This window comes from Psittacula echo (genome assembly GCF_963264785.1).
Source record: "Psittacula echo genome assembly, chromosome: Z".
NCBI lineage: Eukaryota > Metazoa > Chordata > Aves > Psittaciformes > Psittacidae > Psittacula > Psittacula echo.
The window spans coordinates 29,060,868-29,205,046 of record NC_137742.1 but is presented as its reverse complement, the minus strand read 5'-3'; the positions used below and the strand labels follow the sequence as shown (position 1 = coordinate 29,205,046).

Sequence of the window (144,179 nt, the reverse complement as noted above, 5' to 3'; positions counted from 1 at the left end):
CAATCTTTTCACCCAATCTTTTTCCTTATCTTTTATTTCACCTGGAAAAAGAAATAACTCCCAGCTGTCAGGCCTGCGCTTTTTTGGGTGCTCCAGATGACTTCGGATTGCAGCAGCAAGAGTCAGGGCAGTGTACTTTCCCACAGCCAGGGTTCAGTGGCTGAAAACCATGGGGAATGATTCTGCAATCAGCATAAAAGCAGAACTGATCTGTATCATAATATTGCCATTTAGATTTTCTGCATATTTTATTAACCATTTTCATGCCAATTACTAATTCTTAAGCTTCATCTTCTCTGCACTTCTGTTCCCCTCTCTGCCCCTGGAAACAGTCAGCCACCTAAATGGCTGGTACTGCAGGGGCTGGGCAGCTGATTTTATTCTGCCTCTTGACACTCCTTAGATGCCAAAGTAAAAATAGGTTTAAAAATATGTATTATTTTCTCCCTTTCAATATCAGCAAGAACTGTAATGTAAGGCAATTTTGAAATACTGGAGGAAGAAGGAATGCTTTTAGTGAAGCCCCAGCAATCCCAGTGCAGAGGTGGGTTTTGACAGATCTTTATGATGTGTCTGCCACCTGCTATGATAATCTACTGCTGTGCATTATTTATTTATTTAATTTCTGGAAATTCTTCAAAAGACTTTCTTATAACCAGAGCCGAGTGCTTATTGCCCATAAGGGCAAATCTTGAACCTGCTCCTCAGCCAAGCTCTATCTCTGCTTCTGCAACATGCTCCATGCCAGCTGCTGTGAGACAAGCCCAAGGCTGCACCAGTGTCCTCTGGTACCTGATTTCACCTGGAACAGAGCACTGCCATTGTCCTCCTCCCCTCAAAGCACAGGCATGTGGGGGCTTCATGGCCAGGTAGGGAGCCTTTGCCCCATTTTGGCTCTTGCATTGTAAATGATTAACTGTAAATGAGCTACTAGGGAGGAAAGAGAATAACTGACTTGCTGACCCTCTCATAAGGTGCTAGCAAACACTTGCCATACAATGATGCATGGAGTAGTGTTTTGTCCTGAGAAAATGGGCCAGTTCTGCTTGTCTGAAAAGTAGAAAATACATCTGATGAGACGATTCTCTATCTAAACTGTGCCATTAGCACTCAGGAAGCTGTTGCAGCCTGAAGAGGCTGTGTTTCCCTTGCCCTAGTGGGCTGGAGAGGGCGCAGGAAGTACTCACAATGTAAGGAGCTGGTTCTGCAGCCTTGGCCACGGGTTCTGGGTGAACGAAGAGCAACTGAAGCAGAAACAAAATTCTTCTGATGGCTTCTAATGTGACTTGAAAGGTGTTATTTCTCAGAAGGAGATGATTCCCAATACTCCCTGAAAGACGGGTAACACCCTTGTGCTGAAAGAGGGTGAGGATGGTGGCACTGGTAGCCTCAGGAGAAGTCAAGAGGCCGAAGAGTGTACCTAGGGCTTGTAGCATCACTGTCTGCCCCAAACAGGGAGCAGAAGCCATGTCGTCCCCATGTGCCCTCACAGCTATTTAAGAAAGCCTTGCCTGGTATGAAAGTGTGTGCACTGCATCAGCAGCAGCAGCTGCAGGGCTAATGTAGTTATTGTACCAGAAGATGTTGCTCAATAATACACAGCATTGTTTACAGGGTTTTTGTAAAGCCTGATACCACTCTGATCAATGGGTATCAAGCTGAATTGCAGAAATTCCTTAAGGGAAAAGAGAGAAGGATCTGTATAGAAGCGTATAAGTGAGAATGATTGACCTGGCAGTAATTTCAGTGGAATTTCTGAGAAACTAAATATTATTGGATAAAAGTCTTATGTCTGGTAGGAACTGCCAGAGCCAAAGCTGATTTCAGAAGAAACTCGTAATGGTAAATTAATGTAAGGTTTAATAGTAAAGAAGGAGTAGAGAGACAGGTTTTTTTTATTGTGCCTTTTGTTTCTAGTTAGAAAGGTACCAGATCTCTAAGAGCTACAGTCTGTGTAAAATCAGTTGCATTTCTGTATCTGTATGATACATAATTGGCCATCTGGAAGAAAAATTGCCTGCTATATAAATGCTGTCAAGGTAACTGAACAGAAATTGGCCACGTAGTTTTTCTGTATTTTTTTGCAAATGACCTTTTGATTTCATTTGAAAATTTGGCTCATTATGTTTAAAATGGAAAATATGGAATGATATTAGATTTGTATTTTTGGTTTAATAGAACAAAATAATAGGTACAAGGCAATATCTTTAATGGGCTCTCACTGGGAAAGTTTTCCCCAGTGTTTCAGAAATGTATCAGAAAATTTGCTCAAAACCCTGAATTTGACATATTGTTACCTTCTTTTATTCAGGGCATAATAATCTTTCATTTGCAAAGATGTGTTAGATCAAAGCAGCATTTAGACCACGTTCCAATTTTTTGAGGTTTGGGAGGCCAAATAGATTTTGTGATATGGCATTTGCTTCTAAAATTATTTGCTCTAATATGCTTTTACCTCATCCCCTACCTGTTAGTTTTTTCATAAACTAGCAAATGATCTGCAATCTCTAGGCATTATGCATCCATTACACATCACCAAGCCTTTTCCACTTTTTGTATGAGCTTTTGCTAACAAATACTGGTTGTAGGCTAAAGGAAGGGTGCTTCACAGTGACTGCAGTAATGAACAAGTCGGCACCAAAAAAAGCACTGGCATATTCTTCAGTGCTGTACACTGTCTCACACTTGCACAGGTAGAGGAAAAGCCCTGGAGACCACACTGCCACCTCATGAGTGGGCTTAGTGCTGGGCAGTTAACTACGTAGTGCTTGATCTTTACTAAAGCCTGAGCTTTTTAGATTCCCACTTGTCCCAAAGGCTGAAAACACAAAAATCAGGGAAATTTTTGCTGAAATTTGTTCATTAATTCTAACCTAATTCTGTGTGTTAGGTTCATTGGCAAGAGCAGCAACAATAATAAACATCGACCTTCAAGCTAACCTTTTTCTCCCAGCTTTTCACAGGCTTCTGCCTGATACCTTGCTTTGTTGCTCTCCGTTTCAATAACTGATGCCTGTCTGCTCTGCAACCCAATGTAGAAAATAAGTTACAGATTATCAACCAGAATGGGGCATATTCATGGTCAACACCTACCATCAGCAACATGGGCTAGGGACAAGATCTGCCTCCATTTGCAGGTCATAGGATCATTGCACAAGAATCATCCTGTCGGAGTTCTGGCTTCCAAAGAGTGATGATGGCAAGGCAGAGCATTATGGGTTTCATAAAATCAGGTAGCCAGTTTAGCAGCCAAACATAAAACACTCACCTACAATCAGTTAAAAACCTTGAGAGACCTGTGATGATGAAGAAGGTTATAAATAAAAGTCAGAAAACATTCCCCCTTCCAATTTATGGTGAGGTATAAGACAGAAAATCTACAAGCAAATGCATGGAGATCAAAAATATTTCAACTAGAGATACTCTAAAATTAGCCTTAGAACTGAAAATTCTTTAGCTTTTTTCTGTATATTGACATATTGCCTCCAGTTCTGGGGCTTGCTCCAAGAGCTAATGCTTTATCAACATTAGGCAACAACAGAAAAACTCTAGAAGGAAGACTCTGCATTGCTTACTGGGACACAAATATCCTTCAATGGTAAGCATTTGACAGATGATGATCGTTTATCACTTTCTTGATACGCTAATAGTAGAAACATCAAACTTCCATTATTTTTTCCAGCCAGTGTCACTGTTTCGAATCCATTACAGTATGGATTGTAGCTGGCTGACCTTTGAGTACTTTTTCTTTCAGTTAAATGCAGAACACAGTTTTTCCATGTGGCTATGTTGCTTAGCATAGCATAAACATTGACAAATAAAAGAAAAACATGTCTCTCTGCCTGAAGTATTTTTGAAATGCATGGAATAAATGTTCTGTAAAGTGAGATTTCTGTGCATTTCCTCCTATAACTAATCCTCTTTAAGGAACAGAAGAGTTTGGAAGGGCTGTGATAGATAGGTTAATGACAACCTAAAGGAAGCTTGTGTTCATGAAGAGCACCCTCCATGGAGTACAAAACATCTGTCATGACAAAGCATGACCAGTGATAGTCTGAAATCTGCACCCTAGGATTTTCATTTCTGCTTAGTAGAGCTGTGGTAAAGTGGTTTTGTTTTGAATGGTTTTTTTAAGGGAAGATATTATTTTCAGGAAATAATGGAAATGGACAGCAGCTGATGATGTCTTTCATTACCGTTTTTGCACCTGTGTGATGATATTAAGTTTTATAATTGCAAGAAATGTGTAAAAAAGACCCAAACTGCATCTAACTCGTATGGGGACTGGATTGATCGCTAGTAATTGATTAAATTTCTTTGGTAATCTTAAAGTGGACACAGTATCTATGTGTATATCAAATTTAGAAATGTGAATAATTCTATTTAGAGGACTACTCACACGTGTAAATTTAGTCTTGTGCCAAGGCATCGTATTAAACTGAGGCCATAAATCTAAAACTGTGACTTAGCATTTTTCTCATAAAAACCAAGTATTTTCAAGGGATGTCACTGAATGTCAAAAAGCACTTCTTTATTTCCACCATTTGAACTACATATAAAAGTTTGAAACAGTATTGTTGCTTTTATTTACAAAGCCTTCCTCCAAGGATTTGTGCTCATCTCATCTTGTTAATACGTAAAGATGCTAGAATGTACCGAGGAAATAAAGCTCCAGTATTTCTGTATTGCCAGTAATTAAGAAAATGAGATACTCAATGAAAAGTCATCTTTTTGACCACTGGCAGAAAGAAGAAGGTTTAGATAAGCATCCAAACTGACCATCCAGAGTTCCTGAGACATGCCTTTACGAAAACATATCAAACTGCCATTTTATTAACGCAAATTCATTATTTCCCTTTGGTTAGTTTCTAAGGGGATTGTAATGAGGGAGCCCATGCCTGGATCCATAGCATGCTGTTCTATTCATTCCCTGGACTAGATCCATAATCAATCAAATAATGTTGATGTCAAGTTTTGTCAGATGGGTTATTTTAAATCACAAGTGTCAAATAACAAAACCTAGCATTTTAATAATATATTTCAGTAGCTCATTCTGAAAATTGACATGTATGCTTGCACCCATGAGACTTAAAAATTCATGTTATTCTGCTCATTTTGCACAGAAGTATTGTCTGCACTTGTAACAGACATATTTATATTTACACATAGGCACAAGGTAAAGAATATTTTGATAATTCATTACTTTGATAATTTGATAAGCCTGTATTGACAAATTATTCTGAAATAGTGACCACGTGACTATGATCTTTCTCATTAAAAAACCTGCTAACAAAATCTCTGTATTTGAAATATTTCTCCATTATTTGTGGTTCCTGACACCTGTCTTGAGCCTGATCTTGAAGCACTCTTTAGAGCTTTTAGTAGTTGAGGAATTGTATGGGACTTGATATAACCAGATGTATCAAGGACCTGAAATTTCAAGGCTAATGGAGTGAATACCTTTTTAATATCACTAGAAGAGCTGCAGAAGTACATGTAACAGCTGTGTGACTATAGTTAATACAAAATCTCTGTTCAGCAAGAGCTTACTGTTTTCTTTGACATTTTATTCCCAAGATACTGTAACTTGTATTAGTAGCCTGGCCATTTTAAATGCTGCCTGCGATTTTTCCTTGCTCAGTTGGTTTTGCTTTGTCTCCTTTCACAAATCCGAACAGTTGTTATTTTACTTTATCCCTTTCAGCTTGTGTTTGCACAAAATTATATGGTACATTGACTTATTTTCCCTCCCTGACATTAACAAGTGAACTCTCAAACACCACCCCTTTACTTTCTTGAATAAAATGCTAGTAGCTCCAGTCACAAGAAGAAAGAGAAATCATGTTGCAGTCCTGCCTCTGTTACCTCCTAGAGAGTGTTTCAGCCACCTGCATGATGCCCCTGGATGCATCTTTGAGAAATTAATGCTCTTTGTGTGCATTGCATTTGCATGGCAAGGTTTTGGTAGCAGGGCGGGCTACAAGCGTGATTTCTGTGAGAAGCTGCTAGAAGCTTCCCCCATGTCTGACAGAGCCAGTGCCAGCTGGCTTGAAGACGGATCCACCATGACTGGCCAAGACTGAGCCCATCAGCAACCGTGGTAGTTCCTCTGGGATGATGCATTTAAGATGGGGACAAAAAACAAAACCAGAGCAACTGCAGCCAAAGAGAGGAGTGTGAATACGTGAGAACAGCAGCTCCTTGGACACCAAGGTCAGTGAAGAAGGAGGAGAGGAGATGCGCCATGTTCCAGAGCAGAGATCCTCCTGCAGACCATGGTAAGGTAGGCTATGACCCTGCAGCCCACGGAGGTCCACATCCTCCACGGATATCCACCTGCAGCTTGTAGAGGACCCCACACCAGAGTGAGTGAATGCCTGAATAAGGCCATGACCCTGTGGGCAGCCACACTGGAGTAGTCTGCTCCTGAAGGACTTCATTCATGGGAAGCAAATGTGGAAAAGATCCACACTGGAGCAATTTACGAAAAATTGAAGCCCATGAAAAGGACCCACGTTGGAGAAGTTTGTGGAGAAGTCTCATGTGTCAAGGATCCCACACTGGAGCAGCGGAAGAATGTGAGGAGGAAGGAGCAGCAGAGACAATGTGTGATGAACTGACCGCAACCGCTATTCTCCACACTCCTGTGCCACTCAGTGGCGAGGAGGTAGAGAAATCAAAAGTGAAGTTGGGCCCATGAAGAAGGGAGGGGTTGGGAGAAGGTGTTTTAAGATTTGGTTTTATTTCTCATTACCCTACTCTTCCTTTTGATTTTCAATAAATTAATTTCCACAAGTCAAATCTGGTTTGCCCATGATGGTAATTGGTGAGTGATCTCTCCTTGTCCTTATCTCAACCCATGAGCCATTTTGTTATATTTTCTCTTGCTTATGCTGCTGATGAGGGGAATGATAGAGCAGCTTTGGTGGGAACCTGGCATTCAGCCAGGGTCAACTCATCACCTTACGTTAAGCATCACCTCCACTGTGCAGCAGAGGCTGTGGAGACGTCTTGATTTTTGGGCAGGGGGTGTGCTCTAAAGGGCTATCAGTCAGCCTTTGGGGAGTGTCTCAAGGCACAGGTTTTTCTGGCCTTTCTGCACAGAAGGCACCTACCACCAGTGTTTTTGCAGCCATAGTCCCAAGCACCATCAGGGGGTTAGCACTCCTTGACGAGATTTTACTTGCTAATACTTTCACAATTTTGGGTCAAGTCTGGGATATCCTGTGCACTGACATTTATTGGCTGAGTAACTAAGTTTAAAAACAGGACTTGCTGATTACATTTACTACTGCAACAGCAGGAGACTGCAAATTAAACAATTTTGAGTATGTAAAATGTTGTGTTTCTGCTGAAATCCTGATGAAATATAAGATGTTTCACCCATATCTAGTTGGAGGTGAACTGGAAGGTAGAGTCTAGATCCAAGCACATCCAAGAAGTTATTCAAAGTCCAGAGACAGAGATCTGCAACTGCAAAACTCATTGTTTCAGAGAGTGATGAAAAGAAGCCAGAAGGCAGAGTGTGGATCCAAGCGTGTCCATGAAGTTATATAAAGTACAGAGACGGAGATCTGCAACTGCCAAACTCATTGTTTCAGAGTGGTGAAGAGGAACCATGTTCAAAATGCTCCATTACAACAATAATTGGGAAGTATTGAGATTTGAAAGACAGCTATATAACTGAATTTTTTTTTCTGTTACTGATAATGCTGCTTTATTTCATGGCAGTATTTACAATACGTATCCACTGTATTCTGATGTCAGTGGTGAGCTTTCCTGCCATTACATATGTCAGTGTTTGGTCTCAGATGTTAAACAAAAGCCACAGACAGTCCAGTGTGGGGCTACTATCTTTCTTGGTGTGAATCCTGACTTCATGTAGTCCCTTTCAGTTGGCAGTCATTAAAAAGAGAACAATGTGATGAATGGCTGGTGAATAAAAGACTGTATTCTTTCATTTAAAGCAGAAAAATGCACTGCCTGCTTTTCCTTGTAAATTAACAAGATAATCACACAGAGGTAGATAATAACTGTCTTATTACTAGGATCTCACATTGTGCCCTAGATGTTTTGATGGCAGGAGCCTCTTGTCAGGATCAGCTGCTGCTCTTTTGTCTTCACCACCACCCGTCACCCCCACCCTGCAGTCGCAGCTCCTGCCAAGCAGCCGTTAACGCAGTGCACAACAGGGCTGAGGCTGCTCCCCACCTGACATCCCTGGAGAGCATCTGGGAACCTTTGTCCATTGCACTAGGGGGAACTGGCAGAGGAAAGTTTCCTGATCTCCAAGAAGCAGATGAGAATTGATGCCATTGCTCAGTCCTCAGCTGCCCCTTCCAGGCTGGGTTGTGCCAGTGAACCAGAAGCACAATGAGTGATGGGAGCATGTTGCAAGTGCCCACATCCTAGCCCTGGTGTCCATTGCACTATGAGATACCGTTGCCTTTGGTAGCAGTAGTAAATCTCAGCAGAGCTTTGGGGCTTTGGGGTGTTCTCTTTTGTTATTTGTTCTAATATATTTGATAACCAAGCCAACCACCAGCCATTTATTTTGCAAGGTTTGTAATGATTAAATAACATTAGATCTTCAAAAAATTCCTGGAAAGATATTGTCATTATTGTAACAACTAATATTTATGCCTCAGTGGATAATAATTCTACATTTGCCAACTTATCAATCAGACGGATTTTAATCTGGTTATTACAGATAACCAGAAGCAATATTAATATTTGACACTACAACATCCTTGCTATTTGGTATTATCAGCACGTAGTTTACTTTGTCTACAACATCACTGTGATGTTTTGTCTCTGAGTTACTAATACATACGTAAAGCCTACATGTAAGCAAAGATAAGTTTATCTGTAGAAATAATTGCAAAGTAAGGAAAAGAAAGAAGGACATAGTACTTGCAGAAGGAATTGAGCTGAAGGTGGTCAAATATTCCAGTCATCTCTTAGTTCCACAGAAGCTCAGTAGTTGTTTCACTGCTGGTAGAATAGCCAGCCCTGCCAAGAATATTGTAATTGAAGCCCCACTGTTACAGAAAATAGATTCAGTTTGCATTTATTACAGTTTTGCATTCATGTGATGGTCTATTTCTCTCCTACTAAATATCCAGACTCAAGCACTTACTGTAAAGAGTCCCATCTAATGTCATCCACATGCCAGGCTTTCTTGCTTTGTCACTTAAATGAACTTCTGTTGCCACAGTGGAAATCAGTCCTTCATTATTTTTGTATTTTTTAGCAGTAGTGCCAATCTTCTGCATGAAAGAAATCCACACAGGATAAACAAAAGACTACAGAGATTCAGCAATGCAATTGTTACACTGATTAATATTTGAACACGTTAATGATTAATATTTGAATAAATAAACGAAGAAATAGCCAGGGAAGTTGTTAGAATGTGAAGGCATTAAGGAGCCAGTGACACCCATGAGTAAAATCCAGCTTGCTGGAACTGTAAAAGCTTCTGAAAGCTGCCTTCTGCAGAGGTTACCATAGGAAACATCATCTGGGAGTGGCTGAGCTTCTGCCCACATCTCTTATTTCTATCTGATGCAGATAATCTGAGAGCAAATGAGTCAGCACTAGTGCAAATTATAACAAATGGCTCTTCAGTTTAGGTGCCTCAAGTTGTCCAACCCCGAGTATTGCAGAGGTCTGATTTTGCATAGAACAGGTATGTGATGAGTCCAAAAGACAGATCCTTACGAGTAAGACACCCAAACCAATGCCACCTCTTCCGGAGACTAAGGTGAGCAATCTTCATTTGCTCAGAGAGGTCAGATATAGATTTGACCATCCCCAAGAGACAAGATCCACTCAATATCAGTACCACAGAGGTTCACATAGCTGGGGAAGTGAGGCTCTGCCACCCTGCCTGACAGCATCATTCTCGTGCAGCACAAGGTGTTACAGCTATTGCAGCATAAGCTGAGTGATGGAAGGCAGATTTCAAAAGACCACAAATGGTGTGACAGCCAAAAAAAGAAAAACAAAAGGCACAGCCATTTTCATGCTGAGCCAGTGTGTGTATTCGCACTCTTATCATGGGAGCTCTACACACCCATGTGATGAATAGCTAGGTGTTACAGCTGTCATGTAGATCACATACATTCCTTCTGTATTGCCATGTAAAGATACAGAGTGACAGGCCTTTGGCACTGGCATATGACCTGCTGCCTTGACAGCTGCTGAGTCTGACAGACCTGAGTCATGTCTGGTTGTGACCAGCCAGTGATGTGGTGTGCACAGCAGAGTTGCTACATCTGTGGAGGAGGCCAGTGGTGCGCCATTGCCATGTCACAGCACCAGCACTGCATTTTCTTGCCCCAGGCTGTGCACATATATGTAAACATCTCGAAAGCACCATTTTGAAGATTACTACCTACAGCAGCTCTTGCTCTGTGTGTTCAGGCAGTGAGATGGAAAACTTCTCCATTAAAGAAAATGTGCTGTGAACTAACACCTCCAGTTGGTGGGGATTCCCTTTAGCACAGCATGCTGTTGGCTGGGGGTATGTGTGACTGATCAGCCCGTGTGTCAGCGTATATAGCTTTCAGTGCATGTAATTCAACTGTGTGATGTTGGTGCTTCTATATCACCCATTCTTCCTCATGCACCTTACAATCTGTACTGGAGATTTTTGTATTTAACTGCATCCAGCATTGCCAGAGACTAGCCTTCTAGTTTTAATGGTCTGACAAATGAGGCACTTAAAATACAGGAGCTCAACTCCAAGCGAGACTGCAAAGAGCTTGCATGTCCTTGGGTGAGAGACTCACTCTCCTTTGCCTCAATGCTCTGTTTGCAAAGTGATGGCCAATATGTTTCTATGCCCCAAGAGGATTATGAGGATGCATGTGAGGCACTTGGAAGCTATTTCCTTGGGAACCAGATAATGAAATCTTCCAGCAGTTCACATGAGACAAAGATGCGATCTGTTGCACAGACACATGGGAATGTGTTAGAGGTGCAAGGAGTTCCTGGTGGGAACAGTGCCCTGAAGTCTGTCTTCTGCCACAGCACTGGGAGAGGTTTTTTGGGGCACAAATGTAAACTCCAGGCCTTCCTAGGACCCTTTTTATTCCTATGGCTCTGCAGCCATACCTCTTACATTAGATATGTTGGTGAATATATCTGTGAGCAGTCCTGTCCAGATCCATTTGTAGAACTGCTATCTATGTGTTCATCTAAACTATTTCTGACCATGCTTATGCCATTTTACCCAGATCCCTGTAGCAGCAAATTACAGAAGTCACTACTTGCTTGGTAGAGAAGGACTACTTTATATGATTTAGGCTTACCTCCTACTGATTTAATTGCATGCCCCTTAACTGTCTGACTGCAGAATTCAGTGAACAGCAGTTCCCCATTCAGCTTACAGCTTTACTGTTTTGGAATCATAAATCATAAGCCACTCAGTCTTCTCCCTGAAGGGTTGCAGCCTCCCTGGTCTCCCCTCAAAGACAACTGCACATTCTCTTACTTTCTGTATTCATCATTCTCCATACTCTGCTGAAAGCAGAGGTGTGCAGAGCTATTGAGAAGTGGGTGCACAGCATTTCACATAGCAGCAAAATTTCACCTTCTCTCTTGGTCTCAGCACACTTCCCTACAATATCCAGTGTTTTTGTTGACTATTTTAGCCCCTGCCCCAAACATTGAGCCAAAGATTTTCAGATGGCTGTCCATGCAGACTCCAAGAGCTCTTGCCTAAATTGTAACTGTCAGTCTCAGATTTAGTGTCATGTAGACATGGTTCAGACCTACTACCACGCATTAATTTGTTTAAAGTCATTCCGGAGCATCTCACCATCAACATAGCCAGTGACTAACTGAAGGAGTCCAGCTGCCACATGCAAACCTACGTATATCATCATTTAACTCACTCTGTAGATCACCAACGAAAGTGCTGAATAAAAATTATTCCAGCATCTTCCTCCATGGGTTACCACCACTGGCTGTTCTCTATCCCAAGGTGTGACATCTGGCCCTGCTCTTTGTTTCTTATCCTTTAACTGACTTTTAATCCTTAGAAGGGCATTTTTTCCCATCCCTGGCAACACAGCTTCTTTGATACCTTTTGCTGTGAAATCCTGTCAAAGGCTTTATGAAAACCCAGATACAAGGCATCTGCTGGATTCCCTTTATCCGTAAGCTTACAGCTCCCCTGGGAAGCTGCCTGAGCATGGCAGGGCTGCCAGAGCCCCTCTTCAGTGAGGGTCCATGCAGACAGCCTGCCTGGTGCCCTGGCTGTTCATAAGGAAAGGTCATGCTGTGGTGGAGCCTGGACGCCACAAAACCAGACAGCAACAACCTCCCTGCCAAAACAACCTCTGGCAACATAGCTAGGCTTGAGGTCAAGCTGCCAATAGATCCTTTCTGTCCCTCTTGTGAGCGGCCCCGGGCACCCTCCAGGAGGCACTGCAGCTACCTGGTCTTCTTAAAGCTGCCTTAAGGTGTTTCTGCAAAGACACATGGGCATCTCCTGAAGATGCCTGGGAAAACAGAAAGCACAGGGTAGGGTTTCCCATGGGCATACCAGCCAAGTTGTCCCATATCCCATGTGGAGGAACTGCGATGGTTGGTGAGTGCTCCGTGATCAAGACATAGCTATGAAATAAAAGGTGGAAACAAGGACAGTCGTCCTGGGAAAAATACAGGGATGTTGTCCAGGAAGCTAGGGACCAGGTTAGCAAAGCTAAGGCCCAGTTAGAATTAAACTTGGCTAGGGATGTGAAAGATAACAGGAAGGGATTCTATAGGTATGTAGCGAATAAAAGAGAGTAGGGACAATGTGGGCACTCTCTGGAAGCTATCAGGAGAACAGGTTGCCCTGGATTTGGAGAAGGCTGAGGTTCTTAATGACTTCTTTGCCTTGGTCTTCACTGGTAAATGCTCTGACCACACCACCCAAGTCTTGAAAGGCAGACGCAGGGTCTGTGAGAATGAAGACCTTGGGCCCACTGTAGGAGGGGACCTGGTTCGAGACCATCTTAAGAATCTCAACATGCACAAGTCCATGGGACCTGAAGAAATCCATCCACGGGTCCTGAAGGAGCTGGCGAATGAAGTTGCTAAGCCACTGGCCATCATATTTGGAAACACCATGGCAGTCAGGTGAAGTTCCCGATGACTGGAAAAAGGGAAATATAACCCCCATTTTCAAGAAGGGGAAAATGGAAGACTCAGGGAATTACAGACCAGTCAGTCTCACCTCTGTGCCTGGCAAACTCTTGGAGCAGATTCTCCTGGAAGGCATGCTAAGGCATATGAATAACAACAAGATGCTTGGTGACAGCCAGCATGGCTTCACTAAGGGGAAATCCTGCCTGACCAATTTGGTGGCCTCCTATGGTGGAGCTACAGAACTGATGGACAAGGGTAGAGCAGTTGACGTCATCTACCTGGACTTGTGCAAACCGCTCAACACTGTCCCACACGACATCCTTGTCTCTAAATTAGAGAAACATCAATTCGATAAGTGGATCACTTGGTGGATAAAGAACTGGCTGGATGGCCACATGCTAAGAGTTGTGGTCAGTGGCTCGATGTCCGGCTGGAGACTGGTAATGAGTGGTGTCCCTCAGGGATCAGTGTTGGGACCGGTCTCATTCAACATCTTTGTCGGTGACATGGACAGTGGGATTGAGTGCGCCCTCAGCAAGTTTGATGATGACACCAAGCTGTGTGGTTCAGTTGATAAGCTGGAGAGAAGGGATGCCATCCAGAGGGACCTCGACACGCTTGTGAGGTGGGCTGATGCCAACCTGATGAAGTTTAACCATGCCAAGTGCAAGGTCCTACACCGGGGTCGGAGCAATCCCAGGCACAGCTACAGCTTGGGCAAAGAAGAGATTCAGAGCAGCCCTGCGGAGAAGGACTTTGGGGTGTTGGCTGTTGAGAAAATGAACATGAGCCGGCTGCAGTGTGTGCTCACAGCCCAGAAAGCCAACCGTATCCTGGGCTGCAGCAAAAAGAGCGTGACCAGCAGGTCCAAGGAGGTGATCCTGCCCCTCTACTCTGCTCTCGTGTGCCCTCACTTGGAGTATTGTGTGCAGTTCTGGTGTCCTCAACATAAAAAGGACATGGAACTGTTGGAACAAGTCCAGAGGAGGGCCACGAGGATGATCAGGGGGCTGGAGCACCTCCCGTATGAAGATAGGCTGAGCAAGTTGGGGCTGTTCAGCCTGGAGAAGAGAAGGCTGCGTGGAGACCTCATAGCAGCCTTCCAGTATCTGAAGGGGACCTACAAGGATGCTGGGGAGGGACTATTCATCAGGGACTGTAGTGACAGGACGAGGGGTTAATGAGTTAAAACTTACACAGGGGAAGTTTAGATTGGATATAAGGAAGAAATTCTTTACTGAGCGGGTGGTGAGGCACTGGAATGGGTTGCCCAAGGGAGTTGTGGATGCTCCATCTCTGGCGGTGTTCAAGACCAGATTGGACAGAGCTATGGGTGGCATGGTTTAGTGTGAGGTGTCCCTGCCTGTGGCAGGGTGGTTGGAACTAGGTGATCTTAAGGTCCTTTCCAACCCTAGCTATTCTATGATTCTGTTATTCTATGATTCTAAATCCTAGTCAATGTTTTTATTTTCAGGCTTCCATTTTGTCTCCTTCTGCTTCATCCAGAAGTGTGGGCACCCCAGTTTAATTTTTCATTTCTTAGTTGTTTCTTTTTTCAGAAGCTCATGCTAACTGAAGCATAAAATGGAAGGGCTTTTGCAAGACTTTTTTATTTGCTCAGTGTTTTGGCCAGCACAAGAAACACAGTTTCCTGAAAGCTCCAGAACATCCATTGGGCATAAATCACAGACGTCCAAGGTGTCTGGGATGCTTTTCCTAGATTTTTTTCTCTCTGCTCATGATATTTTGTTTGTTCCTGAAAACATATCCTCTCTCCCAGTCAAACCCATTTTCTTACGGTCACTGGTCTCCCCAGTTAGGTAATTCTGTTTATCAGGTGATCTGATCTGTCTTGGGAATTCAGAGTAGGAAAACTGCTTTGCACATCACTACAACAACCTGGAGGTCTACCGAACTCAGCATGCTGTAGGTGGAGCAGGTCTGAAACCTGAAAAAGACAGCATCTGTGCTCCTAGAGCTCAGCTATGAGGTAGGCCAAGAATCACCAGGTCACCTCTCTTCTTCCCTCTTTAATCTGAGCAAGTGAAAGAAAACATGAAAATAAATTTGTCAAGGATTGGTGTGCGAGTTCTACCAACTTTGCAGATACTTGCTCTTCTCACCTTGGTTAATTCAGCTAAGGAAAAGCACCTGAACTCAAAAGTGAGGCTTGCCCAATGTGTTGGTGTTAGTCCAACTGCTGTGTGGTTTTGCTGACTCCACACTCCTGGTGACACCAGGGGTTTATCCCTGCAGTCCAAGAGGGATTTCCTTGTGTTACCCCATTGTTTTGTGTTTGGCAAGGTTTAAACATGAACTTATTTGCAACAGATGCTTTTATTCTGCTTTTCCAAAGAAGTCATAGCTGTGGCTGTGGCTTTTTGACTCCTCTTTGCTGCTACAAGGGTTTGCTGTTGCTTGACATCACCAAATGAGATAAACACATCCTTAATTTGGAACCTGTAATTACAGTGTTGCTTCAGATTGCCCACAGAGCAGTACTGACCTTGTCATGCTTATTTACAATGACCTTGTTATTGGCAACGGAAAGCTGCATTTAAAGTACAATAAATGAATGTTTATTTCTGCAGTATCAAACTCATTAGAAGTCTGGAGGGAACGCCTTGCTATCCTTGTTCGAAAATTCTCATTTGCAAAGGTTGTATTTTCTGTTAGGGCAAGAAGTTAAATGCTATCTAGTGTTTCATAGAAAAGGTATTCTGGCAATGTATAAAGACATTTGCAAGAGGTTAGGCTTTTACTAATGGGCAGGTGACTTGGAGGAACCATAGGGCTAGTCTCAGCTGGACCCACACTTGAGCACAAGGTTCTTCTGGAAATGGAGGGTAGAATTGTGCTTCTGAGAGTTGTTTTCCTCATGGACATCAATTCTGTGATGTGCCGCATTTTGTAGTAAGAGAGATAGCATGTTGGGCAGAAGCAGTAATAGCTTCAGCAGAAGGGAATGTCTAAACTGCAGGAGAGGTGGTGATAGATTAAAACCTCTCTGAAATATAGTGTCACAACGAGCTCCGCTTCCTTCAGGGGGAATTGAATAGGGAAGAAGGAAAAAGAGTTTGCTGTGCATCCCCGAAGTGTCCCTGAAAACTTTTATTTTCCTGTTTTTCAGGTCTGGCCAGATCTTAAGGGTTTGGTTTGGTTTGGTTTGGTTTTTTAATTTTGATCTATATAGAAACAGTTTATAGGTATTTAGCAGATAGTTTTGTTAGCTGTGTATAGTCTCTGACTGTTCTTAGGGCTGAGGCTGCTTGTATACCCCAAAACTTACGAGTTTAAAGGAAATCTCCGTCTGCTAGCTGGTGTTTCAAACTGGTTTCCTTTGTTGTGGATTGAATTCTGCATGTGCAAATTCCTTAGTCATGAAAGATTTGCTCATGATCCCTTGCATACAAGAGTGCAGCAGACCAATGTTTATTAATCAGGCCGATACTTGACTCACGCACAGATGGTCAGTGGACTCTGCAAACTCTGCTTGCTTCTTGTAGAAGTGTGACTGCACCAGCAGCGCACAGATCACATATTAATAGAAAGCAGCATGCAGAAATCTGATCCCATGGAGGCTACAGTTATTTTGGTTGGATTAAGAAGTGCATGTCTGCATAATTGCAGAGCAAACTCAGTGTTTTAAAAGATACTGAAATGCAGTGGTTTTGTGAAAGGCCTGATACAAAACAGATGACTGAGGCAGTCATAGCAGATGAAGAATGAATGAAACCAGCAGCAGGGCTTTTGTGAAGAGCTACAGCAAGATGTTTTAAACTGCTGTAGCCTGTCTTGTTAAACAAGCAATGGCCCTAAAAGCGTACAAATTTAAAATTTTCATGGAAGTGTTCAGCAAGCTGTTCAATAACCATACCATGCTGCAAATAGGCTGTTCATTTATGTTCAGACTGGTAGCTCTCTCACACTACCCTGAAGGTTACTGAGTGGCCCACACAAGATGTCCCTGCACCCCAGTGTCTCACGGCAGACCAATGGCAAAGGCCTGGGAAGAGTGTTGGCTGTCAGAGTTACTTTTAGGGGCAGCCAACGTCTGATGACGTTTGGATAAAGTATATAGGAGCTCTTAGTTGTGGCCATATCTGCATTGACACATGATGGTGCCAGAGCTGGGCAGCATGTGGAGAGGGCAGATGTGCTTTTGTCTCTGTCACCTCTAAACTTCAGCAAGTTTTAACCTTTCCACTCCAGCTCAGAAGCAAGTAACACCTTCATCTAGGCTGATGTGGGAATGAATCAGATCGGGATATCTGATTTCTGTCTATGTATGTGGAGGGCACTGTTCTGTGCCTGGGCTATAGACACACATCTCTCAGCTTTAAATGCTATTGGATGTCCATTCTTTCCCTTCAATCCCTTATTTAAGCAATAAAATTAATTCAAGCTTGAATCCATCAAAGACAGTGAAATAAGGAAGATGACAGCTGTCCTTCATCAGCCTAAAAAGTCATATCTGAACCAGGACTACAAACATTGAAATAATGGAGAAAAGATGAGCCCAATGTTTGGTAGAGAAGGATGACAATTTGGCCTCATGTATGTTTATGATAAGGGCAGTATGTTGTAATGCTGTATTCATGAGCATGTCTGCAGAACTGAGAAGTTTTACAAGGCCAAGCACAAGTGACATCCATTTGAAAATTCGTAGCCAAATGTTCTCTACTTCCAGTTCCGGACTCATGATTAGTTAATAATCTGTTCTAAAGTTTGCTGTTCAGGCAGGGAAAGAAAGCCATGCTCTGTGACTACCATGATCAATCATAAACTGGGAAAGTAATGGCTTGACATAGACTGATCTTGCACCCCTGAAGTGAAACTGAATTTGCCCAGAGCCCTGATGCCCTGAGTCAGAGATACAGAGTGTGACAGTCTTCCTCTCTTCGCCCCAAATACTTACATGATGCTGGCTGCAGGAAGTGGAAATGCCTCCTGAAATCAAATGGAAAGGAAGCTAGGGCAACAGATGATGGAGATTTGCTGTTAAACAGGAGGTAGGCACCTGCTATGCTCTTCAACTAGTGATTGTGATGAAGGAAAATGCATCCTTGAGTTGCTGGAGGCTGAACTTACAACTCCCCAGGAAAGTCTCAGATAGCAAGGTTTGTGATATGGTTTACAGTACAGAGGCAGCTCTTGAAAGCAAAACACTCCCTTACCTTTAATGATGGGATTTGCAGCTGCAGGTTTGGCAGTACTATAATAGCATACAGCTACTTTAACCTAATTTTATATCTACGTTTTAATATATTTAAAATCTGTAATACATAATTTCCTGTAGATTTGGCCCAGCCTTTAAACAGGGAGAAGAAGTATTTTATTTTATTCTGTCTCATGTAAGAGCTGCCTCAGGGCTGTGAACTGCACTCATCTATGGTGCTGGGAGCATGCTTGAAAACGATCAAGCAGCATGAACATTGGTGTGGGTATGGACCCAATGTGTTCACTAGTGTACAGAGTTAACTCACCTTCAGCATTGCTGCTGCAGGGATAGTTTGTACTGTGAGCAGCAGGTAACTGAAGGACCCCAGATTTTACTTCCTGAGACAGGTGCAAAAATTGTGTGACAGACAGAACTCTTTCACTCTACTGACAGTTTTGTGTCATCTATAAAGATACTGAAGATAATTTCTTCTACACTAAGTCCGGTGAATTTACACTCACAACAATTATAGTGCCCAGCTGGGATGTTCCCAGATGTATGCCCATCTACACCTACTGAGGGTTGCATTCTTTTCACTTTGTTTTCTCTTTTTATCTTTCCTCTTCCTTGTTGCAGCCCAGGCATCTCAGGGGAGTCAGGCTGCTTTACGACAGAGGTCCCTCAGATGCCCCCATTGCTTGAAACTGCATTGTAGGATTGTAACTCTTTTCCCTTGTTTGGGGTTTTTTTTTGTTTGGTGGGGTTTTTTGGGGTTCTTTTTTGTTTGGTTTTTTTTTTTTTTTTTGGTCTTGTTTTGTTTTGTCTTGTTTTGTGGGTTTTTTGTGTTTGTGTGTTTGTTGTTTAGGGTTTTTGGGGGGGTTTTTTTGTTATTGTGTTGTTGGGGTTAGTTGTGTTTGAGTTTTTTGCCAAAGAAACAAACAAAAGCAAGCAAGCAAGCAACCAAAACCACTGGTGCTTGTAACAGTGAAGCCAAGTTACAGCCACTCCTTCAGTCCCGTGTTCTGTCCACATCCCAGGCTCAGCCAGGCATTGAGGCAATACTAATACAGGAAGTGCACCTCTGGCCCTCAGAGAAGCAGAATTTGGTGGGGGTCAGAAGCCAGATGTTCCTGCAGGACTGCAGAGCATTAGTGACCTTCACTGAAGCATTCAGGATAGAGCAAGTGAGAGAGACCTTTAGGCTGCTGTCTCCTTTAGAAATGGTGTTTACCATCTCTTAAACCTTCAAGTGAAAAAGAATATATGTGCTTTTTCGTTTTGAAATATATTGTCTTTGTACAGCAGTATGAATTGAAATAAAAAGGATAATACATACAAAATGTCTGAAATACAAATGAAAAAGCTATGCAGTGGTGGGAATGAAACATATTTCAGTTGACCTAGATCAAAATTATTTCTGGAGTTCCAATTTCTGGAAACTTGTGATGTTTTTATTTTTGTTCAAATGTAACAATACCAGTGTGCAGCCAGAAAGCACGTGTTGCCCTTGTCTGTTTCCACAGCACCTCAGAGCAGAATCTAAGTAATATGAAGCCTCCTTGCATTTTGATGCAAATAAAGGTACATTTAACGGAAAGGAGGCCCATATCTACTTTTCACAAGACGAGAAAATGATTGCAATTCAGCTTTTTTCTTTCTGGTTTACCACAGGTGGAAGATTTGGGCTGCGTGGGAACAATGCAAACTGGAGCTGCTCCTTTGTTTGGTAGAGCAGCTTCATGTGGGAAGTGGATTTTGACTGCACTCAGGTTTGATAAGGGCAGAACAACAGGCTGTTTGTTTAATAAGACTAAAGCCATGTTGGTCTTCCTGCCCAAAAATATCTCTCACAACTTGTCTTGTGACTGAGGTCAGCCTCAGATAACTGAATCCTTGTCTGTTCCCTGGTGTGAGTGAGAAGGCTGGGAGGAAGGTTTCCATTTATTCCAGAGGTTCACACTAAGCTCCCTGTGGCCTGTGCTAAGCAAGTGTGTTATGTGTCCCCAAACCCCACAGTGAAATTCTGCACTACACTTATTTACCTAAGGCCTCATTTAATTTCAAACAGCACTCACACTGACTTGAACAAAGAACAAACACGGGAAACCTCTTGCTTTTTAACAGTGCTGCAGTACCACAGGAGTATTATAAGCTCAGTAGCTAACAGGGCATCAGCAAAATACATAGGCTGCCTTAGCTGATCATTTTCAATGATCATTTCACCTTTGAAATTTTACACAGGCTTTTTTACAGTTATATTGAATAGCAAATAACTTCTGAGTACTTACTGCAGAGAAACATGATTACCTTTGCAATCACATACATCTAAGCAGAGCACATATGCGAATACAGCTCCCTTAATAAAATTCCTCCACTGAGCTATGGAAGCCACGGCAATTGTTCAGACACTATAACCTGGATAGAGATTATCTTTTTCATGATGCAATAGCAATAACCGTATAAATAAGTTGATGTATGGAACTTGGTTCCTGTTTAAAGAAATCACATTGTAGGTCACCATGGCATACTTCATCTAACTGCATAAAGTTTGCAAACTCAGAGCACGATTGTAAATAATTTAGAACAGTACTGTAAGTCTTTGGAAGCTTGGAAATAGCTTGAAAGACTACCAAAGTTTTGGATTTCCATGCATTTCTTACCCTTAGTGTCATATCAAGTCATCTAGTTTAATAGCAGTCATATGTTTCTTATGCCTTTGAGATAGTCACCAAAGACATTGTCTGGTCTGTTTTAGTTGACCATGCATTTTTATTGGAATCTGGAGGTAACTGCTGAGAAAAGACATCTTGAAGCTGGATCAATGAACAGGAGGAGTCTCTTCCCATAGTAGGAACTGAAACTTCTCCTAGCAGGTCTTATCTTGGCTTATAGCATAAAGGTTGGTGAGTGAAGGGGTCTTAGCCTCAATTATTAGCCCTTTCTAGTAGCAGCTGGATATAAAATGGTTGCAAGGTGGCTGGAGGGGTCTTAGCCTCAATTATTAGCCCTTTCTAGTAGTAGCTGGATATAAAACGGTTGCAGCAGAGATGGTCTGACATACCTTAAACTCTTTTCCTTCACTTCTGCATGTAGGCAAATGCCATCTGCATTTTTTGCTCACTACGAACAAAATACAATTGCAATCTACTACTGATGTAAAGTGGCATGGCTTCTTTGGCTCTTGTGGCGGTTGTGGGAGAATGCAGTCCTCAGGGCCTAGACAGGGTGAATTTTCAGTTGAATGTGATCAAACTGCAACCTGAATTAGTGATTTCAGGTTGTCTGAATCACAAGTACAGTGCTGTGCTCTGTTCAGTGCTTGATATCAAAATATACCAAAAAAAGTATAAATGTTAACCTGCTAGCTAGCTCAATATGTTCATGCAATATGTTTGACGTATTGTATGAATTAGTTTGGTCCAGCTGCTGATGTCCTAATTTCTTTTATGATGTAATGTTCAGCTCACCTGGCCAAGGCTGGCAATGTTTCTGAAGGGATGGGGTTTTTCAAAAAGGGCAAGACTATTGCTGGAATTTAAAGGGAGATCTAGAGCTCAGGTCACTCCCTTTTATTTCAGAAAAAAAGCAGATGTTGAATTTCATGAAGCTATTTCAAGCTGCTTTTTCAACCAATGTTTCTTTTACCCAGCAGATACTGAACAACATACTTTTGATTCTGCACAAGACAAAAATTGCTCTGACATTTTTTTGAGACGTCTGTTCCAGAATTTTCTCTGAAAAAAAAACCAAACCCAAAAAACCAAAGGCCTCAGGGTTTGGCTCCTGATTTCTTAATGTGCTGGAAATGATCAGCAGTGAATCTTTCAGTGAAAGAAAGGGAATGTTTCAAGCCCTCCTCATTACTATTCACAGATACTTTGGAAAGAAAAGTTCAGAGTGGCCCGCTGTCCAGAAGGTCACATTCCCTTATTTCTCTTGTAAATTTGCCCAGGGAGCATTTCACACTACACCAGCCTGAATTATATTGCTCCTGACAGTGATGTCAGAATGAGCAAATGCTGAGGTCGTCTACAAGAAATGCTGCCAGCATGGCACAGCAGTCTTCAGTTTGTAGGCCTATGCTTTTCCTGTCTTAAGAAACACTAAGGACAGCAGAATAACTGCCTTTCAGCTGCAGTTTGATTTCACAAGCCTCTGTCTCTGGCTGCAAACAGGCAGGGCTTCCTGGACACCTTACTGGATCTGGGACTGCCTTCTCCAGGCACTGCTGAAGGAGCCAGCTAGCCATGGGGACAAGTGACAGGGATGAGTACAGTCCACAGCTCCCAGCAAGGCTGTCTGCAGCACAGCTGCCTCTGCTGCCGCTCCCAGGCTTTCCTCCTGATTGATGTCTTATGTCTGCAGGAATAAGACCCCCTGTGACCCTCTTTGTTATGTTCTGTATTTCCCACATATTCCATGTGAGAAATGGTCTCGAGATGAAAATTTTTCTTGTAAAAGCTCAGGGTAGACACAGCAATGAAGCAGCTATTTATTAACATTTTTGCAAAAATGGGTGTCCTAGCAAGTAGGCACACACAGCAAAGGCAGAACTATGATTTATATTTCATATCCCATCCACAAGTTACCTCCCTTGTTTCCCCATTGGTTGGGCACTCCAAGGCTTACAACCTATCCAACACATATAATCTACATGCTAACTGTCCCGCCTCTGTTTACATCTCGCCTTACTCAATTTCATACACCATTTCCTCTCATTTATTTATCTCCTTTTATGGTTCGATTTCATAACTCTCTGGCATACATGTAGTACCCCAACTTACTGTTTAACTACAGAACCAGTTTGCACCGGCTTAGTTTCATAGGTCTTACAAAGATACCATTCTTTTTAACCACAGAGTGTGTCTGTTGCCCAAAGATGACATTTTTTTTAACCACAGATGTGTCTGTTTAACTCATGGTATTTTAAACCCTTTGTTCCATTCACTTAGTAACTTAGCCCCCGTCCCAATATTGCAAAGTCTTGATATTGCAAAGCATTGATATTACAAAACCTTAATATTGCAAAGACCCATCTCAAATATGTGAAAACAACACTGCTTCTGTCACATTCCAGTTCTCCTGAATTTCAGTGAAATACCTGCTTTGATCCTTCTATGACATGGGGTCCCACTCTGTGAGCAGCCACTGATAAATGCGAAGTTTCCCATCCAGGCCAGACTATGGTAACTTTTAAATCTTCTCTCCACATCACCATATCCCATAAGATATAGCAGGTTGCAAACAGCTTACAAGTGCTGTGCATCCGTACATAGCTAGGAAGCCTGTTAACTGCATTATTCAAAGCTCAGTAAAGCAAAAGCTAGGTGAGGCTGGGCATCTGGGTGGATATATACAGCCACAGGGACAGAGCTGGATGCAAACTAACTGGCTCTCATTGAGTGATGACTGTGTTAAAGAGCAGAGTGCCTTGGCAGAGAGGTGCTTGCTTTCTCTGAAGCAAGACTAGAGAACCATGGTGGAGCAGGAGCTCCAGTAGCGCCCTCTTGTAAGCTTCAGTGACAGCAGTGTAATGGAGGAGAGCTGTCGTGCGAGAAGAGAGGAAGGGGTTTAATTCTGTCCTCCCCCCATCCACCTGGTTTCATTCACCACCAGTGTCACTTCTGACTCAAGCAGCACTGTGCAGTACTCAGTATCGGCACAGAGCCACTGACATGAGGATGAAATATCAAATCGTTGCCCTGCTGCTGCCTGCTGCCTGGCTGCTCTTCACTGTTCCTTCCCCCTGTGGCCAGGGTGAGGATTGGTGAAAAGTGCACCTTCCCTTGCTGGGCAGGACACTGTGAAGGACAGCCATACTGCAAGCGTATCTTTCTTGCACAGTTGGTCTGCTTGGGAAGGGGGGTGAGTTTGGATGGGGTTTTTTCATTATTCCAGAATGGAGAGGAACTCTCATCGTAACTGCAAAGCTCAACATTCTACTGATGAAGTGACAGAGAAGGATTGGTCTTCCTTGTGGAAAGTGGGTGGTAAACGCTGCTGGCAGCTTCTAACTGCAGTAAAAACACTCAACATCTCTGACCTGCTTTGCGTATCTCAGATTGTATGCCCCAAAACCTGCAGCGTTGAAGTTTCAATTGCTGATTGCAGTGAACCCCATTATGCTGCTTCTAATATTTTTTTCGGTTACTTTTTACACTGGAGAGATCTTGCCCACCTCCTATAGTTTACTTTCCAGCCTCTCCAGCATTTCTTTGCGGCTTCCATAGTACCAGGCTAAATTAATCCTTTTTTCATCTTATGCAAACCAGGTCCCTGACACCCCTGTGTTCCTCCCTGTTTCTGCTGTGCAGCCCTGGGTCATGGCAGGGTGCTGATATTTTATTGTAGAGGAAATTTAAAGGCTTTGCCCTCCCTGCTGAGTCTTGCACTGCCTGTTGTGACTTGGATATCTACCTAGGGTGCTCTGAAGGCAGAACTCTTCATGTATGCATTTAAAGGTAAAAAAAAATGTGTTTAGGGAAAATAATTACTAAAATTTATAGAAGAAACAAGAGTGGATGCATTTCTAGGTTTGTGTGTGGTGCTGTCAGGGATGTGAGAGCAGCATAGGTTTAGGGATCAAAACCTGCTCTGGCCTGGTGAGGTTAGGCATCTATAGCAACAAAGAAGGAGCAGCACTTAGCTCAGGACTTGCTGTTTGCAGGGCTCTGCAGGCTCTCCAGTTAAGTAAGAGTTTTTCTACCTGTCCTAAGCAACACAGTGCTGTGACCACTCTGGTAAAAAGATACAAGCTAATCCCTTTGTGTATGTCTACATAGGAGCACTCACTATGCAGTGCTGGGGCTTGCTTTTCTGGAGCTGGAAGCTGCTCTGCCACTGGTTATGCTACCGGTGTCCTCTGCCAGAAGCCATTCACTGCCTCCATCCTCAGTTGAACTAACAGGCACAGAATAATCTGCTTTATGTAGGGATTTTTTTTCCTGCCTTTGACAAGACAACAGCATTACAGTATTGAATATCCTCTCTAAATTTAGTACAGGGGCCTAGAGTACTAGTGCATTACAGCTCTTTGAACTGAGACAAGTAATGTAATAGAGGATTCATGCCAAACTGAAGCTGCTGTTGAAATAGAAAAAATGAGTGCAATAAATATCTTCGTATTTTGGAGAAGTCAAAGTCCCTATGTTAGGCATAAATACAGACATTCAAAGAAAAGTATGCTGTCCACACATATCTAAAGTGCCGTTGAACAGTTTTGGATACTGTTTGAATTCATGACTGTAGAAACCTGAGACTGGAGAGAGACAAACACTACTATTTTTTCCTATTGATAAGATACACCCTGCAACTCCTTTTTTCTCAGAGCACGGTGGGTCACCTGTGACCTCCAGCCAAGGCCAGGCTTTCTGATTGCTACCTGCTGGACAAACACATAGTAAGTAACAACATCTGTTCTGGTAAATTTACAACGTAAATAGACAAGTTCAGTAAAGATTTAGAGCCTAATGTTATGGTTGTCTTTCTGAGGCTCAGAAGGAACAAGTTACTTGCCCAAGGTCACATCAGAAGTCTTCTGGAAGGCGAGGACTTGCTGCAGCTCTCATTATTACACATCCAGATCATCCTGGGGGCACTCAAAGACGCAAACTGGCCTGCTTGGTTACATCTGCAGCCCCTTCTGTATTTTGTGATTGCATGCATGGAAACTGTTTATCAAATGTCATTTTATAAGTACTATGAACAGTATAGGGTTGGTTGGTTATAGGCTGGTTTGCTTTTCTTTTTTGCATTTGCTTTTTAAACTGTAGTGTTTGCAAACAGAACTCTTGGTTTGCCTTTTAAAGCCCAAGCACCATTAGCAGTGTCAGGTCAAATTTTATTCCTTCAGGTAACTGCAGTTATTGCAGTTATTGGAGTTATGGAAGTTATTGCTGAATCTCAAGGCCTCCTTACAGTCTTGGTGTTCACTGTTACTAGCCCACAACCAGGGCCTTACAGGTTAGTAGAGGACTGCCCTATTGAGATGCTGGGTCTCCTAAACCTGCAAAGTGTGCATGGCACTTCACAAGCTGTCCACCCCCTGCTGACACATTTCATAGAACCATAGAATCATAGAATAGTTAGGGTTGGAAAGGACCAGTTGGAAAGGATCATGAAGTTCCAACCCCCCTGCCATGGGCAGGGACACCTCACACTAAACCATGTCACCCAAGGCTCTGTCCAGCCTGGCCTTGAACACCACCAGGGATGGAGCATTCACAACTTCCCTGGGCAGCCCATTCCAGTGCCTCACCACTCTTACAGTAATTGTTCTTTAATTGTTCTTTATACTTGTTTCCCTGACCATTTTGTGCTCTACAGCCAGCACAGGTTCTTGACCTCCTTGCCACTTACTGAGTGTGGGGCAGTCTGTGTTCAGTTTCCTGGGGACAAATGAAAGAGTGAAAAGTCTAAGTGTACTTCTGTCTATCAAAACCGGTCAGAACTTATGCTGGCAATCACAGAAACAGATATGAAAACAGAGAGTTTCATCAGGATTGTACTTACGGAGAATGATATTCCCCCACAGCCAACCCATCACATGCTATGGTGCTTAGAAACCAGCTCCCTTCACAATGGCATTTCTCATTCCTATTTTCCTTCTTACTTGTTGAGCTGTCTGAATGCTAGAACAGGCATTTCTGTTTTGTGTCTTCATTCTGCTCAGTGAACAGACTTCTGCTAATTTGTTTATGCCTCTTATTTCTCCCTGGCCTTTCCTAGCAATATTACCCGATGATAGAGATATGAATTGCACATTTAATAATTACCTTTATAATCTCTGCAGGTTTCATTCTTTGTACACAAACTTCATATGAAGACATAAAGTGAAATAACTGATGGTGAGTTAGTGTAGCTGCTGCATACATCTTACAGGGAAGCTTTCTCTGGTCACACATAGTTACAAACTTTTTGTGGAAACATTTCTGTTCATTGTTTAATACTATTTCTGAAGCATCTCTAAAGCATCCTGACTGCAAACTTTACCTGTGTGGTCAATATCCATCTCCTTCCTCACCAAGCCTGCAGACGTGCTGCCACAAATGAGTCTTTGTAGCAATAGTGCAGCAAAGCTTGGACCCATGATGGCACAGCTTGGTAATCCTTTCCAAAATGGCATAAACTCAAAGCCAGCATTACCACATAGCCCCTAAGTTGCTTGGTCTTCTTTGGAATGGAGCTAGCACAATTGCTTTTCCTCCCTCTCTTCTGGTTGACTTCTCTTCAAGAGTAACTGCTTTATTCTAGGTGTTCAGTAGGTGAGGCTGATGATACCAATCTCTCTTGCTCATGCTTCTGGTTTTGATTCAGAATCACCATGTCTGTAAGATCAATGCAAATCTTTTAGGTGGTAAAAAAGTGACCACTTCAAAGCCCTTGTTGCAGTTCATCTTGGCTCTGTAGAGGATTATATGACACCTGAGCAAGTTCCTTTGTGTCCAAGATGAAGCTGTCTTTTACAAAAATGTCTATGTTTCAGGTCCTATTCAATGCTGACATGCACTGATTTTATTCACCCTCAATGCCTCACTCTTGCTGCTTTGGCATACCTGATTTCTTGCGCTGGTGTATATCATGAAGTATTTTACTTAGTGGCATTAGTAATATTCATTTATAATTTTAATCTAGAAACAGTAGGCATTTCCAGACTTCTAGCAGAGACCACCTCTGATCTAGAAAAGTTACCAAGTCAAGGCAAGAAAGTCAAGTCTATGACAGCAGGCAAATTATGCCCTCATTGAGAAGGTCATATATCTAGTGTTTAAGCCGGCACATTTCATGAATGTGTTCAGCTATATAGAAATACCTGTGTGTGCTGAACAACCTATACTCATTGGCATAGGCATAGCAGATAACACTAGAAAAGTATGCATTTTTCAGTTTTAAAATTCACAATCAGGGAGATCTTTCTAAAAACTTATCTTGCATTTCAGTCTTAGTAAATAAAGCACCAGTCTGGGAGAAATTTAACAATGGTGAGTAGACTTCATGCTCTACTTAAAAAAATGGGTGTATTCAGTGAATTATATAGTAATCATTCCAGTTTATGAGATAAATATTAAAATTATAGATCCTTTTGGCCCCACAATTATCATGAAACAAAGATATTGATGTCTGCTCCTGTAGATTGGCTGGAGAAAGGTGCAAAATCAGAGAAAATGCATGCATCAGAAAAATACGTATTACAAATATTCATAAGAATTGATAGAGTTTTTAGATTCTGTCTTGTGATACGTATGTAGTTAATAAACCATATACTTTGTATCTGAAATGGCACATTCGAGAAAAGTGTTTAGACATGTAAAAGTACCTCTGGATCACACTCATGCACATCTGTATAAACACACACATACAACTAGGTAGATAGGTATAATATGGTGGAATGACCACAATGGCAACTATAGTCATACTATTACAGAAATATCCAATGCACAATATGAAATGTAAGTGAGACATTTTAGGAAAATCATTAATGCCTTTTATTCATGCCTCTGGAAGCTGAATGTTGCCTTGTTCTGGGTTTGTTTTCCCAAAGGTTAGCAAAGTCCTAATTAAAAAGTGTGAGGAGCAAACAGTTTCCTGACAGAATTTATTTTAAAACCATTTCTAGTTTGAACCTCTTATCCACTGTCTCCACAATTTTCTTCAGTATTGGTAAAATAGCCTAAAAATACAAAACAAACAAACAAACAAAAAAAAAAAAAAAAGAAGAAGAAAAAGAAAAAGAGTAAAGGAAGTTTTAAAAGATTCTTTAAGGGATTAAGCCCATCCTTATTCAGTTAGGCAGTGGATTTTTGTGATTGAAATAAAGGCCCAGTAAATCGAATCACAATGGTGAATGAATTAAATATCTACATCTACAGGTTATAGGTGACATGTTTTTAGCTTGAAGTGAATTTTATAACCTAAAAAAGAGCTCTCTCGCAAAATCTATAAGCTTAAAAAATGATAACATCGTGCAAGCAGACTAATGAACCTTTCAATTATTTTTTTTTTTCCAGTAGGCCGTATGAAGTGAGGTTATTGAATTAGGGCCCAGTCTGGTCTCATGAAGGATGTTACCTATGTCAAATGTCACCTGGTCATCAGGGCTGTGATACTCTGTGGCACTCAAAGGGTCAGCTGAATTCTCCAGGGGTAGCAAGTGCACACTCAATAAGAGGAAAGAAGAAACTGCAGGTCTTGAATCCTAATCCTAATTAGAATACTAAACACTATAATCATGTTACTTATTATTCCTAACCATGGTTACCGGAGGCAATAGACATGGTGATTCACATGTGATGTGTAAAATGATGAGTACAAGAGAGGAAAACTCCCAGAGCACACATACAGTACACAACAGTTAAAAGGCATGCAGAAAGCAGATTATACTATCCCAAGGTTAATAAGCAAAACTGCAGAAATGACTGAAGATACAGAGTGAGACACACTTAAGATACAAATGAATTAATTATTGAAAACACATGCTAAAAGAAGGCAGGAATAATATCAAAAAGCTTTCAATTATTTACACTTCATTGCACGAATCTGTAAGTGATGTGTCATGCTTTGCCTCTTACCAGGGCTGCATAGAGAGAGCAACCACCTGAACAACACTACCAGCAATTTGTCTCCCATCAAATTTATGGTCGTATAGATCCACTTTCGCATTTACAAGTGAGATTTCACACAGGAATGACTTATTGAAAAGTCACCTGCTGGGAAAATAGCTTCATGATCACTGGCCTGAGTATGCATAGGCATAGCAGGCAGCTAAAAGGTGTTATTCAGAAATACCCTTTATTATTAAAAGAAAACAAGGTTTATGCAGTCTTTCTCGTTGTGAAACATGGTACTATTTATCTGGCTTTTTATTTTTAAGTAGTATACTGATAGCTTGTTATGCATACTTCATTCTATTAAATTGGGCTATGATTTCTTGGAGCCTGACAAAATGTCTGGCTTTTTTCAAATAGCTGTGCCAACTCATGCATGAGATAGCCTAGCTCTGCCTTTGAGAACAGCAGCCTGCTACACCTTTAAGAACCCAGGGACTAAACATTTCAAACAGTGATTTCCAAGCTTCCCTTATGCTCCTCCAAAGCTCCGAGACTCTGTGATTGAAGTAATTCACCAGTTCACTAGAACAATGTATAAATAACTTTATCATGCTAGATCTATCTATATATATATAAAAAAATTGTAATTAGAATTTTTGCTTTAGCTGTGGATCATAATTCCCATGTCCTTATATCTTGGACTCCCCTGAGCCTGGCTGAAGAATTTTGTTTTCTGAAGTAATATCAATGCCTGCTCCATGATAATTTATAAATACCAAAAATAGCACTGGATGGTTTTATCTGTGATTCTTACATGTCTTAGAGGACTGCGTACATTCCTACACTCCTCTTCACTCCTAACCACACTCCAAACACCCAAAGTTTGTTGGTTTTGTCCCATGTCTGGTGAACTTTGGGAAGAAAGTAGGTAAAAGCAGTGGAAAATAAGTTCATCAGCAAATACGGCTTTCATGAAAATAACTCTTAATACTGTTAAATATTTTCCTTTCTCTCAGATTTTTTCCTACTGTCTTTTCCAGTGGCACTAAATGATGAAGGCACACCATATACTGGGTAGCGTGGTCACTGCACCCTGGGGAGTTATGACCTCCCTCTCCATGGCCTCGAGTGAGACTGCACCTGGGGTGCTATGCTGGGGGTTTAGCCCCCTGTTCAAAAGGGATGTGAGGAATCTGATGAGTATTCAGCAGAGACCCTTTGAGATGTCACGTCCTGAGTCACACTGTGGGGCTGAGGAAGCTGGACTGATCTGCAGGGAATAGACTAAAGTACAGTCTGAGTTGCCAGCAGTTGTGTAAGGGGTGACTGCCAAGGTGATGGGCTGACAGCATCCACTAGCAGCAGCCACAGAGATGATGCCGCAGTGTGTAGCTTGCGAGCTCAGGGTTGGTTCTCTACTCACTAGGAGGTTGTGCATCACTGGTACAGGTGGCCCACAGGCCGTTGTCCATACTTAGGTGCTTTAAAGGCTTGGCTAACAAAGCCGCAGCAACCTGTCAGGCAGCTGGAGAGGTCAGAGCAAAGATCTCGAGGGTGTCACTCCAGCCAAAGCTTCCGTGATGCTCTGATGTTTGAACCTATAAGCCACGCCACTTACTCAAAAGTTAAATTCAGACAAGTTTTCTGCTCATTGCTCTACAGTTCTCAGTGCAGGAGTTGTACAGCAAATGGATCCTCTGATCCCTTCTCCCCGCCTCCCCCCTGGACTGTGTATGTTCAAATACATGGCCCTGACAGAGGTTTCCCGGGAGTGAGGTTTGCTGTTCATGCAAGGCTCACCCTCTCTCTGATCTGCCAGCTTGTACAGAGCTGGATTTTAACACTTCGAATGCAGCTGAAGACAAATCACAGATCATGTGTAGGTGCAATTTTTGCTTCAGAGCAATAACATATTTGTAGCAGCTAGATGTCTCAGCAGCAGATGTCAAGGTTTTACTTTTGCTTTTTCAATCTGAGAGTTCATGTGGCTGTGAGTAAGGGCAAGAGGCCTGAGTTTCTCAAGCAGGATTGAATCTCCTGTGTATCAAGGAAGAAGATTTCCCCAAGACAGCATGAAAAGAGGGTATCGTGAAACACTGGAGAAGGATGCAGAAGGCTTTCTGACTTTGTTTGATTTCACAAAACCAAGTTTGCTCAAGCTTTCTGAGACACAAAACTTAATCTACAGGGAAAGTGATGAACCAAGTGATCACACTGAACTACAGATGGAAAAACCTCAAACACAGGCGCAGAAAGAGTACCTATATGTCTATTTGTATCTATTTATCTACCGGTCATCTAACAATGGTACTTTCATTGCAACACCAGGGTTGCATCTGAAATCAGTCCAGCTAATACCTGCACCTAGACTGCTAAAAATAATTCTCAATCAGTCAATTTTTGCAACTGCCACTGGCATGGAACACTTAATGAAGACAAGCCATGGTGGTTGTCTGCATCTGAATCTCGCCATCTGGGCATTTTTTCATTTCCTTTCATAATCTTTTTTTTTTTTTTTTTTTTTTTTTTGACATGGGGAATTCCTGTGTGAAGACACATTAACTAAACTTACAACAAGAGAGGAAAATGAAAGTAATCCCCAATGGGCAATATTTCAGCTTCCGCTGTAAAAAGGGATTAATTCAATTATGTTAAATATATGGCATACAAGAATAGGGGTCAGTGTCAGTGGCAGGAACAAAGTGACAAAAGCTAGTCTCAGTATAGCAGTGGTGAAAGAAAGGAGAAAAACCCATGGCAAAGACATAGGAAGTAAAAAACATCCCTTCAGACTTATTTGGAACTGACCTACCTCTAAGATTGTCACTGTGTAACATTCTAAAGTCATTTACGAACACTTGAGAGTCTCCCGTGTACCTTAGTTTTATTTTTGATGCTGCTTTTCAGTTACTTCCTAAACCAACGGGATGTTTGCTACCCTTCTTGTTTGCAAGTGTTTCAAGCCTATCTCCTCTTTATAATATTTTTTTCTTTATAATTTTTAATAAACGTAAAAGTTTCAAATTAGGTCAAGTAACCTATTGACTTCCAACTTTTCCAGTAAGAGTAAATTCATACTCAATGCTTTTTCTCCAGGACTTAACCTTAAAACCTGCAAGTACCTCACAAAAGAAGGCAATAATAAGCCATTGCAATTCATGCATTGCAAAAGAACTGGCTGGATGGCCACATGCTAAGAGTTGTGGTCAGTGGCTCGATGTCCGGCTGGAGATCGGTAATGAGTGGTGTCCCTCAGGGATCAGTGTTGGGACCGGTCTTGTTCAACATCTTTGTCGGTGACATGGACAGTGGGATTGAGTGCGCCCTCAGCAAGTTTGATGGTGACACCAAGCTGTGTGGTTCGGTTGATACGCCGGAGGGAAGGGATGCCATCCAGAGGGACCTTGACACGCTTGTGAGGTGGGCTGATGCCAACCTGATGAAGTTTAACCATGCCAAGTGCAAGGTCCTACACCTGGGTCGGAGCAATCCCAGGCACAGCTACAGGTTGGGCAGAGAAGAGATTCAGAGCAGCCCTGCAGAGAAGGACTTTGGGGTGTTGGTCGATGAGAAAATGAACATGAGCCGGCTTCAGTGTGTGCTCACAGCCCAGAAAGCCAACCGTATCCTGGGCTGCATCAAAAAGAGCATGACCAGCAGGTCAAAGGAGGTGATCCTGCCCCTCTACTCTGCTCTCGTGAGACCTCACTTGGAGTATTGTGTTCAGTTCTGGTGTCCTCAACATGAAAAGGACATGGAACTGTTGGAACAAGTCCAGAGGAGGGCCACGAGGATGATCAGGGGACTGGAGCACCTCCCGTATGGAGACAGGCTGAGAAAGTTGGGGCTGTTCAGCCTGGAGAAGAGAAGGCTGCGTGGAGACCTCATAGCAGCCTTCCAGTATCTGAAGGGAGCCTACAAGGATGCTGAGGAGGGACTATTCAACAGGGACTGTAGTGACAGGACAAGGGGTAACGGGTTCAAACTTAAACAGGGGAAGTTTAGATTGGCTATAAGGAAGAAATTCTTTAATGTTAGGGTGGTGAGGCACTGGAATGGGTTGCCCAGGGAGGTTGTGAATGCTCCATCCTTGGCGGTGTTTAAGTCCAGGTTGGATGAGGCCTTGGGTGACATGGTTTAGTGTGAGGTGTCCCTGCCCATGGCAGGGTGGTTGGAACTTGATGATCTTAAGGTCCTTTCCAACCCTAAGTATTCTATGATTCTATGAATTAAAATTATGCATTTTTTTCATGTAGAATTTTGCAACTCCACCTGCACTTAAGCACCAAACTGTCACCAAGCACCAAACTATCATCACAGTTCTTAGCCAATTCTGCAGAAAACTCCAGAAGAAAGGGGAAAAATAATCCTTTTCCAGTGCTTTATCTCTGCTAATATAATCAACTATTTCTCTTGCCTTTTTCATCCTTGTTATTAGGTCTGACACTAAGTGTTAGAAAATTCCAGACTGCTGCTCAGAACTCACACCTTTGTCAGTAAAGATGTTTCATCACCTTTTGCAAGCTGACACATGTGGATTCATATTATCCAGGTTTGGCTACAAAATTTACTGTAATATCCCATTGCAAAGTAAGAAGTATCCCAGATATAACCATAAGGACAACTCAGCTTTAACCTTGTTTTTACCATGAGTTATTTCTTACCCATCAGGCACTTTTGTTTCCAGTTTTTGGTTACATTTCTTGTCCACAGCTACCTTCAGAGCAGGATTTGGCACGCTCTTTTTGCAGGGAAGTGATTGAAATGGGACACCTGCAGCTTTTGCATAGTGTGTACCCTTGAGATGGGATTTTGATATGTGCAAAAAATACTGTCTTGGTTGAAGGGTATGGAAAAAACTCCCTGTCTTTTTGAGGGTATGGCTATTTTGGCTCTGACTGCTGTCACTAAAAAGGTCCAGCAAATGTGCCTCTAAAAATACAGAGATTATTTTCCGGCTATAAATAGACACTTTGAGAAATTAATACAAACCTCAGAGAGATTTAGTGGTTACAGACACATGTAATGGCTTGCCCTGTGGAAGATGTAAGCCACCTTGCACTTACAGCAAGGGGTAAGAACGTGCAGCTGGGTGATGAGCTGCATGTTGAACCCTTCTCTCTGTATTGTTTGCCTGGGTATCTGGAGTGAGCCTTTTGAATAAAATATAGCTACAAGCCTCCAGTCAAAGATGGTATGAGGGTGGGGTCAAGCCGAGATCCGTCATGTCAATCCAGCTGGTGAGCTAGTGAGGGTTAACTCCACCAGACCCATGGGTTCAGGCCTGCGGTCCACCCAGCCTTGCAAAAACTACAGGGAAGTCTGGGAGATGCACAAGAGCTGTTGCTTGTCCCTTCCCCTGTGACATCTCCTTTACAGCAGATGTGAAATAAACCAGCCAGTCACAACCTGAACTGTATTTGTCATCTCTGCTGTGGTTTAGAAACATGGATACGTTTTCATGAGCAGGTATCTGGGAAGGTAATGAGTAATGTTATCTCTTGAGCATGACACAGTCTCCAAATAATGACAGCTTCATATTTGTTAATTTTCTTTTTATTTCTCTTAGCAGCAGAACTGCCAAGCAACTAATAATGTTCCTCATTACCAAAATTGAAATAGCCAATATTCCAAAAATGCCAGTCGAAGTGGTCTGATGTTCTTATGCAAAATGAAGATGTGCCAGAAACTCCTGAAAGTGCATGAGGGACATTGTTAAAACTTGTTGATTTACGTAGAAAGCACTGAAATGGCAGAGTCTTCTAAATGCCTCTGATCAATACCTAGTTTGGCTTGCCAAAGCCCACAAAGGATGCTGGGGCTGGAAATCAGGAGCCGCTGACTCCCCTGTCTGTTGCTAAACTGCTAGCTCACGTCTTTCTATTAACATCGGTAGTATTTTTAGAATGCTCCATGTTACTCTTTTCACTTACTCGTTGAAATGTATTTGTTTCCTCTTGACCTATTGGTTGAACTGTAGTTACGGTTTTCACCTTTTGCAGCAAAAGTGACAGACTTAAGGAGATACCGCCGTATTCCTTTTGGTGTCCTCTGACTGTAAACTAAGAACTGGTGGCCATAAAACCAGCATCTGCTCTCCTTGCTTCTGTTTATCACTGTTTCTTAATCCTTAATTTTTACTAGGCCAATCAGATTTCTGTGTTTTGTCTGTTGCAATTTGTTGAGAGATGTTGTTTTCTGCTTATTTTTAATTAAAGGTTAACTCAAGTGTCAGGGTTTAACTGCCTCTAGAACTCAATTTACAGTATGCTGATCTGACTGACCTGACTAATACTGCTGTGGGCTAATTAGCACCATGATGGGCACTGTGCTAGAGGGGGTGTGATGCGAGAGATGAGAGCTGTGCCGCTGCATAGGGAACCTCTTTTGTTCTGCGATGCTGGGAGGAGCATTCAGAGTCTCTGTCCGAGGAATGTGAGGGGTTTGCCTTGGAAACGAGCCGAGAGGGTGGAGGTGAGAAGGCCCTGTAGACAGCCAACCGCTGTGGACATGTAGGGAGAGGAGCAACAGCTCAATGCCTTTTCCATCTTGTGCTGTGCCACAGGGACATAGATTTTCACGTGCCCTGCAGCTGAGCTAGAGAACTCCTGGGCACAGGATATAGTAGGTGCTAAAATCCCACAGTGGTTTAAGAGGCACTGAGCTTCCCAAAGCAAAAGCCATTAGGAGCTGCTAATTACAAGCCCAGCTGCCCTGCCCGTCCTGGGCTGCAAGCTGCTGCTGGGGCAGCTTCACAACACACTTGCTCTGTCCTACCCCGAGTACTGGCTTTTGACAGCTGCCAGTGATGGGACACAAGAAGAGATGAAGACCGGTTAACCTGGTACAGCACTTCCTATGCAATAATTTTTTTTTTATTCTTTACCTGCTTTGTTTCGAAGTTTCCTCAGCCTGAAGTGTAAGTTTCCAGAGAGAAAGTTTTTGTTTCAAGGCTGTTTCAAAGGGCAAAAATAAATAATAGCTGATACTGAATGAAATGTTCAGAAATTATTCTTTGTACGTTTTTCTTCAGTGTCAGTGAAATGCTTTGTAACCCAGCTGAGCAGGGCTATGTGGGACACCCTATCAAGCATGTTGGAGTTTTCTCTATTTCCAAACACTTATGTTTTGAAAGTCTATTAAAAACTGTTTGAAGATTTCTTAGTAAGAAAGCTTTCTGCAAAAAAGTTTGCTTCAGTATGAAATGGAAATAATTCTCCCTTAAAGAGCTCTGCTTTTTGGATACATGTAAATTTTGCTACATGCACAGCACCAGGAGCTGCTATTAGCTGAACTGCCCCTCAGACGTACAAATATTAAACATACCAAGCATTAAACCAACAGTTGTGTAAACTGGAGGGAGGATATAAGGTTTATATTCTTCTCAAGAGGCTGAATTTACAGGATACCCAATCAGGAATTTTTTCACTGATTGATTGTAAAAGGGAAAATATACAAATTACCAAAAGGAAAATCTTGTGTTCCCCATAGAATCAAAACTTTTTTCTCAAACCCAGCATGCACAGAGGAGGTAAGGCTCTAACTGCTGTTACACAGGGATGAAGAGAGTTTACTATTAAAAAAAGAAACATTCATGAAGCTATCAAGGGTGCAGCCTCATAAACCCACAGAAGCTACTTTTGTGGCAATGGTCACAACTCAGGATCTGACATGAAGTGCCATTAGGGAAACCTGTTGGAAGCAGCTGTGGCTATCTATAAACTGCAACTTGCTAGATTCAGCCAAAGCATCTCTCAAAATGATAAGAGAGGAGACAGAAACAGGATCACGTGCTCATATCCTCATCAACATGTCTGTTGCCTGCTGTCTTTGTTCAAGGAGATGCTGCAGAGTTATTTTCCTTCAGAAAAAACCCCAAGGGAGGGTGAGCATGGTAAACAGCACCTGCCTCACCAAGGAGACAGGCAAGGCAATCCCTGTGGAGTACTGCCTGCATTAAAAGCCTCCATGCCTAAGTGAAGGGAAACAGAAATTGCACTATAAACTGCCTCCTGTCGTCTGTCTATAGAAAGCATCCTGCTTTACCAGAAGAGTCCTGATTACAAGAAGCAGGGCCACCCATCTTTTAATTACTGAAGGACACTGCATGGTTTAAAAAAACCTGCAGGGATGCAAATAGTTGAGGTTGCTGTTTCTCAGCTGCTGACCGCAGCATGGGCCACTTGAGCAGGCATGGAGATGACCCAAAGAGCTGAACTAACAAATCCCCTGGGATTTACCACAGTGAGGTTGTAAGTGAAAGAGTCTTCTGCAAATGCCATCCAGCTTTGAATGTGCAGATCAGTAGACCCCGCTACTGCAGGGACTCGTGGTCAGCTGTTCAGAAAAGCACAAGTCTATGGTCTGGTCACTGAGATTTATAGTCTTACATGATGCATTTCTGAACTAAAGACAAATTGCCGCCAATTGCAAAAGGAAGGTAAAATGCCCTCCTTCCTAACAGAGGGGCAATTTTCTTCTGACAACATTTTGCAAGAAATAATGATGAATGAGCAGAGGTTTTCTAGACAGCTCTCTGGTGGTTACCTGTTCTTTTGGGAGCTGAGCAGAACATTTTGTTACTCTAGTTAATTACAGAGTCCCAGCAGTGTTTCCTACTTACATGCAGGCAGTCTTTGCTCTGAAGAGCTGATGCGTTTATATATGGGCAGTGCAAACATTCAGCTTCCTTAGTGGAGTAAGACACTCAGCTGTAATGTCTCCCAGGTATGTTGGTGTGACCATGTCAGTAGTTCTGGCAACTGCTGCAGTCTTCCGGCTATCTATAGCACCCAATTTCTTTTTATTGGAAGCCCATTTCCCCCTTTGTTTTCTTGTTAAGCCTAATCTTTCTTTTCTCACATAGCTCTTACTTTGAAACCCCTTTTCTTTTATGTGGATTTTGGTGGGATTTTTTGGTTTTGTAAGTTGGGGGTTTTTTGCTTGTTTTTGTGGTGTTTTTTTTTTTTTTTTTTTTTTTTTGGGGGGGGGGGAGATTGGGGCTTTCTTTTCCTTTTCTTTTCTTTTCCTTTTCTTTTCTTTTCCTTTTCTTTTCTTTTCTTTTCTTTTCTTTTCTTTTCTTTTTTATGGGAATGGATAATTTCCAGTGTTTCTTCCTTTTTATGTATTTTCATGGCATTTGTTAAGTTAGGCATTCCAGACACCCGGTGCTAAGCTCTTACCTTGCCAGAAGTCTCTGCTGGGAAGACTCCCATTGGAAACACTCCAGCTTCTTGATGGAATGCAGCTTTATCTAACAGGCATTCACCCAGTCCTGGTGGCCACATAACAGGAACAAGTTGTGCTTAAGCATTTGCATACTGGAGCCTTCATCACACTGCACATCACTGCAAGACATGGACAAAAGGAAGAAAACTGGGAAGAAGAAGGACACTGATAAGGGCCCAGGGACCACAGCAGCAGCTGCTGATCATAGGGGCAGGTGGCCTCAGTGGAGGAGGGAAGTGGCAGAGCTGTGCGATGTCCTTGGCCCAAGGCAACAGCAGGGAGAGTTCTCTTTGCCAAACCTCTCACTGCCTTTGGATGCTTTTCCTAGGCTTGCTGGTTTGGTGTTTCTCCTGGTGGCATATGTGTTAACTGTCTGTCCTGGTTTCTAGCAGGAAGGTCACCACGCCAATTCTTGTGGTGCAACAGAGGCTAACAGCTGGCCCCAAGGATGTGCAGCTCTCCTCAGGCTGTTTCCTGGCTCTGCCAGACACAGCGATTGAGGCGCCTGCCCTGTGGAAGCACTGTGCTGTGCCTGTCCCCTCTCACAGCCCTCCCTGGCTGTCTGCACTGACCTCTCTTGGAGACAGAGGTGTTACCTGGACCTTTAAGTCAGACTTGCAGCTACTGCTGTCACGGTTTTGTAACTAGGCCATAGCAGTTAACTGAGCTATTCCTACTTCTAGAGCTTAAATCCTGGCACACCTTTAGAGAAAAACAGGGAGTTTTGATTTAAAACACTGAGGTGAGAGCACTGGCCTAGAAAATTGCTCTGTTGATTAATTACATTTACTGATTTCTAAACAGGAGCCTTTTTTCTTTTTTTTTTTCACTATGAATTCAGCTGGCTTCTGCTTCTAGCCATTAGATCTTGTTAAATCTCTGCCTGCTGAAAAGCTTTCTGCCTGTAGTAATCACCTCTACATGCAGCTACTCCCAGACAGGGAGCAAGTCACATCATAACCTTCCCTCGGCTAAATTGACCAGACTTTGCTTGCTTGCCTGCCAAAGTTTTTCCTGACCTCTCATTGTTTTCCTTGTTCTCCTCCAAGCTCTTTGCAGTGCTGCAATGTGTTCACCATGGAGGCTCCCAGCAGAGGTGTGGGATTCCATAGTGGCTGTACAAATGCCATGTACAGGTAACCCCTCCTTGTTTCTTCTGGTGATTGTGGTCACTGTGTTTTTACCTACTTTGCTAGGCAGGCTGGCAGGGCAGGGTTAGTGTATTAACCTGTTTGACTCTCAATCTTTTTGAATTCTGGCTTTCTAAACTATGACTGTATTTGTGTGTCTTATAGCCATCACTCCTACGTGTGTATCTATCAACATAATGTGATATATTGATATGAAGTTGCTTTACCATTGGGACACAGATCTGACAGTAGTCATGACCTGATTTACTCACTATTCTACAATTCAGTCTCATCTTCCAACTTTTTCAGCTGTATCTTTGCCATCATCTAGAAGAAAATACGTCAAATAGCACTGGACTGTGAACAGACTCCTTTGGCTCACTAGAAATACCTCTATTTATCTTTTGCCTTTGTAACTTGGAGATCTAGCGGGAGGCAGAATTCTGAATATGGGTTTGCCAAGTTGATACACAAAGGTATCTTCTGGCCAAGTTTATACTGATGGGTAGGGTTTATCCAGTGTCTGACTCAAAACTGGACTGAAAACTCTGCTGAAGTAATGCTTGGTAGAGATCCAGAACTTCATAGTTCATACCAGTCTTCAGACCACAGCCAGTCCCGTGTGGCTGATTAACAGTAATTTTCCAGGAGTTAAACTACAAAGTATGTTGGGAAGGCACGCTTAAGGAAAAAAAAAAAAAAAAAAAAAAAAAAAAAAAAAAAAAAAAAATTAAACCCAAATCAAAAACAGAGAAACAAAAACCCCAAAAGCCCTTTTTGGGTTTGATAGCAGCAGAGTGAGAGCTGCAGTGGCTCTAAGAAAAAGAACAACATAGAAATGCAAGCCTGCCAGGCTTGTGTCTCTGCAGGACAGAAATACAAATCAGGCCAGCTGTTGATAGCTGTGTGGGGTGGGTTGATGGATTTGTTTGGTTTTATACCTACTGACCTGAGGTGCTTGCCCCTCTCCTAGAACTGCTGCCACCCAGGTAGCTGGAGCCAGGAGAGGTGGTTATTTTTGTCCCCTCTGCGCTCCAGCCCCATGATGCGGGTAATCAAATGCCTGGCCGAACCCCAGGCATGCCTTCTCCAGGCAGGTGCAGAGGGCAGCCTAAAACTTTTGCTAGAAATAAAGGCTTGGTACATCTAGCAGAGCTAGAAGGCTAAAGCCTGCTTTAAGGCAAGAAGGGCAGCTGGCATACTGAGATTTTCAAGGTGGAGAGCAACTGGGAAAGATAACCAGGGGACAGTATTGTCTGAGGATGAGAAGGTATGCTTGGCTTTGTGTGATGGAGCAGGAGGAAATGGAGCTGAGGGAGAAGGCTAAGGTTGGTGGAAGAGGTTGTTTTGAGCTGGGGGCTGTGCTGAAGGAGTGGAAAACATTCAGAGTGTTTCATGAAATAATGCTGCACCTCTAAATACATTATGCTTTTATTCATGCAAATGTCCCAAGAAACACCTGACAGAAAAGAAGGTCTTCACTGGGGGAGAAAAGGGAGTCCAAGCAGCACATACTTCAGCCAAAAGTCCTCCATCCTTTCAGTGGCAAGAAATAAAAGAAAAACTAGACCTGAATACTGAGAGGTGAACATTTGAACAAAGGGAAAGTTCAATGGGTTTGTGTCATTGAATGATTTATATCTTCTCAGCTTTATTGTGGTGATGATAATAAAATAGAAATAGGTCATCATGGTTTAAAGGTGAATGATGTGTGGGAAGTTTCATGTACCGTGTTTTTCTTAATGTATTTACTGAGAACTTCACTGACTCTAGGCATTTTGCATGTATCAATGCTTTTTGTAAGGTCTCATTTTATGCAATAGCTCTATTACTGATAAAGACAATGCAAACAGCTAGGGCTTTTTTTTCTCTAGATATTTAGTATTGAATTACTTGTCGTCAAACTGGGACCTGCTGGACTTTCGTACATGCGCTCTCTTCGCCTCTCCTTCTCAATAAGCTGTGGATTGCTTACTTAAATACAGCTATTCTCTTTTGTTTATAGCTATTCTGCAATGTGTGTTCTTTCACAGTCTTAAGAACTCATGTTGCTGCTACAGTGAAGCTCAAGCAGTTTGATGTGATTGTTCATTTATCATTTGTGAAAATGAATTTCCAAATAAAGCTTTGTATATTGTCCTCCATTCAGTGGTTAAAAAGAAAGCCTGAAGAAATAATGATTAAAACAAAGTAAAAAAAATCCCAACAGCAAAAAAAACAGCAAAAAACCTCAAAACCCAAACCAACACACAAACCCGCACAACAGAGCTGTTTCCTAAATCCAGGAAAAAAAAAAAAAAAAAAAAAAAAGAAATACAAATGTCTCATTAAAAAGGTATTCCATTTCTCAGAGGCAGCATAAGCAACCAAATGATATGGCAGTTTCTATAGTGACTAGTTGTTTTCCTTTGAAAGCTTGCTAAGCAGTCAGACAAAACCAGAGTGACTGTCTGAGGTGTTGTAATTATTTCCCTCCTCCCCATCCCCCCAAAATACTGAATACACAGATTTTCTGCCCTTGAATTGGAAATGCCCCTCCCCATGAAAGAGCCTTTGTTGCAAGATGGAAAAGAGGGGAAGGCTTCAGAAACAGCTTAGCAGTGGTGTGGAGAACAGAAAATCAGTCAGCTAGCTGAACCAGCTTCTGGCTTGTGGTCTGGCATTTGATTGGATCCAGCAGGACCATCGGTGGGAGAGCTGCCTGCCAGGCATGCCACTCCTACCTCTGGGGCACTGCAGCCTCTGTTCTTGAAGGCAAATCGCCATGAAGAGTAGTGTAAAGAGCATTAACAGAAGGCATAGCGTTGCAATTGGGCTTCCTGAAAACCTCTGTGCTGTGCAGTGGTGGGGCACAGAGCACAGTTAGAGACCTTGGGAGAGAGACACAAGCTGGTAGTTTCAAGGAAAAAAGAAAAGCTGCTTTTTTTTTTTTTTTTTTTTTCCCCCCTCGAAGGCCTTTGTTCTCTTCCAACATCTTTGCCCTACTTTTAGTTGATAGAGGTTTAACAGCAACACTTCGGCTGTGTGATATGAGCCTTTACGGTAGAACACTGAGTGAAATCACATGCTTGATTCCTGCTGTAAGTTTTCAGCTGATTTTTGTAAATGCCTTGTTGAGCACTAATTCCTAGAGAACCACGAACCAGAGATGGGCTCAGCAGAAGTTTAGTTATTTCCCCTTGTGGCTGCTCCTACTATATTAGCAGTGTTCCCCTTGACATTGTCACTCAGTGCTTCAAGAGCTGCCAGACAATGCCCTGTGGCTGACTGACAAGAAGTGAATATAAGCACTTCAGTCATGGGGAAAAAAGCCCGAATCACTTGGTGTCTAAAGAAATATGACTTACCTGACAGCAGAGGCTGCAGTAACATTGAGCTTAACTTCACCTCTAAAGCAATATTTCTCCAAATATGTCCTGGCTAGTTCTTAGTAAATAATTCAGCAGTGCATGACTTACTTGATTTGTTTCAGCTCTCCTTCTTACAGAATGGTGGTGAGACAATCCTGATTTCTTATCCTTGAGTTTCTCAGTGCAATTTCCCCCTTCTTCCTGAACTCTGGATGTATGGCAAACATTTTGCTGTGAGAATTCAGTGCTTAAGACTGGAGGCACATTGACTAGATTATCAATCACAGTGTTGCTCTGTTGCTTTGGGTTTCATGCTGTTTCTGAATGGATATATCTTGTGATCAAAAGCTTGGAAATAATTCTGTTTGGAAAGGGGGTTTTGGGTATCAAAACCTATGAATTCAAAATTTGCTCTTTCTGTAGGTAGCATAGGAAAAAGGGAAATTGTACCAATAATTATTGGATATAAGCACAAAAGGAGAGAGTCTATTTCAAGGAATAGCCAAATACATGCATACCTTTTCTAGTGGTACTTTAAAAGAGAAGTTAGCACAATGACTGTGAAATGTTCTTGTGGTAATTAGTTTTATTGCTGCTGGATGATGTTCTGGTGCTAAAATTGAGTACAATTATGCTGTGCCTTTGGAAGGACAGTTCTGTTTTTGATATATTAATATTCTAATATAGAGTAACATAAAAGCTTTGAAAAGGAAAAAGGGATGCTGAAGGGTGAATTTTTGGCAACAGAAGCATTATCAAAATTGTTGGTGCCTTTAATATACAATGCACTTAGATAGTGCTTTAATTATAAAAAATAAAGTGCTATCAAAGTATATCTTAACTGCCCTTAAAGTGAGGAGATTGAATTGTGGATGAGATTATGATCGCAGCAATTTTTCAGCCTGATGCGGTATCTTGCTTCTGCACCTATGACAAATCCAGCTAGACAATTCTAGACCCACTTGCAAAGAAGCACCATAAATGAACAGAGTGTCCACACATAAATACTAAAGGAAAGGTAACAAGCTGGTAAAAATTGCAGCACTGCTTCAGAAATTCAAAAAGATGATTTTAATACCGACTCTGCCACAGACATTCTCTGAGACCTTGAACAGGTCCTTGAAGCTTGGTCAACCCGAAGCACTCTGTGCTGCCTGGTCTGAGCTGCAGTATTCTCAATGATGTAGCAAACCATAGGGCAGGGTTCAAAGTTAGGATGACGTAAGAAGCTTTACACAGGAACGGCTTTGGCTTATTGCTTTCTTAGAAGGGAATACACTTTATGGATACAAAAAATAGTGTTCATGGGTGGGATTCTCAGTATTTGTCAGAGCTGGCCCCATTTTCTTTAGTGGGATCAGAATCAAGTTAATTCAAATTGGCTTTGAAAATCTAGCCCTACAATAATTTCAACATTACTGCCAGCGTTAACTTGTTTGTTTGCAACAGCAACTGAAATGCCATCCACATCACCTTTGTGACTTATATATTGTCATTGTAAAGGTGTTAAAACAATATAAATAATTTCATACCAAAGTCTGTTAGTTTACTGCCTGCCATGGTTTGTTTACAGATTGCAAATGGATACTCTAAAGAAGAAACCTGTGATTTATGGAAGCATTTGTCACTTCAGCTGATTTTGCTTGAGCACAGATGCGTTTGTGAGATTTACATGCATGCTGGAAAGGAGCCTGGAGAGACCTTGCATTTTTTCCAAGATGCGCAGTCAGGCTTTTGTGTGAAGCAGCAATGCTTGCTTCAAAAATCACCTTCCTGTATGCATCCAGTCTTCTCAGGAGACAAGCAATGACAGACCTTGCTGCTGTCACTCATCTGACAGCTCTGCAACCCCATGTTGTCCGCTACATGGGAGTAAGCTGCCGCTTCAGCAGTTTCTGCACCTGTAAAGAGTTGGGTTTCCCAGCTTGTTTCCTCCCCTAGTCTCAGCCCAAGTCCCTCTAGCACAGAGTAGTGCTCTGTCATCCACTAGTGCCCAGGAAAGTAGTGGACTGTGCTAGTTTTTATCTTCCTATTTGAGCCTTGCTGGGCTGATTACAAAATGCATCTGCAGATTTCTAACACATAGAGGAGGAGTACTGGCAAATTTAAACCCTTGCATCTCTCCAGGTCTAAGGTCTGCTTCATTCTACCCCAGGTAATGCCTCTCTCACTGCGTTTTCACCTTTTTCATGCTTCATTTTGCAAGTACAAGTGCTCGCTTTGAATGAAAACTCTCTTGTGTTCATGCTGCAGAACTGAGTTTTGAATTGATAGCAAGGTTTTGTCACCAGCTGAAATCAGAAAAAAAAAAAGATAACAGGATTTTTCAACTTACTGAATGCACTTTTGTGGGTTCCCTGAGCAAATACGTCTCTTCACAGGGGAGTAATAACATTGCAATGACCTTACAAGCTGGTCAGATGGATGTGAAACACGCAGTGCTGGCTTCAGGCAAGGGCAGGAGAAGGTTGTATACACGGTCTTGACTGATGTATATCTGGTGGGGAGAGAAGCGTTCATTAAAACAGCACTTCCCTGAGTTGCAGGTGAGCACTGAGGCCCCTCTGAGATAATTGCTGTGCCAAGTTGTATGTCACAAGGAGGAGCCTGGAGCCTGAGGGTTGTCAAATAATAAACTGATAAGAGGCAGGAGGTACTCACTGCTCTAAAAATTCCCACTTCAGCAAAATCTTACTTGTTGCAAAGAGTAGCCTGAACCAAAATCTGAGATGCAAGTGGTTGTGAGTGGAAAGGAAATACGGAACCAAAAGTTGTGGCTAGCCCATCAATGGGAGTGTAGGAAGTAGCATACAGGACCAACCTACAGGTACCCAAAGTTATCCCAGAGTTATCTTTCCTAAAGTATTATGAGAAAATCTGATACATCTGGTATTAAAAAAATGCCCAGTATTATAAAAAACTCTCCTTGCAGTGACATTTGCATCATGCAAGTGACTAAAATGCTCTGTCCACAAAACCAGTTAATTTTTAGCACTAGAAAACTGTTGTGTTCCAAACAAGAAAGGGTATTTGTTTTAGACTAGATGGAAACAGGCAGTAGCTGGAAATATCCTGGTATCAAAGGAGGGAATTTCCACACTGTTAATGAGACATCATTTGTCTCAGCCAATATTGCTTCCAAAAATTGTTTATACACTCAATTAACAAGAAAGTTAGAAAGTATCTACAGAGAGCCAGAGTTAGATGGCTTTCTTAACAGTGAATCAATATTGTTAATACCTTCTGTATTGTTGGAGATCTGAAGGACCTAACTGGACATGCTCCAAGTCAGCTTGCTGGCCCTGACCCTGGGGCAACCGGTGGGACTAGAGAATGTCCAGAGGTGCCAGCCTGTCCCCACAGTTTTGTGATTCTTTCTCAACTAATGCAAAAGCTGGTATTGATTTTTTTTCCCCACAGAAATAAACAGATTTGATAGGTGCATCTGTTACCTGGTTTTAGTGAACAGCTGTCAATTAAACAGAAAATTTAAAGAGGGATGAATTTGATTTGAAAAATAACACAGGTACTAGAAATAAAACCAAGGCTGAAAATAGTGGCTTAAAGCAAACAGACCTGAAATGAGATTATTCTTTCATTGAAAAACACATGAGGATATTATAACAGTAAATCAAAGGAAACTGAGGCAGCCCAAGATGTGCTTAGTGTGGTAAAGCTGAGGCCAGAACTTTTTTTAAAAAAGACAATGCTCCCATGTAGACAGAGGGCATCCCACTGACCCTACTGGGGTGCTGCGAGCCAGCTGCTTTGTTTCCATTCCAAGCTTTGCGATACTATTCCAACAGTCCATTCTTTTTCATTGCCTTGTCAGACTGGCCACTTCCACGTATGGGAGAAAATGATGGTGGCAGGTCATGGCTGGAGATACAGGGCAGTGTGACCTACTGGTCATTAAAATGTCAAAGCCGTTGGATGCAGGGGTCCTTCCTCCTGTACAGGCATCACTGGGGTGCCTGAGGGAAGGGTAAGCAAGTCAACACCAGACTACCAGTTAGCATGAGTTAATTGTGTCACTGCTCAGCTGCTGTTAATGCTCAATTAGCACTTGCTGGGACTGTACTATGCCCAGCTGATAAAGGCAACCAAGAGTAAAATCAGACATTGCTTTTCAATTGTCAAAAGAAAAGTATTATTCTTCACAGGTAGGTGCCTATTATAGGGTTTGCAAAGGAATACATGGAGTAAGATTTCTAAGCAATTACCCTGATTATTAGAGAGGCCAATGCTCATGAAGCCACTTCTAAAGTCACTGAGACTAGGTTTCAAAGTATCAGGAATTAAATAGGTAACACTTCTTGCCTATAGCACCAGTAGAGATCTATCATTTTCCTTGTGTTAAGAATAAAAGACAAGTGGCTTTAGCAATCATGATTAAAATCCTACTCTGTAGCAAAAAGTAGGGTTCAGGCACCTGAACTGGTGATTTCATCCTGAGCATCTCTCTGGAAGGCCACTATTCTTTTTAACATTTCTCATTTATTCAGGATACTTTGGCTGCAGTGGTCACAGGAAGAATGTCTTTGCCTGAATCCTCTGTAGTGTGTAAAGCTGCAGAATTCTAGTAGCTGTTGTGACTGTAGTGAAACTTCATCTCCATGTGCTGGAAATAGATCCATGCCCAGGAATAAATGCTGCATGGGATGAAATTTCTGTGACCAGCTGTCCATGACAAAACAGCCAGCAACAAGACTAATGCAGCAACATGTCTTGCAATGAGTTTGGTTGTAACCAGATGTCCACAGTAGTGATTTTATGACAAAAAAATATGCAGGAAGAAGACAAAATTCAAAATGGCACTCTGCTGTTCTTCATATCTGAAGTACGTTTTCAAGAAAAAAAAAAAATCCTTTGTGGGAATTAAATTAAAAAACACTGACATGCATCATTAAAATTTAACACTCAACCCTAGTAAGAAGGGGAATGCAAAAGGAGATTGGGCAAGTGATTGATGCAGGCCTAGCACACTTCAATTCTATTAAGGCAGCAAGATGACTGGTAAGGCTGAAATGCAATGTCAACACTACCTGAATTAATTTGCCAACTCCAGCCCTTCTCTTGCTCCTGCAGCTGTGCTGAATTCAGTAACCAGAATGTGGATGCTGCTACCACTGGAAAAAACAACACTGGCAGGTGCTAGGAGGACTCAGTTTGAGACCATTCCTTCTGCACGGCATGATGTTCTGTTTCCCTCTTAAGAGGGTGGTAGGAGATGGGGGGAGGTGCTGAAAACCCTCTTCCGTTCCAACTGCAAGATTTATTGATTCTTGAGACTACTGCATTTTACAGTGATCTGCCTTTTCCAGTTAATGCAACTTAAATCTGAACCTGGAAAATTTATGATGGCTTTTTAGATCAATAAAAGCATGCCCAGAGGCAGATTGTTTATGCACTGACCAAAAAAGGGAGAGAAGACAAGGTTAGATATTTCAGTAGTGGAGCAAGGAACAATAAATATGCTTTGGTAGATGAAACCTAATTTTGCTATGAGGTGATACAGCTATTTGAGACTTCAAGAAGATCACACATGCCACAGCCTACAAGTAATCTTATTTAACTGCAAATAAAATTTTTAGAGAGAACGGCAATAAAATTTAAAACAAACCTTTAAAAGAAACCAAAAATCCCGAAGCATCCAAGCATCTCATCTCTTTCATGCAGTGCCAGAAAAAGCCTGCACAGTTTTCTAATGAAAGACAGCCACTGGCCCTAATGACACAGCTGAGTTCTGAGGATGAATTTTCCATGCAGGTGAATACACAGGTTTGTTTTTGGGTTTGCGGGGTTTTTTTTATTTATTATTTTATTTTAAAAAAAGAAATGATGTCTGCTACTCTGCTACTGAGATCTCAATCTTTCTTTGCCAATTGGCCAGCCTAGGTGACTTGTCTAGGTCACTACTAGATTCCCCTTAGTCCTCAAGGCTGTATCTCAGGCTCTGAGAGGCAAGAATACATGTCTCTTTAAAGCAAGTTATATCATGATTGTGTAGTATGGTTTGGGGTGGTTTTGTTTTGGTTTGGTTTTCTGTTTTGTTTTGTTTTGTTTTGGGGAGGGAGTGATATTTAGATCAGACCATTGCCTAAGGTAGCCTGCTGAGGCAAATAAGAACTCATATGAACAGCCAGAAGAGTCCTGAGGGCTCCATACAGTTTTTAGTTCAATTTTTTTTATTTCAACAGGTTGCCCTATTACAGCCATAAAAATAAATGCACTGCAATAGGAAATACTGCAATATAGGAATAAGGTAACCCTCCATGGCATCTCATACCAGATGGATTTGCCTGAACAATCATGTGTGATCAATAAATGGTTGAGCAGTGTTCTCTCAGTTTCATTTTGGGTTTTTTAACCTCTTCCTTTCCATAATAATGGGCATCCACATTTCGAATATCTCTTCAAGTTGTGGCATCAAGTGACTCCTCCCGCTCTCACCCTTCTCCCCACTACTGCTCCCTCTCCCACCCCAGCTTAAACTTTAAGAACTGGTATTGCTCTAGGTCTCACATAAACTCCGGTAGGCATGACTTGCATGTTTTACTAGGACGCAGATTTAACTCTCAGTTGCATGGACCACACATAAATGCCACCATCAACTTTTTCATTGTGGTTCTTGATTTCTTCTTTTTTATTTTATTTTTTTCTTTTTCAGAAGCATGTTCAAACATACCTATCACGAAATCTCAAAACCCTCTAACTCCAAAGCTTCAGGTTCAGTAAAGATGCTATTGTTCTGATCAGTGCCAAGGTCATTTCTGTAGGAGTTGTCAATACTTGGCACACAGCTAGCAAGGGAGCCTAAGCACCGGCTCAGTAGCCAAGTAAATAAGTGAAGACGTGTGGCACTGATGTCATTGCCTATTTTTCATGTTCCAGCCCTTTTGCCACTCCAAAGGCTGTGCTGAGTCAGCAGAATCTGCCACAAGATTTCCGTTCAGCAGAGGAACAAAGATATCTATCCATGGCCTGTGATAAGGGCAACTGCATGTGGCCTTGCCACTACACGCTTCCAGAGTATTACCAGTGGTGCAGAGAGGCAGCAGGCAGGAGATTGGCTTGACCTGTGGTTGCCCTACACAGATTACTTTATCCACTGTTGATTTTCATCTAAAACCCTGGAAAACCGCGCAGTCTCCTAAATGGTGCTCTCAGGTAGAACTTCTTTAGCTTCAAGTCTGGTTGTGAAGAGGCTTGTGCTAGGGGAATATCTGCAGCAACAGGCTACATACACAAGCAGTCTTATACCCACCTCATCCTCCTCCTGGTAAGAGTGTTAAACCCTTTCCCTTGGCAGGACCACTGTTGCTGAGCTCACCCTGCTCTGCTCTGAACACAAAACACATATATTTCTTAAACTGAAAACATCCTCTAGGTTGCTGGGAAATAATACAGATGTAAGATCCTGAGTGTCTGGTGTTTAATGAATTGTTGAAACAAAAGCAAAATGCCCTTTTGTCTCTGTTTTGTAACATGTGATACCCTGGTACTGCAGTCCTGTCCTTGTTGCCAAACACTGCTGAGTCCCCATTCAGCTTCTGAAATTCTTTGTGCAAATACCTGCAGTCTCTGAGGAGGACTATGAGTTGCGTGAGCATTAAAGATATGAAGAAAAGAACATTAATGCTTTTAAAATACTGAAAAGTTCAACAAAGAAATGTGTTAGGGAAGCATCAAGATGTCCATTCCCAACAAGCGTTTGTTTTCATTTCAGTGAGTGAAATGTGCCTGGCTTTCCAATGGAAAGTTAGGGTCCTCCAGAATAAACTGCTAATCTCAGGACAGTTTATGATCTTCCATCACTGCTTTCCTGATACAGCTGTTGTGGATTGCAAAGCATTTTGCAGATCCCAAGCCTGCGAATCAACCCTTTCGCCTGACAGTCTGCAGAAAAATGTGCTCATTTTCAGTAAAGGTCGTAAGTCAAAGAGGAGCAGGAGAGCTATAAAATGAAAACGTATGCTATCTGAAACACTGTGACAGAAACAATATACAGCAGATATTGGTAATGCAATGTAAATATTGGAGTCAAGCCCAGTAACAAAGCTAGAAAAGCAGCATTTCAGCTAACAAAACCCTGAAAAAACTGGAACTAAGACAAAGAGTCATAAGCTTGTCACCCTCTGTTTTACCCTGATGGTTTGGAATTGCAGCAAGCAGGGGTTCTTGTCTACAAAGGGCATCTTTCATCTCCATGCTGCCAATGACAGAGAAAGGCATTGGACACCTATTTTTTTCTGGTCACTTTCAACAGTGAGGCAAATCAGGCGGGAAGATGTAGCAAAGACTTTTGCAAAAGTAAGGTTGAAATGATGTAGGATAATAGGTACTGAGCTAGAAATGGGCTTAAGGGCTTGCAGGCCACTCTCTGCAGAGCCTCATTTGTTGCTGCTTTGTGCTGGAGGGGCATTTCCCCCGGGAAAATTCACATATATGTGTGCTACTGTGTGTGTTTATCTATTTCCTTGCTTTTCTTATTCAGCATTCCCAGGAGTAGCCCACAGATGACAGCTGAAATGTTCTGATGGAGATCCTGGTTAGTGGCTCCAATTTTGATAAGGGACACTCACTTGCCAAGTTTAGAGTTTATTTAGTGTTTGATCTAGAGGTTATTTGCTGCTTATTAAAGGTTATACACTATGATGTATTTGGACTCAGTTGCAAAAGTTTAGTGTAAAATTATTAATTGTCCTGGGTTCGTAAAATATTGCTTGCAAATTTTCAGTTTTATCTCTCCAAATAAATGGTGATTGTGTCTGCTGTGTTTCAGTTGGGATTAGTAACACTTTGTGCTTTCATCCAAAATAAATCTGAAATAGCTTCACTCTCTTGGTTCTTAAATGATTGCCCAATTTCAGTAGTGTCATTTGTTGCTCATATTTTGGATTAAAACAGAACCTCCTCCTCTTCTTATTTTTGCACGTTCCTGCCTCTGAATTTGAGTTGATGAGTGGTAAAAGTCAAAATGCCAGTGAGATTTAAACTAACATTTGAGTTCACATGTACATATGCTGAACCTTCTTTTATTTCTGCTTTCAAAAGTATCATTTCTGTATGTGTGCAAAGGCTAACTAGAAAGTATCTAACAATGAATGTATGAATTTGAATGAATGAATATCCACTTGCGTGCAAAAATAAATCCTGTATGTTTCATATTTGGTTTTAGAGGCAGGAGTTCAAAAACTAATGATCTAAATAGAACCCTAAAGTAGGCAGAAGTGGCAAAAGTCTGGAGATAACTGATGTGATGGCTCTAAAGAACTGCAGAGGTTGATATGAACAGTGATTAAATCTTATGAACCTTCAAGCAAATTCAGTATTAGAGATGCAACATGCCAAAACTGTCACTGAATGTTATGCTAATCTCCCATTGACTTTTGTGGCAGTTCCCTTTTCGGGATGATGGCAAGTAGCCAAGGGCTTTGAGGCAGGTGGCAGCATCCCAAAATATATCAGAAACAGAAAAACCAGAAAATTTTGTTATCAAGCAACTTTAAGCATGTTGGGATTCAAATCCTGCTGTTGTCTTTTAATAGGTCTTTGCGATGGATACTCTGTGAAGTACTTAATCTTGTTTTAAGACTTCCCGACAATGGAAAGCAAGCAAACCCAAGAGTCTCCAAAGATTCAGGGAGGCGACAGTAAATACATTGATGAGAAAAAAGCCCAGAAAATTGAATGTTCAAGTACAGTGCTTTTGAAATTAGAGGGGGAGAGTACCTGAGAAAACTTTAGAGGTCAGGGAAGGCAATTGGACTCCTTATCTTGTCACTGCATCCAGGCAATGTGCTTACAGCTGCCTGGGCAGTGTCTTCTCTGAAGCCCTACAGTACAATGCCCTTACCTTAGAAAAGGCTGCAGCAGCAGGCTAACATATTCGCTTTTCATTAATTTGTTTTTGAAGCTTGTTCTGAGATGCTATTTATCTGTTGATAGTTTTTTTTTCATGCAAGTAGGACCTCCATTGCCCAGATTACCTGATTTTGTAGAGCTCAGGTGTTCCTCTCATGCAGTGCACTAGAATTGTGAGTATGATACCATTACAGATCCACCATGACCTGAAGCTTCCTGTTTTCAGCAACATGGCTCTGTTGCTGATTATTTAAATGTCCTCTTATTAGTAAGTGTCCTCCTGTGCTGAGCAAGCAGACCTCAGCTTTATTAAACTAGACATCAGTTATTAAAGCATTATTAAACTAGACATCAGTTAAACTAATGTCAAATTAATCATTAAAAAAGAAAAAGAGAAGTTTGATCAATTTTTGAAGTCCCTGATTCATTACAAATGTTTTTTGTGCTCACCTTCTCCCTACAGCAAACACGTAAAGAAATATAGTGATTGGAAATGGCACTGTAGACAGTGTCTAAGGCTGTTAAAAAAAGAAAAAACAACAAACACAAACAACAAAAATAAAGAAAAACAACAAAGCCAAAGCATCTTGGAAATGTCTAGTTAGGAAAGAGAAAAGCTGGAAGAGAGGAAAGCAGCATTGATGGATATGAAGGATGGATTGAACGAAGTGAGATTCAAACACATTAAACCAGAAAAAACCAGCAGAGATGGGAAAGGCGGCATTTACAAAACCCAAACCTGAGGCTTTTCTGCAGTCAGAGGCCTTATAAGAGACTGCTGGACTAGATGAGGTGTCCTGTTTTCGCCCCTGCATTTTATCGTCTATGTATTTATGCGCACTCGATGGACTCTGCTTTTCTCCTCTTGTTAAGCAATGAGCAAAGGGATCAGCTCCCAGTGCTTGCCCAAAATCCACGTGAGCCTGTACAGGAGTTGTGTCTCCTGCAGTGTTTCAGATCTTCATATTTTTTCCCACCCTGGCTTTTAAACGAGACTTTTGGAGCCATGGAGGAATACCTTGGAGAAATAATAACATTAGCACCAAGATAGTCTTGATCGTTTACAGCTGAGAAAAACTGGAAGCAGTATGTTTGTGTCATTATATTTTGTGGAACACTTGTGAAGCCACAAGGGTTCTGAGGAGTGTAAATTAGCAGTCAAAAATATAAATAGGGCCATTTCTGAAATGTAGTAATAAATGTAAGGGGCCTGATTTAGCCAGTTCTATGTTTTGCCCTCAAAGCTCATAGTAAAGCATCATGTTTGCTTACAAAAGCCCTAAAGCTGCTAGAATGCTAATGGAGAGCTGGGTTATCATGTGCATTTGGAGTTAATCCACTTTCACTGCTGATCAGTCCATTCAATTTGAAGCAAACATGGGCTACCAAGTTTGCTATTCCAAGGGCTAGGAGACCCTATTATGGCCTCTGACCCTTCCTGCTCATTCGTATTTCAGACCTTAGAGGTTGCTTCTCTGTGCCTGGAAGAGAATAGCCTTTATAAAGGTAGGCAGGAACAATTGAGACGTGGGTGGGAGAGGGGGAGCTGGCTCTTCAGAGTAGGAAAAACCCTTTCTTCTAGAAGCCAACAGCCCAAGAAACCATGGATTCAGCTCCTTCAAGAATAGCACTTTTAGTCCAGGTCCAAAGGTTGTAAAGAGGAACTGTAGCCATAAGAATGAAAATTACGTCATCCCTGACATTTTTAACTGCTGGTTTATTTTAAGCAGTATCTTTCAAACGTTAAGAGCAGTTAGTCAATATGTTTGTTTCCTTCTGATACAAAGCTGAATAAGCAAGTCATGCATGAAATACATCAAGACTTGTAATTTTCCATTGATTATATAAAAAGGGAATTTTCCCTTCAAATAAGATATTTATTATGATAATTAAAATTAATGTGCTCCGTTTGGATTTCTATTGCTTCCTTTCTTCCATGAATATCCAGGTATATAGTTCTAACGTACCTTTGAAAGACTGTTCATCATACAGAACTCTAATGTGTAAATGCATATATAAAGAGAAATACGTTTGTGTGTGTCTATATTCATGCATGTGTACAGAGATAGAATATGTATAAATATATTAGTCTTGCTACATAGCATATACGTATTATATACAAAGAACCACCAGCGCATATTTTCAGCGTGGCTGAAAGGCAGCCATCGTGATGGGGTGGGTGTACCATTAGCAAACTATTGTACAGGAAACAGCCATTTCAGCCAAATGCATCAAGAAAATTCACATCCCTTTGTGAAACCGAGTGCTATATTGAACATGCAGTTTAGGAAGAGGCAGATGGTGAGCACAGCTAATCTACATGAACACATGCTCAGGTTATCCCTGCTTTGTCCTCCTCCTCATGCATCTATTTGTTTGGGGCAATTGTTTAATTCCATTATTGGTAGGAAAACATTGGCCTTAAACATTGCATAGTTCATGCTTTTATAGAAAGAGCCAGGAGTGAGCCAAAAAAAAAGTACACTTTCATCTGTCTGAAGTAGCCACTGTTGTTTTCTTTCATATTTCTGCTGCACTCAAGACCAAATTGTTCACCCTGGATTTCGGCTAGAGGATAATGATGTAACACAAGTGAATAATGATAATAACAATAAAGTATCCCTGAATGTAGATGAAGCAGAGCTGAATAATTAAATATATATTTTTATTTTTATTTTTCCTCAAAGAAAGCATATACTTCTAGCCAGGTGGAGAGTAAGCAAAGGCTCGTGACATCGGTGTGTCTTTGCTTTGAGTATCACAACGTGCTTGTTTCTTGTATACAGAAACTGTACCTTCCTTTATCCTGTCAGACTTTGTTGAAGACTGGGAAATTAAGAAGTTTATTACTTCAGTATGGCTATGCAAGTAGGGTGAACTTCACTGTGAACGTTTATTCCCAGCCCCTTTGCAGTGTTCTGGGGGATGGATTCTCTGCTGCATCTGAGCTTTCCCTGGACACTAGGTAGGCAGCATCCTCACACACATATACGCTATGCTGGGAGCCAGGCAGGATCCAATCACGTGTCTCAAAAAACCCAGAAAAGCACTGCTTGGAGGTGTTAGACTTCCAAACTCTTGTTGGCCCCTCAGGGGTGCATCCACGCAGCCCACAATATACCATGCATCAGGCATCGCCTGAAACACATGCCCACTGATCTGCTGTTGCCACTGGTGCAGCTTCAGAAGGGATCATGTTGGGGAAGAAAGACTGTTGGCTGCAGCTCTGGGATGAATGCAGGGGGGTGCCCGCAGGTGTGGGGGGGGGCTAGTGTGCATGACTGTGGGGTAACACAGAGCACATTTCCATACCTCTCCCTCCTCATCATGTAGAACAAACGACATGCCTGACATCAGTCACACAGCTACTCAGAGGGCAGGGAAGGAGAAAGGGTATCTGTGGAAGGCTACAGGATAAAATGTGTCTAATATAGAAGATCAATGAGCAATGGGAAAAAAGCACACATAGGACTGCTATTTTTCGTATCTTTAAAACTGCACTGAAACTATTTGAGTTAGTATACTACATACAAGATACAAACAAATGAGCTTGCTTCTGACTTTTTTTCCTTTTTTTTAAATGGGATGGTTTCTGTGCTATGAAGAAGCCACTTTGAAGTCAATCAAACTCTGTATAAAAGGATGGAACACATTTCATTTTAATATGTTATTCTTTTCTATATTTACAGTAGCTTCACATCAGCAGGCAGGATGCTGATCTCATTTCTACCAGAACAAATCCAGAACACCTCCACTGGCTTTGATGTTAACACATGGCAATGAGAATCTGACAGCACAGTGTACTCATTTATTTACCAGTTATCGCCTAGTGATTGTTGGTTGCATGCTTCTAAACTATTGCTTAACTTTAAAAGCAGCAGTCCCATTCTCATTGATCCTATGGCCTTGCACCCAAGTTTTGCACATACGTGATGTCGTGTACATGCAGCAGTACCTCTGACAGGACCTCTGTACCTACACAGAGCCGCCCTGTGAGATTCTCAGCAAGAGCACTGATTCTGGGTAGAATGTCAGGCTAAGCTGATTTACCCATTCCAGGCTCATTGGCCCTGGCTGCTGCAGGTGACACAATTAGAGTCAGAGCAAAAGCCAGGCACTTGCTGTGGGGCAACCTTCAAACTGTTGGGGTTTTTTTGGAGGGGGGTATGAATGGAGATGAAATGGCAGTGAGTTGAAAAGACTCCTTACCAAAGAAGAGATTTTAACACAGCAGACAGCTAAATGCGTGTTATTTTGCATGATGGTTCAAAAAGTCATTCTTGTCTGAAGAGCAGTGAATGAGTCAGCCCTTCAGAAATTTCTAAGTCACTTTACAGCCTTCGAGACCCCCTTTTTAGGAGTCCTGGCAGATGGTTTTTCTCTTTCCTATATCCTAAACTTTGCTGAACAGCTTCTGGCAGCAAAATGTAGTCTTGGAATATCATCATAAAGTGAATGCTGTTCTGCACTGTTTCTTATTTCATGAATAAGAATCTGGTAAGTGGTGTAAATATTAGCATCAAACCCAGCAGCATAATGATACCTCCATGAATTTTCTGATCTGACTGCTAATAAATTTTGTCTGTGTATGAAATTAAATAATGACTGCTCAAGGGATGGGATTAATAAATTAGTATAGATCAGTTCAATGTCTTTTGAAAGCAGTGCCCAGTCTCATGCTGATGTGATTGGCCCTGGACAATAAGACAGTGGCAATGTTTTTTCTGACAGAAGAAAGACTGCTCTGTAATTCTGCTCCTGGTGTTTCGTTCTGGTTTAGAAAAAATGCCCTCCACCCTCCTCCTGCATTTGCTGAAAAGCAAGTTTTTTGTACATAAATGAATAAATAAAAGATCTGGCCAATATTATGGAACCCAAACATTTAATTTAATTTCTATTACTTTAATCCAGAAGCATGGTACACAGGCTGTAGCTGCTGTGAATCAGCATGTCACTACTGTGATATGAAGCATATGTCTGTGCTTCGACAGAAAGTACCACTCCTTTGTAGTTTTTCTTTTTCCTTTTGCCAGTTGTAGCATCAAAACCCCCTTAATTTTCTATCCCCTATGCATTAAATATGAAAGGTAAACATCATTTATCAGTAAGACAGCATGAATTTCCATTCTGGCTGTCAAACGATATCTCTTATTTATATAGGAATACCTCTGTATGCATCTAAATTTTTATTATTACTGCATTCTCAGCATTGCCATTTGAGGCAGGAGTGTGCCCCAGTGAAAAGAGGATGGCTAGGTTTTGGCAAATCAAGTGAAAGTCTTTGCTACATTGGTACTGAATAGGGAATCATACCATTGAAGAGTCTGTGTTAATGGGCTACTTCTGAGTAAAGGAAAGCGGAGTCCAAAAGGTAATGGTTAAAGAAATAAGGAAAAAGAACAAATAACAAGGCCCCATCAAGAGATGTTCAAAGTTATCATCAAAATGAGCAGTGAGTCTTCACCACATCTGTATGATATTTGTTGTGAATTAACAAGCACAACAAACATTGGTTCCTGTGAATGTATGTAAGAAAGTGCTAAATAACATGCAAAAATGCAAGTAAAATTACAAAGCAAAGGACATTATTCTACCTCTCTTAAAATAAAAGAAAAAAAAAGGGCTTATAAAGGCAAGAGCATGGAAGTGTTCCTTTCCAGGACTTTAGATCATAAGCTTATGACTGCAGGGTATAAAACTCAAAATTGCAAGGTGCGACATGCCACAACCATAAGAAAGCCCATCATCAGCCTCCTGGGATATCATTAAACTGATAGAGAACAAGATCAAAATGGTCTGAAGAGTCATTTTCAGAGTTATATTGGTGACATCCGTCCAATAGCTCCAACATCACCCAGACTGCAAATTGAAGAGGAGTTGGCAAAATACATATTATGGAATCATTGACCATTGTTTTGTGTTACAAGCCTATACTTATACAAAGTAAACTTTATGCCACTTATTTTAATTTTATTTATGTTAAATGGTGTTGTACAAGTGTAGAAAGCATGCAGACAGCCATAACCTACATTTTAACTCAACCATCACCAGCATATCCTATTATTTTTTTTTTCTGTGGAAGTGAGGGAATAATGAATATGATGGATTTAAGTGAAGGCAAATGATACTTAAAGCATATCGCTCATTTGGTAAATTCAGTCTTGGCAAAAGAAGAAATAGAATATTTCTACTATATTTATATTACTGCTGTAATATAAATTCTATGTTCTATTCTATAAATATCTTAGCAACAAAATGAAAGCTAAGGAGACTTTCTATCCTTTATTGGATGCAGGGTAAAGGATGAGAAAGAGAGTGAGGTACTTAATGCCTTCTTTGCCTCTGGCTTTAATAGTAAGACCAGTTGTTGTCTGAGTTTCTAGCCCCCTGAGATGGAAGACAGGGACAGGGAGCAGAATGAAGCCCCCATAATCCAAGGGGAAATGGTTATTGACCTGTTACACCACTTAAACACATACAAGTCTATGCAACCACGTGGAATCCACCCAAGGGTACTGAGGGAGCTGTCAGAAATGCTCACCAAGCCACTTTCCAACATTTATCAGCAGTCCTGGCTAACCAGGGAGGTCCCAGTTGACTGGAGGTTGGCAACTGTGACCCCCATCTACAAGAAGGGCTGAAAGGAGAACCTGGGAAACTAAAAGCCTGTCAGGTTGACCTCTGTGCCAGGGAAGGTAATGGAGCAGATCACCTTGTGTGCCATCATGTGGCACGTACAGGACAACCAGGGGATCAGGCCTTGTCAGCATGGGTTTATGAAAGGCAGGTTCTGCTTGACCAACCTGATCTCCTTCTATGACAAGGTGACCCAGGCAGTGGATGAGGAAAAGGCTGTGGATGTTGTCTATCTAGACTTCAGTACAGACTTTGACACCATTTCCCACAGTGTTCTGGAGAAACTGGCTGCTCATGGCTTGGATGTACTCTTCCTTGGGTATAAAACTGGCTGGATGGTACAGCCCAAAGAGTGGTGCTGAATGGAGTAAATCCAGTTGGCAGCTGGTCACTAGTGGTGTATGCCAGGGCTCAGCACTGGGGCCAGTTCTGTTTAATATCTTTATCAATGATATAGACGTGGAGATCAAGTGCACCCTCAGTAAGTTTGCAGATGACACCAAGTTGGGTGGGAGTGTTGATCTGCTGGAGGATAGGAAGTCTCTGCAGAGGGATCTGGACAGGCTGGATAGACGGGCTTTGGCCAGTAGTATGAGATTCAACAAGGCAAAGTGCCGGGTCCTGTGCTTGGGTCACAACAACCCCATGCAACGTTGCAGGCTTGGGAAAGAGTGGCTGGAAAGCTGCTTGGTGGAAAAGGACGTGGGGGTGCTGACTGATGGAGCTGAACATGAGCCAGCTTGTGCCCCCACAGCCAAGAAGGTCAATGGCATCCTGGCTTGTATCAATAATAGTGTAGCCAGCAGGGCCAAGGCAGTGATCATCCCCCTGTACTGGGCACTTGTGAGGCTGCACCTCAAATCCTTTGTTCAATTCTGGGCCCCTCACTAAGGAGAGACATTGAGGGAGGTTTAGATTGGATATTAGGAAAATTTCTTCACAAAGGGGTTATCAAGCATTGGAATGGGCTGCCCAGGGAAGTGGTTGAAGTATTTAGGAACATGGTTCAGCAGTGAACTTGACAGTTGTTAGGTTAACAGTTGGTCTTGCTGTTCTTAAAGGTCTCTTCCATCCTTAACAATTCTATGATTCTATGTATTTTCCAGTTGCAGATGCCCTCAGTGAGAGGTAAGCTAATGAATCACTATTTTGGATATCATGTGTCCTGACTACCAAATACAGTACTCGGAAAAGTGATTATAAAGGTATACATTGAGTATCACACAGAAAAATAGAAATTAACATGCATTTGAAACAATATATAAACCTTTCTGGTCATTTATCTCATAAAGAAACATTTCAGTTAATGTCACTTTGCAATGTCCCTACAAACAATTTTCATCTGAAGGAAAATAATTTCATTTATCACCATGGCATTGCTTTTATTTTTACTAATGGACCTCGGGATAGCACTGGTCATCAACTGTAGCTGTACTTATCCGTGCTTGCAAGAACCGTTTCAGAATCTCAAAGCTGTTATTTGACTAAACTTCATTCTTAGCCAGAAGTTGATCCATCAGAGTGCTTTGATTAGGAAAGATATGATCAGAGTTAAAGATATTACTCATTCTTTTTTGCAGGTGAAAGTATCTGTAAGAATATCAAAAAAGAGGCTGTATGGCTCTTACTTAATGTCTGGTCTCATTCTCATATTCATTCTGGTAGAATTTGCCCTTGGTTATCCATCCAATTCAAAAGGCTACAGGAGCACTATCAAAGAGAGATATCTGTCCCCAGACAGGTAGAATATCCGTAAGTGAGGGGGTGGCTTTATGTAAATATTTATTTTGAGGGTGCATAGATTTGAAATTTTTTAGTCTGGGGGGGGAGGTTGCATGTAATCCATGAATTCAGCTGGAATATTCTTTATTGCTGCTTAGTAGCATGTGAAGCCATGCAATATCAAAGCTGTGCAGTGCCTCATTATGTATAGAGTAAGGTTCATGTTCCGTCTTGGGCCTGTTCCTTGTGAGGCAGTCCAAGAGCGATATTGTTGTCTGCATTGTACAGGCTGTGTGCTTTGTCAAGAAGATGTTATAATGATTCTTTCTGTGCTAGCTATAATAATCTAAATAAAGCCATTCAGACTAAAAGCATGTGTGAGCTGTGAAGATGCATAATGCAGGGTTTCATGGAATAACAACAGTGTTGTCCAGAATTTCTAGTGCAACTGGGGACTGTTGAAAATTAGAGGGCAAACCGTTTTCAGTGAAGTAGTGCAATAAACCATGAGAATTGTAGCTATAGAGCAAATAAGCCACAAAATTTACTATCAGGCTCTGTGTACGTTCCTTGTCAAAACCCATGTAGTTTGAATTACCAGATGAGCCTCTTTCTATGGAGACCGTCATGTCAGGATTGCTTTGTTTTTTCCATGTGTTGGAATAAACAGAAAATACCTCTGTCTGCTGGTGACTATGAGAGAGCTACAAGCTCCTTGAAAGAGCTTTCTCAAAAACCCCTTTAGCCAATTCTGCTTTAGAAAAAACTACACTTAATTAAACAATTAGAAAGGAGAAAGAAAAAAATACTGAAGTTTATTTTAATTGAGTAATCTTTAGTCTTTCCTCAAAATTTCAGCAAATTCATTGTGTTCCAAGATTTCTGCATTGCTCTGATTGTGATACTTCTGATCTCACACTTACTGGTGATCTTACCCTTAAAGGTACCCTTACCTCTATTTTGTCAACATGACACACTGCTGTGTTCAGCAGTGACCTGGGGGCTACTTGTTCAGTCTCAGATCCCTTCAACACCCTGGTGGAAGTGATAAAATTTACTATTTTTGTAGCACTTCTCAGTGGTTTTTTACTGACAGTGAATTAAACTAACAGCATTGGAAATTATGACATTTGAAAAATCCATGGGAAAGGACTGAAGAAATTGGCTTGCAGGAGTAAATCTCTAAATCATGGCAAAGCCTTTTTTCATTCAAAGTAAAGGATATTGTCAATTTGATTATCACCTAGGGTTCACAGAGATGCATTTACTTTAACAGCTCATTTCACGTGGGCGGATATGTGATCTTTGTATGGAGATGGATCTAAGGTTTGTCCCTGTGTGATAAATATAGTGCAAGAAAAGGGACTGAGAGATAATGGTTATCTGTAGCTCATCAACTATTTATATTTTTTAAGACTACAAAAACAGTGATTCACTCTATTGTACCTCAGAAAAAGGCTGAAGCTTGACTTCTTGTTTCACCTTTCAAGCCATAAATGGATACTGACAGTAATCAGCAGACAGTGGGCAGCTTCTGAGAATGCCTAGTGGGACAGCTTGTGTTTTCCAAAGCACAGTTTCTATCTTGAGGAGAGAAGGAGGGAGCTGAGTTGTGCTGCATCAATCTCCTTGCAATCTGTTCTGGCACTGTTCCCTGTGCTGTGCAAGGGAGTTCAGTTACCCTCCAGGATTGCCTTCATCTAGCAGTTAGGACTAATAAAGACTGAGGACTGAAAGAAAATGCTAGAGCAGAAAGAAGTGAAAATATTGTTGTGGGTTTTATCAGGTGAAGGATAAAAATACTGTAAAACGTAGCCCCTTCTTTTGTGTGAGACTGAGGCTGGAATGCAATAGTAACCTATTTTTGAAGCAAGGTATGCATGGGAAGCCTCAAGGTCCTCCATTTCAGTGATCCAGATAAAATGCAAGAAAAGCAAACAATACAAAGCAAATCTTATATGCTGTTGTTTGAGACAAGCAACCTTCCTTACCTGCATCAGAAAGACTGCTCCCCATCTAGCTTAGCTGGTTGTAAGCTTTGCTTTATCATCACTGCTGAGCCTCCAGCTGGATGGAGTCCTAGGGCTAAAAGCCTGAAACTTCCAGAGAGGAAGCACAATTGGCAGCATTTGCTGATGGTATAGTACCTTTCAGGGCAACTTGCTTCTGGGCAATCAAACTGGAAATTTCTTCAGAGCCTGGTGGTGCAGACAGCACTTGTATTCTGCAGCCACCTGCAAAACTCTGGTTTTAAGCCAGCTTCTGAGCCCATCACACCACCAAAGAGAGCAGCACAGTGGGAAAATACTCACTTGTCTTCTTTTTCTCTACTCCATTCCACATTTAAGCTTCATGCAAAACCTCATGGATTGAACTTTTCCTTGGGTTTACAGTAGCAAATGAAAACCTAAACCAGGGGAGGTTCTCTGTTTGTCTGTGTTCTCCCATGTTACCCACCATGCTGAACGTTTTGATAACAAGTAGAAGCCACATTGGGCTGGCAGCAGTATAGTCACAGGCTACTTTTCTTCCAAGCTGCCTGGGAAGCAAGAGGCAGCTTAGCTACTTAGGGCAGGGCTAAAGCTGGGAAAAAGAGATCTGTGATATTTCCACTTGTCTTGTGCAGCTCTGCTCTTGGAAACACAGTTCTCAAGCCTCTGGTGGTGGTGTTACTATAGAGATGATGCCCTGTGCCACTGCAGTCAGCAACTTGCATGAATAAAGTCTGCCAAAATATTTCTGCTACGTGTTTTCTCTAAGAGGGAAGGTTTATATGACATGTAAATACACACCCAGATGCTCTCCTTGTTAACAGTTACACAGAAATTTTGCAGGTTCCTGATTTCCCAAAGTGGAGTGCCAGCTCTGCTTGACCTTTTTTTCTTTCAAAAGATTGATTTAACTGACAAGGTAATACTGTACTTCCTCAACCTGTGTGTGGGCTCACAACTCTCCTGCAACACTTAGCTATTTTAACTGCAGACCAATTATTGATCACAGTTATGTTGAGCTGATTTTTCTCTTTTTTTTGGGGGGGGGCGGGGGCAAGTGATTATTTTCTTAAGTACTACATTGAGTACAATCCAAACAAACCAACAGACCATACGGTCACAGGTAGGAAATCAAATGGTATCTTGTGTTCCCAGCCAGTCCCTCTGCTGTAAAACACCTGATCAAGGCCTACGCAAGAGCAGCCATTGTTAGATGGCCACCTAAACTGGTCTGCCTCTCAGATAGGCAACCAAAATTACCATTGCATGTTATGAATTCTCTTCTGTGTTACAGCAAATTGCAGAGACTTCAGGAATTTGAGCTGTGCTTCCAGCTGGGTTTTCAATGGTGCAGGACTGGTGTGATCACACCTGTCTGTCTGTCAGCTTCCTTTCTTTCTCCTCATTGTGACTTCTGGACTTCTGGTTTCAACTAAGTTTGACAGACTGGATGATATTGCAAATGTTCTTGCGCATATTATAAGCACTAGTAGCAGTGTAGAGGGAGAAAAATTAGCTCCCCTGTTTCAAACAAAGGCTCTAAAATGTCATTATTGTACAATGTTGGCAGTAATCTGTGGCTAGCCTGTGGCTGTATCCTGCTCAGCTCTACGTGTAATGCTTGGCTGGACTCGGTATGCATACTCAGGTGGCAGTACCACAGAAAACATAGCAAGGAAAGCTGGACTCATTGTAGAGGATTGTAATAAAAGAGGCAAGAGGTGCCAACAGGGGCTGACATCATCCTTCTTGGAATATTTAGCATCTTGTAAAGGAAACTGCTTGCTTTCTTTTCATGCCCTGTGAACATGAGACTCTGCTTTCCTTTAGCAACAGTTTCTAGCTTACATCCTTTTTAAGAAAAGCTTACAAACAAGACCTATGAGTTTCAAAAAGCAGATTAAACAAACAAGCTAACACACACAACAAACTTCAAAAGTTTATTTTTTAAAATCTCATAATAGTTCAAAAATTCTTTTGATCTGGGTGAGGGAATATTTTCCTAGTGCAGCAAATATGCTTGTTTTAACTTCATAAGACAAGATCTGTTATCTAATGCTCTGCTGAGTACAGTAACACATCTGTAATCAAACTGTTTGCCCATTTACTTTAAGCAGAAACCTGCTACCTTGTGTGCTGCTCTACAGTAGACTAATTGACACGCAAGGAGCTGGTCATGTGAGTGGGAAAATTTAAAGCAGGTAGTGAGGTCATTTTTCAGATAATGTGTTTCTTCTCAAAAAAAAAAAATCGTTTAATGAGTTGGTGGGAAAGCAAGTCAATAACTCCAGACATAAAATACAGGTATAGTTATTGAGGTTACCAAATACTGTCTATAGATGGAATATTCTTATTAGCAATTTAAGCTCTAAAGATAGAAACAATATTTTGATGATATTTAAGCCTCATTTAATTCAATGTTTGGAAACAAAATTTTTCTTGTATATGGGCTGTTTTTAAGTTAGAAATTTTAAAAACCTTTCCAGCTTTCATGGTGTGTCATCTGAAGACTGAGGGTGCTGAAAGGTATATGTCTTTTTTCTAGATGTTTAGAACTAAAAAGCAATAAGAGCTAAGTACATGAAAGTTCAAAATCGCTGAAAAAAGTTTACTTTCAAGAATTCTTATTGAAGTATGCAGTTCTTATAATATCTTGAAGAAAGTTGAGTCACGTTCCCAAAACACTGCAGACACAAAAAACCCCACAGGCACAACCTGTTCCATTGTTGGGAACACAGAATCCTGGAAACATGTAGGTTGGAAAAGACCTTTAAGATCAAGCTGAACCATTAACGTTGCCAAGCCCACCATTAAACCATGCCCCTAAGTGCCACATCTACACATCTTTTAAATACCTCCAGGGATGGTGACTCAACCACTTCCCTGGGCAGCCTGTTCCAATGCTGGACAACCCTTTAGATGAAGACATTTTCCCTAATACCCAATCAAAACTTCCCTTGGTGCAACTTGAGGCCATTTCCTCTTGTCATATCACTTGTTACTTGGGAGCCTCCTTTCAGGTAGTTGTAGAGAGTGAAAGGTTCCCCCTGAGCTTTCAGCTATCCAGATTAAACACTCCCAGTTCCCTCAGCTGCTCCTCATCATACTTGTGCTCCAGACCCTTCACCAGCTTTGTTGCCCTTCTCTGAGCCTCCTCCAGCACCTCAATGTCTCTCTTGCAACGAGAGGCCCAGAACTGAACAAAGGATTTGAGGTGCAGCCTCACCAGTGCCCAGTACAGGGGGATGATCACTGCCCTGGTCCTGCTGGCTACACTATTATTGATACAGGCCAGGATGCCATTGACCTTCTTGGCTGTGGGGGCACAAGCTGGCTCATGTTCAGCTCCATCAATCAGCATCCCCAGGTCATTTTTCATTAGCAGCTTTCCAGCCACTCTTTCCCAAGCCTGCAACGTTGCATGGGGTTGTTGTGACCCAAGTGCAGGACCCAGCACTTTGTCTTGTTGAACCTCGTACCATTGGCTACAACCCATTGATCCAGCCTGTCCAGATCCCTCTGCAGAGACTCCCTATCCTCCAGCAGGTCAACACTCCCACCCAGCTTGGTGTTGTCTGCAAATTTACTGAGGGTGTACTCAATTCCTTCATCCAGATCATTTATGAAGCTATTAGACAGAACTGGTTCCAGTACTGAGCTCTGGGGAACACCATTTGTGACCAGGTACCAATCAGACATAGCACCTTTTGCCACTATATTTTGGGACTGGCCATTCAGCTGACTTGTTTGTTTTTTTTTTTTACTCAGAGAAAAATATACCCAAACAAGGCATGAGCAGCCAGTTTTTCCAGCTCAGTACTGTAGCAATTGCATTCATGAAAAAATCCTAATTTACTATGCATTGCTCTATGGATCTATGGCATACCTATTGTTGATCACGTACTTACATGTTCGTTTAAACATGAATGGTAGACTTACACAGTATTTTTACTCTAAGGGCAAAATGGATTAGAGAATATAATCAGGGATACAACAGTGTTGGCAGTGATATATGCTAGATGCCTGGTCTTTCCTGCTTTCAGTATCTGTAACTGAACTATATGTTGGCCTAAGTACAACCAGGATTTTCTAATTTTTTTAAAGGTGGCTCCAGTAAGATTTTTTACCTATAGGAATCCAGTGGAGAAATTCCACTTAAAAATACTGAAAGAGAGTAGATTTTGATTAGATATTAGGAAGAAATTCTTCACTATGTGTGTGGTGAGGCACTGGCACAGGTTGTCCAGAGAAGTTGTGGATGCCCTGTCCCTAATGTTGAAGGCCAGGGTGGATGGGACTTTGGGCAACCTGGTCTAGTGGAAGGTTTCCCTGTCAATGGCACGGGGTTGGAACTAAATGTCTTTGAAGTCCCTTACAGCCCAAACCATTCTCTGATTCTACCATTCTATGAAATCAGATTATGCTTTAAATACAGTTATGGGTCTCCAGCTTCAGGAACACGTCTTTGAAAATCTCTGCTCTCATGCTCCCAGAGTTTGACACAGTTCTGCCTTGCATCACTTCATAGCAATATTTTTGGAAAACATGGTCGTTTTTACATTGCATGAAAGCACAGTAAATCTCTCCTGTGCGCACACACTTGTGTTTGCTGACACTCACCATTTTCCTCATTGAATGAAGCTTAGAGCAGGGGAGCAGGTGTCAAGCTGAGGTTGCAGCCAGGAGCTGTCTCTTCACAAAGATGCTGGCTCCTTCCTCATTGAGGACTGTGTGAACAGGCCCAGGGGACAACAGGCTAACCAGTAAGGTTGGCCCCATCTGGCACTAGGGTCCCAGAACTGAAGAGAGATGGGGACAATGTGCCTGGAACATAAAACCTTACATAAACCAGGTGAAATATTCCCAGGAAATACAATCACACTGCTTGAGTGTTTTTGACTGCGCCTGAATACAGTTCTATTAGCCTTAGACTGGGTATGAATTAAACTATATTAGGAGTAGCCAGCAGGACTCTCAGGATAGAAATAATGAAGAAAAATGATGCAATGAGGATGAAAGACCTTACCACGAACTCCAGGGAATTTGTTAAAAAATTGTTTGGTGAACGGCTGATCCAAAGGGCTTGGCTTGACCTTCTGTGGAGTTCAGGAAACAGGTGGTGGACTGTGGGGTAAGGAGAAGAAAACCAGCAAGACAAAACTTTGTAAAAAATTACTAATTTGCAAGGGTTGTTTGGAAGCTCTTTCAGGACTTAGACAGCTTGTCTAGAAGCCTTCCGCTTCTTTTATATCCTGCTCTGTTCCTATCATCGGGTTGATCAATACATTGTTTTAAGGAATCTACCATATTCACCATCAGCCACTGACTCACAAAGGGAATAACGTCAATACTGGACCCAGTCAGGCCTCCTGGGTAAGGATGATCACTGCTCTCATTTAGCACTTAGCATAAAAATGAGAGAACAACATGATGGGTTTTCTGAAGGGATAACATTGTAAAGAGGAGAAGAAGCTGAGTTGCAGCTATTTGCCTTACCATGAGCCCTGTTAATTTATAAAACATCTCCATACCAATTTCAGCTAGAAATATCTTTAAAGAAAATAATCCTTATTTGTAACTGGTCCATAGAATTTCGTGTTAATGCGTATCTGAATTTGCATTCTAAAGCATAGAAAAAGTAGCACAAAATGATGTTCCAGAAGCAACATTCAAGGCAAAACTGCTTATAGGCCCTTCATTTATTAAGAACAGAAAAATCAATCTTCTTTCAAACACCTTATTGGACAGTACTTGTAAGCATCCAACTAATGGCATTATTAATGATTTTGTACTGTGACTCACTGGCTCATTATACAGAGCTGGAGAAAGCTGAAAGCTTAGTGAAGTCCTATCAAGATTTTTTTCATTGAGAAAGTAAAAACGCATGGCACAATGCGTTCCTTCTCTTCTGGATCTGGACTAATTTTGTCTTTCGTGCTCCAAGACAAGGATCTATAGAAATCCAGCATAATTTGCATACTGCTCAGTACATATTAACTGTAGGAATTTATATAGTTTGAAGGCTTGTCTTCCTCACCTTACAGTATAGTCAACGGAGTGGAGGGCTTGGGAGTTCTTGTACAGCTCACTTCAACTCCCTGACTTCCTCACTGCAAGTAAGATTTAAGTAACCTTTCTTACTACTCTGGTTGCTCTATGCACTATAATGATTTGACAGGGTGGTGATGCAGATCCCACCTTGAAAACAGGAAGAACTGAAGTGCAGTGCTGGTATATCTGAGGGAAGGAATTTTTTTTGAAGAAAGATGAATACAGTAATGAATTATTCAGTCGTTGTTTGCACATGTGAGGAACTTTCTATTATTTAATTAAATTTCAGTTTTGGTACCAGTGAAATTTGTTTGATGGAAAACAAACCTTTTACAGAACGACCTGCATTACAAAATGGCTGCTATCTCTGTGTGTTGCTAGAGAACCACATGATATCCAGCGAGAACAAACCCAAATCAATATTATGGGATGAGGTTATGGGTCAGCATCTACCAATATGACATGAACACAGAGGAAAAAAGGTGAGGTAAATGAGCTTTCTTTCTTCTAAAGAATATATCAATGTTTCTCCCCTCAGGGCACCCTGGTGGTCAACGAATATTTCATGAAGCAAAATCAGAGGTTCATCTCCAGTCATTTCATTAGCTACCCTTTCATTTGGACAGTTAAGTTTAGGTGACATACAGCAATGAGGTCACCAAACAAAGGACAAAGCGTTCATTCATTTCAGCTGAGTTGAATGGGAAGGTTCAGCATCCTCAGTCCCCACTGCAACAAGCAGAGGAAAGAGGCGCTTCCATAGATTGCTGCTCACAGAACCACAGTTAGGCTCAAGCATCTCAACATCCCCTGACAATACAGGGAGCAGACTGAGATTTCCTTCCTAACCTGGAAACACAAGTTTGGTGTCTTTCTTAGAGAACATGACTGTTCCCAATATTCACTGTGCAGTTTTCAAACTTAGCCTGTAATGGCTGTTGTGAAATCCTGATGTGAACGTTACCCAGAACGTACGCATGCAGCATAAGTAGTAATGCGCAAGGGTGGACCATTGTGTTATTAAGGCTGCAGTGAAGACAAGAGGTGCAGTTACCATCGTCTGGACCACAGAAATGATACAAATTTTAACCTGTTAGTACCCTGAAGCTGTAAAACAAATGGGCCTCAATATTCATCCCATTAAAAAAAACCAGGGTTTTTTTCCAGTGATTTCATTATGCCCTAGGTTAGATCCAGTGTGAGCTAAGGCTTGGCAAGGTGCATAAACAAATTTGAAAATGACAATATTTTATTAAATTGGACATCAGAGGATAAAGTGTACGTATTAAGGAAACCCCATTTTCTGGAAGTGTAACTTCTTAGGAAAGGCTAAGTCAATTGAAGGCAAAAATCCTCAGTGTTTCAAAGAAGACTATAATCTGTTCATGTCAATTTACACATTGTTACAGTCCCTATGAAATGTTGAACACGCATTTGAATCATGTGGCTTATGCACACCTTATTCCATAGCCATACCCTATATTCAGCCAAGGATGCTGCTTTTTCCTGGTCCTTCCTCTAAACCTGAAACACCTGCAGTCATTCTCAGCTTACAGTAAGACCTACAGCTGCATTTTGGGGTTCTGCTTGTGGACTAGGGACCTACTGTTATGCCTGGGGCCATGTGTTTACACTATCAGCCGTTAAACCAGTAGGAATCTTCAACTCTGATCATTATTACTGAAGTCAGTATCAGCCTAGTTACCAAGCAGATGAGCTCTTACCAGGATGATTAGGATGTGATAGCTGCACAGCTGCAAGCAAATCATATCATCCTTTACCACCCTCCTCAATATGTGCAAAAATAATTCTTCCAGGTGGTTCAAAGATTTGGCCCTATGCCTAGCAACTCACCTAAGCATTTTGAGATAGCATAATAAAATACTACTTGTCATGTCTTATTGCTTAATTATTGTTATCATCTTCCAAAATTTCAGTAAACTGGGTGTACTGCATACTGAGGTTATAGTAAGTCAGAGGCATTGTATCACAAGTACAAAGAAAGCCATATTACTACATTGTACTAGATATACTATTACCCGATCAGAGTAAACTTTTCAACCTCTTACATTTTATCCTAGTGGGGAAAAAAAAAAAAACAACAAAACAAACGAAACCCAGTTTACAGGAGACTTTTCTTCAGTGTGCTTGAGTCTTACATTCTTTGAGAATGATAAACTCTGATATGATAAACTCTTTTGTGAATATTATCACAGCATGCTTAAAATGTATCCGGAGTGTAGATGAGGAGACCCCTCAGGCTAGGAGACAGTGAAAAGGAAAGCAAAAAGAAAACGATCATTTTATGTTACAAAAACACACCTTCACTCATTTGCAAAACGACAACATATCCCTGCTTTTTTAATCGATGACATCAAAAGCATATACGCTTAAGGTAAGAAACAAACAAAAAAGCCCAAACAACAACCGAATAACATTAGCAGAAAATTCCTTAAAAGCAAAATATAAGTGTAGGAAACTGAGCAGAAGCAAATTAATGTAAACAGAAATCCAGAGAAGAAACATCTCTGTTTTTTCTGTTCTCTAGGAACTTACACCTATGTTTTCTCCTGTGTATTTCAAACATCTTTTTAAAACCAAGCAAATCCATAGTTTAAAAATGCAAACACAGGAGAATGGTGAAGGTTGAATACATGACTTAATACAAATACATCTGTGTGATGAATGCAAAATACATTGTTCCCCTTGGCAGGTGGTCTTCTGTCACTCTTTCAGAATAACCTAAGCTTACTATCCTCACTAAAATAAGATTTTATAAATTTTTACTGCCATTAGCAGTAGAGAACAAATTCAGCTCTTGGAAGATGAGCTGGATTTTATCCTGGTTTATTTATCATCAAAAGAACTGATAATTAAATTCTCAGTGCAAAGTATCACTGTGGATGCATCAGCTCAAAATAACCCGCTTGGCTTTCAGCATTTATTAGATTCTGGTGTATGTTTTCCTGTTCATGCTCAGGAAGAAAAAAAGCAAAACAAAACAAAGCTTTAGAAAAGCTTTTAAATGGAAATTTGTGTAGAAGCCACTGGAAAACAACTCTAATGAAACCAAAATTCTATTGGCTATCCCTGGTTAGACGGCAGGGCAAAACCAAATTCGAGCTAGGTTAGATGCCCCTGATTAGTTCTTGTGCACTTGCTGCTGGTGCAATAGCAGCTGTCCAACCGCAATAGTGGATGGACAGGCTGAGTCACCAGTGGCACAACGCAGACATAAGAGGAAGGCAGGGTCTGCAAACAATCTGGAGAAATTTCTCCTCAAAGACATGGAGTTCAGAGACATCATAATGCATTCAGTCTGGAAAATGCTTACTCATGGGAGCATCCCATTAGCTTTTGGACTTGGCACCAGACATGTTGGCATTGATTGAAAAGAAGAGCAGCATGGTGCATAGCAATCCTGTGACATGATGCTCTGGCCCTGCTTTGTACAAACAATCATGTTGATTACAACAGGGGTTTTAGTGCAGTCTCTATGTGCATGGGAAACTTCAGGTGCTTTTTCAGGAGCTGTAATGCACAACTCAGAAAATCTTGTAGTCTGTGGTCAATCAGCTGTGGTAACCTGCACCTCCATGGGAAAGCAGATGAATTTGATAAGGGCTGAAACTAAATTAAAATCATAACAAGTTGTTTGCTCAGTCTTAAAACCCTGGAGGCCATCGATGAGTGCTGTCAGTATTTGTTACCTTCCATAATTGCCCAGAGGAGAAATGAAAGCTTTTGCAGGGATCTTGAGAGTTAGGGGATGCCAGAGGTGCTAATTGCATGACCAGTGCTCTGCTCCATGGGCAGCACAGACGACCACTGCTTCAAGAAAGTATTCTGCTTGTTTGAGGGGATGGAGTGACTTTTTTGGCCAATGCCCGCCCTGGCTTACACTTTGATTTTGCAGGGTTCCAGAATTAACAGTCTTCTCCCTTTTTTTTCCCCAAATGATGAATTCCCATCCCACCTGGGACACTGATTCTCCTGAGGAGAGCACAAGGGAAAAGAAGACACCAGGTTTAATGTTTGTTTCAATTTCTGACATCATGCAACATCTGGCAAACAGAATACTTGACAAAAATCAGGATAATTCTGAGGGATAAATCATGGCAGAACCTTGTCTTTCCCATGTCATGGTGCCAGCTCCACAAGGACTCTTGGGACACTGCTGCGGTGGGACCAATAGAGATTCCCGTTGGTGTAAGGCAAACACTGACAGTGACCCCCTGTATAGGAGAATGCACAGTGGCAGTGGTCTCTGCCCCCTCCTGAACCAAGGGCACTTCGGCAAAACGCTCAGCTTGATGCTTTCTCTGGGCCGCCCTGCTACCTGGTCTCCACTTGGGCCATCCACTGAATTCTGCATTGTGAGCCTTAGTCAGCACATCCCAACCTATTGCAAAACACTGATGACTAGGAATGACTCATTAAAGAGCAGATAAAGTAGAAAGAAAGAAAAGATCACAGAAGAAACATCCTTAAATCATCTTTAGTTTGTATCAGCCTATTGGACTGCATGGAGCAAACAGATAAAGAATAACCAAAAACAAAAGGGAAGAAAAAAAGTTTAAAAAAAAGAGCCAAAATGATGCTGCAAAATTGTGCCAATAGTAATAATGCCACTAAGGCACAAAAGAAAGTGCAAGAAGGTGGAAAGGAAGCTGATGGTCAGTCTTGTAGGTGCTCTTAATGAAAAAAATGTCATGTTTTGAGAGTCATGTAAAATGAACATTCCTACTGTTTATTCTGTAAGAGTATCAAGTTTGATACAAATGTAGGAGTTTTTGTTGTAGTCAAAATGGTTAAAGAACAGGACTATTGTGTCAGTAAGACTAAACTATACATCAGTAGAATGACTAAAACCTCTTCAGTCAACACCAGAGTCACAAATTACACTTACAGGAATAGGGCACATTTACTTGTAACTTACTGCAAATATTTAGGTGAAATCCATGGTCTCTGACAAAGAGCTAGAATGAAAGGCTCCATCAAGACCCTTGTAGGAATGTAGTTTGCATGCACAAAAAAAAAAACCTGGCAAGGGTGCAAAAGGAGGCATTACCCTGGTCACAGCTATGAAATACATGAAATTGCTGTGGCCTTGAAGAGCTGGGCTGTTCCCAATGCAGACCCATGGTCTGCTTGACCTCTGCAATACGGAGATCCAGGAGCTTTCTGTGCTCAGAAGCCTGTCAGTACACTGTATGAAATAATGCTTGCTTGGCCTTTTTGCTTCCTGTTATCTATGCTGTAGCAATATGCCTTTTCTACTGTAGTGTGCTCAAGAGAACATGAGAATGGACCCTTGTAAAATAATAATCAGGTTTAAATTCTACAGAACTGGTAGTATTAGGCAACCTCTGCAAAGTATTTTAAGGCATGCTTAAATCTAGATAAGAATATCACATAGAGTATTTACTTGCCATTCAGTTCCCAGAAGCTGCTTTAAATGTTTCAGCCTGGGGAGGAAACAAAAACAGGTGCCCTTTGCTTTAGAGTGTCTGCATGTGCTTTTGCCATCAGAGTGGGTAGGATGGAGCAGTATGTGACTCACAGCACATCAATATTTTCTCCTCTATGCTTGCAGTGAGTTATGGGACTAACACTTGACATACAAGACAGCTGATTGTCTTCCAGTGGGGCTGTGGACAGCATGTACTGCCTGGGCAGGCAGGCTCCAGGCAGCCTGCAGACAAACTGACCATAGATGCTACAGCAGCCAACACCACCTTGTGAGAACTCTCAGCTTCCATCTGCCCCCTAAATTAGTGTATATATAGTCATTCAAAACCTGTGGCTTGATCTGCACTCTTCTTAAGTCAAGAGCGAGCTCTAAAAGAGGTTTGAAAGAAAACGTGTTGAGCCTCTGGACTACAGGGCTCCTCAGGTTGGTGTGCTAGTAGTAGTAGTAGCTACGTATGTTCCAGTCTTTCCACAAGAATTAAAAACTTGCAAAACTCACCTCCTGAAACCCAAAGTACATGCCATTGTCAATAGATCATTCTTGTCTCTCCTGTTCAGAGGAGGTTCAAACCGCTCAAAGAAACCTCAAAACTACTGCCTGATGCCAATTCATAGAATCATAGAAAAGTGTTGGAAAGGACTTTAAGATCATCTAGTTCCACCCCCCTGCCATGGGCAGGAATGCCTCACACTAAATTACGTCACCTAAGATTCCATCCAACCTAGCCTTGAACAATACCAGGGATGAAGCATTCACAATTTCCTTGGGAAACCTCTTTCACGTAGAATCATAGAATTCACATTGTCTTACCATTATTTCTGCTGCTGTTGCTGTTTCAACTATACTTGTGGCTTTGCAGTACAATGGGTGTCATTGCTTTCAATGTTTTTACTGTCATTTATTGCTGAATTTCAAGGGTCATTCTAATTAGCAAACAGGATCTAATTACTTAACACTGCTTTATTATCTCTCCAACAGTGGAGAAGCAATCATTTTATTTTTATGCAAAACTATGTGTTTTTTTCATAGCGAAGTTTATTCAAAATTATTGATTTCTGATTTGCATTTTCTAATAGTCAAGAGGAAATGCTTTTAGTTTCTCACTGAAGTTAAATAAAGTATTTTTCCTATTTTTGCTTCTAACTTCTGCCACTGAACAGAAAGAGGAAAATTACTTTGATAAAAAATAATTAACTTTTTCCACTTGGAGCTAATACAAAATGTTACTTGGTGTTATTTTTCTCTCACTTCAAGAGAGAAAGTTGAAAGTGAGAGAAAATGTTACTTTTAAAAGCAATAGTGTTGCTTTCCTCACCTTTTTTTTTTTTTTTTTTTTTTTTCTTCTATAACTCCCTCTTTTCTATGGGAACTGAGCACAGCTCTTGGCAACCTACTTTAGGTGGCCCTGCTTGAGCAGAGCAACTAGGACAGACGACCTTCAGAGGTCCCTTCCAACCTGATTCTGAGATTCTGTCACCTCCAGCATTGGCTGGCACAGCTTCATCTCCAAAATACATTAGGCCTTAACTGCCTTTTCTTATAAAAACCTACCCACTTTAGGAACTTGCTTACTGACACATTGTGCAGTTCTTATAAAAACCTACCCACTTTAGGAACTTGCTTACTGACACATTGTGCAGTCCTGAGATTGGTGTTTCTCTCAGTGAAGACAGTCTTCTGAGCCACCTCACTTTCGGTAAGGTTCTTAACTAATTAATGCACATGGATATGTGGCATTTGTCCTCTGATGAAGGAGCCAGCCTAAGTGTTTGTGCATAAATGAAACCTCATTTAAAACCTGAAGAGAGGAGTTGGATGAACCCTGAATATTAGAGGGTAACAAGTAGCACACACCACCAAGAAAATTGTTCTAGTTTTGGACTTCAAGCACTTAATTTAAAACTGCCTGTTTAAAAAATTCCAGCTCTGCAAGAAAAATACAGCCTTGCATACAATGTTCAGCTGTATTCAGTTCGGGAACACCAATTTGATATTGGACAGTATGTCCAAAAGGAACAAAAGCAAAGCAAAGCAAACAAAAGCCAGGCACCAGTGGGTATCAATCATTGTCTCTCTAAAAGAGTAAGCCGTATTCCACAGTCCACTTGAGTTTTGGTGTTTCTTCTGTTGAACTGGCTTATCTGTGTGATGTGGTTGCAGCTAGGAAGTTGGTATCACTTTTGAACAGTAAGAGTCACATGGCACTGAGTCAGCTTTGTACAGTACATGTCCACATTTTGCTCAGCAGTGCATCTGTTTGTATGCTCCATATTACAGCATATAAATGGGTTTCCAGATAGGGAAGGATGATGATAAACAAAACTGAGTGCAATACTGACAGGGCAAGTTACAGCATGAACACTGACCCCAGAGCTGGGAATCTGCAGCTTCCTTAGAGACATATCCAGGAGGTTAAAGCATCTTTTCCTGTCTAACTTCCATCTCAGATGAAGTGGCATATGCTTGTGAACAGATGAGGGCAGAGGTGTTCATTCCTTGAAGGGTTCAGCACATGACCATTTTCTTCCAAAGGCAGCCTCAATGTCCTTAGGGTTTGAATGACACATCTCCCATCACAAGACAGTTTGACTGTAAAAATTCACCTTTTATCATATCATGTTCTAGCTGCATATTACTTTACAGCACAATATAAAATAGAGGACTACCTCAGCAGGCTATTTCAAACATACCTGTATCACCTAGCTGCATGTAAGAATCTTCTTTGTTGATAAAACTCATTTTTGTTACCTCTTTTTGCATTCACAGGCATTTTTCCAGTTATGTATATCTTGTATTTTTCTTAAATAAAGTGCTAAAAAGCAAATATAATGCTTGCTTTTTTTTTTTTTTTTTTTTTTAAAAATTTTTTTTTTGGTCTATTGTATATGTCTCAGAGTAATGCATTTAATCCCATGTGTTTGTGAGGCAAGTAGTTGTTTTACCTTCATGTCCAGGAACTGGTCTGTTCTGCAACTAGTTAGCAAGTCTCTTTGGCAAGCCCCTTCCATGCTCCAGAGACCAGCTGTTCTTGTTGGTGGCTGAAAAAAAGGCATATCCCACAGCTACATATTGCAGTGATTGAGGCCAAAAGCTGGCTTTCTCCAGTGGAGACCATGTGGCAAGTCTTGAAATTATGTATAATTTGAATACAATATTAGGGTGGGGGTCATACAGGACATGGCCACAGGGGTTGGACATTATTTCTAGGTAGACATCTATACTAGCTCATGCAAACTGCCAGGATCAGCAAGGAAACACTAAATTCACAGTTGGGCTCAGATGAACAGGGGTACCCAAAAAGCAACACTATGAATACCTTGTGAACTTTGGAAGAACTGCTGCTAGTTCTTCTGCACCCATGCCATTGCATTAGTTTCATCAGCAGTGACAGCCCTAGTCAAGAACGAGCACCATTGCTCTTTACCACTGTGTCATCTCAGTCACCTGCCATGGCTATAAAAATGCTTGCCTGCACTCAACCTTCAGACTAATGGCAGCTCAGAAAAGCAGTTTACTTTGAATGCAACATCCAAACACACCTTGACATATTAGCTAAGGCTCTCAGCGGTTTTATTTGCATTTATGCAAAGGAACTATTCATATTAAAACCACTAGGTGCTATAGGCTGATGAAATGTTATGGACCAGCACCTACAACAGTGACATTTCAATCTTTGTGGGTACCTCCAGGCAAGTGAGACAAATAGCAGTAGTGACAACCTGAAATGCATGTTAATTAGAATGAATCCAGTATGTCCTAGAACAAAGTACATATGCTAAGAAACAGAACTGATGTATTGGTTCATGCAGGCAAGCACTCTGTGTTTCTGGGCAGCTGGCAGTGAATTTGAGCAGTCAGTACTGGAAGGAGCTGCACGCAAACGAAGTATCTTCTCAGTCAGGGACAGAGATTATCTTAAAAAACAGGCTATAAAACTTTATATCCTTTCCTAGGTCACAGTGAGATTTCTCCCACATCACTTCAGCCGTACAAATAAGAGGCTTAGTGTAAAGTAGTGCCTTGCTTCTGTCAGTAAAGTGAGAGGAACATTTCAGAGAGGCTGATTGATCTGACTGCTCTATCCCATTTTGGAGAAGATAAAACATGAAACGATTGAGTTTACCTCTAGAGTGGGTCTCAGTGATTATTGGGGAGCAGATGTCTAACTTTTAAGTGGAAAGGAATTAAACCTTCGTTTTCATAATTGCAGGTGCTTTCCAATACCATTGCTCCCTGGAGTTGCTTGAGCCTGGTCAAAATTAGCCCTTCGGACTAATTTTGAACTCCTGGAGCTTTAAGAGTACGGGTTTCAGCAGCTTGTCCACAACCTTTGCTTTTTTGCTCTAAGTCATATAACCATGGGCCTTGAACATGTGCAGAAAGGCTATGTTTGAAGCATCTTAGTAAGTGAACTGCTTTCAAATATAAAAAGGTAGCAAGAATATTTGCGGGGGAAGGGTGGGGGGGGAACATGGCACAACTATGCTGCAGTTCGATGCAGGAGACAGGACCCACAGACTTGGCCGGTGGAACTGCTTCTTCACCCGTCGGCGCCAGCGATGCAGCTGCAGCCCCTGTGCTGTCTTTCCCGGACAAGCCCCCCACGTCTGGCAGGGCATCACCTGCGGCTCCTCGGGGCTGGGACCGCGGGAGGGCCCCGGGAGACGAGTCAGCAGAGCCAGACACTGCGGTGATCAGCCCGGCAGGGTGACGCCCCGGGAGGTGGCGAGAGCAAGGGGAGAGGGACAGTCTAGGGGCGCGGGTCCTGTCCAAGCCGGGCACCCCGTAGCATCCCTTCGGGGCGTTGTTCGCCCCCCGCGTCCTTCCTGCTTCCGGGGGCCGCCGCGGGCAGGATTTGCTGCAGATGACATCAGCTGTGGATGCTGGAAACGCGGCGGCGGCGTGGGGATGCGCCGGCTCCCCCCCTTCCTCCTCCTCCTCCTCGCCAGGTCCCTGCCCTGCACCGTCTCCGTATAAAAGCGCCGCCGCCTCCCCACCCACCCTCACTCGTTCCCTGCCGCCTGCGGAGCCGCCTTCTCTCAGCGCCCCGGAGCCGCGGGGCGGAGGCGATGGCCACCGTAGTGGTGGAAGTGGACTCGGAGCCCTCCTGCAGCATACCCAACCCCACCTCTCCCTCGCCCAGCCTCTCCCACCGCTTCCTCGACAGCAAGTTCTACCTGCTGGTGGTCATCGGGGAGCTGGTGACCGAGGAGCACCTGCGAAGGGCTATCGCCAACATCGACAGAGGTGAGGCGGCGGGGAGCGGTCACGCCGCAGGCAGCGCGGCGGCACCCCCCTGCCAGCGCTTCCCCTCCTTGGCCGCGCCCGGGGCTCGCCCCACACCCCACCGACCCCCGCAAGGCACGGACACGCCAGCCGCCAAGCCGTGGTCTCCGGCTCTTATTCCGCGGGGTCCCACAGCAGCACCCCTCTCTCCCAGCTCCATCCTTTCCTGGCGGGGCGCGGGCGCTGCGGAGAACGTCCGCGGGCCGGGCCCTGCTCCGCTGCCGCCCTTGCGGGGACCCGCATTGGGCTGGTGGCAGCGATCCCCCCGCCATTGTCGGGTGCCGCGGAGGGACCCCGCTGCCGCCGCCGATCCCATCTGCCCGGAGACGCGGGCGGGTGGGCGTGGCACGGTCCGCACTGCGGTCCCTATGGCAGCCCGGAGCGGACAAAGGGCGGCGAGCGCGGCTGGGGATGGGATGGATGGGGGCGGGATGGAATGGGATGGGACAGACTGGGCTGGGGCTGCGGGGCTGCTGCTGCTGCTGCCCGCAATCCCGGTCCCCCGCCGGCAAACCAGACCGGCGGCATTAGGGGCGTTTTCCTTCTCGGCGGCAAAGGCTGCCCGAGCGAGAGCGCGGCCGCGCCTTTGTGTCCAACTTTGGGCGGTGAGACTTCTCTCTCGGCTGGAGGATTTTCCAGGACCCGAGCTTTATAAAAGCATACATACATTTCAATAAAGAAAAAACATGGGTAACAAGGCTAACACCTGCGTGCTCAGCCTCGTTATTGTCCGGTTACCGGATACTTTGACTCCCTGTTCATTTGTCCTTTTCTTAAGACGGCAATACGGGAAGGTATGGCAAGTGAAAAGACAGGTTTATAAGTTCTCAGTGTGGTTTCTAATACAATAGATTGCGGTGTACATGCGGGGGGTGGGGTGGGGGGGGTGGGGGGAAGCCCCGTTGCAGTACTAGTGGTATGAAGCACAAAGAAAATTCTTGCCAGACCCTATAGTTTGTTAAACCAAATTGATACCTGATTTTGCATAATATATTTTTGTCCTGGGCTGGTGAAAACGAAGATTTCAGAAACCTGCCATTGTTACAGGGAGGAAGAGATCCTGTAACCAAGAATTGATATCAGCCTTGTCATGTAGGTGTGGTTCAGCAGTCCAGCTAGGACTTCGTTTGTCTCTGTTGTTGCTTTCTCAAGCATTGTTGCTTTTGTTTGCTATTTGTCTTGATTCTTTGTCATGACTATTTGTGGTAAAGGGCTTCTTCATCACAGCTAACCAGCTTCACTGTGACCTCTTCATCTTTATTGCTACCATTGTCTCCTAGGGAGAATTACTGAGGCAGATGCTTTGTCATTCAGAGCCTCTTCAGCATTGCATTTTCTATCTAATTTTCAGTTGTGCCAGAAGTGAAATGGCTGCATTTTCATAAAATTATTAAAAATTATAAAGCAAATAGATAAAAATTCTGTCCTCAAGACAGAAGTCATTCTTCCTCTGAAGAAATGCTCTTCAGTTTCTTCTTGAAGCTTCTATTGTACAGTTGTTGCTGTATAGCTCTGTTGCTGCTACCTCCTGCCACTAAGCATAACACCCTCTTATAGTTTTAGACATTCAGAGGGAATGCTCTGGTCTTTTTAGTCATCTTTTTGGATTAGAAGTCACCTTGCTCCTCCTAGTGTCAGAAGATCTGATTGAGAATTTGCCTGCTAGGAAAAAACCTTTGATCAGATTTTGAGGTACATTGTTCTGGATGAGTACACTTAGAGTCTGAAGCTCAGCCTGTGAGACAAATAGAGGCTCAACTAACCTCTCTTTCTTTGGAAAGTGTGCTGTAGTTTGGAAGAAAATGCTTCTTTCAACCTTTGTTCTCCACAGAGCCTTAAATGCATTTCGGGTTCTAGATAACTCTGCCTCACTGTCTTCTCTGGCACACCTCCTGAGTACCATCACTGGAAATTGTGGATTCATGCGCCAAACTGCAGAGCAACGTGTCAAAACATCTGCTGATAACACATCAGTGGCGTGATGCTACACAACCTGCTGGAATGCAGAGTCATCTCTTAATAGATCATGAAGAGGGAATGGTGTGGCAAAATGCGTTTTCAGTAATTACATTTGGGTTGTGACTTTGCTAAGGAGGCAGTCCTCTGACCCACTATTAGCCAAAAAAGAAGGGGGAAGTGAAGAGAAAGCTTCAAGAGTTTTCCACTAATATGGCAGATGCTACTGGGTGTGCCCTGCCTGCTGTCTGATTAGTCCTATGCCTAGTGGCTTTACACTGCTAAGACTGCAGAAAGAAAGCAATAGCTCCAGTTCAGCCATGATTCCGTAGTTACATCCATGCTGTTAATGATCTACATCATTGGATTGACCTTGGATTTTGGTTCCAGATTTATGCCTGTTCTACCCAAACCTAATTTGATTATATAATGTATATAGTACATTATGCTCTTTTATAATGTACATACATAATCTTTGCATCTAGACTGCTGAATCATGCAGCTGCAGATTTGGGATATTCTATCCAAATCCCAGTTTCAGCTTCTAGGACTACTTTGTGCCTGGAGGGTCTAGGGTTTGGGGTTTTTTTTTGTTGTTTGATGGTTTTGGTTTGGTTTTTTTTTTTTTTTTTTGTGGATTTTTTTTTTTTGTTTTGTTTTGTTTTTTTCCCCCTACTATTTGTTTTGTGTCTTGTATTTTGGACATGGCCTGGCTCAGCAGTCTTTACTCCTACTCCAAATCTTATTCCTACAGCAAATTTGGATTCACAACAAAAGCAGCTAGGGATGTTGGACATTCCCTATAATTACCCGCATTGCTGAATCATAGTTCCTGTTGCTTAACTGACCTCCAGAAGGGTTTGTATTCTCCCTGCACAAGCATGCTGTCAGAGGCTAGTGAGCTGCTTATCTTCTAGCTTCTTGAAGTTCAGTACTCATTCATTCAATGTACTTCAGCTTCAAGATTGATGATGGTTTACTAGTCACAATTCTCATATGCGCTATACATGCACAGTATTATATCATCTTTGCTTTCTTGCTCTCAAGTATTCCAACACCTGGAAAACATTAAAGCCTGCTGAGCTGTATTTGTCTGCCAAAACTACGCCCCAGAAATGCACCATATGGCCAAGATATTTTTGAGAAATGAAAATAAGGAGACTTGCAGAAAAGACTTGCAGCTTATGCCTCAGAACAATGATGCATCAGTCAGGAAGTGGAGGTGGCTGGTTATGGCTCAGATATTTTTCTCTTGAGTGGTTATGAAACAGGCAATACTGTATTTCCAAATTTATTTAAAGTTACAAATGGCAGTTACTAAATAACTGGTAGCATATTTCAGTAGTAATCATTCTCCTAACTGGACTGGGATGCTGACTACAAAAAGCCCTGGATGAATTCTTCCTGAAGAAGCTTCAGGCTCTTGAAATGTAGATGTTCTTACTTGCATGGAGAACCTACCCAGAGCTGCAGTGACACTGCAGAGCTGGTGTCTCTGCACTTTCTCTTCTTTCTCCTGCTCATCCTTCAACCTTACAACATGGCTTCAGCTAGTGAGAGTCTTGACATTTCTGCTGCCTTGAAAGAGAATGTATCTAGGGAGACAGCATTGACAGTACCATTCACAGCCTGAAATCCTGACAAAGGTACCAGTAGAAGTGATAGTGCTAGCCTCATGGTGAGGGGATGGCTGCACACCTCTTCAAGTGTCTCCTCACCAACCCTCAAAGTAATTTAACTCAACAATTTCATGCAAACGCATGGTCAGGCATGTGGGGAGGAGCCACCAGACACTTCCTCACCCTCAGTCACTTCTGCGTTTGCCAGCTAATTTGTCTAATGATATTCCTTTAGGAAAAAATGTAATGTTGGTGTTCAAAATTACAGTGACGCCTGAACTTACCTGTACTGCAACTGCCCGCTCACTGTTTTTCAAAACTGGGTTTTTCAGAACAATTTCAAAACAAGAAAATTATTGAAAAGTGTTAAGCATGTTCTTTCGTTTTCTTGGGGGAGGTTGTGTGGTTGGGTTGTTTGTTGGTTTGGTTGTGTTTTTTTGGTTTTTTTGTTTTTTTGGTTTTTTTTTTTTTGTCAAAATCTTGTGGAAAGAATAATAAATTTGTCTTTCAGCTGCAATGTTTTTTTTTTTTCTCTAGTCAGATTTCAATCCTTTTTTGATCATACGTCAAGTATTTAACTTTCTAAGTAGCTGGGGGGGTAACAGAGAATAGAGAAGTTCCGTATAGTTTGTAAAAGAAAAAAGATCAAGCATAGCATTTTTAAGTCTCAAAACTGAAATTTTGATACTTCATAAATAAAAGATTATTTAAATTTTAATTTAAAATATTGGATGCTTCAAAACTTTCAAATGAGGAAGTCAGCAATTTAATACTTTGCATTTAAATATTAGCTTGCAACTTTCTAGGTGATGCTGTCATTTTTTTCTCAGAGGAACAAGTACAGTGGTCCTGCGATATGACTTAAGTGTCCTTCAAGTGGTTCACTCTTTCAGTTTTGTAAATCAGTTTTGTGTATTGCTATTTTAAAGTGAAGTCAGGGACACCATGTGGCTACTAGGATGTGGGACAAGCAGTCCTAAAGATGGGGCCGTGAAGATGGTCACCCTTTGGAAGGCAAATTCCTCTTGCTTGTGACTGATTCCTGTCCAGTGTGCTCCTTCTGAGCACTCAGCACTTTCCAAAAAAATAGCTATGAGCCTTGAAAGGGAGAGAAGCTGATTTTGCAATTTAAAAATATACAAATAGCATGAATACAAATGGAGAATCACTCAGTTAAAACTCCAGAAACAGTGTGTGTTGTATTTTGAATTTTAGGAATCCGATCATGGGACACAAACTTGGTTGAATGCAACTTGGACCAAGAACTGAAACTTTTTGTATCTCGCCATTCAGCTCGATTCTCTCCTGAAGTTCGAGGTGAGTTTTTGGGAAGTGTTTGACAAATGTTAGAGGGTTTTGTTTTTGTTTTGTTTCATTTTTTGTTTTGTTCGGTTGGTTTCTTTCTTTTCTGTAACCATTGAATGAATAAATACTTTGGAATTGTATGGGCCACTTTCATTTGTGAGAACCTGAGGGGTGGAGGGCCTACCTTGACTCACAAGAACTTTCTCTGGCTTGTAGGAGGAAATGAGAAATTTACAGGGTTCATAAGACTAATTTTCTTTTGCTGCCTTTTCTTGAAGCCTATCCTTCCTTTAGAGGATTCATACAATAAACCAAAACAAAAAAAAAAATTCCAATTTTGTGAAGTGTAAAATTGACTGTGTTCTGGTTGCATGGGAATCAAGTGTTTGGTAAGTTTTTTAACATCTCATTACTTTAACAGAAATGCTGAGTGAGCATAGGTGGAATTGGTCACAGTTTTCACGTAAAAACGTATAACCTTCTCAAAGGAGCAGAAGTTGTTTTCATTGAAATCATTGTGGCCATGGGCACATTACTAGTACAACCTAGTACTGATGAGTATTATAACAGATGCTCCTGAAGATAGTACTTAACTGTGGTGAAAAGAGGCTGTGAAATGCTGTATTATGCTACTATGTCACATTCCTGGCCTCAGTTATTATGCACTGTTGATAATGATATCCTGATGTTTCCCTAGCATGACAGCATTGACCTAATGGTTTTGAATGTGCCAAAATGTCTTGTGTAACTAATTCTTCCTCTTTCAGCATAGGTTATAGCAGTTTTTGCCATATCTTCCCATATCTTTAGAGTAAAACATTGCCAGAGGTAAGAAAAAAACCCCCAAAATCTATACCTTTCTCCTGTTTTGAAAACCAACAGAACCAATGCAACAATACACAGTGTGAAGATTTAGTTAAGGGATGTAGCTCCTGATAGACATGGAAGCAAACTCAGGCCTAACATACATATTTTTCATTTCAGTTGACATGTCATGAAGCCAATTCAACTTCCCAGTGACACTAGTTGCTTTGTTTTGCAAAGAAGGTAGATAATGATAAGTCAAATTAGCAGAATATATCTGTAAAGAAAGCAAGATGCAATGCATTCCATTTTTAACATGTATGCGTTTTACTTAAACTTTGCAGAGAAAAAAGATCCTGAGCTTTTCCTTTAGCAGAAATATTCCAGCATGTCTTGTTTAGATGATACATCCTAACACCATTGCTTGAATTAAAATAAAACAAATACTTAGCTTTCATATGATAAAAAAAATAAGATTATGAATCCCTTTTTTCAACAGAATGACTATAGAATCCTCCAGGATTTTTTCTCTAGGAATTGTATTTTGGTTTGATTCTTTTTTTTTTTTTTTCTTGTTTGTCTAGACTTGCGTGTTCAGTCATTGTGTTGAATTACAGATTAATTGTATGAGACTGGGATTCATCAACATCTCTGTGAGAAGCAACAATGAATGTGTTTTTTACCACTGCTCAATCTTCAAACAATAAACTGCCAATATCCATGTTGAAAAAGCATTAAGGGAGCCTGAAACTTGGATAGAGGGAAGATCAGGAGAAAAGCTAGCCCTCTTGACCGATTTCTCGTCTAAAATTCTGTGGGGAAGCCCAACGGCACCTCCAGAATTCCTTTGCCCAGATCAGAGGATCATCTATTTTGGTTTCTTTTTATGATTCTCTGATGTTGAATCTGCATGAGGCTCCCTTGATCATCTCTAATGTCTGACAGGGAGAAGGGAGTTTTGATGCCATGAATAAAACCTCAGAATGTTTGACTTCTGTTACAACACCCAAATGTTGAATATTTAAGCAGTGAAATGGTCAGTGTTTATACAGAAGAGATGATTGTGAGTAAGTATTAGCTTATGGTCCCAATCTCTGAAATTCTGCAGCATTTAGGTAACTAGGTGACTTTTTGTCCAAGGAAAGTATTCATCCAAGGTGATGGGATAGTCTGTGGGATGTAATTAAACAGCCTTTTTCCCAGTCCTTTGAGAATGAACTCTTTGTGCAACTTACAAAGATAGTGACAGTTTGCTCTTGAAGAAGGGTTAGAGTCATCTAGTATGTCTGCTGAGCTCCTTCTATAGTTAGGTCTGACTGCTGACTGAAGCCTGTTTGATTATGATGTTTAATTATGGTAATTGCAGTGCTGGCTCAGTACATGCTTGTATGCTTCTCAGAGTAGCTCGAGGATATGCACAGGAGCAATGTGAAGAGTAGGATGCTTTCTCTAAGAGGAAGTGGGACCAAGCCTGTACCCATGCCATATGCCTGCAGTGTCAAAAGAGAAGCATGTGAAAGAATATCTGTCAAAGCATTTATGTTTTTTCAATTGAGGAATTTAAGGTCTAATCCTTCTCCCCGTGTAGTGAAAAACAGTGTACATATTGATACTGCAAGGAGCATCCCAGCACTCTTTTTGTGCTCTTTTTAAGGGAATAGATTGTCACAGTGATGCTTATGCATCTTATATTCAGCTGCTGGGCAATTTATGGATGACTTGTAATTCCTGAAAAATAAGATTCAGAATGGAAATGCCAGCAGTTCTTTTCTGATACCTTGTAAAGCAGCTGAGTTAGCAGACTCCTTAATAGTACCACATTTTGCAGAAAAGTTGGGTGCTGGTGAAAAAAATGAGTAACAGAGCTTATTAACTGGTTGCCACGACAACTAGCAACATGACTTAAAATGGGTACTCCAGTGCTTGCCTCTGTTCTCTGCCATGTACTGATAACTTCCATCTTATGTTAATATCTCAAGGATAAAGATTCAAACAATGAGTTGTAACATGTGCATGGTGGAAAAGGAACTGTATGTTTTATGGAGAGGCAGAGCAAGTGGAGACTTGGGAAGAGCTCTGTTGAAATTGCAGCTGTATCTGAAGCTGCAGCTGTACCTACCAATCTTTTCTTAATTAAAGTTTCAGCTGCATAAAGCAGCTTCATAAAAGACCAAGTAAATAGGTTTTGGGGTAGAGGAGGGTGAAGCCGTTGAGGGCCTTTCTGCAAGACACCTGCTGTTTTGTCCTTCAGCTTTTTCCTGGGGCCACTTGACTGTTGCATTGGTGTGTATTCAAGCCCTTGCCTAGACTAAATCTACTGTATTTAAATAGCTGTTTGGTAGTCACCCCTAACCTTTTAAGAGATACCTCCTAAGCAATGAACTGTGACTACTTTCTCCTGTTGTTAAAAAGGACATGTATCTGTGGAGACACATTTCCTATCTGAGCAGTACCATGAGGTCTCCTGTTGCCCCTAAGTCAGCAGTTGGTGACTGTACTGTCTTGAGTCCTTCCTTATCTGTGCCCAAGACTTCATTTCCTCCAGCCTGCCTGTGGCCGGGGGGGGGACCTTGGCAAAGTGCAAAACATGTTTGGTGTGCCCTCTGCAGCCACCTACCTCTGCAGCAGCAGTGGGCTTACCTACTTCGGGCTTTGTTGAAGGTTTTTGTTCTCTGAAATGGTCATGACCCCCCCAAAAGCCCTAACAGTTTTCATTCTGGAAGTTCCCATTTCAAAAGTTACTGTTTAGAACTGTTAGTATCCTGTGGAGAATTCTTGGATCTGGGAATTCTGGTCGTTAAGGCCCACACAGGATCCAAACCCAGTTAATATCACACCTAGTAGTTTGCAATGTGAGCTTGTGGAGTTGCTGATAAAACCCTAAAGGGCATGGGTTTACTACTCTCCTACTGGAAACCAGTTCATCAAAATTTGTGAAGTAAGAGGGCATAGCTTTTTGAACAAAACCTATCACTTAAATGAAAGAAAAAGATCCAAGAAGTCAAGACTGTATTTCTCAGCTGGTATCAGAGCACCATCGTTAACTGCCTTGGAGTTCAATTCACATAAAATCTTAAGTAGTCTGGTATATGCATTTAGGGACATCCTATAAATGTAATTCTTCAGCTGCTAGAACTAGGATAGTTGAAATAGCTGTTGAGAGGGATCATTTTAGCTCATTGGAGAAGTTAATTTTAGTTGGCTACCAGGCTTGTTTTCTGTCTTGAAGTATTCATGCCTTGGAAGAAAGAAAATGGAGGCAGAATAGGACTTGAATAGGGAATTGAGCTGACTCAGGCTGCTGCGACAGTGAATGGTATCACCACAGGGTGCTGTTGCCATCGGTTCAGGGCTGCAGTGCTGGGGCTGCCTAGCAGAGCAACGCTGGGGATCTCCTGTGTCTTTACAGGCAACAATTGGCTTGGGGGCATGCACCCAGCTGTCATCCACTTGCCAGCTTTTCTTGTGGGATATATTAGGACTTTGGTGCCTCAGGAAAGAGTTGCAGTGCAACAGCCTACATGTTCGGATACTTGAACTGTCAAAGCTTTCCTTTCTTAGTACTAATCAAAATTCCAGAGATGAGCTAATAACTTTTTCTTCAGTGAATAAATTGTTGCACTTATGTGACAATCATTCTGGCACTGACTTCCATTTCTGCTTTTTCTAGGAGTGATCTCAAAGAAAATTAGCATGAATTTACATTGCTGCCAAAACACCAGTACCTGCTGATGCTAAGATGTTAGCATGAATCAGCAAAATGACTGAGAGGTTATTTTTAAATGCCTTGCATCACAAGTACATATAATAACTTCAGTGGCCTTAGAATAGCCCCTATTTCATGAGAACAAGCTTTTGGCCTGTGTAAGGCAGCTACCAGAGGCATGGGATTAAGTTAATTGTGAGTAATGATAGAATTTCAACTCTTGTTATGAAATTTGAATCCCCATTCATCTTTAATTCAGCATACATAATGGTATATTCCCAAGGTTATTTTGTTAAAGGTTATTTAACCAAACGTTACGGAATTATAATTCTTAATTTGTCTTTTATGATACTTCAGTCTTTCTTTCATAATATTTTGTCTATGTGGGACATTTGAAACTGAAGACTCAAACAATATTTGCCCATTACTATTTACAGATGACTTAACTCTCATCTCTTCCATAATGGATTTATAATAAATGTGTAACCAGAATGTCATTGCCACTTTTTCATCTACTTTCTGGTTGTAATTGACAACCTTTTTCTCAGATGTCAGCTTTTCTAACTTTGCCAAGATTTATTTTTTTTTTAATTGCCTGGAATTTCTGCTACTTTTAAAGATTTATCAGGGAAGGACTGGAGTTCCTTGGTTCACTGTTGGTGTGAGCAAATCGGTGTCATGAAAACTGTCCTAGACAGATGAGACAGACAAAACAGACTAGGAAAAAAATTAAAACAGAGAAGAACGAAGCCTTGCTTTCATCTTTTTATGTTCAAGTCATTTTTTGCTGGCACCATCGTTGAACTGGGAAATAAATTTGGGATGAAGTCTGACAGAACCTTGAGAAGTGAGCCCAACTAGAGCAGGCTTGCTTCTGATCTTGGGGTTTTGAAACATACAGAGCACATCCTGGCATGGGTATTATTGCCATCCAGCATGGTTTCTGAACCTCAGGCTATGCCTTTGGTCTTCCAGAACCTGCATGACATTTAGACAAGCTGAAAAAATTAATAAAGAATTATTTTCTATGTGACCAGTACTTTAAGTAGATGTAGTAGGCAATGTCTTCAAGAGTGTCTCTGGATAGGATTTAATGCTTGTCACAAGCTAATGATTTAATGGCATTACTCATAATCATTTGTCTAACACTATTGAATTTTTAAAACTTATCATCACTAGCTGCAAAGCTCAGATTCTAAAAGTTCATTAGAATTGGAAGATTTAAATATTTTTCAATACTAATTAGGTTTTTATACATTTAACATTTCCTAGCAACCTCATAAATTTTAATTTTGCTGACCACTTCTTTATTAATTGTATTGCAGAATATTATTCTTTTTACATTTCAATCCACTATATACAAACAAGCTTGAAATGGTGTGGTTTTGGTTGGTTTTTTGGTTTTGTTTTTTTTTTTATTGTGTCCTGTAACTTGAATTGCTGGATCAAGTGAAAAACATAGCACCTTTTCACATAACATATGGAAGACATGGAAGTAATCAAAAAGAAATCCAAATGGAGATGATATATTATTTAAGTGATTGATTCTAAAAATAAAGGTGGACCCGTTTGATCATAGCAGTGTCTCAACTGCATAAATAGTTTGGCTGCAGCAATCATATTCCTGAACTGTCCCTAGTGAGAATAGTTGCTCTGCACCTAACAACCCTCTATACCTATTAAAGCCTATAATTACAACCAGAGTTACAATTTCTCTCTCTAGCTTTGGTAGGATAATGTCATTGTATGTCAAGCAGCGGATTATCATGTGGAGGAAGACTTTACCGACATTCTCATTCTGAGTTGAATAGCAGGATCTGATAGTATTAATTTGTTAGGAGGAGCTGTGGAATGGGGGAAACCCAGTTACTGGGCTATGGTAATGGGTGTAGGTCCTCCACAACCATTTCTAGACAGTAAGCACAGGAAAGAGAAGACTCAAAGCATTCAGATTTCCCTAAACAGCATAGGCTTACTATTGAGTCCATTGAACAGTATGATGCCATTGTGCATTAGAGCCATACTTACATAAAAAGGTGCAGTTTTGACTTCTGGATTGTCTCAGTGCCTGTGTGCTGCCTTTGTGATTAAATTGGTTTAAACTGAAAGCAAATTCCAGACCAAAGAATCAGTTTTTGCAGAGAATCTGGAAGAGACTTAAAGATTTACTGTATTTTAGATGTCTTCTACTATTTTTTAGTTTCACAGAGCACGTTAGGTATTTGCACAGTTGATGCCAATCTAACTATCAGTCCATTCCTAACTTGAGTCTTTTTCCCTGAAAATGTTGGAGGCAGCTGGGAATCTATGAAATTAACTGTCCTGATGTGCTTTTTGGGCTCTGAGAATCTAATGAGTTTTTAACACAATGCCTGCTGCCTTCCAGGGGTGTAGTAGATAGTGTTCCACGTTCAGCCCAGGGCAGTGTTCAGGTCCTGGCATAGTGGCGGTTTTTCCCTTCTTGTCTTGTAGTCACTAACAAGCAGGGAAAAAAAAAGCTTTTTTTCACAACTGGAATTGAAAGAGTTGAGGTGCAAGGCAGCCCTATGTAGAGCTATCTACCAGCCTCAGGTGAGCTGGTACCCCTACCCATGACAGTGCAGTGCCATGTAGGTGCAGTTCCAGACTTCACTCCCTGGGAGCAAAATGATCTTATCAGTGATGGGCCTCTCCAAAGACCATCAGGAGATCTCATCACATCAGTATTTAGCTTCACCACAGCTCTGGGCTGGCAGAATCTACTGCCATGTTTCAGAGACAGCTTTGGTATGTCTGCAAGGGCAGTTTTTGCATGTACAAAGCATACAGGCTTTAATCTGTGACACTGATGTCCAAGACTATTTTTCCCATTTTCCTGATTTATCTTTTTGTTTCTTCAGCTTTTTTTAAACGTTGTGTCCTCCTCCCTTCTGCTTCCTTAAAATGAGTGCAATGCTGAGGCTTGATATTAGCAGATGTTTTCAAGACTACAGAGAAGCTCATCCTAGATTACACGTACTTTTTTCTTCCTTTCCCCAATGCTGTTCCTCCTGCAGACTTCCTATATGTCGCAGTAAGTCGCGGTAGTTAAGTGGTAAAATGTGAATGGCATCTTGCCAGTACTGGCACTTCCAGGCTTGCTGCCTTTCTTGGAGCCACACCACAGCTAACAATAAAGGAATGTGTACTTTTTTGAGAGACGAGTTCAGAAAAAGCTGTGGTCAGAGAGGGCTCAGCTCAGAAACGATGTTTTGTAGTTTTCCCTTTATATAGTTCTGGCTTCCCTTGGTATTAAATGTGCTGGAGGCTACTTCTGGCACTTCCAGCTTTTCTGTTGTTCTTCTTTTTGAGCAGATTGCTGTCTCTTTGTCAGTGATTGTTACCTTAACCTAGGCAATGATTAAATTAGATTTAAACCAAAGGCCTTGCTGAACCCCACCAAAGGTTACTCCTGGTACTATTCCATGTATGTGACTTACTTGCAAAGATGGGACACTCCCAGAGAATATTAGGTCCATGTTAGACCTACTGTTTTTCTTTAGATAATCTAGGTAACCTAGACTAACCAATTATGTTGGCTAGGTGTGGACCAGACACAATAAAAAATCTTATCAATAATCATTGGGGGAAAAAAATAATGTTTTCGAGCCAGCAGAGATGTAGCTTATCTGGATCTGCCTTGCCACAGTACTATGACAACAGTTACTGATTTGTAAGTGGAGTTAAAAGGATGGATACTTTCCACTGAGATGACTATTTGCAATCAAATCACAAATTGGTTGTGTAAAGCTTGGAAACATGGTTGCTATAGCTGACGGCACAATAACAAACAGATTCACTGCTGAGTTTGATGCTTTTTCAGATTTTAGTCTCAAAGGTTTAGACTCCGAATATTCCTACCAAACCTTTAAAGAACTCTTGAGAATCATTTTTGAGATCCTGTAAAATAAGAGGAACCATAGGAAAGTGCAAGCAATCTCAGTGTTGCGGCTCTATTCACATTTTCTCTAATGTCTTTTAAATTGTTACTGCTATCAAACACTATCCTCTTCCAGTACAAAATTAAGTTATAATAATATACTTCAGGTTCAAAATTCATTTCCATCAAAGTTTCTACATAAATTTCAGCATAATGTCATGCATGCAGTTGCACACGCTTGGTTTAAAAAACACCTTGAAATGAGCAATCAAAACCAAAAAGAACCCCCACCAAAACCCAAACAAACCCCAAACAAACTAAATGTTTTCTTACCCTTTCCCTTTTTTGGATGTCGTCTGCCATAGAATTATGCTCCCTCGTGCTTTTTTGTCAGTAGATGGCATTCTCAATGCTCATACTCATACTGTGCGGTAAATGAGCACATACAAACTTCTGTACTGTTTTTAGGTCATAGGACTTGATGTGAGACATTTGTTTTCTATTTTGCTCTGACAACTTGCTCAGGGTTTAAATTTCAGAAAATTCAGCTCTGTTGACTGTGAAGGATGAAGGAAGAAGCTCATTTACAACTGTAATTTACAACTTGTTGAACTTCAGATCTTATAGTCAACAGAGGAAAAGCAAAGCATAGCTCATGCAGGTGAGAAGTCTCTCAGAAGACCACAGATAGTGATCATTTATGGAAATGCTTAACTTTACATTAACTCTGCAGAGCCAGCAGGGGGAAAAGCAAGACCCCTATATATGCAGCTATGCTTGTGCATAAATTAACGTTTGCTGTAGATACAGCTGAGGAAATCAGCCTTACAGATGATGTATACAGATCTGCATTTTCAAGATGTCTCTAACAGACCTGAGCTTCCCCTCTTTTGAAGCTGCAATATAACCACACCAAGAAGTACAGCAGCGCCTCCTGTCCCATGTTGAATTTAGAGCACAGGATGGAAAAAAAGACCTGAGATCTATGCAAGTAGACTCCAAATCACTTATCAGGTTTAATGTATCTCACTTGTTTTTCCCTGTCTCAGTCTAAGCTATAGCTGTCTGTTAGGAATATAGGAATACAGTAGCATATAGTTTGACAAAGCATTTCAGTATTGACTGTCTAAAAATACTTGCTTATACAAGTATATTTGCTGTGTGGCCTTTTGCCTTTCTTACGGATAGAAAAAAAAACCCAACCTTATGGCTTTCTAAGTGACTGTAGAACACGTGATATATCCTGAATCAAGAGACCTGAAGTTTAGTCCTTAACTTTGCCCCTCAAATACATAAAGACTGACTGTAGCAGTCATACTTAGATGCTGTGGACAGTCCTTGATATGGATTATTCAGTTGCAGGGATGTAATGACATTGATTTTTTTTTTTCTGTCTTGCTTCAGTTTCCCTTTGGGGACTGCTCTGCAAAGTGTGCCAGTAGGGAATCTAGCATCAGTGATTTATGCAGTGTGATCTTCATTAGGATTCAAAATGAGGCTACTAACTCTCTTCAAATAAGCTACCAGCCAGATGTTAGAAAGTAATTACTACAGGGATCACTCAACTTGATTTGAAAATAACACTGAAGATGAAAAGCTGAGATTAGCCATTCACCAATTTGTGTAACTCCTTCAGATCTGAGTTGTGTTTAAAATAAACCATGTGACCACCATTTTGTGAAGCTGAATACCTGCATATATATCTCTATGGACAAAATACTTTTGATATACGCAAACACTGGTAAATTGACATTCAAATAATTTTCAGCTGAGTTGACTGTGGGCAAAGTACTAGGGCTCTAAAGGCTGCTGGGAGCAGCTCTCTTTTATCACTCAGGTAAAAAAACCCAACACAAACAACAAACAAAAACTCTCAAATAACCAAAAACATAGCCAGGAATTTATCTTTAATTGTGATTGCTACATCACTTTGACAAATTTTGCTTTTAACACGTGTAAATTATGAGTAATATTACTGAAAACAGAAGGGTCCCGCCAGATCTACCCTGTTATGTGTTAGGGCAGCATTGGACTGCTGTTGAAGAATTGCAATTCGTAGATGCCATCTATAAAGACTTGGAGGGAAATGTTTGTGGGGAGCTGGTTTCTATATAAAATTAAATGCAGCACTGCTGGGTTGCTGTGGCACCACTTGAAATAAAACCCAGCAATTCTCACCTATGGCTTCTTTGTGAGCTGGGCGGTGCTGGCGTTGGCAATAAATCAACCGATTTCCATTAGACTTAGACATCTATAGGAAGCTGAGTGCTTGTGCAAATCTTAAGCCAAGCTGGTGAAATATTGTCAGCCATCTCTAACAAAGCTTCATGTCAAGTGGGAGTGAAATGCTTCTAAGTGCAGCCACATGTCTGCAGAAATGTGTACTTTCTAATTACTGAAACATTCTTGCTGGTCCTAAATCCAGGATGCTTACAGGGTACAAGTTAAAATACTATGGGGAGATGAAGTAAATGACATTTTGATTACCCTTTTTAGTGACTGACACAACTTTCAAACCCTGGGGAAGAGAAGTGGCAAGGAGGAGACTTTTGCCTTTTGTCACCTCTGCTGTGCCATCCCTGCCTCTGCACCATGCTTATCTCATGGCTGAGGGTTAATTAGAAGACTTTGAGGCTGAAGTTATGGAAGAGAATACGAATTGCATCTGTACGGATTATGATCTGGTGGAGTTCATTAGCATGCAGGCAGAGTTCGCATGCTTCCCAGCCTCTCTTCCCAGAGCTTGTGACTTCCAGGCATTTCCACACTCCAGCAGATCTGTTGTGCCTTATGGGACTGGCCCGCATTTTCATATTAGCACAGTTTAATTAGGCAAGGAGAGATTGCTGTGTCTCCAGAATGATCTACAGATACGATAGATCAGTATTTATTACAAAGATTCTTTCAAATAAATGTCTGCTCTGTTAGACAGGTTTGCTCATTCAGAGGCCCTGGAGTCATTTAAGAAACAATTAAATCCTCTCTGGTGTGAAGCAGAATACTAAAAAGGATTAATGCTGACAGACCGTGCACTCCCTCTAGTTTCAGCTGTGTTCCTATGCTTTGCTGTTCTCCTCTGATGCATAGGTTTGATAAAGGGAGTTGGGTTCAGGGACAGCTGCCCATCCCTTGCAGCAGTGTAGAGTGTAAGAAAGGATATAAAAAGCTTCAAGGCATTGGCTAAAAATGATCAAGCCTAGCAGAAATATGTAGCTGCAAGGAATATACAGCTGTTATGCTGAGAAGAACTTTGGATAGCTTAATTCCATAACGTTTATCCTGGTTATCCAAATTTGATGTGAAAGATGAGTATGAAGTGGTCTAGTTTTCTAAATGCTCATGTAAGTAGCCAGATTTACAGTGGCCATCCAGGAAATGCCACATGATGAGCTTGCATAGTCAGGTCATTGTTGATCTTTTTTTTTCCTGATTTCTCCTCCTCCCACCTCAGATTAAACTTAATGTTCTGTGCAAGGGAAGCAGTTTTCCCCTAGGGAGCATGTTGGAAGAATACACAAGATCTGCTCGGTTGTGAGGATTCACAAAGGACCTGTACGGAAAACAAACGTATCTCCAAATTTTATGTAATTTGGATTTATTTACATGGTTGAATTTGCTAATCATGTTATTGTGTGTATTCCTTATATATGACTATGTAATATATGTTTAAAATACTATATATTATAAATATTCCTATTTTTTTAATTTTAATTTTTCAGGTTGATGTTTTATGAACTACACAGTAATGTGACTTTGTAGAATCATAGAAATATAGAACCAGCTAGGCTGGAAAAGACCTTTAAGATCATCAAGTCCAACCATAACCCCAGGACTGCCAAGTCTGCCACTGAACCACGTCACTGAGGGCCTCATCTACACATTTTCTGAACACTTCCAGGGACGGTGATTCTGCCACTTCCCTGGGCAGCCTGTTCCAATGCCTGGGCACCCTCTCTGTGAAGAAATCTTTCCTAATATCCAATGTAAACCTCCCCTGGCACAGCTTCAGGCCGTTACCTCTTGTCCTATCACTTGTTACTTGGGAACAGAGACCAACCCCCACCTCACTACAACCTCCTTTCAGGTAGTTGTAGAGAGTAATAAGGTTTCCCCTGAGCCTTCTCTTCTCCAGACTAAACACCCCAGTTCTCTCAGCTGCTCCTCATCAGACTTGTGCTCCAGAACCTTCACCAGCTTTGTTGCCCTTCTCTAGACCCGCTAAGTGTAGCCATCTCAAAAAAATGCAATAAGGACCACAACTACCAAATTCTCAAACTGGCAAATACAGCTGATTTTGCTAGTTCAGCATAAATAAATCTCCCTTTTCTTAGCTGGAGTCTTCAAATTTAAACTGAATTTGTAGCAAAAAAAGTGTTGTATCCAAAAATTTTTGAAATCCATCAGAATTTTGCTCTTGATCTCAGTGAAGGCTGATCAACCCCAACATTATTTATTTGTTCAAATATTTATTAAATATTTTATTTATTTGTATATTTGTTGTTATTATTTATGCTGTTCTCAATAGGCATGCAGGTTTTTCTTAACGTAAGAAAGAATACTTGAGCGTTTGCACAACTTAGAACTATTATCATGCATGTCAGTTTCTAACATCTAGTAAGAGTTCTCCTCTCAGTGTAACTCCCTCAGAAAATTAAGTGTGCCAGACTTATCATGGTTCATATTGAAAAAAAAAATAAGATCATGCAACTCTGTCTGTCATGCAAGTCAGTGGGAGCTTCCAATGGAATCTAATGGCAACCTTTACATTTCTTTGCCAAGAGAAAATACTAAAACTCACAGGACTTCTCTTCCCCCAAAAGAGAAAATAAATTAAATAGTTATTTTAATCTTTGAGGGGGAATTGCAACTATATTGGTATCATGTTCCTTAAGCATCCGCCTGCATTTTTAGGTGGTTTTTTTAAATGCTGATGATGAACCTAAAAGTGTACTTGAGTTGTGTTCATTTAATACTGGGTGGGTTAAATGTCTCACTAATGTGGACACTTTGTCATTCTAATGAAGTACAGTTCATGAGTGTCTGTAATTACACAGCCTGTGTGCTTAGTGTGATACACTAAAAGGAGTGTATCACATCTAAAATAGCATTTTCTTCATTGCATAGTCTAATTTCACCTGACATTTTGCCAGTCAGGGCACAAGCTTTCTTGCAGGAAGCAGCAGAGTATCCATGGTCTCATTTAGACAGAATTAAGTTATTATAAATCTTTTTCTAATTATGTTAATTAAATATTACATCATGTAGATCAACCTGCTATAGATCTTAGATATTTCTTTTATTGTTTTAGTAATTTGCTCTATTTGTTATGCATGAAAAATGCTTTTGATAACCCATGTTGATCATACTTGCTAATGAACCAATGCCTACCATTATTGCACTTAAGGATATATCTTCAGAACATACAGTGTTAGACGGCTGATAATGAGCACAACAGCTGAAGACACTGATTAATTTAATCAAGGTTATTTTGCCTGCTGCCAAAGTATAGGATGATAAATGCTGCCACTGGAAAATGTTGGAGCGTTTAACCTGCGGCTATGTATTTGGGGAAAAAACTCAGTTCAGCCAGCCTGTTTCAGAAACATTGATAATGCAAAATGTTTTCTTCATTATAAAGGCAGTAGTTATTTACTACCTTGTTCAGATCAATTTATTATGAAGCAGCATGACACTTTGTACTGTGAATCATAATATTGCCCAAAGGCATTCACGTGAAAATTGCTCATTTAATTTTCACTGGATTACTTTTCTTATTCAAAAAACAACAACAATAATGTAAAGTATAGAACTCCTACAGCTTCCAAGGGTTTTTTCCCAATATTTTCAACCTAATTTTGAGAGTAACCCTTTAAAATACATGTTCAGATTTCAAAGATCAATTTTTTTAACTTCTCTTTTTCCTTTATGTGGAAAGCTGAATCTTTGTTACTATTTCTCTTAGTTCAGCCAAAACAGTATGCTTATCAGCAAAGGATACAGGCCATTTTTTATGGCAAAACTTCTCTCAACCCATCTGATTGAGAGAAAATGGATAATAAACACAACTTGCACTAGGTCAGTGATTTCCATTGTCAAAAGAAAGAGGCCCAGCACAACACTTAAATTTATGTGGTTGGAACCCAGACGCATAAAAGCCGTGCTTTGTCATTGAGATAGATATTGCTAATGGAATTGCCTGTGTGAGTGTTTTCTGACAGATGATTAATAGATCAGCACTAGCACAGCTTCTCGAAGGCTGCAGATACTGTCCTCTAAGGCACAGGAGGAGTGATGGGTTAGTGACAGCAGCTCTCGGGGGAGGAAAAATAGGGACTGAGGAACATATCAAGGAATATATCAAGGAAAACATCAGTGGTAAACAGAGAGACTGGAAGGCTTTTACTCACCTTTTATGAAGTCTCTGGATGTGCCTCATGGCTATAAAAGAATAAAATGGCAGAAATACTCTATTGTATCTTTCAATAATACTTGGGCTGAAAGAATGTCTTCGAATTCCTTTAGATTTGCTTATGTCCAGTTTTCCAATATTTTCCTTTCAAACCACCATCAAGATTTTCCTTTTTTTTTTTTTGATGGCTGCTGCTAGCAGAAACCCTGAAGAGAGAGAGACGGATTTTTTCTCCCTTTTCTGCCCTTTAGTGTGCTCTTTCCAGCACATCCCTTCTCCCTACCAGTCCCCACGGGGCAGGGGCTGTGGGCTGCTCCGACCTCTTGTGATACCTAGTCATATCTTCTGCCAGGCTCAAGCAGTTAATGAGAATGGCCCTAAGATAGGGTTGGTCCGACATTCCTCAGTTTTCACAGCTGCCAGCTGGTTTCTTGATCTCTCAGTGATACATACGGATCAAAGAAGCCAAAGTTGACAGAGGCTGTAAAATAAGAGCCAAGTTTGCCCACTACTTTACTACAGTTCTGATTTAGCATTGTCCAGGTAAGACTGCAAGAAAAGAGCTCCAAAATCACTCTGGATGTTATAGAAAAGGCTTGGATTTTTTTCTTGTTCCAGTTTTGTTTTGAGATAGCTTTTGAAACAAGAGCACCACAAAGTGCTGGACTTGGTACATCCATCCACACTGCAGCCAGTCCTAGAAAAGACCTGTGCTAATGCTGACTGAGAAGAAGAAGAGAAGCAGGTGATGAGGGAGACTAAAGGCAACTTTTCCTGGGTATTACTCAGAGATTCACTGCGCAGGCTTTATTTCTTACTAAGGAAAATGTTTTGTTGGTTTTATCAAACTCCAAAGTAACTAATATTGTTTTAATCTTACTGTTACTTGAAAAAGCTATTTTTAAAAAAAATATGTTGCATCTAGACCTTTAAAAAGCCTGTTAACCCTTATATATGAGCTCAAGGGCAATCTTGCTGTTTTCAAAGTAACATAATTTTCTCCTTGGAGGCAATACTTATTAATAGCTGATACTGAAATTCAGACCTGAAAATTGCTTTTGTGTTTTCATGAAAAAACATCAGTGTAGTACATACTCCATGCTACATGTGCTCTTCAAACACAATTTTCAGGTTAATATATACTAAAGGAGAATTCTTATAAAGCTCAAAACTTTAAAATATGAGTAGGTGAGTGGCTCTTCACTAGTTGGGCAACCTGTTCAGACCAGTTGTCAGCATAATAATATTCAAGGGGAGAGATAATTCATTTCTGTGTTTCCTTATAGTTGTGTGTTTTCTAATCATCACGTTCCTTTGCTAACTTCTGCTGTACTAACCTGATAACTGGGAATAAATTTCAGCAAATCTTGACATGGTCACATACTTCAGAACTTTAAATGGCTGGTTTAATTACCAAGAAATCTGCATTTGTTAACAAAGTAATAAAACGCAGAAATAGGGAATAACTCCCCAAGTGGGAGATCATACATGCTACTACTAATCTTGCACAGGAATGCTTACTCTGCATAAATAGTTAGCAGTTTATATGTGTATGTATAATTTACATAAATGATGTAAAAGCCAAAGCTGACGTTTCAAAGACTCTTTGAAAAATCATTTTAGTATTAATTTTTCTTTCCCGTCCTCTTTAATGAAACGTAAGAGATGGGAAGCCAAGCCTTCCCTTTGTGCCTCATTTAAACAGACTTACAACCTGAATTTCTGTAGAAAGAAGGCTAAGAGGATTGTAATTAATATCAGAGGAACTCAATATAATCCATATATTATCAGATATGAATAGTCAGTGCTGCTACAATCTATTATATCTACAGACAACTGCTGATGTCACATCAGTTATATGGTACATATGGCTATGTAAGCAACATAATGCACACTATCAGAAATGAAGGCACACAGAGGGGAGTTGATTCCCCCCAAGGAATATCCAGGTGTGCCCTTGTTCTGGATGCAGGAGTCAAGGACCATGGGTCTACAGTGCATGCTTGACCTCTTGGAAAACCCTGATTCTCCCAGACTCACATCCTTCTGGCAGCTGCCAACCCGGTTCTCCTCCATGGATAAGGATTATCAATGCTCCCTTTCTGTGTTACCTTCTCTCCACACTTCCTCGGACTGTTTTGTATGTCCTTATGTTGCTCCACTTCCTTTGTGGGTTTCCCACCTAGTTATACTGTAAGTCTGTCAGCATAAGAAATATATAACTTTCATAAAAGACCACCAGATTATTATAAAGGCCAGAACCAGATGATTCACAGGAAATTTTTAAGCTGAGGGAGATAATTTTAAGTGAGAGTTTGGTTCTTTTATTTATTTGTAGAAGAAACAAAACCAGTTTGGGCACTAGAAATGTAAATAAACCCCAATGATTTTGGAAACTTTAATTACTCATTTAAAAAGGATACAATACACTTTAATCTTTCCCTGCTTTTTTTTCTAAGGGAAGTGAATTACAGTAGTCAAATTATAAACCACTCAAAACCAGTAGCTTTTGAAAAAAAAAAAACCATCAACTGAAAATATCTTTTTGTATCTATACTCCCGGGCCATTCCTCTAATGAGGTTACAGCCTAGCTTTGACAGGTATACTACGAAAGGTCTTATACTGTTAGATGAATTCTGAAATATACCCACATCCCAGGAGAAAGTGCAAGAAGACTACTTTTTGTTAGGAAATTACATTATGGTTGTATCTCGTTTTGTCAACTTTCTTTGCTAGACCACTTCACCTAAATAGCCATGCATCCAGACATTGTCTTATACTTCTTCCTACTCTACACAGAAAGTAGAGCATACAGTACCTCATGATAGGTTTACCTGCAAGTCTGCCAAACTATTTCATGTAATATTATAAAAGTAGTCAGGATTTTTTAGAGGCATCATGCAATAATATGATACACAGTGGATGTGAGATAACAGTGTAAAAGACTCAAGCCTTCTTTCAAGAGAACACTTAATGAATTCTTAAATCTTTCCTTTAGCCTCCTTACTTCCTGAAGAATTAAAACTCTATCATTTAGTGATCACTATACCCAAAACAGCCTCCGGCCATAACATCGCCCACAAGTGCTTCTCTGCTCCCAAACAACAGGTCCAGTGGGGCACCTTCTCTGGGTGGCTCTCTCGCCAGATGAGTTAGGAATTTATCTTCCATATGCTCCAGGAACCTCTCAGACTGTCTCCTGTCTGATGAGTTGTATCTCCAGCAGACATCTGGTAAGTTGAAGGCCCTCACGAGAACAAGGGCTGGTGATTGTGAGAATTCTCCCAGAATTCTCACAATTCATACTTACAGAATATTCTGTCTGCCTCTTCATCCTGGTTGGGTGTCACCCACCATGATCCCAACATGAACATAACATCTGCCTTGTTGGCCTTCCCCCGGATTCTTACCCATAAACACTCAACCGTATCATTGCCATTAATCTCTAAACAGTCAAAACTCTCCCTAACATATGGGACTACCCCACTGCCTCTCCTTTCTTGCTTATCCCTTCTGAAGACTTTATTAGCCATCCATTGCAGTACTCCAGTTGTGCAAGTTGATTTTAAAATAGCTTTGTGTAAGAATTGTTGCCTTTTTTCTCTGTTGACACTCAAGGCATCTGAGAACTAAGCTGATTACTAGTTGCTAGTTGCACTTGAGACGGCACTGCAAGAAATTGAAAGATGTCAGTGCTTGAGACAACAGTATTTACCCTTAGGGACAAAGGTAGAAGTCTGACCAGGCAGTTTGTTTATATTTAGCAAACTCTTTTCTCTGCTCTGGCAGAATATTTATTACGCATTTATTTTTGTGTCAGTTGATAAGCTGTGTGCTGTACAACAGGGGATCACAAAAGACAGGCATGATGAAATCAGACGTAGGAGGTGGGAGAGAAATAATTTTTCATCTTTCACTTGTCCTTAAGTTGACACTGGATAAGTATCTGATACGATAGAACTTGTCTTCAACAGCAGAAGAGAACATAAACTAGAAGGTACTCTTTCTTTGTGAACCAAAGAAGGGTGGCAGTCTGGGTGGTTATTTGAACATGCACTTAGAGAAATAGGCAAATGTGAGAGTTAACAGACAATGATGTAAACCAGTTAGCACCTTCCCAAATATGTTTCTAAAATACGCATTTTAAAAGTTACTGCAAGAAATAATTAAAAGCTAATACATGGCATGAATAGATAGGAAAGCAAGAAATTGTCTTTTGAAATTATTAGAACAACCTTAGTGTCACAATAACTATCCTACTGCACAGCTGGGTCTAATTCTGAACTTCGTACTCAGGTGACTCATTCAGTGGACTTACAGATTTGGCTGGATCCTATCCTTCAAAGACTTAAGCACTTCCTTATGTTTTAACATAATCTTCTTACAGACATTTAAAAAGTGCGACTTTAAAGTGTGGAGTTTTTTAAACTTTTTTTGTCTTCTGATTTCCCTTCTCAGTCTGATTTTGTTGAGAAAAGCTTGAATGAGAAAATAAAAAAGGACACACGTATCTGCAGATGCTTGGAGCTTAATTAGTAAAATTAGACAAATGCCTTTAATTTAAGTTGTTTTTAAGCATTATACTGAAATGGTGATTTTTCTTGGTACAGTTTACTACAGCTCTTAATCCATCTGGTAGACAAGCTAGAGAGTCTATGCTGGGACCACTGCTGCACGCATATGTGCCAAAACTCAAATGAAGGAGCTGTGTAGTTACTAAAGACATTCCCAAGTAGGATTTCTTAGGCTTATTGCTAAGTGCATGCTAAATACAGGGTGACTGTGAATTCACTGTTGCTATACCAATTTACACTAGGTAGAATCTGAGCTGGAGAGAGTAATTTCCATGTAACTTGCAAATGGGATATAGAGCTATATGAGAGAGGATGAATAATTTATGTCTGAGTTCACAATATTAGATCATGAACCAACTCACAATTAACTTATTCTTAAAGCCATGGGGAAATTCACATTGTGGTGCATGGTGAATGTAATAATTCATAAAACATTAAGTTTTCTTGAAACTGTTAATCAGCAAGAGATAATATTTTTGGCAGTGTGAAAAATCCTATATTTTTATCTTGTAAAACATATTTTGTAGACTGTTGTTTTTAATCACTCTAGTGAGTTTGTTCAGCTCCCACTGAAGTCAGTGGAAAAAGTTCTGTTATCTGAAGGCCAGTTGGATCAGCCCTTACTCCGTGTAATTTAGGATGTTTCTTCTCTTTCCAGTATCTGTGATACATGACGCATGAGAAATCTACACAGTCAAATTATCTCTGTCCAGAAGAACAACGTCTTGTATTCCATAGTACTTATGTTATTTTTCTTATGAATCATGCACAATAGCTGTATCTGGAACAAAGAAAGAGCCTTGTGCACTGCTAGTTACAAAATGAAGTATTTCCAAAATGTTAATTAAAAAACTTGATGAACAAAAATACAAATAGTAAACAGACATTGACTTTTTTGAAGTGCAGCTGTAGAGCAAAATATGTGATGGCTTTATTAACAGCACCCAGAAAATTATAACAAAACCTAGGAAATGTGTTAGCCAGGGAGAAACTAAGCAGGTGGAAACAACAACCTACTTCATGGTAGAAATTCAGTTGTGACACACAAACTATTCTGCAGGATGTCAAGACATGCTTTGTGGACAGAACCTTGGGTTTGTGTATGAGTGACCACAGCTGTAAGCACGTCCTGACATCTACAAAGAGATGACATGAGTCCCCGCAGGATCTAGCTATCCTTTGAACATTTCTCATCAAGGATTAAAAGGCAGAATAGTAACCCTGATGCCGCCGCTGCTTCGCAAAGGTGATTTGTCTAGGCCTGTCTCAACTTTGAAGAGTGGAAAAAAGAAAAAGAGAGTTGAGGGGAGGAATAATGTCTGACAATTCACACAGAGGGTGCACTGAGGAGCCCAGAGGTCCATTAAGAAACAAAGTACTCTTGCTATTAGTGTCCCAGCCATCAGCTTAAGAGGTCTGATGTCATAGCCACAGGCTCAGTGTGGTTATTTCAGATCTTTGTGCTTGCCCACTACCTCGCTCCCCAGGGAATAGGGTTATTTTTTTGTCAGAAATGTTCTTCAGTAGCTAGAGGCAATGATGCATATCGTTTGAAGGTAGAACTTGAAGTGGGTGACAGTGCTCTTCAGAAGTAGGGGAGAAAATAGTTTTAAATTACACTCCAGGCTGTTAGGAGGAGCAGGAGTGAATGCTCTCTTTACAGCAGGAATGGCTGGAGTGGTTAGCTGTGGTAAATATGGCAGAGTGCTCTCCACTCTGCTCCCCACAGATCTGCTTTCTCGCAGACATGCTAGCACAGTAGGAACATCTTGTAGAAGTGCTGGCATGCCCCAGTGAAACATTAAAATTGAGGTTGTGTTCAACCACTGTTATAGGCAGTGTCCATGGAGTTTGCTTAGGGATGTTGTAGCTTCTCTGTGACTTTGCTGCCTTTTTTATTTTGTATTTTTATTTTTTATTTTTATTTATTTCTATTTTTTTCTCTAGAATCTTAATTTGTAACACTGCCTGCAGTTACTCCGTTATATGTGACACTAGTCTCCAAAGCAAGTTTTAAAATTTGCGAGTGAGAAATGACATAAAGAGCATGGGAATAGTGGTGAGATAGGAATCAATCCAAATCAAACTGCCAACTAGGAGATGCAGACTACTATAGCACATGAAACATTTGATAGAGCAGCATAAGATACTTGAGGGAAAAAAAGAGGAAGAATTATTAAGCCTCAGTTTCTTTTCTATTGCACTGATTTTGGAATTGTATTTTAATCTGTTTAAGATGGACAACAGAGGTGATAACCTATTGAAAATTAGGATGCCACCATCTGTAGAAGATTTTTTTTTTAAATTATAGTTTTTGACACAAAAATACTGTTCATCTCACCTGAAATGATACACAGCATGAGGGATTGTGCAATCTTACCAAGTTTTCCGTGATTCAGTACTTTAGCAGCTGAGTCAGATTAATAAAAGGCATTTGTTTTCTATGAAAAACTTCAATTTATTTTGTAGTTCACTGCTTCCATTGATTCGGTTTGAAATGCAAATAATGGCAGAAACGATAGGCCAACAGCTGCAGCTGTGAAACATGGCACTTACTCCAAATGTAAATGTGGCACACAGGGACAAACCCCCAGTCCCTGTGGCCTGGAGGGGTTTTGTCAGGAATAAAGCAAGCAAGCACTCCCAGGAGCAAGGGAACTAAACTGGAAGGAGTGTTGAAAGGAAACCAAAAGTAGAATTTTGATATCTTCCACTAAAAATAAAGATTTCAAAGCTGGTCAAAGATTTTAGTTAACCATATTTTAATTGAAAATACCCTTTCAATGGAATTCATGTTCTCTTAAAATGTGTTTTTCCTTAGATTAATGATTTCTCATATATAAATGAAATATTTCAAATCTTATGTTCATTTTTCTGACCTAACAATTTTCAAATGGAACATGATGGAACAATTCAGTTCCATTTAAAAAATATTACCAGAAAAGCATTGGGGTTTTTTCCATGCACTGTAAAACTATTATCAGGGACACTGATTCTTACAAAGGCTTTCTGTCCTCAGTCTGTTCAGGGTGCGGGGTGAAGGAGGAAGGTCTGCACAGCTGAGGTATGGGCACTTATTCAGGTTGTAAGCAGCAGTGACAGCCATGGCCTGATGTGCTGGGCTGCCCGCATCCAATCTACTAGGGAAACTGCAGCCAGAAGATGTCATAGACATGTATACTGCCTCCATGCACCTAATAGGGGCAGTACGTGCTGCTTTTGTGTTACTTGTTTATATTGCATGGTTGTGTCATTTCACATACCTCTCACAAGACGTTTTGTTCCTGAAAATCGCAGAAGGAAGAAAAGACAGAAAGCAGATAAAGGACAAGTGGAGAAAGGGACAAGTGAAGAAAGGATGAAGGTTTTACAATTAATTAGCACAAATATTCAACATTTTGTGATGCTGGTGGTGCAAAGGAAATCAGATTTCATGGTGCAAGGTGAGGGGCCAACTCAGCCTCATTGTAAGGTAAAAAAGCCAAACCTTCCCAGGGGAGCTGATTTCCTACCTCTTTCCTGTTTCCTTCTGAGGCACCAGGAACTGCAAGTAGGCAGCACTGTATTTGTCCAGTGAAGACAGATCCTTGCAAGCTACAGGACTGCACCTGAGTGGTGGCAATTCCTCTGACTGGTTTTACAAAAGGAAAGAGGCAGACTCTGGTATTAAGTTTTTCAGAGGCAGAATTAAGATCTTTCATGATTCTGAAAGGTCTAGAATTTACTGCAGTACAAGCTGTGAAGATGTGCTGCAATCTGTAATTGAAATGAAGCTATTATTTAATGCATTATCTAATGCTAAGACAATTAATACTTTTCTTGGAGGTTAGAATTACAGTGCTATAGTAACTGTGAGCATGTATGTGGATATAGAGTAGCACATATATAGTAAGTCTGACAATGAGGGGGTGAGCACTCTCAGATATTTGGAGTGGATAGCGAAAGTGAGCATATTAGTGTTGGCATGTATCAGCTTTCACAGAAATGAGAATGAAGCACTGTCTTATAGGCAAGTTGATTTATAGGAATGCTAGTATACAGAAGTGGCGGTAAAGAAATTCTGATGCAGGATGGACCAAACTGTATCACTGTAATTAAACCTTCAAGTCAGACCTACTAACTGCTTTTGTGCTCATGAATATATCCTTCTCTCAAACATAGTTTGCATATACAGCTCATGTAGCTTGAAAACTGACACAGACTCTGAAGATATAAATGAACCCTTGATATTTTAAAGAACTGTCTGGTCTGACTTAATTGAATGTTATAAAGTGCTTCTGAGAGCTTCATTCATTAAATGAAATATTACAATGCCAGCTGAATCCATAGTATCCCTAAGCAAATCATAAAAACAATTTTTAGCATTCAAAGCAGTGTGGCATGGGATATTTTATAAATATGTTGAAATGACAGCAAGCATGCTGTAACTTGGTGATACATCTATAAAATATAAGTCCACATGCTTTGATCTGAGGGAACAGCAGAGATGTGTTTACAGTTGCATATCAAGAGCTAATATTCACTAATAACAAATAGATTAAATCTGTATACAGGCAGAGCTGTGCCAAAGAACTTCTGTTATTGTTTTATAGCAACCAAACCAAAGACAGTTTCCAAATAAATGTGCCAATTTCCATGGGATTCTTTGACTTTTTTTTTTTTTTCATTCTTTGGCATATGGAAAGGAAATATTTTCCTCAATTGTTGCTATTATTCTGAGTGTTTTACTGATGAACATGTGAAATATTAGTGTCAAGGTCAAATATTCATACCAGACAATGTGCTTAGAATTTGATTGAACTCGAGCCCATGCTTTATTGTCTTCTAAGTCAAAAACAAAAGCACATCACAGTATTTGGGGAAAACAGGGCAAAGGAGATCTGTTGGAAATTAGGGATCTTACTGAGACCTTCAAGCTAGAAGTAAGGGATACTAGGAAGGGGAGTAGAGATGTTGTTTCACTGTAACCAACAGCTCTTGTTATGGGTATTTATTTTTTCCGGGTGCCTAAAAGTCTGCTATTTCAGTGTTGTGTTGTACCACTTCTGTTTCAAATGAGGAAGGTACATGGTTCTTGAGATTTGGTGAGATTTTCATCAGTCTAGCTAGGATAGTGTAGTAATGAGGAGCGTGGGATGCAGAGCTCATCCTGTGTGGGCTACAAGTTGAATAAGAGAGTAATTTTATGTATCAACTGAAAATTATAGAAAACCCCAAAACTATGCAATGACTGTTCATGGAAGAGGAGGTTTCCAGAAATCATCTTTAAGTTAAGAAATGCAAGCAATATAGAATGCTTTTTTTCTTAGGAGAGCACAGTGAAATCTCATCCTTTGTGCAAAGGGGAGGTTGCCTTGCTCCCTGCTACACGTGCAGACGTGATGCGTGCTGTTTACCATAAGACAGATGTGGCTTGAGGCATATTCAGCCTGAATTTGTGCAGCACTTGATGGTCCTAATGCTACTTTTGGACTTGACTTTCTTGATTTACCATGTACATGTCTGTTCTTAGACAACACACAACATTACACTATTGTATCTGATTTTTCTCTTGATTTTTCCAGGTGTTTTCTTCAGGATATCTTGGAGTAGGCCTCCTCTTGTATTAGCTTGTTCAAGGTCATGCTATTAAAGTTTATTAAGATCTTTAGGGGGTTTTGCCAAATTCCATAGAATTCCCACTTTTGCCACAGATTCTGCAGAATTTTGGGGGCAAAAATTCCCAACAAGAAATTCTGGGACTAGCTAGATCAAAATGAAGATGTTGGCTGTTGAGAAACAATTTATACTTAGAAAATTTCAACAGAATTGTTCTTTATCTACTGTATTTACCACAATCCCACAATCTTCCATTCTCATTTATGTGAGAGCTGAGATTTTTTCTCCTGTTATCCAGATTTTCTTCATAACATCTTATTTTAAGAAAGTCCCATTACCTGGTGATTCTCTGTTTGTTTTTTGTTTGCTTGTTTTCTGGCTCTTGTGTTCCCCAATTGTTTTATCTTGGGAAACACAACATGAAGATAATAATATGACCCTTGGGGCTACAGGTAAGAACCTTCCTACTTGAAGGTCTTCCAGAGTATGTTTCCAGGAGCAATCAGTGCACAGACAAAACATGGAGCCTGCCGGGGATAAGGGCCAGAGACTTGGAGGGGCCATCTTTATAAATGAGAAAGTGGATTGGCTCTTTTAATAATCTGAAATGTTCTAGATCCTCTGATTTAAACAGAACCTTTACATCTGTAGGATCCACCCAATATTGCTCAGAAGCTACCACATTTAATAAATTATCGGTGTCAATCGTAATAAAATTCCCAGATGGAGTATAGATAGAAGACATCCTTTAAAACTTACAAAATAAAAGTACCACGCATTTCTTTCTTCAGTGTTTCCATTTTAATTGCATCCCTCACTTCTCAATGTCCGTATTGATACATCAGCTCTATTAATAATATTCTGCCACGCATCTGTACAATTCAGTTTTGAGATATGTGTCAGTGCACTTTCTCTAATTGTCTTTAAGGTCTCGTCTTGGCAATCTATTGCCGGAGGCTACTTGGTGTCAATAGCCAAAAGTAATTAGAAAAAGAGATTCGTTTAAAAAATGTTGATCACCATTCTTCTTGCTTGTACCCTTGGATGCAAGCCAGAGGAATTAATTCTAATACTGAGCCTAGTGTGAAAAAGTCTCTTAAGTTTGATTTTTGTAAATTTCTGGATTTCAAATGGTAAATTTTTTTCACAGCACAATTAAATCTGTGTGATAAAAGCAGCTTTAATTGTTCAGTTTTTGCCTGCAAACAGTTGCTTAGTGATTGGTGGCCTTTCTGTTCAAAGCTACAATAAAAACGATTTATGGGTTAGGTCACTAGCTGGTTTAAGTCAGCATGACTCTGCTGATTTAATTGGTTTGCACCAAGTCAACATAGTTAAAAACATTTCTGTATTTTTAAGAATAGCATGGATAGCTTCTATAGACAAGACAATGCTGACTGATAAAAGAGACAGCTCATGTGGTTTTCGATTTACTAGTTTATCTTTTGCAGATGTCTTTATTTACTCCGACTGCAGTCTTGAATTAAAATCAGCCCTGCAGCAATTTTACATTTGGAAAGTACTAGGTGGAGCTGATCATTATGATAACTCAGGAAGACAAGCCTGTGTGAAAAGCATCACAATATATTCATTCCTAACTAAACACCTTTGCATTTGAATCCATGATGCTTAACAAAAAAAAAAAAAAAAAAAAAAAAAAGAAGAAGAATTTGTGTAGTTAAAAATTAATTAAAAATACCCTATTGTTGAGTTACAAATCCTCAAACTGAAAATAAAAACACATGTTGTTCTCTGTGGGGAAGAAAGTGTTTGGAGATAGATTCATGGCAGCTTACAGACTAATCTTCTAAGCACAGCCTGGTCTGTGCATGGGTTATGGAAACGGCTTTCCAGTTACAGGGCACCATGTGGACACCTATGGTTGATTTAAGAAGCAAACACTGCCACAAATGCTATTAGTAGTGTGTAATGAGATTAACTCCCATAGTACTTGCAATATCCTGGAGGTTTTTCCCTGAAGCAGCACAGGGCTGGTCACCACCTCTTAAACAATAAAGAGTTTAATCTTTCATTGTTGTATGCACATAACTCTCATCGGCATTAACAGGAGTTAAGCATGCACATGAAAGGAAGAATGGACCTTAAAGTTTAAGTAATCATGGTATGCTAAAGGTTTCTCACAATTTCACAAAGGACCAGGCCAAAATTGTATTGACTATTCCCACTGGGAGACATCAAGTATTTTCAGAGATTTGTATTTCAAAGGCATAAAGGGTGATTAGAGGTTCCAAAATAACAATGAAGATTTATGAAAAGGTAAGAAGGCTCAGCTGTAAGAGACGGAACCTGAGACAGAGCTCATATTTATTTGAATGTTTTTCCTTTCCATGACAGGGTGAGCTTTTGCTTTAGTACTGTGTACCGAGTGTCGTGGTGAACTGTCTGGGAGTTTGCTGGATGTTTATTTCATTGGAGATGACAGAGTTCTCCACATCAGGAGGAAACTATTGAACTATATGAATCTGCATGTGCAAGTGCAAATTCTGTGCCCTCCTTCAAAAACTTGCTGTGGCTGTGTAAGCAGAAAGGGATCTTCCCATTGTGGGTCAGCAAAAGCAACCATCTGCTCCTAAGCTCAGAGGCTGCCTGAACTATTTCCGGAGGCACCTGTGTCTTCCATGGGCAATGACTGGAAGTATGAAAGGGCATCAGATATGGTAACTCAAACACTTGAAGATCAAAACAGGTGCTTTCAGAACTGCATCTGTTTGTCTCTTATTTTTCCATACAGAAATCGATACAGGGAGAGTGTACAGGGCCAGTAAACAAACAAAAAAGAGAATAATCCAAGCTAGACTCTTGATTGGCCTCTGGAGTCTGCCCATTTCATCATTTGGAGGGCCAGCTTTTGCTTTCACACTTGCTGGTCCATTGATTTCTGATTTCCAAGCCCTTTGACTGCTGTTGCTGAGTAATTTTTTTCTTGGATCAGTGAATATGAGCTATCACTGTTTGTCCTTCATACACTGGTTTTTGATACTACAGTTTCCACCACTAAATAAGGTAAAGCTTTGTAACATTTCGGCATTTAAGTATTAAAAAACACTGACTTTTTGAGGTAATATTTGGATATGAGAGTATATTTCCTGAAGACACTTGTCATTTCATCCCTCTCTTCCTTTTTTCCTGTTTTGATGTATTAATTACAGAAAGAATTGACTTTTTCAGTCTTATAATGTCGTCACATTGGTTGTACTTAAGCACATCATCAGAAAATTAAGGGCCAAAGACTGGAGGGACTATTTATGGCTTGTTTTAATTCCAGAAATGAATGTTCCCTTTGTATTGAAACATCTAGCTGGCAGGTGCACCTTCTCATTTTCTTCTTTGTAAAACCTGTAATTAATTAACAGTACTTGCTTGTATTGCATGCAGAGGCAATTGATTTCATATTACATTTGCAATTTGCGTCGTGGTGGAGAATTACTCACATCCAGTAAAGAATCAGAGGATGAAGGTGTTCTGAGGTTTTCAGGTGATTCGCTCTTGGCAGAACAAGATCTCTGTCTTCAGGCAGAACAATTGCTCTGCTCTTTCAGATGGGAAAAGCAGTTGCTGCTAGGATAGGACAAGGAATTCACATCCAGAAATTGATTAGCAACACTGCTTATTGTCATGGCTTTTTTCACTGACTGCATGTAAAGCAAAATAAAAGCTTTGGGCAAGTTGTCCCATGGAGCTGGGAAGCCAGATGGTTGCCAGGGGAAAAGCTTAAACCTGGTTCTTGTTAAAGGCTTGCAAATAGAGCATCTTGTTAGCTTTTGCAGTGGTTGCAGAGGCTCGGGGGTATTCCACAGCTGGTACATTAGTTGATAGTAATAATACACTTAACAGAATGACAAGTTTCTAAAGCACACAAAAGTAAACCCAAGTATTAAAAAATTCCAACTTTTCCACTGTAATACAGCTATTATGATTGTGTGATTTGTTCGAGAAACAGCAACAAAGCTGTGATGTTATTTGTGAAACAACTTCACAGTTTTTTAAATTCTAGGTAGATCATGTTTAAGAAATTATTTTGAAAAGCAACTAGGAATTTTTATGTGTATATATATATATATATTTATGAAAAGAAATGTTACAGTGCAACTATCAAGGATAGGTTATAACCTGTGGGGTTTTTCCCAAGAAAATTTATTCATTTCCAGACTGTATGAAGATTCAACCTTAAATAATTTTATATCCTGCAAAATTGTCTAACCTGCAGTGCAAGGCTCTCTGCATCAACCCTTCATGCTTGCAAACAGATCTGTCATTCATTATTCATAGGCTGCCAAGGCAATGAAATCCTTCTCTGATTTGAAATAGGAGGAAGGATAAAAATTATATATAAACTGAGAAACTTTAATAAATACATGTCAAAGAAAATGTGCTTGAGGAAAAGAATGCATTCCCCATGTGTGAAAGTCTCATAGGTTGTATTGACTTGTCTGACTTCTGATAAAAATGGCAGATGAAGTTAAAACTAAGTCGCATAAGCACTAGTGACCTCAAGATCAGAAATATCCCCCAGAGGATTTTAATTGGAGCTTTGTTTTGACTTCGGCTGCCATAGTGATTAAAACCGACCAGCAGGTAGGCGGTGGCAAATTGGGCAGGAACACCTCACACTAGACCATATGGCCCAGGGCTCCATCCAACCTGGCCTTCAACACAGGGATGAAACATTTACCACCTCTTTGTGCAACCTATGCCCAGTGCCTCATCACCCTCACAGTAAAGAAATTCTTTCATGTATCTAACCTGAACTTCCCTTATTTAGGTTTAAGCCCATTACTCCTTGTCCTGTCACTACAGTCTCTAATGAATAGTCCCTTCCCAGCATCCTTGTAGGCCCCCTTCAGATACTGGAAGGCTGCTATGAGATCTCCACGCAGCCTTCTCTTCTCCAGGCTGAACAGCCCCAACTTTCTCAGCCTGTCTTCATACGGGAGGTGCTCCAGTCCCCTGATCATCCTCGTGGCCCTCCTCTGGACTTGTTCCAACAGTTCCATGTCCTTTTTATGTTGAGGACACCAGAACTGCACACAATACTCCAAGTGAGGTCTCACGAGAGCAGAGTAGAGGGGCAGGATCACCTCCTTTGACCTGCTGGTCACGCTGCTTTTGATGCAGCCCAGGATACGGTTGGCTTTCTGGGCTGCGAGCGCACACTGCAGCCGGCTCATGTTCATTTTCTCCTCAACCAACACCCCCAAGGCCTTCTCCACAGGGCTGCTCTGAATCTCTTCTCTGCCCAACCTGTAGCTTTGCCTGGAATTGTCTCAACCTACGTGCAGGACCTTGGACTTGGCTTGGTTGAACTTCATAAGGTTGGTACTGGCCCACATCTCAAGTGTGTCAAGGTCCCTCTGTATGACACCTCTTCCCTCCAGCGTGGTGACGTGGCAAACTTGTTGAAAGCACACTCAATCCCACTGTCCATGTTGCCAACAAAGATGTTGAACAGGATCGGTCCCAACACTGACCCCTGAGGGGCACCACTCATTATCCATCTCCAGCTGGACTTTGAGCCATTGACTACAAGTTTGCGTGTGGCCATCCAGCCAGTTCTTTATCCACCGAGTGGTCCATCCATCAAATTGATGTCTCTCCAATTCAGAGACAACGATGTTGTGTGGGACAGTGTTGAACTCTTTGCACAAGTCCAGGTAGACGATGTCAGTAGCTCTTCCGTTTTCCATCAGTTCGGTAGCCCCATCATAGAAGGTCACAGAAAACCTTTTCTATCCCTCACTGATCTCGGTGGCAGTTTTCCTATAGAGTGCATTTGGATTTGAGTTAGATACTGTCATTTAATGCAGATTAACACAATCATATTTTGTTATAATTTAGATCAAAGCAAATCTGATATTTGTTTTCCATAAAAAGCAGCCCTTGGAAGAAGTCCCAAGCGCTTTTCCCTTGACGCACAAATTTGCTTAGCATCTCCAACACCTCAGTAAATGGTTTTGTTTACAATGTGAATATACTTGCCACTTGGTATAACAAAGGAACACTCAAGCTTCTAACTCATCTTGTGAATTATGATACATGGTAATGTTTGATAAAGAGTGGACTGTGAGTAATAAGCCACAGAGGTATTGAGAAAGAAGCAGTATTTTTTCCAAATAAGATTGTGTTTGGCAATTTGACAGTTAACACTGAGTTAGGATGTGAAAGAGATTCCTTTTCTTCTGTGCAAATTTAAAATACCACATTGTGGGGACTATTGCAAACAAATTATAGTGAGAAATGGTCTGTTCTGTTCATGATTAGTTTCTGGATCTGAGATGTTTTCCAGTGGTAAAAGAAAAAATTTCTTTCTTTCTAAACAGAAAATTCTTTCTGGAAGGGCTAATGTTGTGCAGCTCTCTTACTTTTTCCTGGTTAGTCACACTCTCAAATGCAGGCTCAGATGAAGACTTTCACTGACCTTCAGGACTGATGAGTCAGCTCTGCATCACTGCAGTCTCCCATCGTTTGTGCCTGTTGGCCGCTATTTTCTATGCAGTACCAGGGCAATGTGCTGTGCAGCTGAAAATTAAAGCTCCAGGTCCATGGATCAGTTCTGCAGTGTATCATACAGATGCCCTTGCCATTTTTTATGCATTTAAGACTTAAGGGTAGGCAAGAGGTAAATGTGAGATAATGAAAAGGTTAAAGCCTAAAAATACAGGTCTGACCATAGTATACATGCCATTGGTTTACTAACTTGCTGTTAACAGCTTTTTAAGATTACTACTTGTAACGGAGATATGTAACTCAAGACGAGTGCTTACAGCGAGTGTCACATTTGCCTACTTGCTTGCCTTAAGTTTATGAAATAAAAAAACTACGAGAGGAAAAGATTAAGTAGCTTTGCTTTTGCCTAGATAGGACAAATATCTACTATTTTTTAAATAGCCAGGCAAGTGGTTTATAGAACTTTAGCTCTGGGAAGCAGTCAAAAGAAACAATAGCCCATTATCCATCACTTTGTAAGTATTCAGTGTTTTTTAATGCACAACATAGTGATCTACCTTTCACAACAAAAAGGATTGTGTAGCTGCAGCATTCTGGTTGGTTTCTAAAGATTCAGGTATCTGTTTCCGTATGACCTTGGAAATTGTTTCCCTATCTCTATTTGTGGGGTTAAAACCTTTTCACACCTATCAGACGTGTTCTCAAAATAAACTTCATTGTGGAAGTAGTTGTTCAGAGACCACAGTGTATGTAGAGTTTTAATCTATAAAACCAGTATGTGGAAATGTTCCTAAACAAGATTTAAAACAGCATTTCAGGAAGCCATTCTTAATTACAAATATTTTTGGAGGAAGATCCTAGGTTTGTTTGTTGGGGTTTTTTTTAATATATGGAGCATTAGTAAGTGCTACATATTGCCTTGAAAATAACAGAAAAGGTTATACAATTTTTATAAAAAGGCTTTAAGGGCAAAACAATTGAAGGATAAGACAAAAAGACACATAAGAATATTTCCATATTGATGAGTGCAGCAGTCTTCTAGCTTTCTCTGAAGCCTCCTATTTCAAGGTTGGAAGGGTGAATCCTGAGGGAGATGGTGACTTTGGGTGAATAATTGTAGGGGAAAGCCCATGTCAGACACTGAGGTGTCCCATGGGGACAAGGATGGGGTGTTGACTTCTCAAACCCACACTGACTTACAGCCATGCTATTGAGCAAGGCATGATGGTCCTCTGGTGAACAGCTATAACTCTTCTGTCTCTTTCTGACCAGATATTAAATTGCTCTGCTCTATCAACACATTTTTGGTGGTTTTGTTGTTTTTTTTTTTTACTTCCTATAACTGCTACAACAGGAAATCAAATCTTAGTACAGGGTCATAAAGCTGCACTCACCTGTCTGCAATATGTAATTCCAGCTGTGCCAGTTCAGATTTATGCCCTTTGTTTGCCATCCTCTCACTGAAATTGCAGTGCTGCCAAATAGTGACAGACGAGGCTTCTGGGATTTGAGCTTGGCCTACCATGTGGATTGTAAATGGCACAGGTCAAGAAAAGACAGAAACAGCAGAGTTCAGGGACAGGCATGCCTGACTACAGCAACAATTAGGCATCAAATGAGAAAGCAAAGACTGCTTCCAGGGACCCACCATCTGCACAGCAACTGGTTAGGATATTGGGTAGTTCCCCCAGAAGTATGAAATCTTAGGTATTGAGAATAATTTATTATAGCAGGATGGATGAGGAAGGTTTGATTTCCTGATCAAAGAAGTATTCCAATAATTAGACAGTAACTCACTTCAAGAAGAGGCTTGACTTTTCCCTGTTGGTAGTGAATTTTAATGCTCAATACCAGTAACTTGTATCTGAACTCATTGAAGAGATCGGTGCTGTTGTGTGACTGCTATATTTATTTTTTACTTAAGCCAAGTCAAGGGTGAACCCATTTGTCAGAAGCATCGGATTCCGCTCTTGTTGCAAGTTCAGTATATAAACAGCAGGCGTATTCTTGTTCCCTTTGACTCTGATTTTATTGAGGGCTTCAGCAACCTTAGATTAGATTTCACTCCTGTTCAGAGTCTCAGTGAAATTGATAAGGAAATCCCTCGGTACTTTGTTCAGTTTTTGTGGCATATCCCCTTTTTCTGGAGACAAACCTATTTTAGTAGGCATTAAAATACAACATGAAGACTTTCATTGTCAGTGTGCTTCAGACTGAGTTGCTTCAACTTTTTTTCAGAGTGTTTTTTTTAGTACTGCTTTATTCTGAAGAGATTTTTAATACTTTGTCAGTCGTTCAGAGAGCCTTGAAATTGTAAAACATCAAGAATTATGTGAAAATTATTGTTTCTGAAGGTGAGGAATGACAGCTGAGGGTAATAATTTGCCCCTGTCAGTAACAGATGGGAGTGAAAGGCCAGCAGTTTGTTTCCATTTGATAAATGGCTATATTTTGACAACAAATTAGATGTCACATGAAGTTAGCAAATAGTGCAAGAAATCAATATTTAGTGTGAAAAGTTGATACCATTAGTCTATTGAGAAACAGGGTGTGTGAAAACATGATTTAATGCCTTAAATTTAATGCCTTAAATTTACTTCAGGAGATTTCAATGGGAATGGGTCACAGAGGGGTGAAGTCCCCTGTGAACACTTATAGTTCTTGCAGCAGCTCCTAGCACACGGTTCATAAGCCTGCCAGTATTAGAGATTAAAGTTTGAGGCAGAAAATATGAATTCAGCTATGAGTATTCACACAGACAGGTCAGCTTGCTTTCCCTCACTGTCCTGAGCAAGGATAAGTTGACTGGGTTTGTGTACAGTAAATAGAGGCTGAGTCTGGCAGTTACTGTTCAGGCTGCATCATCATCTTCTGTTTAGCCTTCCACTTCCAGGGCTCTGTTAATACCTGGAAGTAGAAACTCAAACGAGATCTGACAGATAGGAACCTACCCAACAGCTGAAATGAAATATATGCAAGCCTTATTTCGTTAAATAAACATGAGCTTAAAAATCCTAAAATACAACATGCACAACATTGCCTCTCAGGACTTGTAGTTAATAAATTGTTGCAAGTCAGATGTGAGTAGGAAAAACATTCGACAATCACCAGGCTGCAGCTGAACCGTATGAAACTTGAGTATGAATTCCATTTATGAAAGTAGAAGATAAAACACAGATTTATGCCTCCTGCAGAGTCACAACACAGTTCAGTATTCCAGCAGATCAGATGCAAGAAAGATTAATCTAACTTTGAGATATAATTCTTATAAAAAATGTGTAACATTAGATACAAATTTGAACTAACCATTGTGTTCAGAGGAGGCAGGTTTAAATAGTCACAAGTAAAACAGTCGCTCTTTGCAGTCAATGTCGCTCTTTCAAATCTTTGTCCCCATCAGAGGGCTCAGCAATGTTAGTAGAGCTGACTTTTTGTTCACAGCTGTCACACTAACTCAGCATCCTAGTAGGTATATGGATTTTATTCTCACCTAGAAACGTGTAAAGTACTCTATTATTTGTACATACATGAGAGTTCTTGCTGGAAAAATTACTCTATCTTCCTTGCACCCAGCTTAGATTTAAGAAGTCGTTGGGCTGAATTAAGCACTGGAGGCAGTGAATCTGTCTTCTCTGATGTAAATGGAGTTATGCCTGTGTTACGCACTCCCCATCTTGTCAGCTATTTAGAAGACTGACTGATCAGCCTCTGCAGCTGCTGGCATCACTTGCAGGGCTTTCTAGAAGAGGTTTTCTGAAGTTCAGCTCTTGTAGTTCAGTGCCTGTTCATTATGCAGCCATTTCTCCATCAAGTCTGCAAATAATTTTCTTCTTATTTGCAGATAAAGAACTGCAGATTTTTACATAGGAGTTTGCTTTGGCAACTCTGTAAAACTCACTACCTTGTTTAATGCTGTACTCTCGCCTATTTGTCCAGCTTGTAGTTTGTCAGTGGAAACTTAACGTGCTCTGGTGGCCCTGTCTCAACAGAGAAGGTGAAGGGGATGGAGTGCTCCATATCATTTATGCAAGATTTCTTCAGATAATTGATAATTTGTAAAAGTGGATCCTGATCCTTACTCCTTGGTCTGGAACTGTTGTAATTTAGTGCCTCCAGTTAGTCAGTGGGGAGGTTTGGGGGCTGGTCACAATTACAGCATCATTTGACAATTTATGCCTGTTGATCTTTGTGTTGAAAACAAGGAAAACCAGATTTATTCAGTACATATAAGAAATAGCAACCATCAAATAATCAGTCATCCAGAACTCTGGATTCTCTGTAGATAACATCAGCAACCATGCTGAACGCAAGGTTAACATGTCTTTTTTGGAAGATAAATTTTAAGACCCCACGTGAAAAAGTAGGTGAAACAATTAGGAGTTTGAAATTAATTAAAATGTATGGGTTATTGCATTACTGTTGGCCAGGCAAAAAGCTCCTTTTTTTTTTTTTCCAAAGGAAAAAATGCTTTCCCTTGCCATTACATTTTGTGTTTGCATAAATGTAACATAAACATTGTTAAAAGTGGGCCCCATGATCATGCTGCTTGATTGGCTTGTAAAGATCAACTATGTAAGTTAGAAATCTGTTCAGTCACTTCCCTGGGAAATGTTAGTAACACCATCCCCATCTTAATAATACTACTATAACTGCCATTGATATTTGGCTGAGTTGGGGAGCAATAGTATCCTATAGCCACAGGCACTCAGATGAAGCATATGGTAATGACCATTTAAGCAACTGTTGTATGCTGTTTACTTCTCTCTGCTCTGTCTGTGAATCAAACAGCTGCAAAAATTCTTTATTCATACCTGCTTTTACTGTAAAGCTTTACTTAATAAAATCAAGTATGTGCAGATACTTAGATTTCTTCCACACAAGTTTAATATTCTTTTCTGGAAGTCTTTAGGTGAGACTTTGACTCGCTCTCTAGAATCAGTAAGCAGGTAAAATCTATTCACCCAACCACTTCTGTGCAGCCTGGAAGTTTCTTCCTTCCTTCCTTTGACACTCTCATAAATATCTCGTCAAATGTGTAGTGATGGGCTGCAAAAATCCAGTAAAGTCAATATAAAGTAACCCCAGTTACTACAAGTCTACACAAGTCTCAGATTCTCCCTCTCCATCTGTAGTTTAGTTAGGCACAGTCTCTTGCCAGTTTGTGAAATGCTGCTGCTGCTTTCTGCTCCCACACTATAGTTTGCTTGTTTGATAAAACTCTTCCCATGGGAGACTTCCCTTCCCTGTGTCTGAGTGTCTCAAGGGATCACGGGGGGCAGTAAGCCTGTGTCATTCTTACAAAACTGTAAATAGTTTTTAAAAAAGATGCATTTTTTTATTTCTCAAGTAGTGACATGGGACGTCAACAATTTGCTGATACCAACCATGTTGTTGATACCAGCAAGTAGCCATAAACTTCTCAAGTTTTACATGGGGTGAGAGCCCTCATAATGACTCACCCCTGCCAGCATCGGGTCCCCCCACCCTGTGTGATAAGTAGTAACACATGCTGATGCTGAGGCAGTCACACATGCAGCTCTGAGCAAGCAGAGGGTACAGGATGCAGACCTCTATACTTGCCCCTGGAAATCAGTCTCAAGGTGCACAAAGCCATGCACTTTGAGACTGGCTGGGTGTCTGGCCCATGGGTGAATAGGATGTAAGTGACCACCATCGGTGCTGATCAGCAGGAGCTGCGACTCCTCAGGTCAAATATCTTGCAGCTACACACCTTGGAGCAGCTTCAATGGAATCCAAAGTGGGTGCTTCGAAGTAGACATCTTTGTTGAACTTTGCGTGTGGCTAATTGCATTTCTTTTCTAGCTGTGTTTAATTTGTTCATGTCTAATCATGTATGAAGCTTAGTCTGGCCTGAAGCAAAATGTGTGCTCTCTGTCATCCAATGTTAAGGGAGAAATCTCTGTGGCAACTAAAGGGTGGCAATTTCTTTTGTTTCCTTACCAAGGGTAAAGACTAGATTCAATAAACTCTGCCTAATCTCTTGAGGGAAATCTGCAGAATAACTAAAATATCAGATCGCAGAGCATCTTCTAAAGGAGTCTGTAGTAACAGAACCATCTGGATGCTTTATTGAATGTAGCCTTATATATGCATTCTTGTTAGGCAAGGAAGCAGAGCTATAAAAATAAATTGAATTACAGAGGATAATGTCAGAACTGGATGATGCAGTGGGAGACCTGCTCTCCTCCCCATTTGTAATAGACAGTCTGTCTCCTTCTTTCAATGAAGTATAGCAAAAAAAATAGATGTTAAGAAAATTATGTTTCTAAAACAAATTAGATTATTATATACAAGTCTCTGGGCACTGTCCTGCATGAAAGAGTAACCTACAGCCCCATCTCACATTTTACTTGAGTACATTTCTGGTTTTTTTCCTTCTCCTTCACTTTCTGTCGATTGATTCTAAGCTCTTAATATAAATGCAGACCTTCCCCAGAGCAACAGCAAAAGACACAGCACACTGCGAGCTTGGTGGGCAAGGAGGAGGAAGGCAGGAGGGGTGCAGGCAGGGCAAGGAGGAGGAGGAGGGCATCCCTGGTGCAGGCAGGCTCACTGCTGGGGCAGCACCAAGGCGGTGTGGGAAAGGCTGGCTGCCCACCCTCTCAGGCTGCCCCAGCCGCCTGGTGCTCCCAGGAATGCAGAGATCCTTTCAGCATGGCCGTTCTCAGCTTTGTCATTTTATGTTTCTTTTACAGGGGAGTATTTTGAAGCTGGCAAATAGGTGACTTGTTCTGTGTCCCTTGTACGTCCCTTTACGCGTAATTATTTATTTTAATTAGTTAATATGGCACCGAGCAGTTTGCTCAGAAGGGACAGCTCTTATGGTTTTTTTGGACTAATTGCCAGTCTGGATTTCTGAATGACAGTGTGGCTGCTAATTAATCTCACTGCAGTTCTCACAGAAAGAGACCCCGATAAGAACTTGCCAATTAACATAAGAAAAAAAAATGTCAAGGGTTCTGTTGTGTTTTCCTGGCATCCACTCCCAGTCAGATGAATATCGCTATTAAATACGGAGACAGACTACTAAGTATGAAAGCCAGTGGGCTGCGAGGCTGCACCAGTCTTGTCCAGACGTTATTCATTCAGGAACTAGCTGTTATTTGTACACCCGTTCACTTTTGTTGCCTAACATTGCTTGCCACGGTTTTTGTAAGCAGGAGGAAGATGAAGCAGGGCAGCATGGCAAGTGTCTGACCACCCTCATAGGCAATTTCTCGCAGCATCCTGATGTTAATCAGTATTAGCTGAGGGCTGAAAGGGGAGTTTTGGCAGGGTGGGTCCTGGCTTTCACCTGGTTCGTCTGGTGTGGCCAGGGACCTGGGGTCTGCATAGGGTATGCCTGGTTCAGGAGCACAACCACAGTGTATAACATGGAGCACAGAGTGTCATGCGGGCTGGCACTGGTGGTGGTGGTCAGCAGGGACACCCTTTGTTTGTCTCACAGATTGTGCTTGTCAGCCATGGTGGGCAGAGCAGTATACAGCCCAAGTATTCATTTTGGTTCTTGCCAGGGAAGTTTGCATCACATTTCCTACTGCTGCAGCTAAGCCACTGATAGTTGCTGGAAAATCTCATTTAAAGTCACCTGGGCATGTTACAGGACTATGTAATATCAGCTATATCTGTGGTGTATATACATGAAAATGCAGGGCCAAATGCTCAGCTGGTGACGGTTACTCTAGTCCCTGACCACACCGGCTCTGTGAGACCAGGATGAGTTGCAGGGACTCCTCCAGTCAGGAGGAAGAGACAGGGCTTGGTGCCGCTGCCAGTTGGTTTTCATTACCTTGAATTTCCCCCTGGCTCACAGAACCACATGCCATGGGTGTTTCTGAAGAGATGGGTTGTACAGCAGCTGTGGTGGCCAGTGTGGAAAGCTCTGGGTGACCAGAGAGCTATCGCAGAACAGGACATACAACAAGCTCATGGGAAGTAATGGTTTAAACCGTACTGGTTGAATTGCATTTCTTTACTTTTTTTTTTCCCTTTCTCTCTGTACGTGCAGGTCAGAAGATTCTTCATCACAGAAGTGATGTCTTAGAAACTGTAGTCCTGATCAATCCCTCAGATGAAGCAGTTAGTACTGAGGTAAGTCAGAAAAATTAATTGCATGTCTCGTAAAAAATCCTTGAAGTGGACAGGATCAGAGCAGTGAAAGAGATGTACTCTTGAATATCAGTTTCTGCCTTGCAGCTTGGTGACTGGCAAACCCCAATATGTCTTTCAGAGTCTTAGCAGAGTAAAAGTAGGTCCTAACTGTGGATAAAAGAACATGTTAGGAGCAAAAGCTGCAAAAAACGTCAGCCACCCTTTGATTTTCTCCCTGTTTTCCCAGACTCCTGGCAAAACTTCAGAGGCATAGGACAGAAACACACCTCTGATCTCAATATTCATTTTTTCATAGTGCACCAAATTCCCTTCTTAAGTGAAAGCAGTTGTAGTGAAACTGCATCTACTTTTCTTCTGTTCCTTTACTGTTTGGTAGCTCGGGATGCCTATTTTACACATGAAGAAAGTTCCTGAAAGTACCCTGAGACAAATTTAGGTCTTTAAGAAGAATTATCAGCTATATGGTGATGATTCTAGGTTGATCTATCTGTCCTTAAAAAAGCATGCGACATGATCAACAGACTCTGGAGAGTACTCAGAAGAGGTATTCCTTATGAATTCCTTATGAACTCATTAGAGTTCATTAGAGTAGAGTCAAAGAAAGGAGCACATAGCTCAAAAAAAAAAAATTGACAGATTTAGCTAGTGAGACTGAAGGTTGAAAGAACAGGGATAATTGCATTGCCAGCCTATGCTGGAGAGCACTGACATAGTACCATTTCTGTTGGGAAATGAAGCAGCTGTGCTTGTAGTACATAGTGAAAAATCTATTTTGTTACCAGCCTTAAGTGATGGTTGAAAAATAAAGGAAAAGAAGAAGGACTCTGAAATGAAATTTCTGCAGTTGTTTAAGTTTGAATAAGTAATTCACCTTAGTTAATGGCAGCTTATTCATGAAAAAAACCCCTATGCTTGAGAATCTCTTACAAGCCTTTAGAGGTACTTGGTGAGGAGCAGCTGGATAGCATCTCTTAATAGACTCAGACATTCAGAGTAAAAAGGTCTGATGTGATTGTGTGGAGGAGGGAAGAGCCAAAGGAACAGACAAAAGTAGGGAAATCAATTTTCTCTTGCTGTTGTTGCTGTTGCTTGTCATACCTTTGATGGATGACCATATAGAAGAACACAGTATGAAGCCCATTAATGACTTCTTTACTCCTTGGGCTCTGGAAGATGTTTGGCTAGGTTACTGTTAATCTCCTCTTGCTAGACTGTGGGAGGCAATCTTTTCTTCACCTTCATCTTGCCAAACTGGTTACAGCCAGAAGTTACAAGCTGAGATTTACCTTGGCTGGCTAAGAAAGATGCTAACTGAACACAAGCCAGAAAAAGACAGTAAGAAAGAGGCAGAAGAATTAAATCAGAGGTTCGAATGTCCCTGCTCATGGCAGGGTGGTTGGAACTAGATGATCTTAAGGTCCTTTCCAACCCTACTCTATTCTATGATTCTATGATTCTAATAGTCATGCTTTGCTCTTTATGGCAAATATAAAACTTAGTTTCATATATCAAGATATTTCCAGGTTGTACCTGGGGACACAGTGATATACCATGGAGCTCAGACTTCACTACAAGAGGACTTGAATCTTTCCATTCAGGAAAATCAAAGATGATATTAAAAGACGTTCCTGCTAATCTGTCTGGCAATAGCCATACTGGTAGTTAGGGCATGGCTCTGCCCACAGCTCCTGTCATATTTAAATCAAATGCCAAAATACTTCCCAGAAGAGAGGCACAAAGAGAGAGATTCTGTAGTTTCCCAAAGAAAACAAGTTTCTGAAACCCTTCCTAAACCTTCCTAAACCCCTAACCCTTTCTGAAACTTCCTTCCTAAGAAGTCACCATTCTGTTGCTCTAACCCTCCTGCAACTGTACCATTAGTCTGGGAAACTGCTGATCTGCTGACACTCCTGTCTACTCACCCTCCATCTTTACATCCATTTTAACTAAGCCTACACCTTACTGTCTGCTTCCTTCAAACAATTTGGGACTTCAAGCAACTTCTGTTCAGGTGGAGCTGAGCAGAGTCATCACCTTGCAGTATTTCTTCTGAAATGAGCAGTCTTGAAATCAAGAGACAAACTTCCGGTAGTCCTTCAGGAAGTCTTGGTTATACCCAGACACAGAATTTATGTGTCTCTTGAAGGTCTTCCATGTGTGTCATACATTATGCTCTGTAATCTATTATGCTCTGTAATCTATTAGCATTTATTTACTCTTTCTCTTGCCATAGTTTGCTAGCTCTGCAGAATGTATTTAATCATCAATTAACAAAATAGGTTGAAGGGGAATTACGTGACAGTCACATATCAGTGATTCGCAAGTCAGGAAATAATTCTGCTGTTGAAAAACCTGGTGAGTTTACACATAATTTGGCAGACTGTCCAGCACAGCTGCCAGCAACAAGAGAAAACATAGAAGAGGAAGCCAGTTCTTTTATGGTTTTAATACAGCTAAAGCAGACAAGATTTGAGTAACACACATCAGCCATCTGCACTTATCTGTATATTTGTCTGAAGTAAAATAGATATACTCCATCCAGCAAGAATATTGCTGAATTCAGAATTATTTAATGCAGTCAGCGACAGACCACCATTAGCTCTGTGTTTAATTCAAGGAAATTTCTGCTGCTCAGTATCACTTATTTAATAATATAACAATGAAAATATAGTAGAGTTGGGATCTTCTTTCAGGTAGGTACTGTTCAGTGTCTCTTTTCTACTTGTACTGAAAACATGGGTTGTTCAGAAAAGATTCAGGTCAAGCTTTTCTGGCTCTGCCTCCCTGGTATGAGCAGAAATTATTTAGCAGAAGTGATTGCTTAACTATCAGTATAAATATTTGACAGAATACGAGAACTGAGGTGATTATGTCATCTCCATGGAGAGGAAGCTTGGGTGCAATATCATGTGGAGTTGTTCCAGATGGACTCTGCTCATCTGGTTTAGTACGAGGATAGCCTTGCTCTGGAATCACAATTCTGGTTTAACTTAATTCCTCCTGAAACAGAGGAATTCGTGCACTTGAAATTCATACCTTACTATAGGCTGAATTGATTTTTCAGTGTTGGACAAGACTTCTGAAGAATTTGCAAAAATTTACGCAACAATATGTAATCTTACACAGGTTTTGTTTAGTTTTGTTCTAAAACTTAGGTTTTGTTCAGCCAAATGAAGTATACTGGATATATGGATTTCTGTTAGCATGCAAGTAAATCTCCCTCTAGGGGGGAAACAGGAATTATTAGAGCTGTATTGAGAATCAAGTAAAGTAATGAGCTTTAAAATAGTTATTTTGAAATGCGGAAGACGTTTATTTCACAGTAGCAAGCTCATTTGTGCTATCAAACATCCACTTAATTTACTACTGTATATTGAAAAAGGTCTTGGGTTGGCACACTTTAAAAACTTACAGTGTTCATAGTTAGTCCATCATGAGATGTAAATGGTGCATGTGACTGTGTCTGGGTGCTTGAAGTTCAAATTTATGATAGCAGAATTGTCCCTTACCTTTCTAGATGATCCAGTTTACAACAGGAGGACAGTCTACATATGACACGCTTATGTGTGATTTGTGGCTGTTAATTTTCAGTGGCGTTTTCACAGCTGAATGGCAAGTAAAGCTGTACTCTGGGAAAAGAAGAGCAGCCTTCCAAAAACTGAGTCTGACATATATGGTTGACCCTCATTAACACATGGGATACAGTTTACCAAGGCTGTTCTGACACAGTGCTATTAAGATTCACCAAGTTATTCAAGGAATATGCTTTTTTTATGGAAAAAGTTTTGGGTTTTTTATTCAGATTTTATTCTGTTCTGCTCTTTGCTCTTCTTTTCCATGTCATTACTTTGGTTTATTCATCAGACCTCCTCTCAAATTGTTTCTTGTTCCTCCATTTTTCCGTTTTGCACCTTTCTTTTACTTGTCTTTCATAAACAGCACTATAATTTGTTTCAACAGTCCTGGGAGGTTCTGGTGCAAAATATGTTCTAAGTTAGGAGAGAAGAACTGTCCATTCTCAGTAGAATATAGAAACACATGGTAACTCCCATTATTGATGTATTTCTCTCTTTCACTTTAGGTGCGCTTAATGATCACAGATGCTGCAAGACACAAGCTCCTTGTACTGACCGGACAATGCTTTGAAAACACAGGAGAACTCATCCTTCAGTCAGGGTCCTTTTCCTTCCAGAACTTCATTGAGATCTTCACAGATCAAGAGGTGTGTCTTCCACACATTGTCATGTGATGGCAGAGGTTTCTAGAAGACTAAAAATGGACCTCTGTGTTGGTAGAGTTATCATGGGCAGCCTGATGCTGATGCTCTTTACTCTTCAGTATACGCTTTCTTTCAAAACATTTGATTAATTTACTTTAGATTTGATGTAAATTGCTTATCAAAATAATTAAATTTTAATTTGGGAAATTACACTATAAATTCCAAAAACATAAAATCAAGGAACCTTTGGACAAGGGAAGGAGATAGTGTTGTGTTTAAAATACACATTTTATTTATCTAAGGTGCACATACACAGCAGTCAGATTGACACCAGGTTCTTTCTTGGTGGCGGCTAAGTAATAGGTGACATTAAAAAAGACAGAGGCAGTCTGTAGGAATAGCTGTTGGGTTTTTTATAGTAGTGTTAAATCTTTGGCCAGTAAGTCTTGTGATTTTTACGTACCATAAAGATATGTATAAAGTATGCCAGTACTTAATGCTGTTTCATGACTTGTTGTTTTCCTGTCTTGCTTAATGTACTGTGTCTGAAAGCTCCCACAGGGGAGGAACCCATAGTAAACAAGCTGTCACACTTAATTTGGCTGCTGCATAAATATATATTTAAATAAACTATATGGATGCATCCCTAGGAATTTAGTTTCCAAAATTCATTAGAAGCGTGTCAGTGGAATGAAATTTGGAAGTTCAGTGCTGAAAAAGTCAAGTTTGCATAGCTCCAACATGACCTTACTGTATTTGTTTGGTCCTGTTCTCAAAGCCTCTTTGTTCAGCATATGGTTGTAGGTTAAGGAAAGAGCTGGGTTCCTGCTCTCTGAAATACGCATGATGCCTAAAATTCACTAGCAGTATGCAGAGTTAGTTACTTTCTTAAGAAATTCCAAACCCAAGCTCCTTGCATCTCTGATTAGATAGCAACACATCATTACTTTATGACTATATGCAAAAACCAGGGGCAAATCTTACCATTGTCATTAGGAAATGAAATTGTTGGCTGAAAAGCAGAGGGGTGCTGATAAGCGATGGATTTCAGCCGCCAAGGGTTTGCTGCAGTGGTGGGTACACAGGACATACTCCCATGGGCTATGAGTAAGGCTCACTTGGCCATCTCCGTGGCTGGCAGCAGGCTCAACAGCCAGCTGGTGTGGCTCTTTGAAAGTGTTGGCTTCCAGCTTATTGCTTCTGAAGCCTTGGGCTCTCACTGCTTCTACAAGGTTTCACAAAGGCAAAGAAAGTTTGCCTTTACCATACTGCAGTCTGTGAATGTGACATTTTTTTAAAAAGGGTACCATTACCAGGAAAACTTCAGGTGGTCTACGAACAGGGAAAAAGGTTAGAAAAAAGGGCCAGAAAAAAATTGATTAGTGGTTTCCTTTGTGTTATCAAATAGCGTAAGCAGTTGAACTGTAGATATCCTTGGTGTCACCGTTTGAAATGCAAATCCATTGAGGTCATATCTAAGGTATTCCAGAACTTGCTATTCCTAACTGATACGATCTATGTCTGGAATAATTTTTCTCCAACTTTTCATTGTCCTATGTTATCAGTGGCTTAACACTGCATTATGAGTGCCAACTTTTACAAGCAAAGAGAATTAGAATTTAGGAGTATGAAGCATAAATCCAAATATGATATAATATGAACTGGAGAGGATCAAGCCCAAACCTTGGCCCAGTATATTCATTAGGCTAGTGTATTACAATATCTTTTTTATTTAGCCAGAAAATTTGCCCAGAAAATGAGAAACAGTCTGTACTCAAGTTGTCTACATATGTGTGCAACAGACTCAGATTTGTTTATCCAAAGGAAGTGATCATTTACTACTTTTGTCTCTCCCTGATAATCACAGACATAGCATAAGGAGTATTTTTGAGATTCTAGATCTATTTTAGACCTGTGGTCTGTGCTGCCCCTTTCTCTTATTTCTGCAATAAACAATAGAAATGGTTCTCCTATTTTCCTTATCTTTCATCCTTTTCAGCATTCTTTTCTTTTTTTGTATTTTGTTTTGCTTGGTTTTTCTCCATTGCTGCTTTTCAGAAAAAGCCACATCTGACATGTTGGTGAGATTTATTTATACTCCTGTCAAATGGTTTGGATACTAAGTAGGGCTGACAAAGGAAGATAGAAAATCTGCTTTACTTAGGTATTGGCTGGATTATTTTTCTTTGGATAACAGCCACTGCATCTTTTTTTGAGTTTTACTTATTTTTAAATGCTTAAAATAAATTATGTAGCACAAAGAAAGGGGGACATACAGACACGAAAGCCTGAAGAGGTCTAATGCAATCAAACATAATTAATTTTTTATATATTCATTTCTTCTGCTGACTCAGCTTGTGGTCCAGGAATTTCAGATTATTCAGCCGTAACATAGTCTCTATCATCTTTATGAAATCTGTTCTTACAGCTTGCTTTTCTGCAGAGAAGGTTGTGGTTTTCATGATGAAGTGCTGGCATATTTTGCATTGACATATAGCCTTATTATGTCTGAATTACTTCTTTAAAGAAGAAGTTTACATAATTTTGGTGGTCTCTTTGTTAAGAGCAAATAAAACAGAAATGGGCAACATTTACCCTAATTGTCAGTAAAAAAAAAAAAAAAAAAATTGAAAGAAAGTTGAAACTGGGAGAAAGCGTAAAGTATGTCACACTTTTTCATGTTTGTTTATCTGCTAATCTGGGACCATCAAATACTGGGTTTTAGTTCAGACTGGAACAGAAACAGCTCTTCATACTGTGGTGTAGAACTTCTTATTTTCTATGCCTTTATTTCAGCAGCTTATTTTGGTACCAGTATGTTATCAAATACTGTCAAAATTAATGGAGTTATTCTAGGCTTCAACTTTTGTGGTCCATGAGCTTAAAATCAAAATGATGACAAGAGTGTTTTTTCTCCTAACAACTTTTTTCTGGCTCTTTCTTTGGCTCTGTGCCTCATGGTCTCTGAAACACAAAACTTCTAATTGTTTTCGTTTCTGAAGCATAACTCATTTCTCGGTGTTCCAGAAAGCTCTCCTGCAGTCAGTTGTGCTATTGTGGGAGTGCTGCTGGCTTTTCAGGAGCCAGCCTGCAGAAAAAGATTGCAGTAACAATGGTGCAGTGGAATATATCCCATGAGAGCAGGGTTGAGGAAGGCAGCTGCTCCTGGGAGGACACTGGCTTCCTCCCCTTACTCTCTGCCTGATATGAGGATGTGCTTTGTCCCTTATGTATTTGTTGGCTTTTCTAGGGGGACTGGGGCAGCAGGAAGACTCATGAGCCAGTTGTAGAGACAGTGGCAGCTTCAGCAGCATTAGCATTATAGTCCTCATAGTCTCTTAATGTCAAAGCTTGTACCATCCTTCTGTAAAGGGTAGATGAGGGAAGGGGGAACCTTGGGTTACTGTTGTCTTTTGGGCTATAGGAATCAGGAATAAGGTTCTTCTTGGTGTTTATAAAAACACAATAGTAAAATAACTGTGATAACAGCTTCCTTTAGCTTCCAGAATGGGTACTCACCACTGCAGATGCAATGAAAAAGTTTTTATCTATCTGATCAGGAAATATTAAGTTCTGACTTTAATTATCATAAAAAAGATTAATTTACAGGCATCTTCTTGTGTTTTTGTTTTATAACCCTAGATTGGTGAATTACTGAGCACCACACACCCAGCCAACAAAGCCAGCCTAACTCTTTTCTGCCCTGAGGAAGGGGACTGGAAAAATTCCAATCTTGACAGACACAACCTTCAAGACTTCATTAACATTAAACTCAACTCATCTTCCATATTACCCGAAATGGAAGGACTCTCTGAATTCACAGAGTATCTGTCAGAATCAGTAGAAGTGCCATCACCTTTTGACATTTTGGAACCTCCAACCTCAGGAGGCTTCTTGAAACTCTCCAAACCCTGCTGTTACATTTTCCCAGGAGGAAGAGGGGACTCTGCATTGTTTGCAGTGAATGGATTCAACATGCTCATCAATGGAGGTTCTGAAAGAAAATCATGCTTTTGGAAACTTATCCGGCACTTGGACAGGGTAGATTCCATTCTGCTCACTCACATTGGAGATGACAACCTGCCAGGAATCAATAGCATGCTTCAGCGAAAGATAGCCGAACTAGAAGAGGAACAGTCACAAGGGTCTACTACCAACAGTGACTGGATGAAAAATCTGATCTCACCTGATTTAGGAGTTGTATTCCTTAATGTACCTGAGAACCTGAAGAACCTAGATCCTAACTTCAGAGCAAAAAGGAGTGTAGAAGAAGCTTGTTTTACTCTCCAGTACTTAAATAAATTGTCTATGAAACCAGAACCTCTTCACAGAAATATGGGAAATACCATTGACCCCATCATTTTATTTCAGAAAATGGGAGTCGGCAAACTTGAGATGTACGTCCTTAATCCCGTCAAAAACAGCAAAGAGATGCAATATTTTATGCAGCAGTGGAGTGGCAGTAACAAAGATAAAGCTGAATTCCTGCTACCAAATGGCCAAGAACTAGACATTCCATTATCCTACTTCACCTCTGTCTCATCCTTGATTGTGTGGCATCCAGCTAATCCTGCAGAAAAAATAATCCGAGTTCTGTTTCCTGGAAACAGCACCCAATATAATATTCTAGAAGGACTAGAAAAACTCAAACACTTGGACTTCCTTAAACAACCAACAGTTACACAAAAAGACCTAACTGGAAACATTGCTACTGGGGCTGTGAAACAAGGAAAGTTGAAACAACGAACAGACAGCAAGGAGAGTCTCAAGCCTGCTGCAAAGACACCACCAAGCAAGCCTGTCAGAAAAGAATCTAAAGAAGAAGCACCAGAGCCTGCAAAACCTAGTCCAGCACCAGAAAAGCCTCAGAAGTTGGAAAGCAAAGAAAAAGTTTCAGTTAAAAAGGAGAAACCAGCAAAAGTGGAGACCAAACCTATAGTGGCAGAAAAAGATGTAACAAGTAAAGAAGAACAATTAATAAAATCTGAAAGCCCTGAAAAACAAACTACAGATGTAAAACCAAAAGTGTTGAAGGAGAAGCCAATTAAAAAGGAAGTCAAAGCAAAACCTGAAGAAAAGAAAGAAGAAAAAGAAAAACCAAAGAAAGAGGTTTCTAAAAAAGAGGAGAAAACACCCATCAAAAAAGAGGAAAAACACAAAAAGGAAGAGATCAAGAAAGAAGTTAAAAAAGAGGTGAAAAAAGAAGAGAAGAAGGAAACTAAGAAGGAAGTAAAGAAAGAAGCCCCACCAAAGGAAGCTAAAAAAGAAGCTAAAAAAGAAGAGAAGAAGGAAATTAAGAAGGAAGAAAAAGAAACCAAAAAGGACATCAAAAAGGTTCCTAAAGAAACAAAGAAGACAGCCACTACTTCAACTGAAGCCAAAAAGCCAGCAGCAAAGCCTAAACCGCAAAAGAAGGAGGAACCTGCTAAAAAAGAAGCAGCACCTGCTGGAAAGCCAAAGGAAAAAGGAAAAGTTAAGACTGTGAAGAAGGAGATCAAAGTCAGCGGAGCACAGGCTGCCCTTGCAGCAGTTGGAGTCGCTGCCACAACTGTAGCAGCTGTAGCAACTGCAGAAATAGCAGCCAGTGGAAAGGAACTTGAAGCAGAGAGATCCCTTATGTCCTCACCAGAGGATTTAACAAAGGATTTTGAGGAATTAAAAGCTGAAGAAGTAGAAACAAAACAAGGAACAAAACCTCAGGTTGTACTTATAAAGGATGAACTGAAACTCACTGGCACAGTACAAAAAGAGGGCTTCGAAGTACAAAAAGAAAAATTAGATCATGAAGGACCTGCTGAGTCCTCTGACGAAGGCATAACCACCACAGAGGCTGAGGGTGAGCTTGAACAGACACCCGAAGAGCTGGAACCTGTGGAAAAGCACAGAGTTGATGACAATGAAAAGTTTGAAGATGAGGGAACTGGCTTGGAAGAATCATCTGAAGCAGGAGATTATGAGGAAAAGGCAGAGACAGAAGAAGCTGAAGAACGAGGTGAAAATGAAGAAGAAAAGACATCACTGGACACCACAAGACCATATAGGGAGGAGCCAAGAAAAACTGAAGAAATAATGGCTGAGGCAGATGCTAACATTAAAGATGAAAAGTATATTGAAAAGGCATATTATGAGGCATCAGATGAACATGCTGAGGAAGACAGAGAAGAAGCAATAGAAAAGGCAGAAACTGAAGAGATTGAAGAAGATGAGGAAGACAAAGCAGAAGACATCAGAGATGAAGAAGAAACTGAAAAAATAGAAGCTGAAGAAGATTATGTGATGGCTGTGGTAGACAAAGCTGCAGAAGCTGGTGAAGTTGAAGATAAATATGGCCTGCTCATAATTACACCGACAAAACGCTCAGAGCCTCAGTCTCCGGCAGTTGAACCAGCCTCTTCCATCCATGATGAGACATTACCTGGTGGTTCAGAAAGTGAAGCTACTGTTTCTGATGAAGAAAATAGAGAAGATCAACCTGAGGAATTCACTGCTACTTCAGGTTACACACAGTCTACCATTGAAATATCCAGTGAGCCAACTCCAATGGATGAAATGTCAACACCCCGAGATGTCATGAGTGATGAAACTAACAATGAGGAAAGTGAATCACCCTCTCAGGAGTATGTGAATATTACCAAGTATGAGACAACACTGTACTCTCAAGAGTTTGGCAGACCTAAACTTTCTCCACTTCCAGATGCTAATAATGGTTTATCTGAAGGATCCAAAACAGAGGCCACAGAAGGTAAAGACTATAATGCCTCAGCTTCCACCATCTCTCCACCTTCTTCATTAGAGGAGGACAAATTCTGCAAATCTGTATTCCAAGATGTATACCGGCAAAAAGAAAGTGAAATCCAAGGCACTACCAAACTAGAAATCAAAGAACCCTATCAAGAAGATCTTGGCGGAAAACGTAGTCCAGCAAAGAGTCCAGTTGACAGTTTGTCCCCTCCATCACCCGTTGCCAAAACACCATTGAGTGAACGTAGTGTGAACTTTTCACTCACTCCTAATGAGATCAAGGTCTCATCTGAGCCTGTTCCCACCACTACATTGCCTGATGTACATCAAGAAGTTGCTGAAGAGCACTGTGCAAGCCCTGAAGAGAAAACATTAGAAGTAGCATCTCCCTCACAGTCTGCTGCTGGTAGTGCTGGCCACACACCTTATTATCAGTCTCCCACTGATGAGAAGTCCAGTCAGCTTCCATCTGAAACCAGTGAAAAGTCAACAGAAGCTCCTGTCTGCTTTGAATTCAGTGAAGTCAAAGATGAGTCTGCAAGACCCAGAATAAGCCCTATGGATGAGCCTGTACCAGATTCAGAATCTCCCATTGAGAAAGTTCTCTCCCCTCTGCGGAGTCCACCACTGATAGGTTCAGAGACCAGTTATGATACATTTTTGAGTGCTGATTTAAAGTCTCCCACCAGAGATTATGGAAGTCTTTCTGAAGGGAAACCTGAAAAAGAAAAATCACCAGTCCAGATGAGCCCAGGTTCTGAAGCCAGCTCTGTGGGCCTTTTCCAAGAAAAACAAGATGAAAAAAGCATGGAGTTTATGGTAATTAAAGAAGGATTCAGCCTAGAAAGGAAAATGGAGGATACAGAACCCAGCAGCTCCCAGTCTTCACTGGTCCTGGATGAGCGCAAGTTGGCGGGTGATCTCTCACCTACTCAAATAGATATCAGTCAGTTTGGTTCTTTAAAAGAAGATACCAAAATGTCAATTTCTGAAGGCACTGTTTCTGACAAGTCTGCGACTCCTGTTGATGAAGTTGTAGCAGAAGACACCTATTCCCATATAGAAGGAGTAGCTTCTGTCTCTACAGCATCTGTTGCTACTAGTTCATTTCCAGAACCAACTACAGATGATGTATCTCCTTCTTTGCATGCTGAGGTTGGATCTCCCCACTCTACCGAAGTTGATGATTCCCTTTCAGTGTCAGTTGTACAAACACCAACAACTTTTCAGGAAACAGAAATGTCTCCATCTAAGGAAGAGTGCCCAAGGCCCATGTCGATTTCTCCACCAGATTTCTCACCTAAAACCGCAAAATCAAGAACACCGGTGCATGATCACAGATCTCCTGAGCAGTCAACTATGTCAGTAGAATTTGGTCAGGAGTCTCCTGAGCAGTCTTTAGCAATGGACTTTAGTAGGCAATCTCCAGAATACCCTACTGTAGGCACTAGTGTACACCATATATCTGAAAATGGACCAACAGAGGTAGATTATAGCCCTTCAGATATACAGGAGCCTACCTTTGCACGGAAGATTTCTCCTGTGGAGCAGTCATCTTACTCTCAGGAGAAAGATATTTCAGAAATCATTTCAGTTTCTCAAATTGAAGCTTCATCCTCAACTTCATCAGCTCACACACCTTCCCAGGTAGCTTCACCACTGCCAGAGGAAACTTTTTCAGGTGCTGTTCCACCCAGAGATATGTCACTACATTCTTCTTTTACCTCAGAAAAGGTGCAGAGCCTAGGAGAAAAGCTGTCACCAAAGTCTGACCTATCTCCGTTAACTCCAAGGGAATCTTCTCCTCTGTACTCTCCTACTTTTCCAGATTCACCTCCTGCAATTGCAGAAGCGGCATCAGCCAGTCACACACCTTTGCTGTCACTGCAGGTGTCTCCTGCCAAAGCATTTGGTTACCAGGAACCCCTAACAAAGCACAGTCCAGAGCCTTTACTCAGCCCAGAAAAACAAGATTCAGACAAAAGCAGGTCACCAGAAGAACTTAGTTATTCTTATGAGGCCACAGAGAAAACTAGTAGGTCACCAGGGGATATTAGCTACACCTATGAGGCAGTTGGAAAACCTACTAGATCAATTCAGGCCACAGATTATTCTTATGAGACAACTGAGAAAACCACTAAGTCACCTGAGGCCACAGATTATTCCTACGAGATAATTGCAAAAAATATCAGGTCATCCAAAGCCACAGATTATTCTTACGAGACAACTGGGAAAACCACCAGGTCACCTGGGGACACAGATTATTCCTATGAGATGACTGGAAAAACCACCAGGTCACCTGGGGACACAGATTATTCCTATGAGATGACTGGAAAAACCACCAGGTCACCTGGGGACACAGATTATTCCTATGAGACAATTGGGAAAACCACCAAATCACATGAAGCCACAGATTATTCCTATGAGAGAACTGGGAAAGCTGCCAGATCACCTGATAGTATGGATTACTGCTATGAGACAACAGAGAAAACAGTAACTAAATCACCAGAAGCCATTAGCTACCACTATGAGACAACCGGGAGAACCACCAGGTCACCAGAGGTGATGGCTTACTCCTATGAGACAACTGTGCAAGCATCCAGTTCACCTGAAGCCACAGATTATTCATTTGAGACAACTGGGAGAGCCACCAGGTCACCTGAAGCTACTAGCTATTCCTATGAAGAAAGCACACATTTCACTCCAGGAAAATCTCTAGCAGAATCCCGTCAAGATGTTGACCTATGCCTTGTGTCCTCTTGTGAATACAAACATCCCAAGACAGAACTTTCACCCTCATTCATCAACCCAAACCCCCTTGAGTGGTTTGCAAGTGAAGAACAGTCTCAAGATCAAGACAAGCCATTAACTCAGTCTGGGGGAGCTCAGCCACCTTCTGGGGGGAAGCAGCAAGGGCGGCAGTGTGATGAAACCCCTCCCACGTCTGTGAGTGAGTCTGCACCATCACAAACAGATTCAGATGTTCCCCCCGAGACTGAGGAATGTCCTTCCATTACTGCAGATGCTAACATTGACTCGGAAGATGAGTCAGAAACCATCCCAACGGACAAGACGATTACATACAAACACATTGACCCACCACCTGTCCCAATGCAGGATCGCAGCCCTTCCCCTAGGCACCCTGATGTTTCCATGGTTGATCCAGAGGCTTTGCCTGTTGATCAGAATTTAGGTAAACCTTTGAAGAAGGATCTTAAAGAAAAGACAAAGACAAAAAAGCAGGGTACTAAGACCAAGTCATCTTCTCCTGTTAAGAAAAGTGATGGTAAATCAAAACAAGTGGCTTCACCAAAGCCAGCTATAAAAGATTCGTTAGACAAAATTTCCAAAACAGCTTCTCCAAAAAAGAAGGAGTCTGTGGAGAAGGCAACCAAAAATATCTCTAACCCAGAAGTAAAGTCTAGAGTGGAAGAGAAAGATAAAGACACCAAGAATGCAGCAAATACATCAGTATCCAAGTCAGCAAAGACTGCAACCACAGGTAAAGACAGATAGCAGTTTCCTAGTGTTAAGATTTTCTTTGCTGTTGCAGTGAAGTTAGTTTGCCTTTATATCAGTTGATAATGTGGTTTGTAGCAAATTCCCAAAGAAAGTCAAGGTGTAAAGGCCACACTTAAATGCATGAAATTCACTAATTTAACTGTTGTAGTTTAAGAAACTCCATGTGTTAGCTTGCTCAAACAGTACATAAAATATAAAAAACTTAGTACTAGCTGTCTAAACTGATAACCAACTGATAGAATTAGAAGTAGTACTTTTGCAGGTGAAGAGAAGTCAATATCAAAATGAGCCGCCGATTTATTCATTTTAAGAAACAAGCAGGCACACTTCTTTTAACATAAATTAATGCAATTTAATATTGTGGAGTGCCAAAGGTACTATTGGCCATTGGATGCTCTTATTACTTTGCTGGATTAATTTTAAAAGTAGTGTTTAAAAAGTTGTAAGAGTAGTAACAGCACTTCCAGTGAACTAAGCATGTACATCACATAATCTGTTTTAAGTCTTATGCTGTCAGTGATGACTAAACATACAGAATGTTAATGTCATTTTGAATGACTGTTGTGTATTGTAAAATAGCAGCAAAATATGAATTAGATTACTGAAGGAGGCATTGTGCTAATCGTTTTTTTCCGGCAGGTCTTGTTAGAGAGTGTTTGGAGGATACTTTGATTTTGCTGTTGTCAATGCTAGTGTTCTGTTGAAAGCTTTTTTACAAGGAGCAGGTCTAGGATTCAGTACAAACAAACCAGCATTCAACTGTCTTCAACTTCCCCATTTGAGCAAGTGGTCCACTGTTCCTTTCTTACACCATCATTTGCATGTATCTGCTAGTAGATGTGTTTCAAAGCAGCAATATAGTTCCTCGTGCTGTACATTTTTCCAGCACTTTAACTTTACATAAGATTCTTCTTCCTTCAAGTATAGTTCCAGGTATATGCTAGACGAGAAGACAAAGTTCTATTAGATAATGATATTTAAGTGTAAAATGTAGCATCTAATATATTATCCAGTGTTGGTATCCACAAATCAGAAAGACACATCACAGATTTTTAAAGATAAAAGATGATAAAAGATTTCTTAGCATAACTAATAGTAAAAACTCTCTAATTTTGGAAATTTTATCATTATTTGGCATATTGCCCTACAATGAACAGCAGAACATGCTAGACAACTGTAATGGACTTTACTGGCTTTACAGTGTGTGACCCTAAATATAGTGTATTTCTCAGACAACTGTTTACCAAGCTTCATCCTTTGTAGCAACATGAGAAGCCAATAGAACATAGATGGTGGTCATCTGGATAAAATTATTGATTAAATCCTGATTTTCAGTTCACATCGTGATCCATTTCATAGCAAAAGCTGCTTGTTTTGGGGAGTAGTATTTTTAATGTGTTTAAACTTTGAACTTGACCTTCTTTTTGACCAAAGCTCTTCTTAGAAAGAGTACTATGTACAGCAGCAGAAACATGTTTCCCTCTACTTTTTGTGATAAGCAGCTAATTTGTGTATGTAAATACGGATTCAGCAGGCAAACACTTATTTTCAGTTCCCTGAAGTACAAGTTTGTTGGTCCTGCCAAATGTCTTTTTGATCCTCCTTCTGCTCATGTGTAGTAACTTCCTGATGCACCTGTAAGGCAGTCTGAGCATATCAACAGCTACTACATCTTGCTATGTGCTGATACCCCAAATCTTGGGACTGCTTCAAATCTGCATGGCTCCCTCTACGACCCTAGGTTTTATAATTGTGCATACCTGAAACTTTGAAAAAGTTATACCTCTTAGCCTGGAAAGTAATACCACCATTTATTGAATGGTAATTCAGTAATCACAACCCTTCGTAGTAATTGTTGGATAATAGTAGTGTATTACTGGGAACTGTTCAATCAATTTATTGTTACATAGTAGTGAGGTTTTATTGTATTATATAGTTGCAGGTTTTTCCTCCCATTACATTTCAGTGGTAATTCGGGTACAACAAAGTTAAAACATGTCATTAGATGTGAGAGGGTAATGCTGTAATTGAACACATTTCATCTCAGCAGTTATAACAGTAATTAATAAAGGCATGTTCTTAACCAGCCTGAGACATATTCTTTTGCTGTTTGCTTTCTAAAGGACCTGGGAATACCAAGGTGGCAAAATCCACAGCAGTGCCTCCAGGACCTCCAGTGTATTTGGATCTGGTGTACATTCCCAACCACAGCAACAGCAAGAACGTCGATATTGAGTTTTTCAAGAGGGTGCGGTCATCCTACTATGTGGTGAGCGGGAATGACTCTGCAGCCGAGGAGCCAAGCAGGGCTGTTCTGGACTCCCTGCTGGAGGGCAAGGCACAGTGGGAGAGTAACATACAGGTAGGCTTTTCACTTGTATCTGTACCTGGAAATTTAACCTTTTCTGCGAAGCAACTACAAGAAGCCAGAGCACCTCTGGAGTAGATAGTGGCTGCCAAGGAATGGGGTCCCCAGCCTGGGCTACCTCGTTTCACTGATGATGTGGGGGGACACCCAAGTGAAGCACAGAGCTGCACTGCACTGCACTCAGCTGCTCCCCCATTAGTGGCCCTTCTGACTGGCTCCTGGTGAATAAAACAGCTGGGAGGTGTTTTATAGCCCATTTGGCTGTTTCATCATGTTACTATTCTGTATATGATCCAAGGCTGGAAATTTTGGAGTCTGTAAGTAGGAAACAAAAGTGAATGTTTTGTGGTTCATATGGCAGTCACATACACTTGGAAACTTCATGTGCCTTTCCATCAAGAAATAAAGAAAATATTTGGCCGTAATCTGAAGAGGTATCAGATTACAGACTACAGACTGCTATTTCTCCGGAAAGCTGCATCTCAGCATTTTAGAAAAGCAACTGCTTCTTTGCAGTCATTTTACCTTACCAACATGTTCATTTCTTTCTTTTTATCCATGCATTTATCCAAGTATTTACTGCATAAAGGCCCACACTTTTTAAAAGGGAAATTTACTTGTTGCCTGGGTCTTCTTACAAAGATATTTTTCTTATCAGCTGTTTCTGTTGTCCATTCCTCAGGACTTCTCCTATTTTCTGTTGCAGGTGACCTTAATCCCAACCCATGACTCAGAAGTGATGCGGGAATGGTACCAGGAGACCCATGAGAAACAGCAGGACCTCAACATCATGGTTTTGGCAAGCAGCAGCACTGTCGTTATGCAAGATGAATCTTTTCCCGCGTGCAAGATTGAACTGTAAGAACAAGAACATACACCACAAGATTAAACTTTGTTTCCAGAAATCCTTCAGTTTGAAAACACTTTTTCTAAAAATTCAACCCAACAATTTCGACTGCTGAACTATATACCTGCCAAATGCTATACTGTGTCACAGTGATGCAAGTCACTAATATTTTTCAGTCTTTGCTGATTGCTAAGGGAAATAACAGTATTCCCACAGTAGGGTTCAAATTACTGCAAAAATACAGATCCAGTTTCATCTCTGCTGAACGTTTGGAAACCATGCACTAGCAACCCCAACTGACTTCTGCCAGGTAGAGGCATTTGCCCTCTAAAGAAACACAAAGAGAGAGAAAGAGAGAGAGGGGTAGGAGGAGAAAATAATAAGTAATTACATCTACATTAGTCTCATGGCAATAGATGTATCGCTTGCTGCAGTCTGCTTATGCTCTCACATGAAAAGAAAGTTTTAAATTTGTATCAATCTATCTATCTTAGCTATTGCAAGGGGATCCTTTTTTACAGAATTACTTTAGCTTGAAATTAAAAAGAAACAGAATATGGCTAGGAAGGGACGTACAACCTAAATAATCATCAGCAGTTTTCCACTTTAATTTGAACTCTGCATACTGACATACCATAACAATCATAAACCAAATATGCACGTAATGTGCACCCTACCCAGAAGCCTAAAACCCTTCTTTCAACATGCAGAATTGATGGTCTGAGGCATGTTCCCAGTGATAGTTCACTCACTCCAGCCAGAACTGACCAGTCCACATGCTTGAACACCCATGCCCACTGTCGATTAACTGAAGCAAAATACCAAAGCGGCACATACAGTAGACAATTTGCCTTAGAAAGTGACTTGAATGTACAAAGAAACTTGATGCACTTATTTTTTAATGCTGAGACAGCAAATTTATAAAACATCTGTGTAGGATCATAGTTACACCAGTAAAGAAGTGTGAGCATGCATGTGTGGTACTAGAAACCTATCTGACTGGTCAAATGGCTTGGTGCTATGAATTACATACGTTAGTCATGTGAATGCTTCCTTGGTGCACCTGGACAGCTCAACAAGACTAGCAGTTTTCAGAAAGCTTCTTTTGTACTGTCAAAGCAAGATTGAAGTGGTGTCCAGTATCAGAGTTACAAAACTTAGTGAAACATTCAGAATGATGAAAGAGGTTACCTGTGAACCTGTACAGTATTCAACCTTCCTTTGTCTTATTTTATTAGTTTGATTTAAAAGTGAATACGGGAACAAATGTACAGAAACCTTTTTTTTAGTGCTGCAAAACTTTTAATAGATGAATTTTTAACAAGCGTTTTCATTTACAGGAAAATGCAAACAAAAAATTTTCAGGTGAAGGCAGTTTTTTAGTAGTTTTGTAAGGAATGAAGTTATTTAAGGTTCTAGCGAGAATGGATATT

The 144,179-nt window shown here is 40.9% G+C and overlaps 1 protein-coding gene across 1 annotated transcript; it reads left to right on the top strand.

Moving 5' to 3' along the window:
• Window positions 1-80,364: 80,364 nt before the first annotated feature.
• Window positions 80,365-142,761, top strand: MAP1B (microtubule associated protein 1B; the record flags this gene model as incomplete). Its single annotated transcript, XM_080638219.1, has 7 exons — window positions 80,365-80,542; window positions 85,372-85,473; window positions 124,946-125,028; window positions 129,131-129,271; window positions 132,911-139,511; window positions 141,655-141,893; window positions 142,606-142,761. The coding sequence occupies 7 exons, from the start codon at window positions 80,365-80,367 to the stop codon at window positions 142,759-142,761; spliced, it is 7,500 nt and encodes a 2,499-aa protein (XP_080494345.1).
• Window positions 142,762-144,179: the final 1,418 nt, after the last annotated feature.